Below are 107517 nucleotides of genomic sequence, written 5' to 3'. Positions count from 1 at the left end.
ACCAGATGACCTCCAGAGGTCCCTTCCAACCTCACCAATTCTGTGATTCTGTGAAATGGACCTCATTTCTTATTTGAACTTTGTTTTGCTGCTCTAAGTTTTATATCTGATTTAGGAATTGTTTTTCCACATCCTTTGTTACTACAGATAACTAAATTCACATTCCTAACCCCTTCAACCAGGTGTAGTTTCCTGTAATAAACTTTGTGTTGCTAGTTTCTTTTAAAGGACAGGATTATATACTATTTTGGGCCTGGCTGGGATGGAGTTAATTTTCCCCATAGCAGCCCATATAGTGCTGTGCTTTGCATTTGTGTCTAGAACTCTGTTGATAACACACCAATGTTTTGGCTACTGCTGAGCAGTGAAGAAGAAGGGGGAGGAGGTGCTCCAGGTGCTGGAGCAGACATTCCCCCGCAGCCTGTGGGGAAGACCATGGGGAAGCAGGTTGTCCTCCTGCAGCCCATGGAGGACACCATGTTAGAGCAGTCTGTTCCTGATACACTGTATCCTGTGGAAAAGGACCCATGCTGGAGCAGTTCACGAAGGACTGTATCCCATGGGAGGGATCCCTCACTGAAGCTGGAGCAGGAGAAAAAAGTGACAAGGAAGGAGCGGCAGATATGAAGTATTGTGAACTTACTGCAACCCCTGTTCCCCATCCCCCCTGCACTGCTCGGTGGGAAGAGGTAGAAGAATCAGCAGTGAAGTTGAGTCTGGGAAGAAGGTGCAGTGGGGGAAGGTGTTTTTAGGGTTTTTTTTATTTCTCACTATCCTACTCTGTTATTAATTGGCAATAAATTAAATTAATCTTCTGCAAGTTAAGTCTCCTTTCCCTGTGATGGTAATTGGTGAGTGATCTCCCTGTTCTTATCTCGACCCACGAACTTTTTCATCTTGTTTTCTCCCCCTGTCCTGTTGATGGAGGGGCAGTGAGAGTGGCTTGGTGGGCACCTGGCAGCCAGCCAAGGTTAACCCACCACAGGGTGCAAATTAGTAGAGCTTAGCACTTTGCAGCTTGGTAGATTGATGTCAGCAGCCATAATAGACTTTAAATAGGCTTGCAGAAATTAATTTAAAGTAAATTGCTGAAGTTGATATTGCTAATTACTTGTAATTTCTAAATGAGATTTGCACCTGTAAATTCAACTTTTCATTTATAATAATTCACTTAATTATAGACCAATTTTACAATTATTATTAACTGGAGCTGCTTCTTGCTAAGGGACATCAATTGTTGGCAAGACAACCTGCCCTATTTTGTTTGTCTGAATTGGGGTGGGAGAAATGCCTCTGTTAATTTGAGCAAACATAATACATTTTGTTGATCCTGTCTCTCTGAAATGCAGTTTGGCTTGCTCACAAGTTCATGTGTTCCCCCTTAAAGGCAAGTTGTGTAAATGGACCTTTGTTTCAATATCTTAATTAATTAGTGGGCAGTCCAAATGGTTAAGAAGGGCTTATGGTTTCTGCTTTATTGTTGTACAAAGTTTTGTTTGTGTTTTTTTTTTTTTAAGACTTAAAGGCCACACTTACTGGTGGCTTGTAAATTTGAAAATAACATTTTCATGAATCACTGATTTAAAGATCAAAGTCAAGAAAGCATTGTAGCAGAAGTGGAGTAACCTCTACCTTAAAGGTTTTTTAAGCTTTTTCATTTGAGCCTCCTGGTTTTCAGTAAATTATAACCTTTTGAGTTGAATTTTCCATGACATATTTTTATACTGTAATTTCTCTAGCATTACTGCCATGAAAATGAATTTGCAAAGTCTGAAAATGGAGAAGGTATATTAGGAAAAAAATCATTTAAAAGTTAACATTTTATTTATTAAAAAAAACATCCGCATTGTCAGTAGCTTGGTAGGCAAAGCCTTCTTGAAAAATGTCATGACTGGTTATGTGAAAACTGGTTTAGATTTGATCAGATTTTGAATGTTTTGAAGATGTTGGGACTATGTAAAATAAGCAGTAAATATTCCATTTTCCATCTACAGTGGCCATAATAACCTTGGGAGAGGGAAGGAATGGGCATAGCTGAGTTTGGCAAGTTATGTTCATATTTGTAGTAATTTTTAAAATATATTTTTAATTTGATCGCCTTCAAAATATAGTAAAATAGACACTGAGATTTGGATCATTTTAACGAGTGACAAGTTTATGTAAAGAAAAATTAAAAGATAGTGAAAAAAGAACTCATTGCACTTGAAATCCAGTAAAGGAATAGATATGTTTTTAGTATACTATATTGGGTATACATGGCAAGGTTTTGGTAGTGGAGGGAGGGGGTCCTGCCCTGTGCCGGACAGTGCCGGTTCCAGCCGGATCCAAAACGGACCACCGCTGGCCAAAGCTCAGCCAATATCAGTTACAAAGAGACAAAGATATTAATATATCATAGAATGGTATGGGTTGGAAGGGACCTTTAGAAATCATCTAGTCCAACCCCTCTACCATGGGCAGGGACATCTTTCACTAGATCAGGTTGCTCAAAGCCCTGTCCAACCCCACTTTGAATAATGGGGTATCCACCACTCTGGGCAACCTGTTTCAGTGTCTCACCACCCTCACAGTAAAGAATTTCTTCCTTATGTCCAGTCTAAATCTATCCTCTTTCAGTTTAAAACTGTTGCCCCTTGTCCTGTCACTACAGGCCTTGGTAAAAAGTCTCTCTCCTTTCTTATAAGCATAAGAAAGCATAAAGAAAGCATACCCCCTCTGATGAGCAGAAGTGGTGAGCTGGTAACAACAGACGAGGAGAAGGCTGAGGTACTCAACAACTTTTTTGCCTCTGTCTTCACTGGCAATCTCTCTCCTCACACCTCTCGAGTCAATGGAGCATTTGACGGGGATCAGGAGGGCAGAGGTCCTCCCACTGTAAGAGAAGATCAGGTTCGCGACCACCTGAGGAACCTAAACGTACATAAGTCTATGGGTCCCAATGAGATGCATCCCAGAGTCCTGAGGGAATTGGCTGATGTAGTTGCCAAGCCACTCTCCATGATATTTGAAAAGTCATGGCAGTCAGGTGAAGTCCCTGGGGACTGGAAAAAGGGAAGTATTGCAGCCTTTTTTAAAAAGGGTAAAAAGGAGGACCCTGGGAACTACCGACTACTCTCCCACACACTCCAGGAACCTCCTAGACTGCTACCTCTCTGCTGTGTTGTATTTCCAGCAGATATCTGGTAAGTTGAAGTCTCCCACGAGAACAAGGGCTAGGGATTGGGAGACTTCTCTCTATCCTTCTCTCTAAATTGGAAGGATATGGATTTGGTGGGCGGACTGTTCGGTGGATAAGGAATTGGGTGGATGGTTGCATCCAGAGGGTAATGGTCAATGGCTTGATGTCCAGATGGAGATCAGTGACGAGTGGTGTCCCTCAGGGGTCCGTTCTGGGGCCAGTGCTGTTCAATATCTTCATCAATGACATAGACAGCGGGATCGAGTGCACCCTCAGCAAGTTTGCAGATGACACCAAGCTGAGAGGTGCGGTTGACACGCCTGAGGGATGGGATGCCATCCAGAGGGACCTGGACAGGCTGGAGAGGTGGGCCTGTGTGAACCTCATGAGGTTCAACAAGGCCAAGTGCAAGGTCCTGTACCTGGGTCAGGGCAATCCCCGGTATCAGTACAGGCTGGGGGATGAAGGGATTGAGAGCAACCCTGCTGAGAAGGACTTGGGGGTACTGGTGGATTGAAAGCTGGACATGAGCTGGCAATGTGCTCTCGCAGCCCAGAAAGCCAACCGTATCCTGGGCTGCATCAAAAGAAGCATGGCCAGCAGGTCGAGGGAGGTGATTCTGCCCCTCTACTCTGCTCTGGTGAGACCCCACCTGGAGTACTGCATCCAGCTCTGGGGTCCTCAGTACAAGAAGGACATGGACCTGTTGGAGCGGGTCCAGAGGAGGGCCACAAAAATGATCACAGGGATGGAACACCTCTGCTATGAGGAAAGGCTGAGAGAGCTGGGGTTGTTCAGCCTGGAGCAGAGAAGGCTCTGGGGAGACCTTATTGCAACGTTTTAATACTTAAAGGGGGCTTATAAGAAAGATGGGGACAAACTTTTTAGCAGGGCTTGTTGGAATAAGACAAGAGGTAATGGTTTTAAACTAAAGGAGGGTAGATTCAGACTCGATATAAGGAAGAGATTTTTTATGATGACGGTGGTGAAACAATGGAACAGGTTGCCCAGAGAGGCGGTAGATGCCTGTTGTGGTTTAACCCCAGCTAGCAACTAAGCACCACGCAGCCGCTCGCTCACTCCCCCACTTTTGGGATGTGGGAGAGAATTGGAAGGGCAAAAGGGGAAAACTTGTGGGCTGAGATAACAACGGTTTAATAACTAAAGTAAAATAAAAATAGAACAGTAGTAATAGTAACAATCATAGTAAAAACAAGTAATAATAGTACAATAGTAATACAAAGCAAGCGACATACTGCACAATTGCTCACCATCCGCCGACTGATGCCCAGAACGTCCCCCAAGCAGCGACCATTGCCCCCCCCGGCCAACTCCCCCCCGCTCATATACTGAGCATGACGTCATGTGGTATGGAATAGCCCCTTGGCCAGTCTGGGTCAGCTGTCCTGGCTGTGCCCCCTCCCAGCTTCTTGTGTACCTGGCAGAGCATGGGAAGCTGAAAAGTCCTTGACCAGTGTGAGCACTACTTAGCAACTACTTAGCAACAACTTAGCACTACTTATCAAGAACCAAAACATCAGTGTATCATCGACATTGTTCTCATCCTAAACCCAAAACACAGCCCCATACCGGCTACTAAGAAGAAAATTAACTCTATCCCAGCTGAAACCAGGACAATGCCCCATCCCTGGAAACATTCAAGGTCATGTTGTACCGGCCTCTGAGCAACCTGACCCTAGTTGAAGATGTCCCTGCTCATTGCAGGGGGGTTGGAGTCGACTACCTTTAAAGGTCCCTTCCAACCCAAACTATCGTATGATTCTATTATTCTGTGATTCTTCCCCATTGTATTTACACTGTCCTCTTTCTCAGTCTCCCTTTCTTTTCTCCCACAGCATTCTCCTGGAGAAGCTGGCTGCTCATGGCTTGGATAAGTGCACTCTGCGCTGGGTTAAAAACTGGCTGGACGGCCGAGCCCAGAGAGTGGTGGTGAATGGAGTCAAATCCAGTTGGCGGCCAGTCACGAGTGGTGTTCCCCAGGGCTCAGTATTGGGGCCGGTCCTGTTCAATATCTTCACTGATGATCTGGATGAGGGGATTTTGAGTGCACCCTCAGGAAGTTTGCAGATGACACCAAGTTGGGTGGAAGTGTCTATCTGCTGGAGGGTAGGAAGGCCCTACGGAGGGACCTGGACAGGCTGGACCGATGGGCCAAGGCCAACTGCATGAGGTTCAACAAGGCCAAGTGCCGGGTCCTGCACTTGGGTCACAACAACCCCATGCAACGCTACAGGCTTGGGGAAGAGTGGCTGGAGAGCTGCCTGGCGGAAAAGGACCTGTGGGTGTTGGTTGACAGCCGCCTGAACATGAGCCAGCAGTGTGCTCAGGTGGCCAAGAGGGCCAATAGCATCCTGGCTTGTATCAGGAATAGTGTGGCCAGCAGGACCAGGGAAGTGATAGTGCCCCTGTATTCGGCACTGGTGAGGCTGCACCTTGAGTACTGTGTTCATTTTTGGGCCCCTCACTACAAGAAGGACACTGAGGTGCTGGAGAGTGTCCAAAGAAGGGCAACAAAGCTGGTGAAGGGTCTAGAGCACAAGTCTTATGAGGAGTGGCTGAGGGAACTGGGGTTGTTTAGTCTGGAGAAGAGGAGGCTGAGGGGAGACCTTATTGCTCTCTACAACTACCTGAAAGGAGGTTGTAGTGAGGTGGGTGTTGGTCTCTTCTCCCAAGTAGCAAGTGATAGGACAAGAGGAAACGGCCTCAATCTGCACCAGGGGAAGTTTAGGTTGGATATTAGGAAAAATTTCTTCACTGAAAGGGTTATCAAGCATTGGAACAGGCTGCCCAGGGAAGTGGTTGAGTCTCCATCCCTGGAGGTATTTAAAAGACATGTAGACGTGGTGCTTAGGGACATGGTTTAGTGGTGGACTTGGCAGTGATAGGTTAACGATTGGACTCGATGATCTTAAGGGTCTTTTCCAACCTTAATGATTCTATGATTCTATGATTCTATGATTCTTGGTCTCAAAACCCACTCTCCTTTTTTCTACTGCCTGACCTCTGTGTCCTCACACTGCTTTTCCAGTGTGAAAGGCAAGATGCTAACTGCAGTACGACTTGCTTAGAAGAATGAACACTACCTGAGACTATGAGCTTTTACCTCAGGGTCAATGTGACCTAAGCCAGCTCTTACCGGCTGAGAACACCCCATACCAACGACAAAACAATAGAAGATTTACCTTTCAAAAAAAAACAGGTGTATAACCATGGTCAGAACAGCAACTGACCAGAATCCAGTATAAACCCCACCACCACCTGCATGGGACATCGGTTTAGAACAATGAAGATGAACACACCACTGACCATACGTCTGCACCACCTGCATGGGACAAGCATGTAATGATCCCGCATGGGACAAGTACATACCGATTATGCGAGCAATAGTAACTCATTAGCCCACCCCTTAACATGAGTAATTTGATTGGTCTACACAACTATATTGTTACATATATAAACCCTGCTTTCCTCTGTATTGGGGTCTTCCATGTATTAGGCTGGGGCACTGCTATGTGCATAGCTAAAATAAAAGAATAAATTCCTTTGGTAATTCTATGCTAGAACCTAAGTAGTTATGTATGTGTGCCAGAGCAGCCAATTACAGCTTCTTGCTTTCTTGACTGTCCTTTTTGCTCCCCTGTTGTTTCCTTTGCTATACTGCAACAGGAAGAGAACACAGAGAGAACTATGTAGCCTCAGTTGTACAAGGGACCTGCTTGTGTAAAAGTCAGTTCTTTGCCAGCCGAGAAAGTACTACTTAGGTTTAGTGAGTTCTCAGGGTCTTTCCTCTTCAAGCTTCTTTCTGTCGAAAATGGAGCAGCATGTTTCCTCATTCCTCCCCTTGAGCTTGACATACCTAACCTCGGTATCAGAAACTTTCACAGATTCATTACTCATTTCACCAGCCAGTACATACTCTGCCTCTTAGTCATTATTATCTTACTCCTAATATGTACTATCTAATCTTACCTTTGGCCCATTTAATCTGCTCATCCAGCGTCAGACTTCTGCCTATTCTCTCTCCTTTCACAGTGGACATCCTCTCATCCCAGCTTATACTGCAGACTCCTTACACCTAATTGACTACTTCTCTGCAAATTCGATTTCAATACTCATCTTGCCTCTCCCTGGCCTATAACTCCAAGCCTTCTCTCTAATAAAACAATCTAATCCTATTCCCTCAGTTTCATTTCCCCATGCTCATTTGTTCTCTCTAAAAATCTGAAGTGTGGCACCCAGCCTCTGGCCTTTTATATGTTTTTCACCTTAGCAGTACTATATGTGTATGCTGCCCGACTAAAATATTGTACCTTCGTCCATCATTTGTATTACAAATTATAATTGACCATGAAACATTATGCTATTCTGTATGAAAGAAGCTGTAAAAATGCATTGTGTAATACAGTAATAAGGCTGTGAAAAAAGGCTATAACATAGATTTTAACATATATTGCCTGTTTCTCATCACACAGTCTATTAAGCAAGAAATATTTTTATTATTATCTGAATGTTTAAACAACACACTAGATAAACAATCTGTTGCTTAAAATACTTGAGCACAAACTGAGTGTCTATATAGCAAACTGAAAGCTATACTCATGTCTGAGTCAAAGGTTTGTAGTTCAATTTCTACAGCAACGTTTCAGTGAACTGCTAAGTTAAGAGATGGGAAAGACTTACTAGGTCATTCAGTCCATTCCAGTGCCAAAATAGAATCATTCCCCATAGCATATGGGGAAGCAAGGACAGGCAACATGGGAGGACTACAGAGATGCTGTTTGCCACTGTAGGGAGAAAATTCATGCGGCCAAAGCTCAATTAGAGTTCAAGCTGGCCAGCACTGTGAAGGACAACAAAAAGGGCTTTTTAAAATATGTTAACAGCAAAAGGAGACTCAGCGATAGCATTGGTCCATTGCTTGATGAGGTCGGTCTCCTCACAAATAGGGACGTAGACGAAGCGGAGACGTTTAATGCCGCCTTCACTTCTGTCTTCAACACCGATGATGGGCCCTGGGACCCCCGGAGCCCTGTGTTGGAAGACCATGACTGGGGGGATGATAAACTCCCATCTGACTCTGAACTTGTTCGAGACTTGCTGCTCCAGCTGGATGCACATAAGTCTATGGGGTCAGATGGGATTCATCCCAGGGTACTGAAAGAGCTGGCCAATGTTATCGCGGGAGCTCTCTCCATTATTTTTCAATGGTCTTGGGAGTCTGGAGAGGTCCCAGTCGACTGGAAGCTGGCAAATGTTGTCCCAATTTTCAAGAAGGGTAAAAAAGAAGACCCTGGTAATTACAGGCCTGTCAGTCTCACTTCAGCGCCTGGTAAAATTATGGAGAAGGTTATTCTGGGAGTTATTGAAAAACACTTGAGAGACAACGCAGTCATTGGTCATAGCCAGCACGGGTTCACAAGGGGAAAGTCATAGAATCATAGAATCATAGAATCATAGAATGGTTTGGGTTGGAAGGGGCCTTAAAGATCATCTGGTTCCAACCCCACTGCCATCCCCAGGGCTTGACATTAAGTATGTACATTAAGTAAGTTTGCCAATGATACTAAATTAAGAGGAGCTGTGGACTCCCTCGAGGGCAGAGAGGCCTTAGAGAGAGATCTGGATAGACTAGAGAGCTGGGCAATCACCAACCGTATGAAATTTAACAAGAGTAAGTGCCGGATTCTGCACCTGGGACAGGGTAATCCTGGTTATACATATAAATTGGGGGATGAGAGGCTGGAGAGCAGCCCCGTGGAAAGAGATCTGGGGGTTTGGGTTGATGGCAAGTTGAATATGAGTCAACCGTGTGCCCTGGCAGCCAAAAGGGCCAACCGTGTCCTGGGGTGCCTCAAGCACAGCATAGCTAGCCAGTCGAGGGAGGTGATTGTCCCACTCTGCACTGCACTGGTGTGGCCCCATCTCGAGTACTGTGTGCAGTTCTGGGCGCCTCAATATAAGAAGGACATCAAACTATTAGAGTGTGTCCAGAGGAGGGAGACCAAGAGGGTGAAAGGTCTCAAGGGCAAGACTTATGAGGAGCAGCTGAGGTCACTTGGTTTGTTCAGCTTGGAGAAGAGAAGGCTGAGGGGTGACCTCATCGCAGTCTACAACTTCCTCAAGAGGGGCAGCAAAGGGGGAGGTGCTGATCTCCTCTCTCTAGTGACCAGTGACAGGACACATGGAAATGGTATGAAGCTGTGTCAGGGGAAGTTCAGATTGGACCTTAGGAAAAGGTTCTTCACTGAGAGGGTGGTTGGTCACTGGAACTGGGTCCCCAGGGAAGTGGTCATAGCACCAAGCCTGTCAGAGTTCAAGGAGCATCTGGACGACGCTCTTAGTCATATGGTTTAGTTTTAGGTAGTCCTGCAAGGAGCAGGGAGTCGGACTCAATGATCCTTATGGGTCACTTCCAACTCAAGATATTCTATTCTATTCTATTCTATTCTATTCTATTCTATTCTATTCTATTCTATATATTTTTAGTTCTTTTTCCAGCCTAGTTTTAAAAGTCGAAGCAATGGGATTTAACAACTTCCTTTGGGACATCATTTATTTCACTGATTAGCACATTTTACCGTAAGGAATCTTATTTTTGATATTAAACTGTCTTTTTTTTTTCTTCTTCTTTTTATTTTTATCTCCCTTGCTCTTAGAAAGACAGGTTCTATACTGTCTACCTTTTGCACTCTTTCCATATCCCCAGACACACAGAGTCTTTCATAAGTCATTCCCTGTAGTTGCCAGGTCATTTTTGTTTTGCTCTTCTATAAACACCACAGTGGTAATTTGTTTCCATATACAACATATATTTGTGTGCTGATCCATCAGAGATAGATACTGACCTTTAGATTAGATAGCAAATTTAGAGTCCTTGTAAGTATGCAGATGAATGTAAAAGAGTCTGTGGACTGTTATAAAGAAGAAGAAAACATTGTTAGCATTGCCTCTCAAAAAAGAAAAAAAAGTAGTATGTAACATCATAAGTATTTGCCAAGTGTATAATGACTTGTCTGTATGTTTGCATCACCAGTTCCCACAGTCCAGTCTATGGATCACTGGTAATCTGCAAAGCCATTATAAATGATCCACAGCTAATCTGCAGAGCCAGTAATGTTTGCATACATCAATTAAAAGTTTTATCATAAGACTGCAGGGTAGGCTGTGATAAATTTTGAGGCTTGTAATGATCTGCTAATCAAAAATTTTTGGATCAATATCATAGCTTCCAATATACTACTTTCAAATCTACTGTGAGAAACTTTGTATTTACAAAATGTTATATACAAGAGAAATACCATTCTCGGTTTACTAATTAATCTGGAAAATAAATCCTCAAGAGAAATAGATTTTTGTCCTCTCTTTAGTACAAATTTAAAGAAAAAAAGAATGCTGATTTAATCACTGCAGATGTACTATGTTCAATATCGAGATTGTCAGCACGTACATGTATCTCTGCTCCTGCAACATGAAATCCAGGAACAAAGGGTGCAATTAGAAGAGATCTCCTGAGGAAAGGTAATTAAGACCCAGCTGCAAATGATAGTAAGACTACATGGCATTTTCAAACATTAAAATCAGTGGTGTTAAATTTATTAAAGTTGGTTCTTTCATTGGGATATGGGCATCAATAAGAATTGAAAAGAAGCCCTTCCAAAAGTTGTCCACTAAGAAATATTTACTTCGATCTGTGCTTTCCCCCTGAAAATTGCCTGTGGACACAGGTGCCTTGGGCTTGCGGAGAATATTAAACATCTATGTGACCAAACTATCTTCTGTGCTGAGGGCAGAAGTTGGGCTTGGTGTGGTGCGGTGCGGTGCCTGGCCAGGCACCGTACCACACTGCACAGCACCTGGGGGCTGAGGATCAGGTTCAGTCAATGAGAGGGTGGGAAAGCTCATTTCCCCAATGGAGGAGAAGTGCTGTGTGGGGCAGACAGAGAGAATGTCTTTCTGTTGCTCTGTTTCTTGCTAAATGTTCTCCAACTGATTGTACTGATTTATTTTGTTGCCAGGTTGTTCTGGGAGAAGGAAAAAGGAGCATTTATTCATAACAAATGTGTCCAAGAGCATAAGATAAAAATTTTGCATTCTTTTTGCTAAAAATAGATGTTTGCTGGTTATTTTTCTTAGTGTATATGATGCATGTCTGATAAGATTAAAAAAAAAAAAGGGGCTGAGTTTTTCTTTGAGATTAATGCAGCTGCAGACTGATAATAATTAGAGATTTCCTATTTTAGACAAACATCACTGATTTATTGGCCTTCTGTCTGTATTGTAAAAATATACAGAAATACAAAGCTGTAATTTAATTTTGTGAACAGGCAGGAATTAATAACAGTGAAAAAAACCACTAAATCATACAGTGGGCATTGGCTTCTTTGTGAAATAAGGATATTTGTACTCTGACAAGATTGTATGATTTAAGTGGTCTTTTTGCATCCTCTCATGGTAGGTGACTGCTGCAGATGTACCCACAGGCCTGCAAGTGGGCTTGTAGTAATTTCTACCTCAGAAATAGATAAAAGCCTTCTTCAATAATCATGTAGTATGTTAGACAGCCTCCTTCCCTGTGTAGTTATATACAAAAGCCAGGAGGAAGAGAGGGAAGAGGCAAGGCTCTGAGTACCACAATCTAAGGAGGTTTGTGAGGATATTTTACCTAGCAGTTGGCAGTTGTGGTTGCAGAAACAGCTCTTCCACTGACCATTGCTTTGAGAAATTAAATTGATGGTGTAATGCAGATAAAGCAGAGACATTTTTTCAATCTCTCATATTGAGTTCCTTGGCTAGTTAATAGCTCAGCTATTCAGGAGTAATTTTCTTTGGGCTGAAATTATGTGCTGATGGTGGTAGATCACTTCCCATAATAACCCTTCTCCCACCCAATGCTAAATAGTGTCTCCTACTCACTGTATAATAACATGAAAATGACTGTAATTTTGCAGACAAGAAGCAGCCCAAAGTGAAATGTGTCTAAACAGAGCTTGACTTTGAGAAATCAGGGCTATTATCTACATTTGAAAAATGCATAACATAAAGAAACAGCAACAGTGATCTGCAAGTAGGTTTGGTGTTGCTGATCTTAAAATATTTGCTAACTACCAAGTGAAATAACCTAAAAGTTACCCTAGAGAGATACAGATTTTCAGTACCTTATAACATTATGTATGCTTGCAAATGCCAGACACAAGCAAGTCATCCCAGGTACCACTGGCGGTGTTTACAATCATCTTGGATGTCACACTGGCTGGAAAGCATGCACTTCGTAAGTATTTTTTGTTATTGTCCCAGCTCTGTGTGTAATGGGAATGCCTGTGTGGGAGGGCCCTGGGCAGGACCCCACACTGACTCTGCAGCCCTCAACCCCTATTCAGCAGTCCTGCAGCTCACCTCTAGGGATGGCTTCACCAAGACTTTCACATGGGCTGGGCCATTGTGCTGGTTTTGGCTGGGATAGAGTTAATTTTCTTCATAGTAGCTAGTATAAGGCTATGTTTTGGATTTGTGCTGGAAACAGTGTTGATAATACAGGGATGGTTTCGTTATTGCTGAGCAGTGCTTACACAGCCTCGAGGCCTTTTCTGCTTCTCACACTGCCCCACCAGCGAGTAGGCTGAGGGTGCACAAGAAGTTGGGAGGGGACACAGCTGGGACAGCTGACCCCAACTGACCAATGGGATATTCCATACCATATGACGTCATGCTCAGCAATAAAAACTGGGGGAAAAAGGAGGAAGGGGGGGACATTTGGAGCGATGGCGTTTATCTTCACAAGTAAACTGTTAAGCGTGATGGAGCCCTGCTTTCCTGGAGATGGCTGAACACCTGCCTGCCAATGGGAAGCAGTGAATGAATTCCTTGTTTTGCTTTGCTTGTGTGCACAGCTTTTGCTTTCCCTATTAAACTGTTTTTATCTCAACCCACAAGTTTTCTCACTTTTACTCTTCTGATTCTCTCCCCCATCCCATTGTGGGGGGAGTGAGCGAGCAGCTGTGTGGTGCTTAGTTGCTGGCTAGGCTTAAACCATAACATCTGTGTCACACCAGTGCCTTCACAGGGGCTGATCTCACACTCAGGCCTTCACATAGGCCAGACCAGCAAACTTCCCTCATGGTATTTCTTGTTGTACTATATGTGAGCTGTGTGTGGGTTTTTTTGTTGTTTGTTTGTGTTTTTTCTTTTTGTAATCACTTAAAAATATAATGTGATCAAGGGCTTGGTTGGCAATGAACTTATCGGAACTAATGAACCCTTCATTATCAGCTCTGTGGTGGTGCATCCCCCCACCCCTTCCTCTGGACCACCTTATGACCACAGGGATTCCTGCCAAGGCTTGGCCTCTGAGCAATGAGTCTGGCCATCAGGCGCCCCTTGGTCGTACCAGGCACTCTTGCATGGTGAAGCTGGGGAACAAGAATGCCTTGATCCCACCTGGCATAATCAGTCACCCCTTGACAGCTTGGGAACATGTCATTGTGGATTGTAACTTGGGCAGATGGTACGGGAGGATCGTACCTGCCTTGCTGAGATTAATGAGAACTCAGCAATAACCGACCACAGCTGTGGCCAGAATGGAAATTTACTGATGCCTAAAGTCAATCATCTCACAACCCTATAAACAGCAGTACCACGGGAGACCCTTTGAGCTCTTCTGGACTGCAGTGGGCTGCGCCAGTATCTCCCTCTGAGTGGGACGCCTCTCAGAGCTGCGAACTCTTAAGTTTGCATATGGAGGCCTGGCAACAGGACCTGGGCTGATCTCCGGTGCCCTTCACTCCTTGAGGTTCAACCCTTTGCCCGTTGAGACAATCATTGAAGTGAGTATTTCACTGAACTCGAGGGGAATTTTTGATGGGTATCTTTATCTGCGCGTATCAAACTCGTGAGGGATTTTAAGAGGTACCTTTTATTAGGCCTATTGTGTGTGTATTAATACAAATACTGTAGTAAGCTTTATTTAATCACTTTGTAGATGCTAGAGTAACCAATGATTAGTTACTACTAAATTCTTGTGATTCTCTCCTTACTGTGAATCCTTACTAAGTTGCTGCTAAATACATATAATCCTTAGACATAAACCGTTGACCAAGTCTGAGACTAGGGTTGGATGCAGCCGCACCTAGGCTCCTCTCTGAGAAGGAGTTTAGAAAGCAAGGGGGTCCATTCCAAACCTCGTGACTCAACAGGAGGGCCTCCTTTACCCCCCCCCCCTTGTATTCCTTTCTACTTAAATCTTCCCCTCTCTCCCTCTCCCCCCCCCCCCATATATTCCATTCATTTAATAAGTAATAGAGTGAACCTTGCCATTGAACTCTGTTAAATCACCCTTTTATAAATTTCTATTAAAATCACTATTTGCAAATAGCTGTGGCGGTGATTATTTAAGCGACCTAACCGCTCATTCGTGACAAGCCCTGAAGGAGAAGTATTTTTACACCAGGGGAAATGGAGCATGATTTTCTCCAGGCTGTTTTAAGGCCTTCCAAGGGAGTGTGTGCTGGCTACCCCACAGCCTTCAGTGTAGGGCAGGAAAGACAACCATTAGTTGGGGTTCACAGGACCAGGAGCTGAGGGCTGCCTCTGAGGGGCCCTTTTGTTGTGGCCCAGCTGCTGCAGCCCAGTGAGATACTGCATCACGGGCAGCTTTTACACCCCAAATTGTGTCACCTTCCATAGTGGCCCTGCAGTGAGCAGGTTTAGGTGTTTTTACTCTTCCATAAATTCTCTGCTAATCACCCCTTTGATGGAAAGTGTGTAACAAAGGGATGCTAATGCCCATAATTTGCTCAGCTGGATGAAATCCAAACACATGTATTTTGTCACACTGTCACGTGTGTGCAGGACATTGTAAATTTCATGCTTTAATTTCTTGCTGGAAACCATGACTTGCCAATGTTTGTGTTTGATGAGAAAAACATCCCCTAATTGATTTTCACATGGAGATAATTTCGAACAAGATTAAAACAAGAAAATCATACCCCCTAGGCTTGAAGGCAAGGCAGTTTCCACGTGGGCATCAACAGCTGCTAGTGGCAGGTGTCGGCACAGGGCAGGGGTAGCCTCCCCGTCCTGCGTGGTAGCGGCAGCTCTCATCCCCACCCCCACAACTGTGCCTGCAGTTTGCAAAGGGTTAAATGCAATTTGCAGTGGTGTAGCATAATGTCTCCCAACCTAAACAAAAGGAATGATTAAGGGGTATAATATAAGGGGTATATTTTCGAGCTACACAAAGCCCAATAGGGAAGATTGGTGTTACTAATGTCTGTGAAAAGATGTTCACGTGGTAGTTGTATGGTTGCTTGCATTTACAGTTCAGTGCTTGCAGCAGTAAATCAGGAGCCTGGAAACAAAAGGGTTATTTTCTGCTTCCCCCTCCTTCTGAAAATAAATAAAAGATAAAGAATAAAACCCGACCTGCCGAACTTAAGCCATATTGTAAAAATGAACATGAAATAAAATATGCGAGGAGGGGAACAGGATTTATCTAAGAAATAGGGCTGATCTGAATGTACTGCAGCATCCCAGTGTCCCTCAAAGCAGAGGTGGGGGCGTTGCCTTACCTTGAACTCCTCTTCAGCCCCTTCCTTTAGATGGTTTGCTTCTCTCCTGCACTAAGCATGAAAATAATATCACATATATTACCAGCCCTCTCTCGCTGGGTTCAAGCTGTTATAATTTGAATTATGGGGCATTTAAAAATTATGAGATTTGAAGTTGTATCTTTGAAACCGGCACAGAAAAATCATTCCTCATTACTTCGAAAACTGCCCTGAAATTAAATTAAAACGAAATGCAGTCTTCCTCCCAACATGTGAGTCTTGGCAGAACTACTCTCCACCTTGATTTTCTATTTTTTTTCCTTCTCTTTTTTTTTTTTTTTTAAAGCATAAACATTATATAGGATAATACAGCAATTGAAATAGGAAACATGAGTTGTATCTTGCTGCAGCGGGAGGCTGCCTACTATAACACTCGACGTAAGCTGAGAGTTGCAAAATGCGGAGCTGTGTGCGTATTTCTGCCTTTCACACCCACCAGAAGACAGAAGAAGCGGTGGACCAATCGGAGAGCCCGGTTTCATAAAAACTGGTCTCTGATTGGCTGTGTGGGAAAGGGTATTGGGAACAAAGAGAATTTTCTTTCAGATACCGAACTGGAGCTGGCTTTTACTCCCCCTTCTTCGCTCTTGGTTGTTGCTGCTCATTGCTGCCATAAGGTAGCTTGTTGTGCAGTGTATATTGTGTGCAGTGTGTACAGGGGGATTTGGTTTTTGTTTTAAGAAAGGAAGGTTCATGGTATTTGGTGCTCTCTTTTTCCAAACACAATAAATCTATTGAAGACATAAGATTTTTTTTCCCCCCCCCAAAAAAAGCGGCTGCAGCAAAAAAAAAAAAACAACACCCCACCAAAAAAACCAAACACTCAATACAGTTAGAAGGAAAAGGTCAACTCGATCCAATACAGATCCTAAGTACAGTTGCGTGGTGCGTCTATAGCACTTTTTTAAATGCAAAGGGGAATGTTAAGAGTTTTGGGCGTTGAAACAGCTAGTTTTTTTTTGGGGGGGGGGCCGTTAAAAAAGAAAAACAAAGATTCCCACAAGCAGGATGAGTTATTTGAGGGAAATGAGAGGGTGAAAGCACTGTAGGCGCAAATCATACTTGGCAGTGCACTTGGGGGTGTAAAAACATTAGCGCTTTTTTGGGGGTTTTATCTAACTAAGAGGGAAAAATAAAAGTGACACAATTACAGATAAGTCTTCATTACATCATCCCCCCAAGAGCAAGAAACTTGCTAATAGGAGTGATGGGATACAGACAGATCTCGGTGGCGCAGGAGCTATTTCTTCTGTCACGTGTTAATGCCAGAAATGTAAGGCTAAAACCAGGGGGTAGAATCGACCATTTGTTACTGGTGTCTTGAACGTTTCCTCCTGACGTCTCCTACCAAGCAAGCCCCAAACTGTCACGTCGTGGTCACGGAGGCTGGCTCAGGACTATCAAATATCACGTTACCGTCCTTGAGGCAAGAGGACACAAAGACATCGAAATACCCCCCCCTCCCCCCCGCTATATCTCCTTTCTGAACTACTACAAATTGCAGATAAGTCGAGGAAATGCTTGTAAGTTGTTTCTCTAAAACATATGCTTTGCCATGGCGCACCCCCCCCAAAAAAAAAAAAAAAAAAAAAAAAAAAAAAAGAAAACCAAACCAAAAAACTTCAGGGATCCTCTTTGCTGAGGAAGAAAATGCTTCACCTCCGTAACTTGTAGCGGCCGGGGAGAGAAACCTTAAAGGCTGTGTGTGGGTGGGGAAGTTGTCTTTTTTTAGACCAGATCAGTATTTATTTGATATGCTTGTCACCCTTTTTTGTTCTCACGGCAACCAATAGAGCCTGTGAGCCTCACGTGATGCGAGAGACCTGAACTGTAACGGAACCGCCGCTCCTCAGGGATTGGCGGTTGCTAGCACGAACGCTCCTCCCCACTGACTCGTCACCGGCTATTCATTACGGCTTTTAGTTTCCCGACGCCGACTAGTTAAAAATACTAAGCTTAAGTCCGAGACCGTCTGACTTATGGGGGGAGGGAAGGAGAGGCTGGGGGTGGGGGGGTGGAGCGGATAAACTGGTGGAGGAAGGGGGGAAGAAATAGACCGTAAGGTTTCCTGAGACAATAAGGGGGGGAACGATCTGTCCCGAAAAAAGGTCGTCTGTTTTCTCTCTTTGGATTCTATAATTACTGAATTACTTACTACATGACTGATTAGCCCAAACTCCCGATTTTTAAAAATTATTTTTATAGACAGCGATTTGGAACTCTCATCTGTGCGTATGCTTTTTAAAAAACGTTTATGGGGGGGGAAGGCACCCCCCCCCCACCCCCAAATTGTATCCTTGTGAAAATGTACTTCATTTGGGAGCACACTCTCCTTTCTTCATCCCCACGATATATTTTGATAACCGGTTTATCTGATCAGTGATTTCCCCTCCTCCTCTTCCTCAGCCCCACCCCCCCGCCTCTTCTTTCCCTCCGTTTTCCCTCAAGTTAGTTCAAAAAAATCAGGACAGATGAAAAAAAATGCCACTTCCCAACAGGCGGAATCCAGCCCAGATTTTCAGTCCTTTCTTCTTGTGTGGTTGTTGTGGGGGTTTTTTTTGTTTTGTTTTGTTTTTTCTCCTTCCTCCCTTTCACTAATTTATCTCGATGTTAGCACATTTTGTCTTAACACCCGGACGCCTTTAGGCTTATTCTATGGATCATTACTTGCTGATCAGGATGACTCTGAGGTCCAGTGCTTTTTTTAAGCAAGGAGGAAAAACTGAAAGAAAAAACGACTTCTGATCTCTGCTCCAAAATAGGGGGAGATATGTTATTGACTGATTTATACTGGCTGAGATGTTACTTGCTTTCTACTTCTTGATCACTTGCTCTTTAAGTAAAATGAGGCACAGAATTGTTGCTGAGACGAGTGGAAACAGCATTTTGATTTGCTGGTTTAATTAAAAAAAGGTAAGCAATATGCCTATATATGTATAAATATTTTGACAGTCGACTATAAAAGGGAGAGATCCCTTTAAAAATCATTTTAACTAAGCTTTGTCAAACACGCATTCATTCACAGTCATTGAGGCCACCTTGGTGCAGATCACTTAAATGTATATCTTAATCAGTTTCCTGTAGAGTAAATAATACTATATTTAACAGACCTAACAATTTTGTGAATTAGGAGTACATCAGAACTGCTTTTAGAACTATATTCTTGATCATATTTTTAAAAGAAATAAGACCTTTTTATTTCTCTTTTTTTTTTTTTTTTTTTTAAACCTATGGGGTTTAATATGTTCCAGTAAACGTTTGTGTTTATAGGTCGTTGGTTTTTAATAGAAGCTGTATTGTGTCAAGGAAAATTAGGTTTCTCGCTTTCCTTAGCACTGCCCCCCCCCCCCCCCCCGATTAAGTATAAGGGGTAATAGATAATATAGCAAAGTCACAAAACTTCAAGGGTCTGGTTTAAAGCCACAAAATCCATGGAATGCACTGAAGAGTGAATCTGTCCTTTCTTTTTTCCCTTTTGTGCCTAGGTGGTGGTCCAGGGGGTTAGATTACAACTTGTGTTCCAACAGCTAGGCACCAGTCCTAAGTCTGTATTTCCTGAGATTTGTGGATTTAAATCACATAGTTAATTTTTTTGTGTTTTTTTTTTCTTTCCTTCTTTTTCTTTTTTTTTTGGACATGACTTTTTAAGAGCAATCGTGGACATTGAGATACAACTAGATTCAAGATGCTCCCGTTTAACAAACTTAAAAACAAACCTGTGAAAATACTGAATTATTTTGCTCCCTCTATTTTGGCCCCTTTTTATTAGTCATTATTCTGGTAACACCCAGACAAGAAACATTCGACTTTTCCCCTTCTCACAGGAAAAGGTGGACGTGGACTGCAGGGTATAAACCTAGACATACCTGGGGGAGGAAGATAAGAAGAGTTAAATTTTAAAAAGCCCAACAGAGATAAACAAATGTCCCCACATCTCCAAAGGAAAGTTCATTGGAGTTTTATTCTAGAGATCTCATCTTCAGGATGTCAGTGAACACTTCCACTGCAGGAAAAAGTGTGGATCCAAATGCAGTTGATGCTTATGACAGTGGCGATGATTGGGAAATCGGGGTTGGGAATTTAATAATTGATTTGGATGCTGATTTGGAGAAGGACAGACAGAAATTTGAGATGAATAATTCCACTAATATCACCACCAGCAGCACCAGCTCCAAGGATTGTGGGAGTCTGGCTTCTAGTGGGGCTAATGCTACCTCAGCCTTAGCTGATGGCCTAAAATTTGCTTCTGTTCAGCCCTCTGCTCCCCAGGGGAGTTCCTCTCACAAAGAGAAAAGTGAAAGCAAATCAAAAGTGAAAAGGAGCAAAACTTCTAAGGATGCTAATAAATCTCTGCCTTCTGCTGCCTTGTATGGGATTCCTGAGATCAGCAGTGCTGGCAAGAGGCAGGAGGAAGTCCAAGGGCGCCCTGGAAAGACAACTGGCATGAATTCAGCACTGGGTCAGAATGTGAGCAGTAACCTAAACGGCAATAATAACACCACCAGCAACAACACTAGTGCCTCTTGTGGGAAAAACAAAGAGGAGAAACCAGGTAAAAAAAAGGGCAGCAGAGGCTCCAAGCAGGATAAGGATGTGGGGAAATCCAGGAAAGACAAGCGGCATGACCTGCAGCAGGGCCACCCCAATGGCAGTGGGGGTGGCAGCAGCCAAGCTCCCTCTGGGCACCTGTATGGCTATGGCGCCAAGGGAGGTGGTGGTGGGAGCAGCAGCTCCTTCCACTGTGCCTCCTCCACTGTGGGGGAGGTGAGCAAAAGTACCCTGGATTCGGGGTTATTGGGGAACTCTGTTTTGGTAAAGAAGGAAGAGGAGGAGGAGAGCCACAGGCAAATCAAGAGACTGAAAATAGAAAAGGTAGGACAAGCTTCTCTCCATCCCTTCTCTTCTGTGTCTCCCTGTGTCTATGATAAACTTCCCACAACTGTGTGCTTGGTTCCTGTTGTTATCTCAGTTGTGTATTTGTGACATGCATCTGTTCTTCCTCTAAAAAAAAAAAACCCAAAACAAACCCCTTCCCTATACAGGAGACACTATGTTTTGAGCGTGCTTCTTTTCCTTTTGATTTCCCCTTCCCATCCCCAGACCTGGAGAACATTTCTATTTTGCATTGTCTGCTTCTTTTGATTGCATTCACCCAAAAGGACAAACCCTGAGATGACCCTGACTGAGCCGTTCCTGATTTTAGCAGAGAGCAGCAGTGTTGGTACCAGTGGGATGGCATGTGTTTGCAGGCTGAAGGTTTATGTGTTTGGGATGGTGGTGGTGGTGGTGTGTATCTCAGGCTCCACCAGCAGTAGGTCTTGGAGTTGTACATGCTGTCCCTTTGCTACAACACTGGTGGGTATTTGCAGTCATTCCTCTCCCAAAGTCTAAAGGGACCCTTTCTCCTTTGACCCTCCTCTCTGGAGTTAAGATTGCATTTGGGAGAAGAGAGGCATCAACAGAGACCTGGGCTCTGTCACTCCCCTTTGCAGAGATGATGGATGTTTATTTTACTGGGGGCTCTTGTGGTGGTACAGCAGGCCAAAGGCCTCAGAAGCTAGTGTGGAGAATGGGGAGGAATGAGCCAGCAGACAGGTCCTCCTGAAAGGAGGAGGGGGATACACCTTGTACTGAGATATGTGTGCAAAACAGCTTTCGGAACAGAGGGGAACAGTTTGTCTCTTGTTTGAGGGAGCTTTCTTAATCTGAGCCCTGTGGGTTCTTGGATGTGAACTAATTGTTTATTGAGGAGTTGAAATGTATAAAATAAATCGAATGAGGGTGTGTTTTTCTTCCTTTCTATTAATGTATGAAGGATGCTCTCTGTAAGAAAAAATGGTCATGTATTCTTAGGGAAGGGTGGAGGGAGAACTTGGCTTTTGTTAGTGCTCATTTAGGCAGGTTCTGGTATCAGCAGAATATGTTCTGTTCGAAGGGCAGAAAGCAGCAGCTTGGGAATTTGGAGGGCTAGCGTCGGCCCAGGATTGCAAGTCAGATGAATTCTACAGGTTGTTAAACAAAGTCTACCTGAAAAGTAAAGCAAAACCATGCCCCCCTCAAATGACCAATTTTAGGGTGTTTGTGACTTTATTGTCTGCTTTTACAACTTCCCTGAGCAAATATTCAGTGATGGGAAAACTTTTGGGTTAGTGTTAACTGTACAGCATGGTTTGCAAGTACCTGGGAGGACTGAAGATCTCAGGGAAATTATGCCTTTTTATGACTCGTTTTTGGCTTTTTTATTTTTCAGTGATATTGAAGGTTGTGTAATATTTAAGTAGACTTTTGAGGATTAGATTTGGGTGTCTGTCACATCAAATATTTGTTAAGAAAACTTGAAGATAATTTCAAGACCTTGTGTTTAAGACAAGGAGCAGATTAAATTTCATATTGTATGCACATTTATTGCTTTTAATATAGCATATCTACAGATGAATTTGAATGAGCCTTGTGACCTTTTCTAAACACAATTGAAAGAAAACCAGATTGCTTTAATTCATAGGTTTATATTTGCACTTTGATTTATGAAAGTTTTGTTCACTGTGAAAAAGCGTCCTAAAATCCTATCGTCTCTTTATTAACTTAGTACAGTAGACATTTACTTTTGTTGCCAATACTCTTCAAATTGCAGTTCTCTAATCCACTTTAATATCTAGATAAATTGCCCTAATCTGGCCTTCACAATGGTTGTGGTTAAAGAGTCAGCCATCTGATTGGATTCAGTGGCTGCCTGGAATGTGGGAGGTATTGACATTTTGCAACCCCCTTAGCGTTTTCATATTTCAGCTAAATGTTCACATTCAACAATTTTTTTTAGCTGGCAATCTGAACATTTCAGTATCTCAAAAGCTGTTGTCATGGCAACAGAGGTTAGAGTGGTGTGGTTTCTCCAGTTTTTGTGTTCTTTTCACTCTGTAGTCACACAGGAAATTGTATGAAGTAAGTAGTCTTTTATGTAATGTAAATTGGATCATATGTAAATTAAGAGCAAACATATATGGAGTGGTTTAGAGACAGTAGTACACTTTGTATTGTAGTTGCTGCTCTTCTAGGAGATGTAGAGCTTGCATTTCCAGTAACAGCCGCTGCCCTGCTTTAATATAGGCTTCGCACATTAGAGTCATGCAGTGTTGGCCATTTTCTGGCATAATGGTGTGCTTGCTTGCTGTCTTAATAACGTTCCTTAGTGTTTCTCTTCCTAAAGAATGTTCCTTTCAGTGCTTGTTGCTGACAATGGTTGCAACTTTAAACCTAGCCTGTGGTATTATTAGTGAAACTTCAGTGTTTTGTTTGCTGTTTTGGCTTTTTTTCCAAATGTTTAATAATAATTGGAAAGATTTCTTTTAAAGGATTTTAGATTTGTTGTGGTCTTGTTTTGACTATTTACACACTAGAATATATATGCTATACTTGCACAAAACACCTTGTATTTGTAGATAAATATATAATTTTCAAGCCTGCATGTTAAAATCAATTTCCAGTTGTCTTAATGTTCATGAAAGACATGTCTCATGAATTTGGATACTTTCTTCCTAGATACAAATGAGTTAATGCTGATTCAAAATCTGAAGGTTTTTGTATGTGATGTGGAATATTGCATTTGTTTACTGTCTCTGAAAAGCTTGGAGCAGATTCCCAAGAATTGTAGTCACTGTTTAATTTTCACAGCATGCTTCAGGTTTTGGTCTATTTATTCTGTTTCCTTGCTGCAGAAAGTAATGTAAAACATGATAAATTGGATCTTCTGAAACCTAATTAAATCAATGACTCTGTTCTGCTGGCAGAACTTTTATGCAGAATCTGCAAGTATGTTGTAAAAATTACTACTCCCCTAATAAAGTCAAAGTATGCTGTAATTCTAAGATGTTTGAGCTATATTCGTGCAGCCCATTTTGTTGTTAAGCCACCAGTGACATGTCTGAATAAGTAGCTTTGACAGGTAGGCTAACTACTAAAGATTTTTGGTGTTACAACCTGTAATTCCTCATCCACACTTTTTTAGCACAGTTACTGGCTGTTTCTCAGCATGAACTCTTCATTTGCTTTAGCTATGCTTTTGTAATTTTAACAGCTGTTACATTGAAAAGTGTTCAGATTATCTAGAAAGTTTTGCTTTGTATGTGTTATAGGGAGAGTTTGGGTATTCAAGCAGGCACACTTTACTCGGAGATGGGAAAGTTATATTTGGTATATGCAAATCTGTGCATTTAAATGGAAATAATACAGAAGGTCTGAATGTATCGTCAGAGCTGTAAAAAAACCAGCCAAACAAAAAGTTGCCTTTTTTAAATGAATGAATAATAATATTCAGATTGGAATTTATTTCTCTTGTATTAGTGTATTGCTTTTCATTAAGACTGCATTTCACATCTGAAAGTTGTCAAGCAAATTAACATGTTGGCTGGTATTATTTATTTTATTCTTCTTATAGCAGAAATTAGAATGTTTTCCACTTCATCAGGAAATTCTGTGTGCATTTTACATATTGATTTAAATCATTTAAGTACATGCTTTGATTAAAGATATTATGGAGATATGCTTTTCATGTACTTTTCTAGCTGGCCTTGGCTCTAGTTTATTCGCTGTGAAATAAAAGGGCAAGGAGGTCACTTGCTGTAATTAAAGAACAAAGTCTATTGTTATTTGACAGCAAACTGTTTTGAAAGCTACATAAGATTTGGCTGTTAAAAACACTGGTAACTATGGGTCCCTAACAATAAGAAGCTCAGTCATTGAGGAATTTATAATAGTAAATCACCTCCTGCAGGCAAACACAATAAGGGTCAGTTACTACTACAGATCTTACTATTTAGCTAGAACCTGAATTATTCTGACAGTTCTGTCAATTTTTCCCTAAGAGGTAAAAAGAAGGAAAAAAAAAAAACCCAGACAGACTCTCAAAGGATAACTTTAGCAAGCTCTGATCAGTCACCTAATTGTATATGATAAAACCATTGACTAAAATTTTCCATGCAGAGAGTTTTCTGCTCTTCAGAGAAGTGTTATAGAATTGTTGTTAGCTGAAAAATTATTCTTTTAAAGATAACAAGTTCTGAACTGTTAGGCAATGAGATGCCTGACTGCAGCCTATGAACTCTGGATAAAACGCCATCCAGCCTTTTTTTAAGGTCTTTTATTGAAGCTAATGACAGGTCTTGTGCCGCCCTGAGATGAATGACATTATCTCTGAGTGGTCTGACAGGAAACAGGCATGGTGAAGCTGCAGAGAGGATCTGCTATACTTCTGGCAAGAGAGTAAAGCTTGGACCCCCTGGTTGTGATCATTAACACATAATGCATTCCTGCTTCTCCTATGAAGGCCTTGGTAATTGGAAAGCTATTTCATCAACAAAAACTTAAATCATAAATCTGAAATGCAAAGCTTTTCTTGCATGCTAAAACTTGTGTGTTTTTTCATAAGAAATGCGTGATCTAGTTTTAAAAGGTGTTAATTCTAGGCTCTCTAATACTGACATTTATGGGAAAGTCTGTGGCCTGCTTTCTGTTAATTCGAACACATTCTTTGGATGTTGATTTAGTCTTTGTTATCTGTGTGATTTGCATTTGTATAAGTAGACTAAATGCTGTTTGTTATAGTGAGAGCAGGATTTGTCCTGTGCTTGCTTTGTAAAACAGATGGATTTAAAAAAAAAAAAAAGCAAGCAAACCCACAGCAGTGAAAATTACATTTCCTTAGATAAAATACTGTTGAGGGTACAGTGGGAGAGCATAACGTAATGGTACCTGTTATAAACTGAAAACCTGACATGGTACAGAGCTACACAGCTCTGCCTCTGTTTCTCCTTATAGTACTTTGCTGACTGCGTCCAGAAAATCCATCAGCATGTTCTTTGCCAGCAGGCCTGACAGTTGGCTGGTCCCAGTGGCATGTTTATATGTTCTCAATTTGCTGTGGTCAATATGGGGAATTACTGGATCTCAGAACACTTGTGTATGTCTGTTGTGGTTTAACCCCAGCCAGCAACTAAGCACCACACAATCACTCGCTCACTCCCCCTGCAGTGGGATGGGGGAGAGAATCGGAAGAGTAAAAGTGAGAAAATTCATGGGTTGAGATAAAGACAGTTCAATAGGGAAAGCAAAAGCCATGCGGACAGGCAAAGCAAAACAAGGAATTCATTCACTACTTCCCATCTGCAGGCAGGTGTTCAGCCATCTCCAGGAAAGCAGGGCTCCATCATGTGTAACAGTAACTTGGGAAGACAAACGCCATAACTCCGAATGTCCCCCCCTTCCTTCTTCTTCCCCCAGTTTATATACTGAGCATGATGTCATATGGTATGGAATAGCCCTTTGGCCAGTCTGGGTCAGCTGTCCTGGCTATGCTCCCTCCCAGCTTCTTGTGCACCTGGCAGAGCATGGGAAGCTGAAAAGTCCTTGACTGGTGTAAGCACTACTTAGCAACAACCAAAGCATCAGTGTGTTATCAACATTATTCTCATCCTAAATGCAAAACACAGCACTATACCAGCTACTAAGAAGAAAATTAACTCTATCCCAGCTGAAACCAGGACAATGTCCTGCTGACTTAATTTGCTACTCAGGTTATTTCAAGACCTTGATCCAGTTGAGAGCTAGACCGGAGGACATTTGTATGCATGCACTTGTTAAAATCCAAGGAGAGAGGTAGGAGAGCAGGTGATCTGAGACATCCTTGAAATGGTGTCAAGTGTGAGGTTAATATTAAGCAAAATACAAAATTTTATCCTGGCACCTTCCCCCCCCCCCCCCCCCCCCCCCGAAGCCACTAAGATTACTTGTGTCCAGGAAACACGCATGGAATTAAAGGCCACAGAACATGGCCTGTAAAATACTAGATCAGAAGACTAGCCTGAAGAGAGGGCATATAGAAATGGAGTTGGGAAACACAGGCCAAATGTATTTAGAATCAGAGTTCCCTTCAGAATGCCCAGTGTGTCATCAGTGTCCTGACAGATCATGCAATTTTATTTACCTTTTGAACCATAGTATTTGTTATATTGGTCTTGTTGAAGCGTTCTTTTTACTTATGGGCTGTGTTTCTCCAAGTCTTTGTGTTACTGGTACCTGTGCTATCTGAGCACGTTACAAACATTATCAGGAATAAGGTCTCAGAATTGCTAATATTTCTGCTAACAGGAATACCACCTTCACTTCTAGTTTGGATAAAGACATACAGTTATATAGTTTGGATTTCCATCACCCACCCTTGCAAAAAAGTTAGATCACTTCCATGTCTATTTAGGCGGATGTGCGTATTGACTTTGCCGAATCTTCTGTACTTCTCAGTTATACTGCTCACTTACATAGTTTGAATTGCATGTCAGCCATATATTCCAGATTTGTTCCATGGTATACAATTGGGATTGCTGAATATAATCAAGAGTTTTAGAGTCAACCTTGCTCTGAGCTAAGATACTTCCTGTTGGACACAGAAAGATGATCCAACAATCAGGTTATTCTTTATTTAATATGCACTGTACCAGCTTTACATTGTACTTAAATAATGTTATAGCATGCATTGGTATATTGCTGAATTTCCACAAAAGATTGGATTATCTGGCTTCTTAATTGTGCTTTATTTCTTATCATAGAAATATACCCTCATGGATTCTTAGATAGTGTCACACTTGTGGATCTGCGGATGCGGTGACATCAGTTGAAGTAGGCAATAGTTTTGCTAAAATCTTGTGTTTGTTTTAGTAAGCTTACATGTCAAGTAATTGTTTATTTCTTAATAATAATCAGAGGAATTATACTGATCATGTTTTCTTATTTTGGTCTGTACATTCCCTGTTAGGTGAAAGACAGCAAAATGGCAGTCCTTGAAAATTTCTGATGATGATGTAATTACAAAATGTAAATACCTTTCTAAAATTTAGAAATTATTATTTATATTTCTTCATTCTTTTTTAAATTTGACAAAATTTACTTGTTTTTCCCCTTTTCACACTAGAATGTTTCTGCCCAATGGATATCTTTTGTGGTGCAGTGTTTAACCAAAGTGAATAATAATACAAGCTATCATTTTTAAATTTGTTAAAAAATATGTTTGAAATAAGATAATATGAATAAAGATAATTACCAGTTTTCATAGCAAGACTTGAGGGGTTTTCCATAAAATGAGATTATTTTTTTTTTTTTGTTACATTCACGAAATAAAAACAAAATTTACTGCAGACTATGAGTAGCCATTTGGGCAAATATAAAGATCAGACTATTAACTTTTAATTATGCTTTATAGATTGGTCTTTGGTTGCCAGTTAAGTTTCTACCAGTCAGCTTGATTCTGTTTTTTAGCATGTGACAATGGACTACAAACAGTATATATTTGTACTTTGTCCTCAGAAATTGGCTAATTTTTTTTATGTTTCAAAAGAAAACTAAGCTCCAATTGATCACACTTTTGTAAACTCCTAGAAGTCACTTTCTTTCATCCTTCCGATGAAAGAAAGTGCCCAAATTTAGGCTCAGTTTCTCAGGAAATATTGAGATACATCTGGCCTTTTTAATGTGCACACTAGACAGTTTGATTTTGCACACTTTTAGCCTTTTGCATTAGCCATTGACTTAATTCAGAGGTTTTGTTAAGTCTCCCCCCCAACATAAATTTAGTCTACTCAAATGCCTCCTTCATTGATGAATTTTAGTGATACAGTGGTGATCTATGATAGAAACATGTCTCTGTCACGGGAATAGTACCATAGGAGTTACATAAGCTTAGATTTTATAGTTTTCACTGCTTCCTTTAACTCAACTATTAAGAAAAGTCAAAAGCAACTTGTAATCTCCTTTCTCATAGTGCATTGGGACAGGCCAAAATATTTTTAGACTTCCTGTCACCTCCCTGGCTGATTTCTGCAGATGGCTCATTTTAAAAGCAACAATAATGTTTGAATTGCAAGGGATTGGTCTTTGAGTTTTCATTCTTCATGGAGGAATGTTTATTTGTGTGTGGTTCACCATAGTACATGGATAGTGATACAAAAATTCACGGATGCTTCTCCTCACAGTCCGAATCTCCCCAAGGGAGAAACGGAGTATTCAGAGAGTCCCTGAAATGAAACTCAATAGCAACAAAGTTACTATTAAGCAGGTATCCTTTATTGCAATGCTGGGCAGCACTGGGGATTCTCCAACATAAGTGCTCCAACGAGTTGATGAATTTTTAGAGAATATATACTATACAATCATACATATTCATAGGATTTGTGGGAATTCATTTACATAAACATGAGGCTTCCAGGAACTTATTAGCATATGCAAATGTACGATCTGCATGCGCAGTCATCTCCTGTGGTGGTCTTCAGGTGGTCTTTGGGGGTCCTCAGATGAAGGCTCGTAGTCTTCTTCACTGTGCTCGCTGATTGACCCTTGCTTCTGCGCAAACTCAGTCCTAGGATTACGTAAACATTGTCCTTCAAGGCTATTGTTGCCATTCTTCTGTGTCTTCCTGTCTTCATGGTTCTGTGCATCTGTTCTCCCAAGGCCGAGTTGTCTGTAACGAGATTATCCTGGAGCCCCCCTTATCTTATAACTGTTCTTCTAGCTACTCCCTAAATCACATCAAACCATAAGGTATTCACAACACCCTTAAATCACACCAGGGTGTCTTCTGAGCTAATTAAATGACTAAGGTATTTACAACATCTTTCTTGCTCTTGTGGTTTTTAACCCTTTCAATAGTACTATCAAATCTATACTTTATTATAGGCTTATAAGAGTGGAATAATGGCAGTAGTTGTATGTTTCTGGGTTTCATGTTTTTGCCAACCCTTCCTTTTCGAAGAAGGGAAACAAAACTAGATCTTTCTCCAACAAAAGGTAACGGTTAGAAGCAAATACAATTAGAAATAAATTAGTATTATAATAATACTAAATTATTATAATTTAGTGGAAACTATATAGAACTTTTAGAAATAGTTTAAGGCCTTTGATACTGTCTTCCATAAGATCCTCATATACATGCTGTTGATGTATGGGCTGGATGAGCAGACAGTGAGGTGGACTGAAAACTGGCTGAATGGCTGGGCCCAGAGGGTGGTGATTAGCGGTACTAAGTCTAGTTGGAGGCCAGAAACTAGCAGTGTACCCCAGGGGTCAATACTTGGTCCGATCCTGTTCAAGGTCTTCATTAATGAGCTGGATGATGGGGCACAGTGTACCCTCAGTAAGTTTTCAGATGACACAAAACTGGGAGGAGTGACTGATACACCAGAGGGTGGTGATGCCATCCAGAAGAACCTCGACAGGCTGGAGAAATGGGCTGACAGGAACCTCATGAAGTTCAACAAGGGGAAGTGGTGCAAAGTCCTGCACCTGGGGAGGAACAACCCTATGCACCAATAAATGCTGGGGGCTACCCAGGTAGAAAGCAGCTTTGCAGCAAAGCACCTGGGGGTCCTGGTGGGCAACAAGTCGAACATGAGCCAGCAATGTGCCTTTGCGGCAAAGAAGGCTAATGGTATCTTGAGATGTATTAGACAAAGTATTGCCATCAGGTCAAGGGAGATGATCCTTCCCCTTTACTCAGCACTGGTGAGGCCACACCTGGAGTCCTGTGTCAGCTTCTGAGGTCCCCAGTACAGGAGAGACATGGAGATACTGGAGAGTGTTCAATGAAGGGCCACAAAGATGATTAAGGGACTGGAGCACCTCACTTAAAGAGGAAAGGCTGAGAGAGCTGGGACTCTTTAGCCTGGACATGAAAAGGTTCAGGGAGGATCTCATAAATGGATATAAATACCTGAAGGGAGGCTGCAAAGAAGACGGAGCCAGGCTTGTTTCAGTGGTGCCCAGTTACAGGACAAGAGGCAATGGGCACAAACTGAAACACAGGAGGTTCCATCTTCACATGGGTAAGAATCAGAGACCGAGGCAACAAAGGGAACCTTGTGGTTGGGGTCTGCTACAGGCCGCCTGATCAAGGGGAGCCTATTGACGAAGCCTTTTTTCTTCAGCTACAGGAAGCTTCACACGCACAGGCTCTTGTCCTGATGGGGGATTTCAACCACCCCGACATCTGCTGGGAAAGTAGCATGGCAGGCGGTAGGCAATCTAGCAGACTCCTGGAGTGCATGGAGGACAATTTCCTAAGCCAGGTAATAGATAGCCCTACCAGAGGGGATGCAGTGCTGGACCTGGTGGTCACCAATGCAAGTGAGCTCATTGGTGATGTCAGGATTGGAGGCAGCCTCGACTGCAGTAATCACACACTGGTAGAGTTCACAGTCCGGAGAGGTAAGGGTCGGGTGAAGAGTATAGTCAGGACCCTGAATTTCAGGAAAGCAAATTTCCAGCTCTTCAAGGAGTTTCCTGGGAAATGGCCCTCAGGGACAAGGGAGCAGAACAGAGCTGGCAGATCTTCAAGGACGCTTTCCATGGGGCACAAGAGCTCTCGATCCCCAGGTGTAGGAAATCGGGCAAGGAAGGGAAGAGGCTGGCATGGCTGAGCCATGACCTGTGGGTCAAACTAAAGGGCAAGAAGAGATTGCACAGGCAGTGGAAGAAGGGACTGGTATCTTGGGAAGAGTATAGGGACGCTGCCCGGTTGTGTAAGGATGGGATCAGGAAGGCCAAGGCTCGGTTGGAGCTGAACCTGGCGAGAGACGCAAAGAATAATAAGGGCTTCTATAGGTACATTAACCAGAAAAGGAAGGTTAAAGAAAGCGTACCCCCTCTGATGAGCAAAAGTGGCGAGCTGGTAACAACAGACGAGGAGAAGGCTGAGGTACTCAACAACTTTTTTGCCTCTGTCTTCACTGGCAATCTCTCTCCTCACACCTCTCGAGTCAATGGAGCATTTGACGGGGATCAGGAGGGCAGAGGTCCTCCCACTGTAAGAGAAGATCAGGTTTGCGACCACCTGAGGAACCTGAACATACATAAGTCTATGGGTCCCGATGAGATGCATCCCAGAGTCCTGAGGGAATTGGCTGATGTAGTTGCCAAGCCACTCTCCATGATATTTGAAAAGTCATGGCAGTCAGGTGAAGTCCCTGGGGACTGGAAAAAGGGAAGTATTGCAGCCATTTTTAAAAAGGGTAAAAAGGAGGACCCTGGGAACTACCGACCAGTCAGCCTCACCTCTGTGCCTGGGAAGATCATGGAACAGATCCTCCTAGAAGCTATGCTAAGGCACATGGAGGACAGGGAGGTGATTCGGGACAGCCAGCACGGCTTCACCAAGGGCAAGTCCTGCCTGACCAACCTAGTGGCCTTCTATGATGGAGTGACCGCATCAGTGGACGAGGGAAGAGCTACGGATGTCACCTATCTGGACTTCTGTAAGGCCTTTGACACGGTCCCCCACAATATCCTTCTCTCTAAATTGGAAGGACATGGATTTGATGGGCGGACTGTTCGGTGGATAAGGAATGGGCTGGATGGTTGCATCCAGAGGGTAGTGGTCAATGGCTCGATGTCCAGATGGAGATCAGTGACGAGTGGTGTCCCTCAGGGGTCCGTTCTGGGGCCAGTGCTGTTCAATATCTTCATCAATGACATAGACAGTGGGATTGAGCACACCCTCAGCAAGTTTGCAGATGACACCAACCTGAGCAGTGCAGTTGACGCGCCTGAGGGATGGGATGCCATCCAAGGGACCTGGACAGGCTGGAGAGGTGGGCCTGTGTGAACCTCATGAGGTTCAACAAGGCCAAGTGCAGGGTCCTGCACCTGGGTCAGGGCAATCCCTGGTATCTGTAGAGGCTGGGGGATGAGGGGATTGAGTGCAGCCCTGCCGAGAAGGACTTGGGGGTACTGATAGACGAAAAGCTGGACACGAGCCAGCAATGTGCTCTGGCAGCCCAGAAGGCCAACCATATCCTGGGCTGCATCAAAAGAAGCATGGCCAGCAGGTCGAGGGAGGTGATTCTGCCCCTCTACTCTGCTCTGGTGAGGCCCCACCTGGAGTACTGCATCCAGCTCTGGGGTCCTCAGTACAAGAAGGACATAGACCTGTTGGAGCGGGTCCAGAGGAGGGCCACAAAAATGATCAGAGGGATGGAGCACCTCTGCTATGAGGAAAGGCTGAAAGACCTGGGGTTGTTCAGCCTGGAGCAGAGAAGGCTGCGGGGTGACCTTGTTGCAACATTTTAATACTTAAAGGGGGCTTATAAGAAAGATGGGGACAGACTTTTTAGCAGGGCCAACAGCGATAGGAGAAGGGGTAATGGTTTTAAACTAAAGGAGGGTAGATTCAGACTAGATATAAGGAAGAAATGTTTCACAATGAGGGTAGTGAATCACTGGAACAGGTTGCCCAGGGAGGTTGTGGAGTCTCCCACCCTGGAGATATTCAAAAGCAGTCTGGACACAGTCCTGAGCAACTGGCTCTAGGTGGCCCTACTTGAGCAGGGACATAGGACCAGATGACCTCCAGAGGTCCCTTCCAACCTCACCAATTCTGTGATTCTGTGAAATGGACCTCATTTCTTATTTGAACTTTGTTTTGCTGCTCTAAGTTTTATATCTGATTTAGGAATTGTTTTTCCACATCCTTTGTTACTACAGATAACTAAATTCACATTCCTAACCCCTTCAACCAGGTGTAGTTTCCTGTAATAAACTTTGTGTTGCTAGTTTCTTTTAAAGGACAGGATTATATACTATTTTGGGCCTGGCTGGGATGGAGTTAATTTTCCCCATAGCAGCCCATATAGTGCTGTGCTTTGCATTTGTGTCTAGAACTCTGTTGATAACACACCAATGTTTTGGCTACTGCTGAGCAGTGAAGAAGAAGGGGGAGGAGGTGCTCCAGGTGCTGGAGCAGACATTCCCCCGCAGCCTGTGGGGAAGACCATGGGGAAGCAGGTTGTCCTCCTGCAGCCCATGGAGGACACCATGTTAGAGCAGTCTGTTCCTGATACACTGTATCCTGTGGAAAAGGACCCATGCTGGAGCAGTTCACGAAGGACTGTATCCCATGGGAGGGATCCCTCACTGAAGCTGGAGCAGGAGAAAAAAGTGACAAGGAAGGAGCGGCAGATATGAAGTATTGTGAACTTACTGCAACCCCTGTTCCCCATCCCCCCTGCACTGCTCGGTGGGAAGAGGTAGAAGAATCAGCAGTGAAGTTGAGTCTGGGAAGAAGGTGCAGTGGGGGAAGGTGTTTTTAGGGTTTTTTTTATTTCTCACTATCCTACTCTGTTATTAATTGGCAATAAATTAAATTAATCTTCTGCAAGTTAAGTCTCCTTTCCCTGTGATGGTAATTGGTGAGTGATCTCCCTGTTCTTATCTCGACCCACGAACTTTTTCATCTTGTTTTCTCCCCCTGTCCTGTTGATGGAGGGGCAGTGAGAGTGGCTTGGTGGGCACCTGGCAGCCAGCCAAGGTTAACCCACCACAGGGTGCAAATTAGTAGAGCTTAGCACTTTGCAGCTTGGTAGATTGATGTCAGCAGCCATAATAGACTTTAAATAGGCTTGCAGAAATTAATTTAAAGTAAATTGCTGAAGTTGATATTGCTAATTACTTGTAATTTCTAAATGAGATTTGCACCTGTAAATTCAACTTTTCATTTATAATAATTCACTTAATTATAGACCAATTTTACAATTATTATTAACTGGAGCTGCTTCTTGCTAAGGGACATCAATTGTTGGCAAGACAACCTGCCCTATTTTGTTTGTCTGAATTGGGGTGGGAGAAATGCCTCTGTTAATTTGAGCAAACATAATACATTTTGTTGATCCTGTCTCTCTGAAATGCAGTTTGGCTTGCTCACAAGTTCATGTGTTCCCCCCTTAAAGGCAAGTTGTGTAAATGGACCTTTGTTTCAATATCTTAATTAATTAGTGGGCAGTCCAAATGGTTAAGAAGGGCTTATGGTTTCTGCTTTATTGTTGTACAAAGTTTTGTTTGTGTTTTTTTTTTTTTTTTTAAGACTTAAAGGCCACACTTACTGGTGGCTTGTAAATTTGAAAATAACATTTTCATGAATCACTGATTTAAAGATCAAAGTCAAGAAAGCATTGTAGCAGAAGTGGAGTAACCTCTACCTTAAAGGTTTTTTAAGCTTTTTCATTTGAGCCTCCTGGTTTTCAGTAAATTATAACCTTTTGAGTTGAATTTTCCATGACATATTTTTATACTGTAATTTCTCTAGCATTACTGCCATGAAAATGAATTTGCAAAGTCTGAAAATGGAGAAGGTATATTAGGAAAAAAATCATTTAAAAGTTAACATTTTATTTATTAAAAAAAAAACATCCGCATTGTCAGTAGCTTGGTAGGCAAAGCCTTCTTGAAAAATGTCATGACTGGTTATGTGAAAACTGGTTTAGATTTGATCAGATTTTGAATGTTTTGAAGATGTTGGGACTATGTAAAATAAGCAGTAAATATTCCATTTTCCATCTACAGTGGCCATAATAACCTTGGGAGAGGGAAGGAATGGGCATAGCTGAGTTTGGCAAGTTATGTTCATATTTGTAGTAATTTTTAAAATATATTTTTAATTTGATCGCCTTCAAAATATAGTAAAATAGACACTGAGATTTGGATCATTTTAACGAGTGACAAGTTTATGTAAAGAAAAATTAAAAGATAGTGAAAAAAGAACTCATTGCACTTGAAATCCAGTAAAGGAATAGATATGTTTTTAGTATACTATATTGGGTATACATGGCAAGGTTTTGGTAGTGGAGGGAGGGGTCCTGCCCTGTGCCGGACAGTGCCGGTTCCAGCCGGATCCAAAACGGACCACCGCTGGCCAAAGCTCAGCCAATATCAGTTACAAAGAGACAAAGATATTAATATATCATAGAATGGTATGGGTTGGAAGGGACCTTTAGAAATCATCTAGTCCAACCCCTCTACCATGGGCAGGGACATCTTTCACTAGATCAGGTTGCTCAAAGCCCTGTCCAACCCCACTTTGAATAATGGGGTATCCACCACTCTGGGCAACCTGTTTCAGTGTCTCACCACCCTCACAGTAAAGAATTTCTTCCTTATGTCCAGTCTAAATCTATCCTCTTTCAGTTTAAAACTGTTGCCCCTTGTCCTGTCACTACAGGCCTTGGTAAAAAGTCTCTCTCCTTTCTTATAAGCCCCCTTCAGGTATTGAAAGGCCGCAATAAGGTCTCCCCAGAGCCTTCTCTTCTCCAGGTCAAACAACCCCAACTCTCTCAGCCTTTCTTCAGAGGAAAGGTGTTCCAGCCCTCTGATCATTTTTGTGGCCCTCCTCTGGACCCGCTCTAAGAGGTCCATGTCTTTCTTGTACTGAGGATCCCAGAGCTGGATGCAGTACTCCAGGTGGGGTCTCACGAGAGCAGAGTAGAGGGGCAGAATCACCTTCCTCATCCTACTGGCCATGCCTCTTTTGATGCAGCCCAGGATATGGTTAGCCTTCTGGGCTGCAAGTGCACATTGCCAGCTCATGTCCAGTTTTTTATCCACCCATATCCTCAATTCCTTCTCTGCAGGGCTGCTCTCAATCCCTTCATGCCCCAGCCTGTATTGATACTGGGGATTGCCCTGATCCAGGTGTTACCGCAAACCGGTCCAAAAACTTTCTAACACCAATTTGACATTTAGAAAGTAGGCATTCTTTATTGCAGCACTGGATGCACGGGGGATATCTCCACCTAGCATGCATGCCGTAGGTCATTATACGTCTTAATTATACGTCTCAGATACATATTTCAACAAAGGAAAATAAGGAAAAAGAAACAAAGCAGTACTATCGTTAGTCTGCCCTGAGGGCAATCTACTTCTGCAAAGGCTATAATCTCAGTCCAGAAACAATTCCTTGAGTTCTTCTGAGTTTTAATTTCAAAGGTCCTGCCTCCTGCGCAGTCCAATTTGGAGACGGTGCACTTTTGATCCTTGAATAATGTATTCAAGGCTCCTTTTCTGCAATTTTAAGAGCTGTGTAAGTTGTTAACAATACCTGATAAGGTCCTTCCCATCGCTCGGTCAGAGGCTGGGAATCCCAGTTCTTTACATAGATCCAGTCACCCGGTTGAATGGAGTGTACTGGAGCATCCAGTCTGAGAGGTCGTGACATCACAATATATTTCTGCAATGCATTAATAGTTTTTCCTAAAGAAATTACATATTGATTTAAATCAATTTTCCCTCGTACACGTACGTTTTCTGGAAATTTAGGACTCTGGTATGGTCTTCTGAACAGCATTTCATATGGACTTAAATGATCCTTCAACCTAGGCTGGACTCTAATGTGAAGTAAAGCTATAGGTAATGCTTGAGGCCATTTCAACGAAGTTTCCTGACAGATTTTGCTAAGTTGTCTTTTCAATGTCTGATTCATCCTTTCTACTTTACCACTAGATTGAGGCCTCCAAGGTGTATGGTAATCCCATTTAATGTCTAATACCTTACTTAATTGCTTAACAACTTCCGCTGTAAAGTGTGGGCCTCTATCTGATGACATTCCCAAAGGAACCCCAAACCTCGGAATTATGTCTTTTAACAGATTTTTTTGTCACTTCTTTAGCTTGGTTGGTGCGACAGGGAAACACTTCGGGCCACCCAGAAAAAGTATCAACCATTACTAATAGATATCGATAGCCTGCTTGTTTTGGCAATTCCGAAAAATCAATTTGCCAGTAATCTCCTGGCGTATTTCCCTGGGGTAAAGCTACCAGGAGAGGTTTTCTGATAATGTTAGGGTTATTTCTTTGACAAATCGAACACTTATCAACAATTGATTTAGCTATTTTTATCATTCCAATACTTGCAGCAACTTTCTGTAATCCTTGTACTAGGGACTCTGTTCCCCAGTGGGTCTGCTGATGCTCCCTTTTCATTATTTCAGTCATTATGGCTGGAGTTACTACAACCCGATAATTTGGGGTTATCATCCACCCTTCTTCATTAGGAACAGCTTTTAAAAGATCAGCTAACTGCTTATCTGCTGATCCATATTTAGGTCCCTCATCCGATAGTGATATTTTCTTTTTGGGCATTACTACAAAGATGCCTTGTTCTGCAGCCTCCTTGGCTGCTTTATCTGCTAATCTGTTACCATCAATAACGGGTGATCATCCACTTTGGTGAGCTTTACAGTGCATTACCGCTACTTCGGCTGGTTTCTGAACACTCTTTAAAAGTTGTAAGATCTCCTCTGAGTGTTTAATAGGCGTACCTTGTGCGGATAATAATCCTCTTTCTTTCCAAATTGTTCCGTGAGCATAGATTACTCCAAAAGCATATTTAGAGTCTGTCCAGATATTTACCTTCTTCCCTTGAGACAAATCCAGGGCTCGTGCCAGGGCTATCAATTCTGCCTTCTGAGCAGATGTACTCACAGGTAAAGCCTTGGCCTCCAATACCTGAGTAGGTGTCACTACTGTGTATCCGGCTTTCCACTGTCCGTCTATAACGTAACTGCTTCCATCTGTAAACATTTCTAAATCTGGGTTAATCAAGGGTTCGCTTTTAAGGTCAGGTCGGCTAGAGTATACTTGCTCTATTGTTTGTATACAATCATGTACCAGTGATTCTTCTGGATTTTCAGCATTCAAAAAGGTAGCTGGATTCACTGCCATGGTAGTCTTCAATTCTATGTCATCTTGTTCTAAAAGAACCATCTGGTACTTAAGCATTCTGCTGGGGGAAAGCCAATGTCCCCCCTTTTGTTCTAATACGGAAATAACCATATGAGGCACATCATAAACAGTTATTCGTTGCCCCAGGATTAATTTCCTTGCTTCTTGAATCAATAAAACAGTTGCGGCTACAGCTCTTAAGCATCCTGGCCAGCCTTGGCTTATGTTATCCAACTGCTTAGAAAAATATCCCACTGGCCGTTTCCAGTTCCCTAATTGTTGAGCTAGTACCCCCAAGGCCAGGTGTTGCTTTTCGTGTACAAATAACTCAAAAGGTTTCGTTAAATCTGGCAGTCCCAAAGCAGGAGCGGACGTAAGGGCTTTTTTCAAATTCCTGAAGGCAGTTTGACACTCGGGGGTCTATTCAAGAAATTGTCCTCCAGATAATTTTAAAGTTTCATATAGCGGTCTTACTAGTATTCTGTAGTTGGCAATCCACAAGCGACACCATCCGGCCGTTCCCAAAAATGTTTGTAATTCCCGCACGGTTCGCGGCTCTGGTGTCTGGCATATAGCTTCTTTTCGATGATTTCCCAGTCGTCTCTGTCCCTGTGAAATCTCAAATCCAAGATAAAATACAGTTTTCTTAATGATTTGTGCTTTATCCCTTGTAACCCGGTATCCATTAAGGCCTAAGAAGTTCAATAAGCTGATTGTTAATTGAATACATTCTTCTTCAGTCTCTGCGGCTAAAAAGATATCGTCCACATATTGGAGTAGGGCTCCTTCCATATTTTCTTTTCTTCATTGTTCCAATTCTTTAGCTAATGGGTTTCCAAAAATAGTAGGACTGTTTTTGAAACCCTGAGGTAATACAGTCCAAGTTAATTGTGGTTTTCGTCCCGTAGTTGGATTCTCCCATTCAAATGCAAAAATGGTTTGACTATCAGCCTCCACAGGTATGCAGAAAAAGGCATCTTTCAAATCTATCACAGTAAACCATTTATATTTTTCTCTAAGTATTGTCAATAAAGTGTAAGGGTTAGCCACTATGGGATGGATATCTTGCACAATTTGAATAGCCCGTGAGTCCTGAACTAATCTATATCCTTTACCATTAGGTTTCTTTACTGGTAGTATTGGAGTATTATATTCTGATTCACACTCCACTAGCAATCCGTAATTTAAAAATTTTTGTATTAAAGGTTCTAATCCTTGTATGGCTTCAAGTTTGAGTGGATACTGTTTTGATCTTACTGGCCTGGCCCCTGGTTTTAAAGTGATTTTTACCGGTTCTGCTGATTTGGATCTTCCCGGAACATCTGCTGCCCACACCATAGGAATTACTGCATTCTCTGTCTCCGTTGGAATTTCCCCCTCATTGGATGCAGGATCCTGTAACATAAAAATTCTTGCCTCTATGGCTTTAGATTCCAGAACTGAGAATTGAATTTCTCTGTCCTGGAAAGAGATTTGTGCTTCCAATTTGCTTAACAAGTCTCTTCCCATGAGGGGTCTTGGACATTCTGGCATATATAAAAATTGATGTATCATCCATCTTTTTCCCAATTTAAAAGTCAATGGTTGAAAGAAAAGCTGAGTTTCCTGTTTCCCAGTGGCACCAACAACAGTTACAGCATCCGGGCTTAAATTTCCCAGAGGTGTATTTAACACTGAATAAGTTGCTCCTGTATCTACCAGAAATTCTATTCATTCCCCAGCTCAGCTTTAACCAGGGGTTCTGCTGGGAAGGAATCCCCCGGTCTCTTTCATTCCTGATCTAAATTCATCACATTCACTGCTTTGGTCAGCACTTCCCGACCAGATTTCTGCGGACACTCCTTTTTCCAATGCCCAAACTGTTTACATATGGCACATTGATTCTCTGCTAACCTTGTTCTAGGGCAGGCAAGATAGGCTCCCCTTCCTCTGCCCCTACATCCACCTCAACCTTCTCCTGATTGAGGAAGCCTGGTCAAAGCAGCTATCAACTGATTATTTCTTTGAGCATTTCTCTTTTCCTGTCTGATCTCCTTTTCTTTTTCTCTGTTATTATATACTGTCCAAGCCACATCAAGTAACTTTTCCAAATCTCTAGCCTCCCCCCCCCTTGTAATTTTTGCAGCTTTCTCCGATTGTCCTCAGATGATTGTCCAATAAATAATGAGGTCATTTGAGATTTCCCATCAGCGCTTTCCGGGTCCAAACTAGTGTATTTCTTAGCAGTCTCCTTAAGCCGATTTAAAAAGGCAGTTGGAGACTCCTCTTTCTCCTGTTTTACTTCATACAATTTAGCCCAATTCATAGCCTTTGGCATTGCATTTTGGATTCCGTAAAGAACCCATTGCTGATATTGGGTCAATAAACTCCTAGGACCAGAATGATTAGGATCCCATTTAGAATTGACAGATGGAAATAGCTGCTCCATTGTCCCTTGTCCTTGTCCCACAATCACCACAGCCTCAACTTGCCTCCTTGCTGTTCGTAAAATCATATCCTTTTCAGTACTATTAAACAGGATTCCCAAAATGACTTGTATATCTCCCCAATCAGGATCCTGAGTCTTTATTAGCATTTCAAAAACAATGGCTACCTGCTCTGGATTTTCTCTATAACTCCTGGCAGCCTCTTTCCATTTTGTAAGATCAGTTATTGAAAACAGCACTTTTACTGTTACTGGTCCTTTGTTACCCACTGCCTGTCTTAGAGGAGCTTGAATTACCTCTCCTTGATGTCCCCTTGTTCTCCCTGCTATTGGACTAAATCCTTCATTTCCCTTACCCTTTTTTATCGTACCTACACCCGCTCCAGCCCCTTCTCGGTTTTCATTCTCCCTCAACAATTCTTCCCTCTGTTCCACTCTCCTCTGTGGCGCCACTAATAAATCCAAATCTTCCTCCTTTTCCTCTTCACATTTCAAACATCTCTGCCCAATACTACATGACGAACAACACCTTCTCAACCCCTTTCCAACTTTCTTATTCTCCTTTTCCAAAGCCAGTACCATAGGATCCCTCAGAACTATTCTGCAATCCTTCTGCCACTCAGGATGATCACGCAAAGTAAAGAACATATCAGCATATAACACTTCATCCCATTTTCCTTCCCTCCGAAGAAACAACATCAATTGCAACAAGGTGTTATAACTTAAAGTTCCGTTTTTCGGCCACTTTTCTCCATCATCCAGCTTATATGGTGGCCACCATTGATTACAATACTTAATTAAATCCCTCCTGGTAGCTGTACCCCCCCCAGCTGCCACTTACATCCTTCCAATGTTTCAATATACATCCTAGGGGAGATTTTTTCAGAATCTCCCCTTCCGCCGAGGGTTTATTACCCATCACAAAAAAACCCACAAAAGAGCGACACAAAAGCACAAAACAATAACAACGCAGAGACACAAGGGCAATGACTTAACTCAAAATTTAGTGAAATTAAACCAAACTTTTCACAAAATATTAATTCATTAATTCAGTCTTACCACAGCCAATTCTTAATCTGTGTTTGTGAACAAAATATCATATACCCGAAACTCGGGCGCCCCACAGACTTTTGCCCTCTAGTAGGACTTTCCTCCACCTGCAGGTCCCTCCTTGGCCCGACCCTGTGAGGCCTTCACCCCGTCTGACAGGCAGGCAGAGTAAAAATCTCCTTTACTCGGTTGTAACCCCCAAAATTAAAGAATGCCTTTTACCTTCCCAAGGGTCTTGCTTAGAGCTCTTCGGTCCAGGGATCGGAGGTTCTCCCCGAGAATCCCTCAGTGCCGGATGGAGGTCCTGCGATCCTGCAGATCTGTCGAGGTTCAGAAGCAGAGTCCCATCTGGGTTGCCAAAACTGTTACCACAAACTGGTCCAAAAACTTTCTAACACCAATTTGGCATTTAGAAAGTAGGCATTCTTTATTGCAGCACTGGATGCATGGGGGATATCTCTGCCTAGTGTGTATGCCATAGGTCATGCCAGCAAGGTATTTATAAAACTTAAACATACATATTCATTAATTTTCTGAGAAAAGTCATTAATATTACAATTATTTCCCAGAAACATTAACATATTTCCCCTCCCACAGGAGCATGCGCTGTTTAATTCGGGGGATTCTTTCAGGGGTCCTTGGTGGTTGTTATCCTCAAATTCGAGCTGTCCGCTTGTTGACCTTGTTGATTTTTTTTCCACCTAATCATGCTGATTTGGCTGTTTTCTTTTGTTAAGAACACAGCTGATGCTCCTCAATGTCCAGGGAGTTTCTTGTTTTATGTTCAGACTCCCCATTATCTTTGTTCTGAGCTCACTATTTCATTCAGGCTTTCCTTCTTATCTTACAGGCCTCTCCTCTGTCCTTGGTTTCTGCCGGCATGGTCATGATTAACTTTCTTCCTAGCTCTACTCTGTCCTTGGTAGGTGTCAATTGCTGGTGATTAACTTCTTCTAAGCAGTCCTTGGTGATTAACGTTTTTCTGAATCCCACATGTAACACAGGTGCAGGACCTTGCACTTGGCCTTGTTAGACTTCATGAGGTTTGCACAGGCCAACTCCTCAAGCGTGTCAAGGTCCCTCTGGATGGCATTCCTTCCCTCAAGAGTATCAACTGCACCACTCAGCTTGGTGTCATCTGCAAACATGCTGAGGGTGCACTCAATCCCACTGTCTATGTCGCTGATGAAGTTATTAAATAGTATTGGTCCCAATATGGACCCTTGAGGGACACCACTCGTCACTGGTTTCCACTTGGACATTGAGCCATTGACTGTAACTCTTTGGATGTGGCCATCCAGCCAATTCCTTATCCATCTAAAAGTCCATCTGTCAAACCCATGTCTCTCTAATTTAGTGGCAAGAATATTGTGGGGGACCGTGTCAAAGGTCTTACAGAAGTCCAGGTAGATGACATCTGCAGCTCTTCCCTTGTCCACTGATGTAGTCACTTCACTGTAGTAGGCCACAGGTGAACAAATACAGTAATGCCAAAAGAACTTCCAGACTGTTTTGCTTTTTGACTAACCTGATGAAAGATCTAAAGAGTTGTGCCAATAAGCCACAGATATGTGCTGTTCAGAGACCTATATTTGCTTCCCTATTACGTGCACTTTATAGAAATGTGCATAATTGGAGAAAATATTTTGCTGCGATGTGTGTGGCTGTAAATCTTACACAATTAGAAAGTAAAGGGTATATTTGGCTTTCTCACAAAATCTGTGACTAATTTAGTGGATGTTAACATTTATCTATATGCTTGCCTTTGACTATGAAACTGTCTCAAATTACAGTGAAATTATATTTGTTCCCAAGATGCTAACTTTTTGAAAAGTGACTGTTAATTAGTTGTTTTTATAAGATCAGCATGTTAATAAAGAAACAAATTCCTGACATTAATTAACGAGTATGATAATTTTACAGTAGTTATCTGACCTCTTTAAAGATACAGCTTATGTGCTACTCTGCCTGTGTTATATTTAATTAAAAATCAAAATCTAATAATGGAAATGTTTATTCTCTAATGAACATAAATATAGAGAACTCTCAACTATTTGTCGTTGCTGTTACAATGAGCTATGTTGTCTGTATAAAAATTTGAATATTTCCTCCCTAATCATCTTTGTTAAATAAACTTGTCATTCATTGGGAACTTTACTTCACAGATTAGTGGTTCTTTTACTGCCCAGATTGCTCTTTAAAGCACAAGGATAGCCTAAAATGTCTGCAGATTACAATGTATAGCTACTCTTGTGAAACTGCTGCTGTGAATCTAAAGGAGAAGGTAACCATGCAGAATCACTCTTTTAGATGGTCATTAGCACTGCATAAGTACAAGCCTCTTTTTCACATAGCATTTTTTCTTCTACTAGTATTTGATGGCCAAGTTATTTGTCAAGCACTAAATAATAATGAATGTTTTCCTGAAGTACAGTATTCTGAACCAGTGCTTTTTAATTGGATAGTTTTCATTTGACTGCTCCTTTTTCATGCAAATTTGAGTGTAGCAGAAAAAGACAATACATTATGCTCTATTGAGCTGCTGTGACATATGGGACTAAGCTGAAAGCTTGTGTGTGGCAGAAGGAAACAGCTTAATTTCTCAGATTTATCCACTGGCATCCTACACCAGTTTTATTTTTCTTTCTTTCTTTTATTTAGAACAAACACATGAAAAATAACCCACAAGGCTTCCTGTGTGATACTGAGGAAGAAGGAAGCCAAGAAACAGTCTCTTCCTTGTCCCCAAACAAATGAAAGACCTAATTCCAGAGTCATTTTCTGTGAATGAAAAAAGGACTTAGGTCTAAATATTTCATTGCTTAGTTTTCTTCTTCTTCCAAGGATCTCAAAGTGCTTAGAGGAGTTAGAATAGAACAGAACAGAACAGAATAGAATAGAACAGAATAGAATATTATATTATATTTCAGTTGGAAGGGACCTACAATGATCATCTAGTCCAACTGCCTGACCACTTCAGGGATGACCAAAAGTTAAAGCATGTTACTAAGGGCATTGTCCAAACGCCTCTTAAACACTGACAGGCTTGGGGCATCAACCACCTCCCTAAGAAGCCTGTCCCAGCATTTGACCACCATCTCGGTAAAGAAATGCTTCCTAATGTCCAGTCTAAACCTCCCCTGACACAGCTTTGAACCATTCCCATGCATCCTGTCACTGGATACCAGGGAGAAGAGATCAGCACCTCCCGCTCCACTTCCCCTCCTCAGGAAGCTGTAGAGAGCAATGAGGTCGCCCCTCAGACTCCTTTTCTCCAAACTAGACAAGCCCAAAGTCCTCAGCCGCTCCCCATAGGACATGCCTTCCAGCCCTTTCACCAGCTTTGTTGCCCTCCTCTGGATGCATTCAAGGACCTTAACATCCTTCTTAAATTCTGGGGACCAGAACTGCACAGAATACTCAAGGTGAGGCCGCACCAACGCTGAATACAGAGGGATCATCACCTCTCTTGACTGGCTGGTTATACTGTGTTTGATGCACCCCAGGATGCGGTTTGCCCTCTTGGCTGCCAGGGCACACTGCTGACTCCTATTGAGCCTGCTGTCAACCAGCACCCCCAGATCCCTTTCTGCAGGGCTGCTCTCCAGCCACTCCTCTCCCAATCTATACTTGTGTCTGGCATTACTCCGTCCTAGGTGCAGAATCCGGCATTTTTTCTTGTTAAATTTCATCCCATTAATCATAGCCCAATGTTCCAATCTGTCTAGGTCCCTCTGCAAGGCCTCTTGTCCCTCAAGAGAGTCAACAGCACCTCCCAGTTTGGTATCATCAGCAAACTTGCTAAGGGTGCATTCAACTCCTGCATCCAGATCATTGATCAATATATTGAACAGAACTGGCCCTAGAATTGAACCCTGAGGAACACCACTGGTGACCGGTTGCCTGCCAGATGTAGCCCCATTCACTACAACCCTTTGAGCCCTGCCCTTCAGCCAGTTCTTCACCCAGCGCACTGTAAACCCGCTCATCTCACAGCTGGACAACTTGTCAAGAAGGATGCTGTGAGGGACAGTATCAAAAGCCTTGCTAAAGTCCAGAAAAACTACATCCACCGCCTTCCCTTCATCCACTAGGCAGGAGACCTTATCATAGAAGGATATTAAATTAGCTAAACAGGACTCTGCCTTTGTGAACCCATGTTGACTGTGCCTGAGGATTGCATTGTCCTTTAAATGCCTTTCAATAGCACCCAGTATGATCTTCTCCATGATTTTCCCAGGAACTGAGGTTAGACTAACAGGTCTGTAGTTTCCTGGGTCTTCCCTCATGCCCTTCTTGTAAATTGGAATAACATTGGATAGCTTCCAGTCAGCAGGGACCTCCCCAGAGTTAGGAGTTAATTTTTTGAAAACCAGATTTTTATGTGGTTAACACCTACAACTGTGGCAATATTTTCAACAGTCTAGCACATACTTTTGTCATAATGAGAGTCTGAAGGAAAGACCTACTCCCAGTGTGTTTTTTTCTTCTGAATATCTGGCCTTCTCTTTTGATTGATCTGGCATCAGTTCTGTGTTTTAATTTATAAGTTATAATTAAATACCATACCCACTCCGACCACAGAGTGGCCACTTCATAATACCCAGAGTGGGGAAAAAAGGCTATCCCCATTTAATAGATGGTGAATCTGAGATGGAGAGATCATGGGGTTACTGAAAATTGTTAATACATTTTTATACTGAATAGCTCGCTCAGAAGTGGCTTTTAGAGCCTAAATTCAGACCAAAATAAATATGTCCGTGATATTAACATTTCTAGGTTTTAGAACCACAAAGCAAAGTAATTGCACTATGTTCTGGAAATTAGTCATAGTATGCCATAAACATTGGCTGTATCCATTCCAACATTATCATCAGTTTCTTTAACACAGTTTGAGAATATGAGTTAATATTCACTTGGTTTTGAATGGTACAGCAAACGCTACATTGTTTCTATGGAGCAGTAAACAAGTACTCTGCAGAATTTAAAGGCCATGATACTAATTGTAATAAAATATATAGTTATCTGATGCTCCCTTTAATTATCAACAATATTGAAAGTAAGTGGTAAGTCTTCAGTAGATACTCAGGCTAATCCAGTCTAGGGGAGGTTAAATATTTTCTTTGCTGTGTAAGAATGAAGAATTTTCCATATGATGTCATGCATATCACAATCCAAGAGGTTTGTGCTTATCCGAGTCTTTTGGCCTTTTTTTTTTTCTCTATAGAAAAGATATGTTACAGTGTAAGAATGTATATGTGAAGTTCTTTGCTTATATTCAGAGATCCACCAGCTCCATATCTGTATCTCAGATGTCTGTTTAGGCTTTTTCCAAAGTTATTTTGGGTGTGCCTTATCTTCTTTCTCTAACCTCAACACGCAAACAGTGCATCTTCAGGAATCTTTCATTCAGTCTTTTCTGCTTGGCCATTAGACATAATGATATTCCAATAATAATGGAAGCTTTATTCTCAATGTGTTTTTAACAGTGTAGTATCAGGACCTGTCACATAAACACTGTTGACATCAAAGAAATTTTGCAAAAATAAAAACTGACTTATATTTTCACCTTTCATATTTCAAATACAAAAAGGAAGACTTACTAGGCTGCTTTTAGTACCCATAAGGAGTGAAATTCCAGAAGTAAATAAAAGTAATGACAAGCAAATCTAACTTCTTCCATTTTCAGTTACCTAAAATGCTAGTAATAATACAGGCAAAGTACTTTCATCTTCAGGAGCTCTGTATTAAGGCCATCATCCAACTGGTATTAGACTTGCATGCATTCCCTGTTTTATAGCACTCATATCTATATCATTTTGAGGCTTCCTTGAAAACTGTGCCATGTAGAACCTGCAGAAGATTTGTACAGGATTGCCACCAATAAAGAGTAAATTGATTTAAGCCCTGCCCTCTGCTTACTTTATGAAAGGGTTTGTTGTCACTGTTTTATCCTGCATTTATTGATAGTCTGAGTTAGGAGGTGTATTAAGGGCCAATCTAAAAGTAATTCAAGTCATTTAAAGTCTTTCCACTTTTCTAATATCCTTTAATCCAGGCCATATATTAATTGTTCATGTCCTTAAACCAAATTTTTCAATAACAATTTAAGAGATCCCCAAATGCTTTATTTGAGACATCTCAGAAGTCCCAGATTTTTGTACACAGACTATTTAGCACTTTCTGAAAATGATGTCTTGAGCTGGAAATTTTGAAAATTTTGACTCTGTTTTGAAAACAGTCTAAAAATAGATAAACAGTCTCTCTCTATTATTTGCTAGATACTGGAACACGACTCCCATTAAACTTAACTTGTCCCTGGACACATTAAGTTCAAAATTTGGCATTAGTTTGTATTAGTTCATTCAAATTTGAAAACAATGTTAGAGAACATTTGGACAAATTTGCTGTCTCAGCCAACTGAACAAAAACATGACCTCTTAATATATTTAACTTCTTTTCATTCTGAATTTTTTTTTTGCCACTATCAGCTGTACAATGTTTGAATTGCTTTCTTATTTTATGATGCAGTTACTGATAAGTTACTATGATAAGTTACTGATTTAGAAGATATGTCTCTGAGAAATATGTTTTCTCAGGTTAGCTTTTAAGCAGTTGAATATCAAAATCAGTAGTCCTCAGAGAGACAGAAAGAAAGAATATACTGAAATAAAAAACTTAAGGTTTTTGAAGGTAGCCTCTCACAGCAAGGTATCCTTATTGGACATGTAAAAGACATATCCTTTTTGGATATATATAAGAGAGAATCTTTTCTTTGAAAATAGTGAATATAAAAGGTATTTCTAAAATTATGTCTGCTCTTAAGTGGTAAGTAATAGATATTTAAGGACCAGGTCTGTGTACTGCAGGCTGTACTTTTAGGTGTTGCTTTCTCTATGGTGAAAAAAAAAAAAGTGTTAACCCAAGTTAGCAAAGGACTTTGACATGGAATATTCAGTTATCAAAAACACCAGTGTTAGTATAAGATGTTACAGGTCTTGTAGTAAGATAAGGGCTGGCGACCGGAAGATCACGTGCTGTACGGAAAGAGTGAAAGGTCGACCCTCCTTTGTCCCCGCCCCTTATAACATGACACGCCTACTGCTGGGGGTATAAAGGTAAACTACTGCGCAATAAACATTGAAGCTGAACACCCACACTGTGTGTGCTGACTGTTCCTTCCCCAGCCCGGGTCAGCTGGAGATCCGCCGGTATAACCTTGATATGTAACGAACGCTACATAGTGGTGACCCCGACATGATTGGCTGCAGGTAGCAGCGATGGAGCTCGCAGAACTCGTAAAGGTACTAAAGTCGGTAGCGACGGAGGTGGGTGAGGATGGGGCGATAAGGAAAAGGCCCACGGGCGACTGCATCCAATGGATGCTATGCCGGGGAGTGCTCGGCGCTCTCACAGAAGTTTTTGGACACCCCAAATTGGGGGAAAATACGCAACGAGCTGACAGAAGTGATCATAAGCAATGTTGGAGGAGCCAGTGACCGGCTTCGCGCCTGGGGAACAGTAGAAAGGGTGCTCAAGAAGAGGTTTGCGGCAAAGCGGTGCTGGCTTGCCGCACGTAGAGCGCTGATGGGGCATGAAGTTCCTGGGAACGAAAAGCCAACGGGTTTAGTCTCGGAGGGGACACAGGCTGGCTGGGAGGGAGCACGGCCGGGGGGGCTGACCCAGACTGGCCAAAGGGCTATTCCATACCATATGACGTCATGCTCAGCATATAAAGCTGGGGGAAGAAAAAGGAAGGGGGGGATGTTTGGAGTGATGGCGTTTGTCTTCCCAAGTAACCGTTACATGTGATGGAGCCCTGCTTTCCTGAGGATGGCTGAACACCTGCTTGCCTATGGGAAGTAGTGAATGAATTCCTTGCTTTGCTTTGCTTGCGCGCGCGGCTTCTGCTTTACCCATTAAACTGTCTTTATCTCAACCCATGAGTTTTCTCACTTTTACTCTTCCGATTCTCTCCCCCGTCCCACCAAGGGGGAGTGAGCGAGAGGCTGTGTGGTGCTTAGTTGCTAGCTGGGGTTAAACCACGACAGCTTTTTTTTTGGCGCCCAATATAGGGCACAAAGGGTTCGAGATAACGACAGATTTAATTGGAATGTGCTAGATCGAAGTTATAGCAGGTATTGCTGTTTAGCTATTAATTGGCAGGTTTCTGTGCTTGCCACGGGGCTTGCTTGCCTTACTGTATATTAGAGTCTAATGCTCGTTAGTGGCTGCTTTTTGCTTTCGCTGCTTGCTGTACTGCTGAACTGCTTATCATCTTACTCCGCTGTGCCTGGGAACGTTTTGATAACAGCAATGGCTATGTGCCTGGGCTGGCAGATGGCCAGGGCATCTCTGCTGTTTTTCTGTACTGCTGTACTGGACAGGCTGGAACTCCAGTGTGAACTCGAGTTGAAGGAGTGGCCTGTGGGGCACAGACGGGGCCGTCGTTACTGGGGACTGAGCCAACGGAGGAAGGGGAGGCGCAGGGAGGCTATGGCGCAGCGGGAACAAAGGAGTCGGGAAAGGTGTTCCCGATACAAGTGGGGAGTCTAGAGCAGCCACCCATGGAACCTTCGGCACCTTCTGCACTGGCGGATCCGCCACCTACTCAATACCCCTGGGGCGAGTTGCAACAATGTGTGGAAAGGGAGCTGACTGATAGGTTGCTGGATTGGGTCCCGGGGGCCAATGTGGGATCCCAGCGGTATTGCGAACTACGTGAAGGAAGATGGCGGGAAGGAGAAAAGGAGGGCAAGACACCATCACCTTCTGAGGACGCCCCGTTGCATCCCAGTGATCGACGGGTGCTGGACACACAGAGAGCAGAGCGCAGGAAAAGATCTGAGGAACAAGGAGAACCGGCGTCACGGCTGACGACATCTAGGGGGGTGGTAGGGCTCCCCCGGCACTGCCAGTGATAACTGAGCTACCAGAGGGACCCCTTACCCCTGGGGCAGTGGGAAAGCGAACTGGTATTACTTTGCAAGATGCTCGCTCTGTGATTGTTGCTTATCCTGTGTGTTCCAAAGGTCCCCTCTGGGAGGCAGGGGTAAACCCTCGAGGGTTGCAGCCCAACCAAATATGGCAGTCTGATGTTACGATTTATGAACCCTTTAATCCACGTAAGTATCTGCATGTCACAGTTGATACCTGCAGTGGAGTTATTTTAGCCACTATGCATGCTAAACAAAATGCTCTCGCAGTTAATTTACATTGGCAGGACTGTATGGCGCAAGTTGGCATTCCACAAAAAATTAAAACAGATAGTGGAGCGGAATATGTCAGCAAGAAGGCAAAGGACTTTTGCGCACGCTGGGATATTCAGTTGAGTCATGGCATTCCCTACAACAGTACGGGCCAAAGCATTGTAGAACGCGCGCACCGCACATTAAAAGGGTTACTCGACCGACTTAGGGAGGGGGAGAATATAAGCCCAGGAACAGGGGTTCCCCCTCCCCTTGACCCTCCCTTATTTCGGGCACAGCGTCTGTTGACGACGGCACTAATTACCTTAAATCATACCATTCGAGGGGACACCTATAAAACCCAGACTGCAACCCAGGCACATTTCCGGCTCGATGAGAACGAAGGGCCTTACCCTTTGGTTCAAGTACGGGACCTGCAAACCCGTGAATGGAGGGGCCCGTATTCCCTCCGTTGTATGGGATGTGGGTATGCGTGTGTGCAAACCGAGAAAGGGACGCTAGAATGGGTACCCAGTCGAAATATTCGACCGTATAAACATTAACCAATTTATTGAGTCTTGTCTTGACAGGTTACCATTTCCCTATGCATCCTGATGATGTGGGGGAGCAATGAGGGAGCCGCGATGAACTGCTGGCTGGATTGGGCAAGGTTCATGAACGTAACGGATGCGTGTCTGTATATGCCGGCTATTGGACAAGCCTCTACCTGTCGATTGTTCACCCCCCTACTTCATTAGCGATAAGGGGGACAGTTGCTGCCACATAGATAACTGGTCTCATAATCTTGTTATTTGTTCTTATCCTTGCTATGCTATTATCCTGTCTATTACGCTTAATTAGGTAGTTTAGGAGTTGTATATTAAGAAGTCTCACCATATATCGATTATTTTACGCGCAGCTTCCCCAGTGAGATACAGAGCTACTGGAGCTAAGGGAGGGGGAAATGTAGTAAGATAAGGGCTGGCGACCGGAAGATCACGCGCTGTACGGAAAGAGTGAAAGGTCGACCCTCCTTTGTCCCCGCCCCTTATAACATGACACGCCTACTGCTGGGGGTATAAAGGTAAACTACTGCGCAATAAACATTGAAGCTGAACACCCACACTGTGTGTGCTGACTGTTCCTTCCCCAGCCCGGGTCGGCTGGAGATCCGCCGGTATAACCTTGATATGTAACGAACGCTACAAGGTCTCTGCCAGCACTTGCCATCTCTATGGCTGTGTCAGCAGAATGGATTGTGTGAGGGTCCCCTGTCCCCTTCAGTGCAAAGTGTACACTTAGCGTGTGGTTCCACCTCTGCAGAAACCAGTCTCAAACTGAGCTGTTATTGTCCCACTTTCCCGTGGGTCCTGGATCACTAGCTGGCATGTCAAGATGAATCCCACCAAAGGCACAAAAAAATAATGTATTGTTTTTTTGACAGATCTGATTTGCCCACGTGTTCGGCTATATGAACAGAAAGGCTGATACAAAACTGTACCCTTAGTTAAAATTGCCATTATAGATGTTCCTGAAGCAGTTAAAACTGTGGTGGCTAACACTGCCATGATTACCTGAACAAATAACCTGGGACTGATAGCTCTTTCTTTGCTCTGGCTGTTTACTGAAGGGGCAATTCTGCAATATGAATCTGCTGCTTGAAAAGCTTCCTGCCTGTGTGTCCTTCCATGCATGATTATGACTCTGTTAGCAGTGTCAATTTGACTAATATGTCTTCATCCAGCAGGACAGGTATGTTTAATAGTCTAGTTAAAAACAACTGAAAGATATGGGAATGAGTACCTGGAAGATAAGAGTGGAGTGGGAACTTTTTAAACTGGCTCATCTGACACAGAATAAGGATTTTGGAGCTGTGCCTGAAGGTACAAGTTTCACATTACAGGCTCTGGGGCAGAAGAGCCAGCCTAAAAGGTTCCTGCTTCTTCCCCACTCTCTGCTCAAAAGTTAATTTCTGGAAGTACCTGAGCTAGCTCATATAAAGGTAGCCCTGGAAAGTCCCCACAAACCAAATTCCCTCTTTCACATCGCATGCCCTAAAATATGTCACTGGTTGAATTGAACCTAAGGTGTTTGCAGACATGCTGTAAGACAGCTCTTTTTTTTTTTTTTTTACACAAATAAGGTCCAGACAGAGCTAACTGATGACTGCACAATGAGTGGACCAAGCTCAAAAACTATGCCAATTAATATTGCTGTATTTAAAATGCTAGCAACAAGCTGTCTGAAGTCCATCTCAATGGGCATGTTTATATTTGTATGGAGGAATAACTGCTCCCTTTGTAGGTATGTTCCTGTCTTGTTTCCATTCATTTATATGTAAGAAGAGTAAATCTCTAGTCAGCCATCCTGCATAGGAGTAAAGTAAATAGGAAAGGCACAATTGTGGGATGTTTGAAGACTAAAATGAACCTGAATATGAGATGGTAGCATTTCTACTTTAGTTTTTCTAAGTTATTAATGAGATAAAGTAAATGGATGCCTTGAAGGCTGGCTAATTTGTTTATAATAGTAAATGTCTCTGGTTCTGAGGGAGAGAAAAGCCATCAAACACTTATGTGCATGGCTGTTTATTTCCAAATATCTGAATAATGTTTGAGGTTGTATAATTGATGTATTCAGGAAAGGGATGCATACAAGTTGTTGCCTTTATCCACCAAACAGAACTTTTGCATACTTCCCATATGTTAATGAAAAACATTTTATGAAAAATTAGCAGCTTCATGCTTTGTAGCTGATGCCAGGATTTTCCATGGACCGGTTCAAGGCAGAGCAAAGAGAAAAAATGTCTTGTTCTAGTGTCTGAATTACTCAGACAAGCTTTTACATTGCCCCTCCTATTTATTAATATTCTTTCTGACGTGAGCTTGTAAAACAGAGGATTGGCAGTTAATCTCTGGGATCTCAAGGGCTTTTGTCAGTGACCCATACTAGATGAATACTAATGACTAGACATCAGTGTTATCTCCCAACTAAATGAGTGTTGCTTATAAATCACACTTGATAAATTGCAGTTTCATTTCTTCAAAGGGCCTGTACATGTCTATATGCTTTGATAGAACTGCCAGAAGCATTTCATGATTTCATGACACTTTAGATTAGGTTTATTTTTTTATTTCAGTAGGGCAAAATATGTGAATTTCTACCAAGTGTAGAAAATTGTTTTTTGTTGGTTTTGTTATAAACTCATAATGCAGTGATTAGAATAGAAAGGATATGAATGATTAGGGCAGAGCAGAGAATAGAAGGTGCAAGTAACTGTAGAATATCACACATGAAATGTGGAATACTTGGACTAATGATTTATTTTGTTTTCTTATTTGAACAGAAGGGAAGCTTCATTTGCAGCAAGTGTTGATCACTTTGTTAGGCTATAACAGTAGTCCATGAGACAATGTAAGAAAGGAGGAAGATTAAGGTTAGATTGATGTACTGAAACACAAGGTGTTTCAACTATGGTGTCTTGGATATTCTGAGTGAAATCATGTCCTCTCCATGCCTCTATTATTTCTCAGCAAAACAGGAATGATAAGCCCTAACTGAAACTCTGCAAATATTTTTTTTTTTTTTGTCTGTGTTTGGGTGCTTAGAGAGCATGCTAATGAGGACCCCTAGGTAAAAAAGCAAAATCAAAAGGAAAAATGTCTTTGAAGTAGGGATATGAGAACAGGGATCTCTGTGACTGACCACAGCTGTTGCAAAAAACCCCTGACTTTATCTCATAGAATCATAGAATCATTTAGGTTGGAAAAGACCCTTAAGATCATTGAGTCCAACCATAAACCTAACACTGCCTGCCAAGTCCACCACTAAACCATGTCCCTAAGCACCACATCTTTCGAATACCTCCAGGGATAGTGACTCAACGACTTCCCTGGGCAGCCTGTTCCAGTGCCTGACTACCCTTTCAGTGAAGAAGTTTTTCCTAACATCCAATCTAAACCTCCCCTGGCGCAGCTTGAGGCCGTTTCCTCTCGTCCTATCACTTGTTACTAGGGAGAAGAGACTGACCCCCACCTCGCTACAACCTCCTTTCAGGTAGCTGTAGAGAGCAATAAGGTCTCCCCTCAGCCTCCTTTTCTCTAGGCTAAACAACCCCAGTTCCCTCAGCCGCTCCTCATAAGACACGTGCTCCAGACCCTTCACCAGCTTCGTTGCTCTTCTTTGGACACTCTCCAGCACCTCAATGTCCTTCTTGTAGTGAGGAGCTCAAAACTGAACACAGTATTCAAGGTGCGGTCTCACCAGTGCCAAGTCAAAGGGATGATCCTGGTCCTGCTGGCCACACTATTTCTGATACAAGACAGGATACTATTGGCCTTCTTGGCCACCTGGGCACACTGCCAGTTCATATTCAGCTGGCTGTCGACCAACACCCCAGGTCCTTTTCCACCAGGCAGCTTTCCAGCCACTCTTCCCCAAGCCCGTAGCGTTGCATGAGGTTGTTGTGGGATGGGGGAGAGAATTGGAAGAGCAAAAGTAAGAACACTCATGGGTTGAGATAAAAACAGTTTAATAATTGAAATATAATAATAATAATAATGATGTAATGAAAAGGAAAATGATGAGAGAGAGCTCACCACTCGCTGACTGATGCCCAGCCAGTCCCCAAGCAGCGATCCCTGCCCCCTGGCTAACTCCCCCCAGTTTATATACTGAGCATGACATCATATGGTATGGAATAGCCCTTTGGCCAGTCTGGGTCAGCTCTCCTGGCTATGCTCCCTCCCAGCTTCTTGTGCTCCTGGCAGAGCATGGGAAGCTGAAAAGTCCTTGACTAGTATAAACGCTACTTAGCAACAACTAAAACATCAGTGTGTTATCAGCGTTATTCTCATCCTAAATCCAAAACACAGCACTATACCAGCTACTAGGAAGAAAATTAACTCTATCCCATTTCTTTAGTCTATGAGCCATCCCTCTAAAATGCCCGTTGAGTTCATTCAGTCCATGACTTTGGGCTTCATCTGCCATAACAGTCTTTCAGGGCAGGAGAGATGGTATGTGGTGTTGGATTATTGCATGCTGAAGCCAGTTCTGGTTCCATCACCACTGCACTTTGTTCGGTTTCCTCAGAGTTCATTCTTCATTAATCTGGGTGATTCTTACTGTAATACCATTGATATGGCATATAGCCACCATAGAAGTGATGATATACAGTATTATATAGCAATTAACATCGTACAATTCAGTTCATTGGCTGTTTTCACCCAAAATCAAATCCCCTTGAGGTACACATCAGACTTCCCCATCCTCCCGCATCACCCACCAAGTGCACCCAGGTCCTTGAGCAAAAGCAATCCCACAAATGGGCTTGCTTCTTCCTGAGGCAGGAGTAACCCAGACTGTCTTCCCCAGCATCTTTTTTACATGCACTACAGGGACTTTATCCCCCTCTACAGTACATAAAAGTTTTGATTGGGCAGGGCCAGCTCGACTGGCAGATCCCCTAGTGTTGACTAACCAGGTGGCCTTTGCTAAATGTGTATCCCAATGTTTGAACCTCCCAGCACCCATTGCTCTCAGTGTAGTCTTTAACAGTCCATTGTATCATTCGATTTTCCCAGAGGCTGGTGCATGATAGGGGATGTGATATACCCACTCAATGCCATGCTCTTTGGCCCAGGTGTCTATGAGGTTGTTTCGGAAATGAGTCCCGTTGTCTGACTCAATTCTTTCTGGGGTGCCATGTCACCATAAGACTTGCTTTTCAAGGCCCAGGATAGTGTTCCGGGCAGTGGCATGGGGCACGGGATATGTTTCCAGCCATCCGGTGGTTGCTTCCACCATTGTAAGCACATGGCGCTTGCCTTGGTGGGTTTGTGGGAGTGTGATATAATCAATCTGCCAGGCCTCCCCATATTGATATTTCAGCCATCATCCTCCATACCAGAGAGGCTTGAACCGCTCGGCTTGCTTGATTGCAGCGCATGTTTCACATTCATGGATAACCTGTGCAATAGTGTCCATGGTCAAGTCCACCCCTCGATCACGAGCCCATCTATATGTTGCATCTCTTCCTCGATGGCCTGAGATGTCATGGGCCCACAGAGCTAGAAGTAATTCACCCTTATGTTGCCAGTCCAGATCCACCTGAGCCACTTCAATCTTAGCAGCCTGATCCACCTGCTGGTTGTTTTGATGTTCTTCAGTGGCCTGACTCTTGGGTATCTGAGCATCTACGTGACGTACTTTTACAACCAGGTTCTCTACCCGGGCAGCAATATCTTGCCACAATGCGGCAGCCCAGATGGGTTTGCCTCTGCGCTGCCAGTTGCTCTGCTTCCATTCCTGCAACCACCCCCACAGGGCATTTGCCACCATCCATGAGCCAGTACAGAGAGAGAGCACTGACCACTTTTCTTGTTCGGCAATATCTAAAGCCAGCTGGATGGCTTTCACCTCTGCAAACTGATTTGATTCACCTTCTCCTTCAGCAGTTTCTGTGACTTGTTGTATAGGACTCCATAGAGCAGCCTTCCACCTCCGATGCTTTCCCACAAGACGACAGGACCCATCAAGGGCACATAGTGATAGGACAAGAAGTAACGGCTTTAAACTGAAAGAGGGTAGATTTAGATTGGACATAAGGAAGAAATTCTTTACTATGACAGTGGTGAGGCACTGGAAGAGGTTGCCCAGAGAAGTTGTGGATGCCCCATCCCTCGAAGTGTTCAAGGCCAGGTTGGATGGGGCTTTGAGCAACCTGGTCTAGTGGAAGGTGTCTCTGCCCATGGCAGGGGGATTTGAACGAGATGATCTTTAAGGTTCCTTCCAGCCCAAACCATTCTATGATTCTATGATCAGTGAACAGGGCATATTGCTTCTCATTTTCTGGTAGTTTATTATACAGTGAGGCCTCCTCAGCACGTGTCACCCCCTCCTCTGGCAATATTCTGAAATCTTTGACTTCTGGTTAGTCCATGATCACTTTCAAGATTCATGGGCATTTGGGGTTTCCTATTTGAGCCCGTTGTGTGATCAGTGCGACCCACTTACTCCACGTAGCATCAGTTGCATGATGTGTAGAGGGGACCTTCCCTTTGAACACCCAGCCCAGCACCGGCAGTCGGGGTGCCAGGAGGAGCTGTGCTTCAGTACCAACCACTTCTGAAGCGGCTGGAAACCCTTCATATGCTGCCAATATCTCTTTTTCAGTTGGGAGTATAGCGGGACTCAGATCCTCTGTATCCCCAAATCCAAAACCCTAGGGGTTGACCTCGAGTCTCCCCTGGTGCTTTCTGCCAGAGGCTCCAGGTAGGGCCGTTCTCCCCGGCTGTGGTGTAGAGCACATTTTTTACATCTTGTCCTTCCCGGACTGGCCCAAGGGCTACTGCATGGACTATCTCCTGTTTAATTTGCCTTGTCATTGCTCAGGGCCCCATTTGAAATCATTCTCGGGTCACTTGATAGAGAGGGCTTACGATGAGACTGTAATTTGGAATATGCATTCTCCAAAAACCCACAATGCCTAAGAAAGCTTGTGTTTCCTTTTTGCTAGTTGGTGGGGACATGGCTGTTATTTTGTTGATCACATCCATTGGGATCTGACGACGTCCATCTTGCCATTTTATTCCTAAAAACTGGATCTCCTGTGCAGGTCCCTTGACCTTACTTTGTTTTATGGAAGAAACCAGCTTCCAGAAGGATTTGGACTATTTGCTTCCCTTCCTCAAAAACTACTTCTGCTGTATTGCCCCACACGATGATGTTGTCAATGTATTGCAGGTGTTCCAGAGCCTCACCCTGTTCCAGTACAGTCTGGATCAGTCTATGGCAAATGGTAGGGCTGTGTTTCCACCCCTGGGGCAGTCGATTCCAGGTGTACTGGACCCCCCTCCAAGTGAAAGTAAACTGTAGCCTGCACTCCACTGCCAAAGGGATTGAGAAAAAGGCATTAGCGATATCAATGGTGGCATACCACTTGGCTGCCTTTGACTCCAGTTCGTACTGAAGTTCGAGCATGTCCAGCACAGCAGCACTCAGTGGTGGTGTGACTTTGTTCAGGCCCCGATAGTCTACTGTTAGTCTCCACTCTCCATTAGACTTTTGCACTGGCCATATGGGACTGTTAAAGGGTGAGCGAGTCTTGCTGATCACTCCTTGGCTCTCCAGTCAACGAATCAGCTTATGGATGGGAATCAGGGAGTCTCGGTTGGTGCGATATTGCTGCCGGTGCACTGTTGTGGTGGTGATTGGCACCTGTTGTTCTTTGACCTTCAGCAACCCCACAACAGAAGGGTCCTTCGAGAGACCAGGCAGGGTAGACAGCTGTTTCATTTCCTCCGTCTCCAAGGCAGCTATGCCAAAAGCCCACCAGTACCCTTTTGGGTCCTTGAAATACCCTCTCCTGAGGTAATCTATGCCAAGGATGCATGGAGCCTCTGGGCCAGTCACAATGGGGTGCTTCTGCCACTCCTTCCCGGTTAAGCTTACTTCAGCCTCCAATACAGTCAGCTCTTGGGATCCCCCTGTCACTCCAGAAATACAGATAGTTTCTGCCCCTGTATAGCTTGATGGCATGAGGGTACACTGTGCACAGGTGTCTACTAGAGCCTTATACTCCTGTGGGTCTGATGTGCCAGGCCATCGAATCCACACAGTCCAGTAAACCCGGTTGTCCCTTTCCTCCACCTGGCTGGAGGCAGGGCCCCTCTAGCCCTGGTCATAGCGTTCGTTACTCACTTCTTGTAAATGCGAGTTAGGAGTTCCTTCATTACAATCAGGAGTAAGATCAGCTCTTCTACCCTGTCTGGGGAACTGCTCACTGGAAACTGGAGCAGCAATTTTCCTGGAAGAACCCCCTTGTGTGATTGTTTTTCCTTGCAACTCACGTACTCGTGCCTCTAGGATCGAGGTAGATTTTCCATCCCACTTCCTCATGTCCTCTCTGTGGTCATGCAGGTAAAACCACAGGGCGGCCTGTGGTGTGTACCCTCTATATCCTCTCTCTTGAGCAGAAGAACGCTTACTCCTAATGGCTGAGATACTGGTCCGTACAGGTGGAGAGTAGGACCTATCCTCTTTGAGTTGCTGGACCTTCCAGGACAGTTTCTCCACAGCCGAGACGAGGGAGGAAGAGATGATACTTTCTTTATATTGCCAGAGATGGCCAGCCAATTCATCCACCGTTTGTCCCTCTCCGTCTTTCCAGGTCATTACTGCCAATGAGTTTGCATACGATGATGGTGTGCTCCGTACAAACTTCCACCACATGGGTCGTGTGCATTGGACTTCATCTGGATCTTTGGATAACTGCTCGCTGTCAAGGTCACCCTAAATCACCTCCAGCATGGCTAATTGTAGCGAACACTACACATCAAGGTTACCCCGCCAGATCTCCAGCCGACCCGGGCTTTATACCCCCAGCAGTAGGCGTGTCATGTTATAAGGGGCGGAGACAAGGGAGAGTCGACCCTTAACTCTTTCCGTACAGCACGTGATCTTCCGGTCGCCAGCCCTTATCTTTACTACAGCTAATTCCCTCAGGTACTGGATACCTCTCTCCATGGTGGTCCACTTGCCTGGCTGACATATAACATCTTCCTTGAAGAGATACCTTTCCTTCACACCTGACAGGAGTCACCTCCAGAGGCTGAGGGCTTTTGCCCCTTTTCCAATCGCTTTGTCAGTGCCCCCTTCCCTAGAAAGGGATCCCAGCTGCTTGGCTTCCCTACCCTCTAATTCCAGGCTACTGGCCCCATTATCCCAGCATCGGAGCAGCCAGGTGACAATGTGTTCACCTGGACGACAGATGAACTCTTTTTGCATATCTCGCAGCTCACTCAGAGATAGAGATTGAGTGGTTACCATCTCATTTATGGGTTCTTCCTCTTCCTCCTCCTGGTCTCATGATGGCCCTGTTTTAGAGTAGTCTGCCTTCTCGCCTTCAAGACTGTATGCTTCTTCCTCCTGCTCCCTCTTAGGAGGAACTTCCTCATCCCTTTCTAAACGATCTGACTTCTGCTTCCAATATTTCTTCTTGTGTATAGGAGTGACTGATACCGGCACAGGTTGGTTCCCTGGTTTATCCGCAGTGCCTGTCGCGGGGGTTGGAGTAGCCACAGTGCCTGTCGCAGGGGTTGGAGTAGCCACAGTGCCTGTCGCAGGGGTTGATCTCTGGGTGGTATTCTTAAATAGTTGTTTAACCCTAAACAAGATCTGAAATACATTCAGGAGACATAGCAAATAGGACCATGCTGGTTTGAACATCCCAAGGATATTCAAAATTCTCAAGAGCTATTGTAACTAGCCTGAATGAGAAAGGGAAGGTGAAGGAGTGGGGGAAGGTGTCCCCCCTTGTCTCCCCCATAGATTGGTTCTCCGAGGAGAAGAGGTAAGAAGTGTAATTATTAATAGTTTCTGAGAGATGGCTCCCAAAGTACGGGGATGATGGCAGTGCTGAGTACAATTTCATGACCGATAATTTTATCATACCATAAGCCAGTGTTACACAGTACAGCAAAATGATAACTTTAATCCAACTCCCAGAGGTGATAAACAGCACCACAGGGAGTGCATACAGCAAGTAAGGTGTTACATAACACAACTCTGAGAGCAAGCCCAACAACTATGAGAGCAAATAAATCAACATTGTGACCAGCGACTATTAAACTAATATAATGAATGCTTATCACAAATCTGTTTATCTGTTTTAACATGCTCTGGTCAGTTCTGTCATTATCTCAAACCCTACAGCCCCACGTTGGGCACCGAAAAGGACTGTTGTGGTTTAACCCCAGTGGACAACTGAGCACCACACAGCCACTTGCTCACCCTCCCCCCCCCAGTGGGGATGGGGGAGACAATCAGGAAAAAAAAATAAAACCTGTGGGTTGAGATAAAGACAGTTTAATAGGAGAGCAGAGGAAGCAAAAAAAAAAAAAAAAAACCAAAAAAAACCCAAACCAAGTGATGCACAATGCAATTCCTCACCACCCGCTGACTAATGCCCAGCCAGTCCCCAAGCAGCGATCGCTGCCCCCCAGCCAACTCCCCCCAGTTTATATACTGAGCATGACATCATACGCTATGGAATAGCCCTTTGGCCAGTCTGGGTCAGCTGTCCTGGCTATGCTCCTTCCCGGCTTCTTGTGCACCTGGCAGAGCATGGGAAGCTGAAAAGTCCTTGACTAGTATAAACATTACTTAGCAACGACTAAAACATCAGTGTGTTACCAACATTATTCTCATACTAAATCCAAAACATATCACTATACCAGCTACTAGGAAGAAAAATAACTCTATCCCAGCTGAAACCAGGATAATACCATGGTTATTAAATGCTTCAATAACTCTTTTCCTACAATTCATTCTGGTGGAATGAATAGGAAAGAATGAATGAGTGAAACACCAAGGGTGAAATAAAAGTTGTTTTCTTTGCTTTTCTCTTGGTGGAATGTTAAATTTCAGATCTCCAAATTTTGGTCAAATCACGCTTAGTTGTTAATACTTTTTTTGCAAAGTTGAATGCCTGTTTTTATTTCAAAGTCAAAATAGTGTGATGTCAAATGGCATTAAAAATCTCATTTGTGGCAGAATTATGAACCTTGTTCTTTTTGAGGGACAGAGTCAAACAATAGAACTGTACTGAGCTGCATTTCCAACTTCTATCATTTTTTTAATCCTTTCTCAGGAAAGCTGTGAAGGAATGATGCTTTTGAAAATTGCTTTAGCCTTTGACAGCCTATGGAGTTTGCTGATTCCTAACTGACATAACAGAGGGTCTGCTAAAACATTTGTTTTAGAAGTGCACGTTTCACAGGAATCCCAATGATTAAATTCCTCAAGACTTACAGGCATACATTTTGAAAAAAGGGAAAAATAAAACTCATATACAAATCAAAATTCACAGAGTGGTGGCAGCCAGCCAGCAACAGGCCTGTTCTCCCATCTGTTTGGCCTGTTAACTATCAGAAAATAAAAGCAAATAGCTTTTTCTGCAACTAATTCTCAGAAGAACTCCTTAAAAAACAAATTCCATGATACAACTTTAATAATGAAGAATGCCTTATGATGATCATTAAACCTCCTAGCATGGCAGAATGTAAACAAAACAGCTCAGCAATGGCTATCAAGAAAAGAACAGTTCCTTCCCCCAGTGTTAAAAAGATGCTCTGCCAAGCTGCTATTGCTGATCAGGAAACAGATCCCTCTTGATCCTTACAGCAAACTGAGCCCTCAGCCAAATCTTGGTGCAGTGGGTGATGCTGTCTCCTCCTGTATGTCTGCCCCAACCCTCTGCTTGAGGTTAAAGCCCTTAGAGCAGGGATGGTAGAAACAAATGTGTGCCAGATCCTTGGTCACCTCCATTCACAGCATTAATGTAACATGAAACTGATGTTGGATTATGCCAGTTTGTGAACTTACTGTCACTGGCATACACCCTCTTTGCTGTTGCCTCTGATATAGTGGGACGTAACCTATACAGATCAACAGGCTGAGAAGCTGAGGTTGAGAATGCCTTGTAGTGGATTAACCTTGGCCAGCTGCCAGACACCCACTCAGCTGCTCTCTCATTCCCCCTCCTCAATGGGACAGGGGGAGAAAATAAGAGGAAAAAGCTCATGGGTCAAGATAAAGACAGGGAGATTGCTTACCAGTTACTGTCATGGGCAAACCAGAATCAGTGTGGGGAAAATGAACGTAATTTATTGCCAATTAAAATAGATTTGGAAGGTGAGAAACAAAGACAAACTAAACCAACAACTTCCCCACATCCCACGCCCCTGGGGATCACCACTAGTGACTGGCTGCCAGCCAGATGTTAACCCATTTACTACAACTCTTTGAGCCTGATCCTTATTCCAGTGGCATTTATTTGGTAAGAAAACACTTGCACACATACACACTTTCTTCACTAACAGTCATCCCTCCCCCTTGCTATCTACAAATCCAAACACATTGGAAGTATTCTGTACTAGAATGATCTTAATTCTAAGCAATCTGCTGCTATTATGATTTTGCTTTTGAGCAGTAAATGCTCAAAACTGTTGCATTAAGAAAAGTAACTCCTTCAGTGTTCATAACCTCACTGCATGTTCAAATAGCTCCAAGCCAATGTTTCCAGTGTCAGTTATCCTCTGTCCTTTTTCTATGCATCCTCCTTGCCCCCATATGCTTGTTTGAAAAAGGGATAATTTTCTCTATATGTACAAGCAGCACATGGAGTCTTCCTCCACAGCAGTGTGGCAAGATACAGCTTTTTATGTAGGCATTGCCTGGAATTCGTTATTTTTTTTTTCATTCTCTGTCTTGGGTTATACCAAGATAGTTGCACACAGTCTTCTTACTGAGCTATAAAAAGTGGCATTTGCCAGTTCCCTTTAGACAAGCTGGCCGTTACCACCCTGGCTAAATAAGATACTTTGGCTATTCTTGGTTAGTTATTGCAATTGAACTGTGGCTATGCTCTGCTTAGCATTATATCTGTATCCATAGGAGAGAAGCAACAAGACAGGCACTAGGCAATAAACAAATTATGCATCCCTCCATGCAGTAGAGATGCACAGTCATACAATAAACAAATTCATAGAACTAGCACTAGTTAGAGCCTGCAGTGTGTATATATTCAGGGAGGAAAGCTGATATTTAAAAATCAAATTTAACATTTAGCATAACAACAGCATCTTTATACACGTTTCCTAGGTGCTTTTCTTTCACTGGTGGCCTGCACAGCCTTAGAAAAAAATCCTCTGACATGAAGTGATGGTGTTGGGAAGGAATGGAAGGGGAGGTGAACCAGCTTGACTTCTCTGCTGCATAAAGCAAGTCTGGAAATTAGCAGTGATTCCGTTTTGTCCTCAGTTTTTTCAAGTTTTTCTGTTACAGATCTTCACTAATCTGTGATACTTTCCATCGCCTACACAAATAGCCTTAAACTGAAATTAGTGTTAAAATGAATGACCAATTGAACATATCTAGAAAAAAGAGCTAGTAAAAGAATCAAAATTAAACTGGAGGAGGTCAAAATATCTCCCTGACATATAACTCTGCCAGCAGGGAACATCCATGATCTATTTTGCATTTCCCATTCACTAAGAAGGTTTATACTGACATGATTTATCGACTGTTTGCTGTGAGCTAAAAGACTGCCAAAGTTTGGCCATCATAGCTTATCTGATTCATGGCAACTCACTAAAGCCACATCAACTCAACTGTCTACCTGGTTTATAAGTCAGTCCCAATAGTTCAAAACCACTTGAAGAGGATTCTGTGGATACACAGGGACTTGCCTTTAAAATTACTATTTTAGATGAAAACAATATCAAATAGACAAAAAGTAGTAGTCAAGTTTGGAAATTGAAGGCTGTGTGTGTAACAGTTACTTGGTTTGGTCAGAAACAGTTCCCTTGTTCATTCCCTCAGCACAAATATTTTGCTACAGATGCATCATAGCCATATGTGGTGGATTGACCTTGGCTAGCCGCCAGGTGCCCACCAAGCCATTCTATCACTCCCCCTCCTCAACTGGACAGGGGGAGAAAACATGATGAAAAAGCTCATGGGTTGAGATAAGGACAGGGAGATCACTCAACAATTACCGCGATGGGCAAAACAGACTTAACTTGGGGAAATTAATTTATTGCCAATTAATAACAGAGTAGGATAGTGAGAAATAAGAACAAATCTTAGAACACTTCTCCCCACCCCTCCCTTCTTCCCAGGCTCAACTTCACTTCCGACTCTTCTACCTTCTCCCCCTGAGATGTGCAGGGGGATGGGGGATGGGGAATGGGGGTTGTGGTCAGTTCATAACGCTTTGTCTCTGCCGCTCCTTCCTCCTCACACTCCTCCCCTGCTCCAGCGTGGGGTCCCACCCACGGGAGACAGTCCTTCACGAACTTCTCCAACGTGGGTCCTTCCCAGGGGCTGCAGTTCTTCATGAATTGCTCCAGCATGGGTCCTTTCCATGGGGTACAGTCCTTCAGGAAGGGACTGCTCCAGCATGGGTCCCTCACGGTGTCACAAGTCCTGCCAGAAAACACCTGCTCCTGTGTGGGCTCCTCTCTCCACAGGTCCACAGGTCCTGCCAGGAGCCTGCTCCAGCATGGGCTTCCCATGGGGTCACAGCCTCCTTCAGGGCACATCCACCTGCTCCAGCGTGGGGTCCTCCACAGGCTGCAGGGGGACAATCTGCATCACCATGGCTTTCACTGTGGGCTGCAGGGGAATCTGCTCCAGTGCCTGGAGCACCTCCTCACCCTCCTTCTTCACTGACCTTGGTGTCTGCATAGTTGTTTCACAAATTCTCACTCCTCTCTCCCGGCTGCTGTTGCACAGCAGTTTTACCCCTTCTTAAATATGTTATCACAGAGGCACTACCAACATCACTAATTGGCTCAGCTTTGGCCAGTGGCAGGTTCATCTTGAAGCAGGTCTGTCTTGGAGCTGGCTGGAACTGGCTCTGTTTGACATGGGGGCAGCTTCTGGTGTCTTCTCACAGAAGCCACCCCTGCAGCCCATCCCACTACCAAAACTTTGCCACATAAACCCAATACACCATAAAATATGTCAAGATGAAATTACTGCCATACTGGCTCAGATCAAGCAGTCCACCTAGTCCACTGCAAGAAACACTGTAAGAGACAGCTACATGACAATGTCAGAATTTATATCCCTAAACAAGTGCATACACTGATCAGATAAGGTAAGGCATATTGGTGAGGTGAACAAAAAGGCCCCTTGCATCCAACAAACTTCATTGTACCTACTGACAAGTTTCTCCTGTAGTCTGAATCCTGTAGCACTAATCTCAAACTTTTCTCAGATACTCTGTGTACATCCAAAAATACAATCTCCCAAACTCCTTTTGTAAAGTACGTAGAGTCTCCATAAGACCACAACACAGGTTTTTATGCAAGCCTGTGACTTCCTATTGTGAGATATAATCCATTTCTCTTTTGGAACAAGTTTCTATGTGACACGTACTAGGTGTCAGATTCTAAATGCCTTAGATAATACAATGAGACAGTTGAGGTCTATAAAGGATTACATACCTCACGGTTCCTTAAGTCCATTAATTTACTGGATCTGATATCGGTATATCTGATATCAGATATCTGACAGTAGAAAGGATGATAATACTTAACATTTCAAAATATAAAACATGCATGTGTCTAGACTTTTTCTGAACAGACTATATTTTGCTACTGTCCAATGTTTGTACAGGTCAGCAGGTGACTCGTATGACAGTAGAACAAAGCTGGATTTCAGGTGTTCTCTTAATGCAGCTGTCCAAAAAAGCTATATCTCCTCCATGAACCACTTCTCTCTAACATGGACATAAGGAAGCTTAATTTTTGAACAATGAACTTCAGTGCTTTTCTCCCATAAAAATACCCACTGTCTTTACAGTACTATGCTGACTATGGGTAAGAACATCAGACCACTGCTTCCTGTATTCAGCAAGTTAATGTTCTACATCACTCAGAAAGGAGGGAATCTAAATGCAACGAGTCCGAAAACTTATCTGTTTTTTCCAGCTGTATCACTTGGTTTAATAAAGGATATTACCTCTCTCTATAAACCTTGCCTGAACTTAAGATGACAGCATTTGTTCAAATTTCTATGTATTAATGTATGGTTCTGTATTGGGTGTATGTGGCAAGGTTTTGGTAGTGGGGCGGGCTGCAGGGGTGGCCTTCATGAGAAGAGACCAGGGGCTGCTCCATGCCGGACACAGCCGGTTCCAGCAGGCTCCTAAAAAAAAACCAGAGCCACTGCAGGTCAGCAATGTGACACAGGCAGAGGAGAAGGGGGTGGGGGGAAGAGTAAGAAATAGCAGTGAGAAAACCAAGGTCAGAGAAGGAGGTGGCGGAGGAGGTGCTCCAGGCATCAGAGCAGAGATTCCCCTGCAGCCCGTGGAGGAGACCACGGTGGAACAGATATTCACCTGCAGCTCATGGAGGACCCCATGCCAGAACAGTTGAATATTCCCTGAAGGTATTGCGGCCTGTGGAGAGCCCACGCTGGAACAGATTTTTTTCCTGAAGGACTGCAGCCCGTGGGAAGGACCTATGCTGGAGCAGGGGAAAAGCGTGAGGAGGAAGGAGTGGCAGAGAAGAACTGTTATGAACTGACCGTAACCCCCCATTCCCCATCCCCTCAGTGTTGCTCAGGTAGGGGGGTAGAGGAGTCGGGAATGAAGGAGTTAAGTTGAGCCTGGAAAAAGGGGGTGGGGGAAGGTTTTGTTTTAATTTTTGTCTTTGTTTCTCACTGCCAAAATCTATTTTAATTGGCAATAAATGAAATTAATTTTCCCCAAGTCGAGTCTGTTTTGCCTGTAATGGTAACTGGTAAGTAATCTCCCTGTCTTTACCTTAACCCACGAGCTTTTCCATCTTATTTTCTCTCCTTGTCCTGTTGAGGGGGAATGAGCGCACAGCTGTGTGAGCATTTGGCTGCTGGCCATGGCTAATCCACCACAGATTCTTTGAGAAAACAGATTAGAAAAGCAAAAACATTTTTCTCTAATTTCTGCAATTGTTTACTTATGTGTTTAACAGTGCTTTTACATTAAAAATTTCATTGTTTCATCATGCCTTTGTATTCGTGAAAGTAGGAAAACGTGGTTGTCAAACCACAAGTCAAACTACTTCCGATTCTTCTGAAAGGGTTAAAAAACACAAGAGCAAGAAAGATGTTGTAAATACCTTAGTCACTTAATTAGATCAGAAGACACCCTGGTGTGATTTAAGGGTGCCTTACAGTTTGATGTGATTTAGGGAGTAGCTAGAAGAATAGTTATAAGATAAGGGGGGCTCTGGGATAATCCCATCTCAGACAACTGGGCCTTGGGAGAACAAATGCACGGAAGATAGGAAGTCACAAAAGAATGACAACAGCCTTGAAGGACACCGTTTATGTGATCCTAGGACTGAGTTTGCGCAGAAGCAAAGGTCAATCAGCGAGCACAGTGAAGAAGACTACGAGCCTTCATCTGAGGACCCCCAAAGACCACCTGAAGACCACCACGGGAGACGACTGCGCATGCGGATTGGACATTTGCATATGTTAATAAGTTCCAGGAAATCTCGTGTTTATGTAAATGATTTCTCGGAAATCCTGTGAATATGTAGGACTTTATAGTATATAATCTCTGAAAGTCTACCAAATGGGTGGAGCACTTATGGTGGAGAATCCCCAGTGCTGCCCAGCGCTGCAATAAAGGATACCTGCTTAATAGTGACTTCGTTGCTATTGAGTTTCATTTCAGGGACTCTCTGAATACTCCGTTTCTCCCTTGGGGAGATTCGGACTGTGAGGAGAAGCATCCGTGAATTTTTGTATCAGTTTTGGCGACCCAGATGAGACCCTCTCTGCTCGGCTGCAGGACCCGTTGAGAACAGGACTCCCTAGGGTACCCCCGGAAAATTTCCGGAGGGACTCCTTGCCTCAATCGGATCGCTGCGGGAGCAGACAAGGACCATCTTCAGAAAAAGGTATTCTTTCTTAAATTTGCTTTGGGACTAGTCATTTGTTGGAAACCCCTGTAAGCCGTGAGTGGTTCACACTTGGTGGAGTATACCGGGCTGCTAGCTCCTTAAAGGTATACACTTGGGAGCACTTTGGTGCTCATTTGGTGGTTATTTGGAACTCTTGCATTTGGGTATATTGGATCTTGGCTTTGGAACTCGGTTATTTGATTTTGGGATTGTGTTTGGCATGTTACAAGGACAAGTAGTTGCTCTGTGTTTGCTTTTAGGATTTTTGTTCATTGTATTGGTATGTGAGCGTTTTTGTTGTCAAAAGTGTCTATACTGTCCTGTGCGTGTGTGAATGAGATGTACTCTTAGTACGAAGTGAGCGCAGAGTCCTGATCCGCGGTTTCGTTGTCCCGCGAGGGAAACGGCCGGAGACGGACGAAGCGAAAGAAAAAGGTTGTAAGGATGTAAAACGGTAATTCTGTAACCCTCTAAGTGGTAAAGTGTGGACCGTGGAACTAACAGTTAAGATACTGTGGGAATACAGGAGAGAACTGGGACCAATAAAATGGGAGGATCACAGTAAAGAGATACCAAAGAAAAGCCCCTTAGGTTGCATTTTATATCACTGGAAGGACATAGGGGGTCCTCCTGGAGGAAATGTGAATAAGAAAACTTTAATCAAGTATTGTAATCAGTGATGGCCATTGTATAAATTAGAAGATGAAGAGAAGTGGCCTTTGAATGGGACTCTGAAGTATAATGCCTTGCTGCAACTCCTGTTATTTTTAAGACGGGAGGGAAAATGGGATGAAGCTATGTATGTGGATATGTTTTTCACCCTCCGACATCACCCTGAGTGGCAGAAAGATTGTGGTTTTAATTTTGCGCCCCCAAGATCTCACGGTGTTGGCTTTGGAAAAGGAAAATCAGAAAGAGTTAGGGAAGTTGAAGAGATGTTGTTCAGCATGTAGTATTGGACAGAGGTGTTTGAAGGTGAAAGAGAGACCCAGAAAGGCAGAAGAAAGGATAGAGGACTATGTGGCACCCCCGGGTCTGGGACCAGCTTCAACTTCAACCTCTCCAATGGTCCCAGACAGTGAGGAGGAGGTTTCGGAAGGAGATGCGGGACCCTCTATTTCCCTGAGACATACTCCAATTACGACCAGGACCCGCAGTAAAATGAGACCTATTATGGAGGTGCCTTTAAGGCAGGCAATGGGCCCTGGGGGACCCACGGTAATAAGAGTGCCTTTCCAGATGGATGATGTGGATAAGTGGAAGGATGCAGTTAAGGGGTACAGGGAGGACCCAAGTGGGGTTGCGAAAAGGTTTGAGTGGATTACTAAGAATTTGGACCCGGATTGGAAAGATGTGGCAAGATGCTATGACTGAAACTGAGAAGCAGCTTGTATTAAAGGCAGCCCGAGCTCATGTAGAAACACAGATTGAGGGACGAGTTTTACAGGGCACGGCCGAAGATCATGTGCCCTCCAGGGACCTGGGTTGGGACCCTAATGATCCAGGTCAGTACCGTTTGTTGCAACGATACCGAACCTGGATCAAATTTGGAATAGAACATGCGCTCCCAAAGGCAGTTAACTGGTCTGCTCTGTATGCTATCAAGCAGGGGCAGACTGAAACGCCCACGGAGTTTTTAGATTGCTTACGGGCTGCTGTGAGAGGATTTACTACTATGGAACCGGAGTCAGAAGCTGCCACACAGCAGTTGGTATCTCTGTTTTTGGGACAATCCACTAATGATATCAGAAAGAAACTTCAGACACTTAGGGAACCAGATATAAGGAATTTAGAAAAGTTGCTGGAGGAAGCATGAAGAGTATATCGGAATGGGGAGGGGGAGGACAGAAGGAAACTGGGAAGGGAGACAGTGGCTGCGTTAGCTCAGCAAAACTTGGAAAGAATGCAAACAGGAGGAACTGGGCAAGTAGGGCGAGGAATGAGTAACAGAGGTAGGGGTAGTTTGAGATATAATCAATGTGCTTATTGTAAAGGGTTCGGACACTGGAAAAAGGAATGCCCCCAGCAGACACGTAATTTTAAGACTGTGGCAGAAATACAAGAGAATGATTGAGGGGGACCAGGGGAATCCTCCCTAGCGGAACCCTTGGTAAAAGTTCAGCTAGGGAAAGAAGAGAAACCTGTAGAATTTTTGATAGACACAGGTGCCACATTCTCTGTATTGAATCAAACCTTGTTACCTATAAGTAGACAAAATGTTAATGTTGTGGGAGCAACCGGGCAGGTTGAAAAAGCTTTTTTCTTGAAACCATTAAAATTTAGAATTGGGAAGAGTGTGGGGATTCACAAATTTCTCTACCTGCCTGAGGCTCCTAGACTATTACTGGGAAGGGACCTATTAGAACAACTAAATCCCGAAATAAAATTTAGAAATGGGGAAATTGAATTTAAAATACCAGACAAAAATCACACTGGAATTTTAAGTTTGGTTCTTACTGAACCCCAAATTAAAGAAGAAGAAATGATACAAGAAATAAAAGACCAGGTATACCCAGGAGCGTGGGCCTCAGGAATACCTGGAAAGGCTAAAAATGCTGAATTGGTTGTTGTTAAACTCAAAGAAGGGGCACGACCTGTTAAGATAAAGCAATACCCCTTGAAATTGGAAGATAGGCGAGGGGTAAAAAGTATTGTAGAAGAGTTCATAAAATTTGGACTATTAATTGAATGCTCTTCAGAGTATAACACTCCCATTCTGCCCGTCAAAAAGCCTGATGGCAAAACTTATCAATTGGTGCATGATTTGCGGGCAATAAATCAAATAGTTGAAGATTTGTATCCGGTAGTGGCAAACCCATATACTCTGCTGACTAGTTTAAAGGAAACCTATGAATGGTTTACTGTGTTAGATTTAAAGGATGCATTCTTTTGCCTTACCTTGGCTCCAGAAAGCCGCAATTTCCCTTTGAATGGGAAAACCCTGATACAGGACGAAAAACCCAACTGACCTGGACAGTGTTACCCCAAGGATTTAAAAACAGCCCTACCATTTTTGGAAATTAATTAGCTAAGGAATTAGATACCTGGGAGAGGCCCCCAGGAAACGGGATTCTTTTGCAATATGTGGATGATATCTTAATAGCCACAGAAAAGGATGAAGAGTGTAAGGAATGGACTGTGAGCTTGTTGAATTTTCTGGGATTAAGTGGTTATCGAGTCTCATTACAGAAAGCCCAAATCTTGAAGAAGGAAGTAATATACCTGGGATTCGTGATTTCTAAGGGACAAAGACAGCTCGGGAATGACCGAAAGGAAGCTGTCTGCAGAACTCCAGAACCGACCACGGTAAAAGAGCTTCGAACCTTTTGGGAATGACAAGTTGGTGCCAATTATGGATCTATAATTATGGACTTTTGGTTAAACCTCTATATGAACTGTTGAAAAATAGCCAGACACAATTAATATGGACTGATGAAGCTAAGAGGGCATTCAAGGAAGTGAAATTGGAGCTAATGAAGGCTCCAGCTTTGGGCCTACCAGATGTAACGAAACCTTTCTGGCTGTTCTCGTATGAAAGGCAAGGAGTGGCTCTGGGAATTCTGGCCCAGAAGCTGGGTCCTTATAAATGAGCTGTAGCATACTTCTCTAAACAGTTGGATGAAGTAAGCAAAGGATGGCCGGGATGCCTTCGGGCAGTGGCTGCCGTTGTTTTGATTATCCAAGAAGCTCGAAAATTTACTTTGGGACAAAAGATGATTGTGCACGCTTCCCACACTGTAACCTCCGTTTTAGAACAAAAAGGGGGACACTGGCTTTCACCATCAAGATTCTTGAAATATCAAGCAGTTTTGATGGAACAGGATGATACAGAAATCATCACATCTACAATTATCAACCCTGCTTCCTTTTTAAGCGATAAACAGGAAATGGAGACTGTTGTGCATGATTGTATAGAAACTATTGAAACTGTATATGCAAGCAGACCAGACTTGAAGGAGGAGCCGCTGGAGGAAGCCGACCGAACATGGTATACTGATGGGAGCAGTTTCGCAAAGAATGGAGTTCGAATGGCAGGATATGCTGTAACCACCACAGACCGACTGGTGGAAGCAAAGTCACTCCCTAAGGGCACATCTGCACAACGAGCTGGAATAATTGCCCTAGTGAGAGCGTTGGAGCTGGCCAAAGGGCTGCGAGTAAATATTTGGACGGATTCAAAATATGCCTTTGGTGTAGTCCACGCCCATGGAGCAATCTGGAAGGAACGAGGACTCTTAACTGCTCAAGGGAAAGGTATAAAACATGCTGATATAATTTTGCGACTTTTAGATGCTGTACAGCTTCCATCAGCAGTGGCAATTATGCACTGCAAAGGACATCAGAAAGGTAACACTGGCAGGGAAGTGGGAAATAAATTGGCTGATTACGAGGCAAGATGAGCTGCGGAACAAGGTGAGGTATTAAGTATAATTCCTGAAAAATCTTTGCCACTACCTGAAACAATTGAATATGATGAAAAGGATCAAAAGCTGATCACTAACTTAGGAGCTGAAATCGGCCCATCAGGACAGGCACTTTTAAAAGATAACAGAATACTTATAAAAACAGAGCATGACAAAACTCATTGGGGAACTGAAGCCTTATACAACTCTCTTATTAAGCAAATTGTAGCTAGAAATTTAGATCAGACTCTAAAGACTGTAGTTAATAGATGTGAAGTATGCTTAAAGAACAACCCAAAAGTAGAAAACTGTGTGAATTTGGAAATATCAGCAAAGGAAATGTTCCAGGTCAAAATTGGCAGATAGATTTCTCGGAACTCCCCAGAAAAGGGGGATATAGGCATTTGCTAGTATTAACTGACACCTTTTCTGGATGGCCTGAAGCCTTCCCTTGCAGAACAAATAAAGCCCGAGAGGTAACAAGAATTCTATTAAAGGAAGTTATTCCTAGATTTGGAGTACCAGAGGCGATGTCTTCTGACAGGGGACCACATTTCATATCACAAGTGGTCCAGCAAGTTAGTAAGTTTTTAGGAATCAATTGGAAATTACATACAGCTTATTGCCCGCCAGCAAGCGGGCAAGTGGAGAAAATGAACCATTTAATAAAAACACAACTAAGTAAAATTTGTCAGGAAACAAATTTAAGATGGGATCAAGCCCTCCCTATTGCTTTGCTAAGACTCAGAACCAAACCAAGGACTAAGGAAAAATTGAGGCCTTTTGAAATCCTATATGGGAGACCATTTCAAACCAGATATCAGGGGCAAGATCTTACCCAGGTGGGAGAGGTTAATCTGCAACAATATTTAATAGCATTAGGGAAACAATCGCAAAAGGTAAATGAATTAGTGATGTCCAATAGAGCATGGGGTTTAGACTCCCCAATACATCTGTTGAAAGCTGGAGATTGGGTTTATGTTAAAAATATTTCAGGTGATCCCCTCGAAGAAAAATGGAGCGGCCCTTTCCAAGTTCTGCTCACGACCTACACTGCGGTCAAGCTGGAGAAGCACGCTGCCTGGATCCACTATTCCAGGATTAAAAAGGCTCCCACTCCATGGACAGTAGAACAGCAAACTCCCCTCAAACTGAAACTAAAAAGATTATGATTGGACTTTACATTTTATCTATGACAATCGTAGTAACCATGGGCCAAATTTGGCCGGACTCACAATGGAATCAAAATCTCCACTTTGTTATGACCCAGGAAACTGCTCAAACCTTACACAAGAATGATTGTTGGGTGTGTACTTATTTTCCCGAACATGGCAATAAGGGAGTGCCTTTAATAGGAATACCAATTCCTTTCAATACATCCTGGAATAATTTGTGGATAAATCCCAAATTCACCAAAAAGAATGAAACTAACCTTCAAATTTGGGATGTATGGAACCCTAATCTTTCAAATGTCAAGTGCGTAACGACAAACAAGACTGGAATGGGTAATATTTCAGTAGGACATTACCCATATTGCGATTGGTCGATGCAACTACAAAGAAAGAAACAGCAGAATGATTATTGGAATGTTCCTAGAGGTAGCAGTTGATAGGAAGATAGGAAGTCACAAAAGAATGACAACAGCCTTGAAGGACACCGTTTATGTGATCCTAGGACTGAGTTTGCGCAGAAGCAAAGGTCAATCAGCGAGCACAGTGAAGAAGACTACGAGCCTTCATCTGAAGACCCCCAAAGACCACCTGAAGACCACCACAGGAGACGACTGCGCATGTGGATCGGACATTTGCATATGTTAATAAGTTCCAGGAAATCTCGTGTTTATGTAAATGATTTCTCGGAAATCCTGTGAATATGTAGGACTTTATAGTATATAATCTCTGAAAGTCTACCAAATGGGTGGAGCACTTATGGTGGAGAATCCCCAGTGCTGCCCAGCGCTGCAATAAAGGATACCTGCTTAATAGTAACTTCGTTGCTATTGAGTTTCATTTCAGGGACTCTCTGCATACTCCGTTTCTCCCTTGGGGAGATTCGGACTGTGAGGAGAAGCATCCGTGAATTTTTGTATCACTTCTAATTCTACACACACATACACACCCTTACTTATACACACATGTACAAACACATATATAACTAAAGAGATTTAAACCAGATTGCATTCTTTTAAAATATTTTTTGCAAAACTAACACCACATAGTAAGTCAGGGAGGAATCAACCTCAGCTCTGTGCAATAGGTATGTTTTCAAAACAATGTCTATGCATATTAAATGCAAATGTGGCAGGTGGGGAATCCCATCCATAACAAGTGTCAGCCTGCCTCTATGTAAATTAAGTTTTCTCCTTCCTATTTGAAATTTCTGCAAACAGTGTCACAACTGATGATAGTATACATTTGGAAGACCCTAGTGCTGATCCCATCAGATTTCTGAGACACAATGTAATAAAATTACAGCAAAATTAACATTCCTAGTTCTTACATTTGACAACTAGTCTCAAGTTATAAAATCAACAAGCTAATGCTGACAAGAGAACTCTTCAAAAAATACAATTAATTTCTGTATTATTTACTACCAAATGACAACAGTAAGTTGCACCCAAACTGCACAAAAAAGAAGAATGTCAATGCAGCAATGTGAGAACTTGAAGGCTGCGAGTTGACAGCTTGTTCTGCACACAAAGACAGCAAAGTGATGGATGGCTGTCTCCTACACAGTTTTCAAGCAAACAAGTCATCAGAACAAGTGCTTCTCACAACTAAAGGCTGACTCTACAACTAGATGCAGTACCAAAACCAGGACGTGACCCAGGGAAGCCAAGTGTGAGAAACAAAACAAAAAAACCTAAGTTTTAAGCAATTTAGAAAGTTGGTTGGTGGTTCCCCCTTTTTCTAGGTCATTTTTATTTCCTCCAGGCAGTAAGAAACAATTTCTTCTCTCTTTAGAACTGTTTTCCCAGAAGATAATTACACCATTTAGCAAGTACCCGATTCTAGATTAACCTTATTTCTCAATATAGAAATACAGACTTTTAGGAGTTGTTTCCCAGAGAAAACACAGAGTATCAGAAGAACCAACCAAACAAAAAATACACTCCAATAACACTAACAAGCTGCTTTATGTGATGGGTTTTTACTGTTACTGAATGGTATCAACGCACATTAGCTGCCAACTTTCAGGTTTACTTGCCCATAACTATTTCTCATTCCACTACTACAAGGTAGCGTCAATTAATTCCTAAAATATTCTTTTTTTCTACAGCCATTAACATTATTTTGGACACATACCAAGTCATAGCCAAATAAGGATGTTATGCAGAAGAAAATGCTTATAGCATACATATGTAAAAATTAAACACTGCACAACTGAGTAGTGCAATTGAGAAATGCTCACATGATAACCAGCATTCTCAATTATATTAGTAAAATCACAGACATGGTTAGTTACAAAGCCCTGTAATAAAATGTGACAGATTTCAGATGTCAGCTTCCCTCTACACATCTTAAGATTGAAACACTCAGGGGAAAATGGTTTGATTTATTAGATCTGCTGATCAAATCATCAACTGAATAGATTGGAGTGGGATAAATCAAAAGAGCTGTAGTAACTATGCTGTCTTTGATCAGTCACAATTTTCTCTGAAATCCGATGCTTTTCTTCCCCTTTGGAGTGATTATCTTAAAAACATGAATAATAAAACCAAACATCCTTCTTGTGACCTTGAAAAACAAATGCAACAGAATGTGACTTATTTAAAATTCCTAAAACAAAACCAGTTATTTCAGCTATTGAAAACCTTCAAAACATGAATTCCCAAATATACACCTTCTCTTCTAGAAAGCATGTATTAGATTTAATAATATGTTCTAAATAAAATATCTGATTTCATCTTCCTCTACTCAGTGTACTGTTCTCATTATAACTGTGATCATCATGTCCTTTCTGTATTTGCATTTCCATTGCTAGCTACTGCAGCATATGAAGACTGCTTAGCATGCACATTTGGTTCATAGTTCCCATATGCATAGGGTGTACAGACATCCTACAAGCCTGTTCTAATCACCTCACAACTCCTCTCACAGAATGGCTAAATCAGGTGATACAAAATAATTCAAATGTTTCAAAACATGAGCCAAGGCCAGAAATTCTCAAACCTTAGCTTCTTAGAATTGTTTTATCTTAAAAAGCCATCATATATAGAGAGAGCTAGACAGCTAGATGTCAGTTTGCATGTGTGTTTTATTAGGCTTTAGAAAGCAGTGAAGGGGTTGAATATGAACAAAACATATGGGTATCATAAAAGAAACTAATTTCAGTTAGACATGAACAACAGGATGGTTTTAGATCTCACCAATTACAATGATTTCAGAGTATTCCAGATTTACAGCAATTTAGCAAAGGTCATCTTCTGGCCTAATTAAAGTCAAAATCATAACTGGAGAAAATTAATATCTGATAATGATGCTGCTGTTAAAGATAAATGAAAGACCCATCTGCACCCTGCTTTCTAAAATTTGGCAGACATGGCTTTACAAAAAGCTGCTATACAGCTGCTTTCATGTACATATCAGGATATTTGAAAAGAGCTAAATATATACATGCATGTGTGCACCAAATGTCAAAACTAAATCAAAATGCAAAACTGATCAATAGGAAGTAATTTTTCATAATACTGTATCGACTGAGAACACTGGTTTGGGGAGAAATAGAGTAAAAGTAATATTTTCTTCAGTTAAACAGGGTATGAAATTTCTTTGAGAGGAAATTATACCAAATATCTTCAGTCTCTTAATGTACACTATCTGTATCGCTAGAGTATTTTAAAATCTCATTTCAGTGTCCTGGGCAACAAGCTGGCTGGATTTATAAACAGAGCTTTAAGCTAGATTTAGTGGGGGAAAGGGATGGAGTTCTAAGCACTAGAGAAGAGCCAGGGCCTGCTGAGGCATTAGGAAGCAACAGGGAAAAACCTGTGAATTGCCTCAAGGGAATTAGGGCAAACTCCTCTGAAAAGGTGATGTGGCCAATAGCTCAGATGAAGTGCCTCTATACCAATGCACGCAGCATGGGAAACAAACAGGAGGAGCTGGTAGCCACTGCCCAGATGGAAAACTATGACCTGATTGCTATCACAGAGACTTGGTGGGATGAATCACATGATTGGAGTGCTGTGATTGACGGCTATAAACTATTCAGAAGGGACAGGCAAGGAAGGAGAGTTACAGGAGTTGCCCTCTATGCCAAAAATGGGATTGATTGCACAGAGCTATCTTTGAAGAACAGCAATGTGCAGGTCGAGAGCTTATGGGTGAAAATTAGAGACCAAGCCAACAAAGGAAACTTTGTGGTTGGTGTCTACTACAGGCCACCCGATCAAGGAAAGGAGGTTGATGAAGAGTTCTTTCTTCAACTGGAGGAAGCATCACGCTTGCAGGCCCTGATCCTAATAGGGGACTTCAACCACCCTGACATCTGCTGGAAAAGCAGCACAGTGAACTACAAGCAGTCCAGGAAACTACTGGAGAACTTATCGGAGAGGTCAAGACTGGAGGTACCCTGGGCTGCAGTGATCATGCCCTGGTAGAATTCTCAGTCTTGAGGGGTACAGGACAGGTAAAAAGTAGAGTCAGGACCCTAAACCTTAGAAGGGCAAACTTTCAGCTATTTAGGGCACTAGTGCGTGGGATCCCTTGGGAAACTGCCCTCAGAGATAAAGGAGTGAACGAGAGCTGGGAGATATTTAAAGACATATTTCTTAGGGCGCAAGAGGTCTCAATCCCTACGTGCAAGAAGTTGGGCTGGGGAGGCAGGAGGCCAGCTTGGTTAAGTCAAGACCTCTTAGCCAAACTAAAACACAAAACCAAAATGCATAGGCAGTGGAGGCAGGGATACACATCCTGGGGAGATTGTAGGGATATATCCCGGGAGTGCAGGGAGGGGATCAGGAAAGCCAAGGCACAGCTGGAGCTGAACTTGGCTAGGGACGTGAAAAATAACAAGAAGGGTTTCTTCAGGTACATAGGACAACAAAGGAAGATGAAAGAAACTGTACCCCCCCGATGAGCAAAACGGAAGACCTGGCTACAACTGATATGGAGAAGGCTGAGGTATTCAACAACTTATTTGCCATGGTCTTCACCTGCAAGTGCTCTAGCCATGCCACTCAACTCACAGAATCCAAAGGCAGGGACTGGGAGAATGAAGAACCGCCCACCGTAGGAGAAGATCAGGTTCGAGACCATCTAAGGAACCTGAATGTGCACAAGTCCATGGGACCTGACGAGATGCATCCCAGGGTCTTGAGGGAACTGGCAGATGAAGTTGCTAAGCCACTATCCATCATATTTGAAAAGTCATGGCAGACTGGTGACGTTCCCAGTGACTGGAAAAGGGGAAACATCACACCCATTTTTAAAAAGGGAAAAAAAGAAGACCTGGGGGACTACAGGCCGGTCAGTCTCACCTCTGTGCCTGTCAAGATCATGGAGCAGATCCTCCTAGAAGCTATGCTAAGGCACATGGAAAACAGAGAGGTGATTGGTGACAGCCAACATGGCTTCACTAAGAGCAAATTGTGCCTGACAAATTTGGTGGCCTTCTACAACGGGGTTACAGCATTGGTGGATAAGGGAAGAGTGACTGATGTCATCTACCTGGACTTGTGCAAAGCATTTGATACTGTCCCACACACCATCCTTGTCTCTAAAATGGAGAGACATGGATTTGACAGGTGGACCACTCAGCGGATGATAAGGAATTGACTGAATGGACGCACTCAAAGAGTTGTGGTCAACAGCTTGATGTCCGGGTGGAGACCAGTGACGAGTGGTGTCCCTCAGGGGTCCGTATTGGGACAAGTATTATTTAACATCTTTCTTGGGGACATGGACAGTGGGATTGAGTGCACCCTCAGCAAGTTTGCGGATGACACCAAGCTGAATGGTGTGACTGAATTGCTAGAAGGAAGGGATGCCATCCAGAGGGACCTGGACAAGCTGGAGAAGAGGGCCTGTGTGAACCTCATGAGGTTCAACAAGGCCAACTGCAAGGTCCTGCCCCTGGGTCGGGGCAATCCCCAACATCAATACAGACTGGGAGATGCATGGATTGAGAGCAGCCCTGCAGAGAAGGACTTGGGGATACGGGTGGATGAAAAGCTGGACATGATCCGGCAATGTGCGCTTGCAGGCTAACCATATCCTGGGGTGCATCAAAAGAGGCATGGCCAGTAGGTCAAGGGAGGTGATTCTGCCCCTCTACTCTGCTCTCGTGAGACCCCACCTGGAGTACTGCATCCAGCTCTGGGATCCTCAGCACAATAAAGACATGGACCTCTTAGAGCGGGTCCAGAGGAGGGCCATGAAAATTATCAGAGGGCTGGAACACCTCTCCTATGAGAACAGGCTGAGAGAACTGGGATTGTTTAGCCTGCAGAAGAGAAGGCTGCGGGGAGACCTTATTGCGGCCTTTCAATACTTGAAGGGGGCTTATAAGAAAGATGGAGAGAGACTTTTTTTACCAAGGCCTGTAGTGACAGGACAAGGGGCAACAGTTTTAAACTGAAAGAGGATAGATTTAGATTGGACATAAGGAAGAAATTCTTTACTGTGAGGGTGGTGAGACACTGGAAGAGGTTGTCCAGAGAAGTTGTGGATGCCCCCTCCCTGGAAGTGTTCAAGGCCAGGTTGGATGGGGCTACCTGGTCTAGTGGAAGGTATCCCTGGCCATGGCAGGGGGGTTGGACTAGATGATCTTTAAGGTCCCTTCCAACCCAAACCATTCTACGATTCTATGATTTATTATTGTAGCCACTCACACCTGTAGTGTCGCTACACAGTATTTGTAAACCTGTGACAACAGGCACATTCAAAACCATTTCACTCAAATATGTCTTCATTGCATACTCAGTTGTTTGAGAAAATTGTTTTAGAGAAACTAGAAAAAGGTTAAGGGAGCTATTTTCTATTAAATGAAAAAAAGCTTTTAAACCAGCAGAGTGATGAGAAACTGGTAAATGGAACATTATTGTGGCCATAATGCACATTTAAAAATACTTCATTTCTGTTGCCAAACCTTTAACAAAGCAGGATTTTTAAATTCAGTGGGGGTCAAAAGTTTAGTTTATTCTGCAAGAATAACACTATTAAGGGCTACTGGTCTTTCATGTCACCACAGTTAACACCCACACATTCTAACACTGGTTAATACAGACCAAAGAGAACGGGAGCTACGAAGTCACTTCTACAGGGATATAATTTATACATAAATTATACTGTGCTATGAAAACAATCTAAAAGGATCAATCTGCCTTATGAATCTGCTGTAGACATACGCAGAGAGAAAGATGGAAGGATGAGAGAAAATATAAAAGCAAGTAAATCTGACTATATTGATTTTTTGAGAGGATAGTGTAGAGCACTTTGCTGAGGTCTTATATATCACTGCAAAGGAAAAAATGCCATTGTGCATATGTCTGAAGGATGTCAGGATTTATAAAGAAGCCATGCACTGCTGTATTCTTCCATTATGTTCTTTTGTAAATAATCTTGTTTTCACTGATGAGGAGGGTAGACGAATAAAAATTAAACACTCCTAAAAACAAACATGAGAGAATAATAACATGAAGACCCTACAGAAGCTGTAACTCGAGGAATCATAGAATCATAGAATGGTTAGGGTCAGAAGGAACCTTTAAAGATCATCTAGTCCAACCCCCCTGCCATGGCCAGGGACATCTTCCACTAGATCAGGTTGCTCAAAGCCCCGTCCAACCTGACCTTGAACACTTCCAGGGAGGGGGAATCCACAACTTCTCTGGACAACCTCTTCCAGTGTCTCACCACCCTCACAGTAAAGAATTTCTTCCTTATGTCCAGTCTAAATCTATCCACTTTCAGTTTAAAACCGTTGCCCCTTGTCCTGTCACTACAGGCCTTGGTAAAAAAAAGTCTCTCTCCATCTTTCTTATAAGCCCCCTTCAAGTATTGAAAGGCCGCAATAAGGTCTCCCCGCAGCCTTCTCTTCTGCAGGCTAAACAATCCCAATTCTCTCAGCCTGTTCTCATAGGAGAGGTGTTCCAGCCCTCTGATAATTTTCATGGCCCTCCTCTGGACCCGCTCTAAGAGGTCCATGTCTTTATTGTGCTGAGGATCCCAGAGCTGGATGCAGTACTCCAGGTGGGGTCTCACGAGAACAGAGTAGAGGGGCAGAATCACCTCCCTCGACCTGCTGGCCACGCTTCTTTTCATGCAGCCCAGGATACGGTTGGCCTTCTGGGCTGCAAGCACACATTGCCGGATCATGTCCAGCTTTTCATCCACCCGTATCCTCAAGTCCTTCTCTGCAGGGCTGCTCTCAAGCCATTCATCCCCCAGACTGTACTGATATTGGGGATTGCCCCGACCCAGGGGCAGGACCTTGCAGTTGGCCTTGTTGAACCTCATGAGGTTCACACAGGCCCTCTTCTCCAGCTTGTCCAGGTCCCTCTGGATGGCATCCCATCCCTCAGGCGTGTCAACTGCACCACTCAGCTTGGTGTAGTCTGCAAACTTGCTGAGAACGCACTCGATCCCGCTGTCTATGTCATTGATGAAGATATTAAACAGCACCAGCCCCAGTACGGACCCCTGAGGGACATCACTTGTCACTGATCTCCATCTGGACATTGAGCCATTGACCACTACCCTCTGGATGTGACCATCCAGCCAGTTTGCTATCCAGATGTAGGAACAGTGACTAGCAGTGAAAATGTAGGCAAAAAAAAATGTTGACTAACTCACGTTTCTCCGTGTTGGTTGTCACCTGTTCTCCTGTCTCATTTATCGGCGGGGGGGGGTGGGGGTGGGGGGTGGGGGGTGTGTGTGACAGGTACACTCATCCCCACCCTGAAGATCGGGGCTTTTAACATGGTGATCACTAGCTTTTTGCGTCTCATTCTCGCGCCTTTTGTGCTCTGCCCTGCCCCCAGGCATGTACACCCTTCGGCAGGGGGAGCAGGAGGAGCGGGGCCTCTCAGTCGCCAGGCAGGGTCCGCAGCCAATGAGGCGCCTTGGCTCAGAGAAGCTTCTGGATCATGACCAGTTATGACTACAGGTCAGATCCGGCCCAGGATATAAATGGGGCACCGCCGGAGACCCCCTTGGAGCAGTCTTCTCAGAGCAGCAGGTCTGTGTTTGAAACCTCTCCCCTCGGGTTGGGATGCCACCTGAGGAAATTTCCCGGGATTGAGTGCTCTCACCTCCTTTGAGCGAGTGATTTTCTTCTGGATATCCTTGAGTGAGCCCTCACACACACACACACACACACACACACACACACACACACACACCCCGGGGTGAGCGATTATATCCTCTGGGTACCCACGGGAGGGAGGGAGAGTTTTCCCCCCTTTGTGAGTGAGTGTGTGTGCGCACTTTGGATCATCATTGTCGTGTGTATTGCCGTGCAGTAACGATACCCTGACCGACTGACACCTCGAACCTGTTATGTGTTAAATGTTATCGGAGTGTTGATTGATTTTGGTTTAGCCCTGTTTCTCATTGGTTTCTGTTGTGCGGTTTTGGTCATTTTATGCAATAAAGTTATTTGAGTTTGTCCTTAGTTTCGGTTAGTCTTAGTGTACCTCTGTGACGGGGGGTCCTGTTCTGGCCAATGTACCTGTAGAAGCCCTTCTTCTTATTCTTCGCATCCCTTGCAAATTCAGCTCCAACTCTGCCTTAGCTTTCCTGATCCAATCCCGACACATCTGGGTAGCATCCCTATATTCTTCCCAGGAAACATGTCCCTGGTTCCACTGCCTGTGCATTTCCTTCTTGCCCTTTAGTTTGACCAGCAGGTCTCGACTCATCCATGCCAGTCTCTTGCCTTCTTTTCCTGATTTCTTACACATGACAATCGAGAGCTCTGTTCAGCTCCTTTGTCCCTGAGGGCAGTTTCCCAAGGGGTCCCATACACTAGTTCCTTAAACAACTGAAAGTTTGCCTTCCTAAAGTTCAGGGTCCTGACTCTACTCTTCACATGGCCCATATCCCTCGAGGTTGTGAATTCGAGCAGCTCATGATTGCTGCAGCTCAGGCTGCTACCCATCTTGAAATCTCTATTTAGTTCATCCATGTTGGTAAGCAACAGGTCCAGTAATGCTTCTCCTCTGGTTGGGCTGTCTATCACCTGGATTAAGAAATTATCCTTGACACACTCCAGGAGACTCCTGTACTGCTTACAGCTTGCTCTGCTGCTTTTCCAGCAGATGTCAGGGTGACTGAAATCTCCCAGCAGGATCAGAGATTGTGAACATGATTCTTCCTGTAGTTGAAGTAAGAACATTTCATCAGCAGGCTCCCAGTGATCAGGCGTCCTGTAGTAAACACCAACCATGAGGTTTCCTTTGTTGGCTTGGCCCTTAAGTTTTACCCATAAGCTCTCAACCTGTTCATCGCTCTTTTCCAAAGACAGCTCTGTGCAGTCAATCCATTCTTTTACATAGAGGGCAACCCCCTGCCCCTCCTTCCTTGCCTGTTCCTCCTGAGCAGTTTATAGCCATCGATTGCAGTGCTCCAGTCGTGTGATTCATCCCATCACGTTTCAGTGACAGTGAACAGATCATAGCTTTCTGGCTGCACAGTTGCTTCCAACTCCTCCTGCTTGTTACCCATGCTGCATGCATTGGGATAGAGGCACTTCAGCTGTGCTGTAGACCTTGTCACCTTTTTAGAGGAACAAGCCCATAAGCTTGAATCCCATCAGCTCCCAACAGACCCAGCTTCTCAAAGGTAGATCCATGATCACAGAAGGCAAAACCTTGAGTATGGCACCAGCCACGCAGCCAGGCATTCACCGGTTCAATTCATCTCCTCCTTCCTGAATCCCTTCCTCTGACTTGGAGGATATAGGAGAACACCACCTGTGCTCCTGGTCCTTTGCTCTGAGGGACATATAGTCTCTTTTGATGGTTCTAAGTTGCCTCGTCTCAGTATTATTGGACCCTACACGGAATAGCAGGAGCGGATGATAATCTGTAGGGTTCACCAGGCTTGGCAGCCTCTCAGTAACGTGAATGCGAGCTCCTGGTAGGCAGCAAGCTTCTCTTGAGAAGTTGTCTGGATGGCAAATGGGTGCTTTGGTGCCTCTCAGTAAGGAATCTCCAATTACTAATACTTTAGATGCTTTTCTGGTGGCACTGGTTCTAATGCAGGTGGGCGGTTGGATCAACTTTGCATGGTCAGCTTCTCCTAGATCCTGTCTGTTACTCACATGCTCTTCATTCTCCAACACTCAGAGAATCATATCTGCTACATAGGGGCATTTATGGGGAGGGGAAGGCGGAAGGTTCTTCCTTCTGCCCCGAGCAGAGACAAGGGTCCAGTCTCCTTCACCTCGTGAGTTACTTGTGTCAGCCAGCTCGAGGTTGAATCCAGGCTTACAATCCTCTTGTGCGGCCTTAAGGCAGGGCTGTTGCTCAGCTTGGGAAAGCGCACAATACCACGTATCAATGTCCTGCTCACATTCCTGGATGCTGCGCTGCCTGTTGAGCTCCTCTTGTAACATAGCTACTTGTTTGAAGAGTTCTTCTAGCTGGGCACACTTGAAGCTATGACATCCACTGCTGCCTTCAGGTGCTAGGGGGACTTCCAGATACTGGAGCTCCATGCAACCTGAGGTCTGGGCAGCTATTTCAGTCCTTGGGAAGTCTGTTTGGGTAGAGACATCAGCATAGGTAGGCTGCAGTGCTTCTGTTTGGGTTTCAGCCTCAGCCTTGCAGTTGTGGCGGGTGGACACCATTTTCTTTCCGCAGGACACAGTCTCCTTGAAGTTCTAAGAAAAAATGGCCCACTTATAAAATGGTAATTCTTTTGAAAGATGTTGTCCTTCTAATTCTAATTCCCTGGAGACCTCAAGCTTCCAGGTAGGCTTGCACAGCCACCAGCTAGATGGGGCGACCATCAGGGCTGCAGCCTAACCCTGTGGGTGAGCAGAGCAGGTAGCAGCCCAACAACTGGCAGAGTGCGCTGCCTTTCTTGCGTGAACTGCTGTGGAAACTGTCACTGCCACTCCCTAGGGTCCAGTTATATGCAGCTTCCAGCAGTTTGAACTAGGTGTGGGGACCGCCGGCACCACCCAACTATCAACCACCCCTCTCGCAAGACCTGTCGCATGCTGGCCAGTCCCTCCACATACATAGCCCAAGGGTGCTGTGGGCCCAGAAGCCCCTTCAGACACCTCCCAGGGACCTTACAAGCCTCATACTCCTCTCAGCACACTGCAACAACTGCTGTTGCTGCTGCTGCCGCCGCTGCTAGCATTGGCTTCCACTACTATCAAACCAAAAATTGCAGTAGTAGCTTAAAGTACACGTGCACTATTTTTAGCATTAACAAGAGAAAGCTGGCATTTTAATAATTAGCTTTTGAAAACCAAAATGGAAAAATCTGCATATCACAGTATAATCCTCTTTCTACTTACTTTGTTCTAAATCACAGCTAATCAACATCTAGTATTCCCCAAAGCTCTCCAGCACCTCTACTTGGCCAAATGCCTTCGAAGGATATTAAAGAAACTGGTCTGGTTTAGCTAGCACTTGTTCACCAGATAGAACAAGAATGTTTTCCTCTTAAAGCATGTTTCAAACAACCAAAACGCAAACAATAATCATGACATCAAATACATTTTGCGGGAGGTCATCTCTGGGTCCTCTGTTATTATGTAATGGTGACATTTTTGATCATAGTATCTGAGTTCCAAAATTATTCAGCTTTGTAATTTTTCTCCTAAACTATTCATATATCCAGTCCTATCACATATAGTCCCCTCATGATGTACATTTACATAAAATCCTTCTGTTCAGCACATTTATGCTATTCTGATATCTATTTCTTCACAGACTTTTCTCAATACAGCAATAGAAAACAATTCAATTGCTAATTGGGTTACGTGGAAGGTAGTTTGGAAAATATGATTGCTTAACTAATAAAAAAATCTGCTGTTTGTTTGGAAAAGAGAAACTCACTAGTTTAGCTATAAAGCTGTGACTGCCATTCTACATAAAGGTGGACCAACAGACTAATGAGCCTCCAGTTAGCATCCAGACAGATACAGCACTGTTCTCATTAAGATAACTAGCAGACAAGCCTAATGGAAAAACAGTTTACCTTCTTCAGTTTCATGCCACACAATTCCTTCCAAGTTCACGCTGGTCCCAGGCTCGCAGGGTCCAAGGCATTCTGGTTCTGTTACTACTCCAACCTCACAAGTATTTACACCCAGTGAATGAGTCTGTACCAAAAGCTGCTTGACTGGTGCTGCAATATTAGATGAGGATGGGGAAAAGTAGGAAGGCAGAATCTGAGGTGTGATACTGCTGGAAATCGGAGGTGGAGGTTCAGGCACTGTAAACAGGGGATCAACCTGAAAACAACAGACAAACTTACTGTAATGGTGCTTTGAGATTATTAAAAAAAAAGTTTGCTTAGACTGTATATATGTATGCAGGGATTCGGTGTATCATGGCTAATTTCAGTCTTATGAGCTCGTAAATTTTTTTAATATCAGCCCAAATGCTGCACATGAAAAATTAAGTACAAAAAAATTTATCACACTAAACAAGACAAATTGCTACGTTTCTACAAGACTATTCCCTGTTGTCATAGACTGCTAGCATGAAATAATAAAAATTTTTAAAAGGATGAAAGCCATTTTTTCTTGTTGCTGACAGAGACTGCTTTGTGGATGGAAATTAGTTTTGCAAACTGGGAACTGCATTTTCTATTTCATGAAAAACATTATAAAGACAGTGAAAAGACACATGAATGCCATTTTTTTCCCAGTGCATCACAGAGAAATTAACACTTGGAACAATTCTAATATTCATATGCCATCAAATATAATCTCTTATCATCCAGTCATTTAAAATACATTAGGATCACCCACCTAACAGCTTACAGATAACATTTACATCTTTCTACTTGAAATAACAGATGAAGACTTTTACAAGAATCTATTAAAACAATCTAATTTCTAAGGATTTTCAGAATGTGTATATGGAAGGATACAACTCACCAGACAATCAGTCTGTACACAGACAACTCACATAGAGAAAATATCTATATATAAATTGAAGAAGTTACTATTCTTGCACAACTTCCATTTTTCCCATTAACAGATTTTCTGTATACAGGTTTGGTCCTGAAGGTGCATGCTATTTTACTGTGGCCACAAGGTCCTTTGTCACATAAAAGATAGTTAAATGAGGATATCAGTGCCCCCACTGAAATAGCTAAAAGAATCATCTGTACCACCTAAAATTCATGTTTATTTGGCCCACTGGATCATAGATATCACACGAAGAAATCCTTCTTCAAACCAAGGGTTTAAAAAATGGCACTACCTGCTTTCAAATAGATGATGAAATGTCTTTAAGTCTATGTTGTTTATCATTCTGGACCCCTGTAAAAAGGTCCAACAGAAAAGACATGCTGACTCACTGCACATGGCCATCTAGGTTTCATTTAAATGAACCGTAATATAGATCAAAGTTGATTTTGCTTTCTTTTAAAGCTAAGTTAGCAAATGGGGAGACAAAAATAGGAAAGGACTGAAGAGTATATCCTTGTATCATATACTCTTTCTATCACAGCTCAGATCACTTCATCATGTGGCCAGTTTTCATAATGAGAAAATGAAATGGAAATCTAAAATTAAAAAGAACTTTTGAAAAATCACAAATGGCCCTTGTAACAGTGGATTCTTTTGCTTTTAGCATCATTCATATAAACTGAGAGCCAGCACTTTTTGTCTGTGCACACAAGCCTAAGTGTGCTAAATATTTTTTTAAAATTAATTGTATGATCATTTTTTTTTGTCCTACCAGGCCATAAGCAAATGCTAAAAGAAAACAGCCTGGATTCTCTTCTTGATTACACTAGAACTGAACTGGGGAAAAGACAGGAGAGAACTATAATCAGAATCTTCCCCAATATTTTTTTAATTTTTTGTTTATTGTCTTTTTTTAGGAATAAATAATTTTTAGATTAGAAACAGAACAAAGAAAAAATTAATTAGAGCAAAACAGGACTACTAAAACATCCATTAAGACTAAAGGCCTGCTAATATCAGTAGAACTCCACTGAGTAAAGCAGAGTTACTATGGCATAAAACCAAAGCAGTCAAGCAGAGAATCAAAACTTACATCTTCATTCTTCTCTTTATGCCATCACCCTTGAAAAGTTAGGCAGAGCACACGCAAGAATGCTTTGTGGAGCAGACTTGAGTGCATGTAGGCAAGTCAAATATCAACTGCCCCTCAACAGCAGTTTCGCCCTGGACTAAGTAAGCATGACAAAACAATAACCCTGTATGCCTAGTATGAGGGGACACTGATTTTTTGCTATACAGATTCTAGCTCTAGGGTGCTGAGTGGAGGCAAGTAGAGACAAACGGTTACATGCCACAGAGCCCTGCTCCCCAGTATGGGCAGCGTAATGAGGTTCTGTCAATGGAAAGGGGGCAATATGTACCCCAGGCATAATTCAGAGGCGTTCTTAACATATTTGAACTCAAGCCAGAAGAGAATAAGGGACGGAAACTGGAAGGTCAATGGAGCCCAGGTGCTAAAGAAAAGCTAAGCCATATACTATGAAGGGACACGTAACCTGTGAAGAATATAGGGACACTGCCTGGATGTGTAGGGATGGGATCAGGAAAGTTAAGGAACAGTTGCAGCTGAATTTGGCAAGGGATGTGAAGAACAAGAAGAAGGGCTTCTACAGGTATGTTGCTCAGAAAAGGAACATAAAAAAAATGTACCCCCCGCTTCATAAATAAGACAAGAGAACTAGTGACAACCGACATGGATAAACCTGAGTTACTCAACAATTTTTTTTGCCTACGTTTTCAATGGTAATCACTCTTCCCAAATCTCTCCAGCCCCTGAATCTCAAGGCAGGGACTGGGGGAATGAAGGCCCTCCCATGGTAGAAGAAGATCAGGTTCGAGACCACCTGAGGAACCTGACCATACACAAGTCCATGGGACCTGACGAGATGCATCCCAGGGTCCTGCGGGAACTGGCTGATGTAGTTGCCAAGACACTCTCCATCATATTTCAAAAGTCATTGCAGTCAGGCGAAGTCCCCAGTGACTGGAAAAAGGGAAACATCACACCCACTTTTAAAAAGGGTAATAAGGAGGACCCTGAGAACTACTGACCAGTCAGCCTCACCTCTGTGTAAGATCAGTAAGACCGTTGAACAGATCCTCCTGGAAGCTATGTTTAAACCTATGAAAGACAGGGAGGTGATTAGAGACAGCCAAGAAGGCTTCACCAATGGCAAAACGTGCCTGTCTAACCTAGTGGCCTTCTACGATGAAGTGGCTGCATCAGTGGACAAGGGAAGAGCTGCAGATGTCATCTACCTGGACTTATGTAAGGCCCTTGATACGGGTCCCCCACAACATTCTGGCGCCAATATTGGAGAGATATGGGTTTGATGGATGGACTGCTGGATGGATAAGGAATTGGCTGGATGGCCACATCCAAAGAGTTAAAGTCAATGGCTCAATGTCCAAGTGGAAACCAGTGATGAGTGGTGTCCCTCAAGGGGACCAATACTATTTAATATATTCATCAACGACATAGATATAGTGGGATTGAGTGCACCCTCAAGCAGTTTGCAGACAACACCAAGCTGAGTGGCGCAGTTGCTTCATTAGAGGGAAGGGATGCCATCCAGAGGGACCTGGACAAGCTGGAGAAGTGGGCCTGTGTGAACCTCATGAAGTTCAACAAGGCCAACTGCAAGGTCCTGCCCCTGAGTCGGGGCAATCCCCAACATCAGTACAGTCTGGGGGATGAATGGCTTGAGAGCAGCCCTGCAGAGAAGGACTTGAGGATACGGGTGGATGAAAAGCTGGACATGATCCGGCAATGTGCACTTGCAGCCCAGAAGGCCAATCGTATCCTGGGCTGCATGAAAAGAAGCGTGGCCAGCAGGTCGAGGGAGGTGATTCTGCCCCTCTACTCTGTTCTCGTGAGACCCCACCTGGAGTACTGCATCCAGCTCTGGGATCCTCAGCACAATAAAGACATGGACCTCTTAGAGCGGGTCCAGAGGAGGGCCACAAAAATGATTAGAGGGCTGGAGCACCTCTCCTCTGAAGAAAGGCTGAGAGAGCTGGGGTTGTTCAGCCTGGAGAAGAGAAGGCTGCGGGGAGACCTTATTGCGGCCTTTCAATACTTGAAGGGGGCTTATAAGAAAGATGGAGAGAGACTTTTTTTTACCAAGGCCTGTAGTGACAGGACAAGGGGCAACGGTTTTAAACTGAAAGTGGACAGATTTAGATTGGACATAAGGAAGAAATTCTTTACTGTGAGGGTGGTGAGACACTGGAAGAGGTTGTCCAGAGAAGTTGTGGATTCCCCCTCCCTGGAAGTGTTCAAGGTCAGGTTGGACGGGGCTTTGAGCAACCTGATCTAGTGGAAGATGTCCTTGGCCATGGCAGGGGGGTTGGACTAGATGATTTGTAAAGGTCCTTTCCAACCCAAACCTTTCTGTGATTCTATGGTCCTGTCATTGTAAATACTCTTAGCTGTATTTGAGAGTAAAGATTTTTTATTAAATACAGATCTTGAATAGCAGGTTGTTTTAGGGACAGCTAAATAATAATGATTCAGCTCCCTTTTCAGTAAAATTATCAGAGTGAAAAAGAAAACTGAAATGCTATTTAAAAATTATTTCATTTAGTGACTTCCTGAATGTTCATGTCCCATTCTTATAGTATGAATACCATCTTGTTGTTTAAATAAAATTACGACTCTGTATCATACTCTTGGACATATATGTACATAATAGTGTTGTGTGAGAATGAATGTAGGATCCCGTATTGGTTAGTTTCTCTCTATCAGAAGCATAGGTGGGGCACTTAAAGCAATAATATAATTGAAGATATTTACCATAGATGCATCTATCTTGCCTAAAGGCTAGCTAAATTAGAATTTCTGGGGTTGGTGGACACTGATAGATTTTGGTTCATGATGTCAGCTGATGATTTTTCAGAACATGCTGGAAAACACCATCCATAATAATGTAGTTTACACAAAGAAAAAAAATTTGGTATATAGATCATCAAGGGAGGTCATTTCTGTTTCTGAGGCTTATAGAAGTTCTTTGACAAGCTATTGCAAGAAAAAAATAATAGTTCAGTAGATTCTATCACCAAAATGTTCTTGAACTGAGGAAGCAGGAGCCTGAATCATAATTTATGTGACTTCAAAGTCACAAAGTACAGTAGACAACAAGTAAGTAGAAGGCAACAAAAATCTAGTGATAAGACACTGACATACAGGAGGGTTAAGAGATGCAAAGTAGCCAGACTAAAAGATATAGCTCTTTTTTGAATCTTGCTTTAGTATGGAATATACAAAGCACATTCCTGGAAAACTTGCAAAATTATACTGATTCTTTATATCCCTGCACTCTGGAATGGCTGAAGATGCAACTATTCCACCAGACTGCAGTCATGTCATTGACTAACTGAAACTGTATGCTGGTAATGGAGGACTTCTGCTGCAGGGTCACAGGGATGTGGCATGATTTGCCTGGACATTGAGAATAAAAACTTGAAAGTAGCTAAATGCATTTCAGTCATGGTGAAATTAAATCATCTGTTCTTTTCCTATATACAATTAAGCGTGGAAAAAATTTCCTTGATAAATTGCTATCTTGATATGTCATACATCAAGTATAGTTTCATTCCTAGTCAAAGTCTCAGACCTGTTAGAACTGACCATTTGCAACTTCAAGGTATCAGTTATTAATAATGCTGTGGGATTTCCATAAACAAATACCTTATCTTTTTGTCTAGGTTCATAACACTGAAGGGTTGAATCTAGAAGAAATCTATGGAGAAAAATATGTGATTGCCTTCTTTAAAATTAAAATCTTCATTGTTGTAGGTTTCCTTTTCCAAAAGGTCATAGAACTAGCTAAAGCAATATCTAATCCATTACCAGGACATGGCTATGCCTCGATTTTTACCATATTCAGATGCATGACACCATCTAGTACAGGAGATCGTCTTATCCACATTCTGTCTAAACCCAAACAGTTCTGAGAAATTCCTTTCTTCAGTGTAGAATACCGTGAATCTGTCTAGACAGGACAGGGATCTTGAGGGAATTACAGTGCTTATTTATTGTGTACTAAAACTTAGCAAAGGGGTCAGGCAATGACTGAAAGAAAAAGTTTGGAAGTGCAGATTGAGAAATTGTCCAGTAGACATCAAGTTTCAATGGAGAAAGGGGCTCTAGAGACCTTCAGGCAAAGTTATCTCAATCAATATGATTTTCTTGGACTGAGAGAGGAGAAATGTCTTTACTAGAAATTTGCAGGTAGTGATCTGGGCATCCTCCCAGGCCTCTGTCAAATGTTAGCGTTGACATACAGTTTTTCACAGATGTAGCTTTTGGCAGAAGGATATTGCTGGCAGCTGTCAAATGCTAATCTTTCCCATACTAAAACATGTCATTGGCTCTGGGAAATCCCACAACCAATTTTTCACACCCAATATTTGTTTTACTTGTCATTATTCTTGTACTACTATTCTTCACAGTGACCACTTTGTATATGTGTCCTGGTTTCAGCTGGGCTAGAGTTAATTTTCTTCTTAGTAGCTGGTATAGTGCTGTGTTTTGGATTTAGGATGAGAAGAATGTTGATAACACACTGATGTTTTAGTTGTTGCTAAGTAGTGCTTACACCAGTCAAGGACTTTTCAGCTTCCCCTGCCCTGCCAGGAGCACAAGAAGCTGGGAGGGGGCACAGCCAGGACAGCTGACCCAGAATGGCCAAAGGGCTATTCCATACCATATGACATCATGCTCAGTACATAAAGCTGGGGGAAGAAGAAGGAAGGGGGGGGATGTTTGGAGTGGTGGCATTTGTCTTCCCAAGTAACCATTACGCATAATGGAGCCCTGCTTTCCTGGAGGTGGCTGAACACCTGCCTGCCAATGGGAAGTAGTGAATCAATTACTTGTTTTGCTTTGCTTGCGTGCACAGCTTTTGCTTTACCTGTTAAACTGTCTTTATTTCAACCCAAAAGTTTTCTCACTTTTACTCTTCTGATTCTCTCCCCCATCCCACCGGGGGGGAGTGAGCGAGTGGGTGTGTGGTGTTTAGCTGCCTTCCAGGTTAAAGCACAACGAGAAGAAAAGGAACATGGGTGGAGGGATTAGAGAGTGGTGGTGAATGGAGTCAAATCCAGTTGGCAGGCAGTCACAAGTGGTGTCCCCCAGGGCTCAGTACTGGGGCCGGTCCTGTTCAACCTCTTCACTGATGATCTGGATGAGGGGATTGAGTGCACCCTCAGTAAGTTTGCAGACGACACCAAGTTGGGTGGAAGTGTCGATCCACTGGAGGGTAGGAAGGCCCTGCAGAGGGACCTGGACAGGCTGGATCGTTGGGCCGGGGTCAACTGCATGAGATTCAACAAGGCTAAGTGCCAGGTCCTGCACTTGGGTCACAACAACCCCATGAAACGCTAAAGGCTTGGGGAGGAGTGGCTGGAGAGCTGCCTGGCGGAAAAGGACCTGGGGTGTTGGTTGACAGCCACCTGAACATGAGCCAGCAGTGTGCTCAGGTGGCCAAGAGGGCCAATGGCATCCTGGCTTGTATCAGGAATAGTGTGGCCAGCAGGACCAGGGAGGTGATAGTGCCCCTGTACTCGGCACTGGTGAGGCCGCACCTCGAGTACTGTGTTCAGTTTTGGGCCCCTCACTACAAGAAGGACATTGAGGTGCTGGAACGCATCCAAAGAAGGGCAACAAAGTTGGTGAAGGGTCTAGAGCACAAGTCTTATGAGGAGCAGCTGAGGGAGCTGGGGTTGTTTAGTTTGGAGAAGAGGAGGCTGAGGGGAGAGCTTATTGCTCTCTACAACTACCTGAAAGGAGGTTGTAGTGAGGTGGGGGTTGGTCTCTTCTCCCAGGTAGCAAGCAACAGGACGAGAGGAAATGGCCTCAAGTTGTGCCAGGGGAGATTTAGATTAGATATTAGGAAAAATTTCTTCATGGAGGGAGTGGTTAGCCATTGGAACAGGCTGCCCAGGGAAGTGGTGCAATCACAGTCCCTGGAAGTGTTCAAAAAACGTGTGGATATGGCGTTTAGGGACATGGTTTAGAGGTGAACCTGGCAGTTAGTTTAACGGTTGGACTCAATGATCTCAGAGGTCTTTTCCAACCTTAATGATTCTATGACTGGCTCCTTTTATACCCCTTTCTGTCTACCCCCTTCTTTGTTCCTCCCCAATTCCCTTCCCTTGCACATTGCCTTTTGCACTTTGGGAAAAGCACATCGATTAGTGGGACTGACCATGTTTGTTTCTGGTTATTATCTTCGTTAATGTTATTTGATCAGGTTTTATGTCTCTGTGTGTTTCTCTCCCTCCCTTTCCTTATCATCCCAATTTGACAAGGTCCTTAGATAATCTTACTGAAAAAAAACCAAAACCATTCTCACACGCCACATATCCTTACTGATTAGTGTGACTGACCAGGTTTATTCTCATCACAACCTTCCCTTATCATTTTTCAGTCAGGTTTGTGTCCATGTTCTTTTTTATGGCTCCTTTGATCAGATACCCTTAAAGGAGCAGACACTCTCCTTTCACGTACCCTTACAGATAAAACAGCACTTTGAAACACACCTGGAAACTCATTAACAGTGAATGTAGATCCAAGATGATAAGCATAATGTACTCTCAGCAGAAAACACTGGTAACTAAGTAGGGTATTGCATTGAATGCCATCTTCAGTGTCAAAATTATCTTGAGCTACGGCTCTATTTGAAAGGCAGTACGACAGAAAGTCATAGTATGGGGATAGCTCAGCTGAAGTGCTAAGACATTTATTATTTTTTTTGGTAGTATTTAGTTGTACCATTACTTTATGACATTGTCTTCTTTATGACATGCTGACATTTAAATGACCCTGATTATGCAGGAATGGAAAGCCCTCTTCTATTCTGTTCAATTAAAGTCGATTTAGGGTTTGACACTAGTGTTTTCTCTCTCTTTCCACTTGTTCTTTCAACCTAAAATATGGATAGTTCTAATTCAAAGTAGATGTTTGCTCTTTGTGTATGAAGCTATATTACATAAAGGCTACTTTCAAGTATTTTACATTCTCTTATTGAAAAACAAAGGAATATGATGGGAAAATTGCTTCTTAAGGCAGTCAAAATCTGCCTTTATCTGAATTAAGCCAGTTGGCTGCAGAGCTATAGTTCAGTCAATATCTTTTTGCCTTATTTTAGGTTCCCTTCAACATATCTCTCACAAAATCACAGGTTTGGAAGGGACTTCAAAAGGTTCCAGTGCCAGTAAGGTTAATTGTAGGAAGGTTTTGGTGAGCAGGAACTAAGTCAGTCTGGATAGCAGCTAGGAGCCCATTCTGGGTTGGAGATGTTTCATTTTTGCCTTTGGGCAGCAGCAGTAGCAGAAGATAAAGTTCTAGCACAAACTTCCATAGGTCTGTGTGTAGATGCATGTGCACACATTTATAGTTATTTCTAGGTAGTATAGAGCTAAAGTTGTATGTGTAATGGAATGGCCTTGTTTGTTCAATGAAAGTTTTTGTAAATCTTAGCTCCTCTTTCTGCTTAGCCATTTTTTACAGATTCCTCTGATCATTTAGCCAGAGATAACTCTGCTGTCAGCATTTTTCAGTGAGCAGACAGTTGAAGAACAGAAGCTGTTTCCCACTGGGTAGAGATTGCTTGTGTTTTCCTGCATTGTTCTTATATGTTTGCCAGTCCAACCAAAATTGACTCCTCATCTCATCTTCCTGTTGAATTTAAATTTTAGACTATTGAATTATACAGTCATTATAGAATTTATCAGGGCTAGAAAATAACAGCTCCTAGTTATCTGCTTACCTCCTGTACCCCAAAGGCCTGCCAGTCTGTAGAGACAAGCATTAAATGTTTGTATTTCACATGGCTGTCCTGGTTTCAGCTGGGATAGAGTTAGTTTTCTTCTTAGTAGCTGGTAGAGCGCTGTGTTTTGGATTTAGGATGAGAATAATGTTGATAACGCACTGATGTTTTGGTTCTTGCTGAGCAGAGTTTACACTAGTCAAGGACTTTTCAGCTTCTTGTGCTCTGCCAGGTGCACAAGAAGCTGGGAGGGAGCATAGCTAGGACAGCTGACCCAGACCGGCCAAAGGGCTATTCCATACCATATGACGTCATGCTCAGTATATAAGCTGGGGGAAGAAGAAGGAAGGGGGGGACGTTCGACGTGATGGCGTTTGTCTTCCCAAGTAACCGTTACGCGTGATGGAGCCCTGCTTTCCTGAGGATGGCTGAACACCTGCCTGCCGATGGGAAGTAGTGAATGAATTCCTTGCTTTGCTTTGCTTGCACGCGCGGCTTTTGCTTTACCCATTAAACTGTCTTTATCTCAACCCATGAGTTTACTCACTTTTACTCTTCCGATTCTCTCCCCCATCCCACCGCGGGGGAGTGAGCGAGCGGCTGTGTGGTGCTTAGTTGCTGGCTGGGGTTAAACCACGACAATGGCCTACAGCATTTCTGCACTGCAGTCTGGCTGAGCTTGAACAGAAAATGCTTGGTTACTCCTTGGTTAGGGAAGTGCACTAAATGACCTCTAGAAAGCTGTCTAGTCCTTTCACACTGCGAACACATTGTTTGTCTGAGAAGGGCATATAAAAAGTGAGTCAGTGGGACCCATATCAAAGTAAAGGACACTGACAATAATGATAGTTCTCTATTGATCTGGCCTGCTATGAGGACTTTCATGTACCCCAGGAACAGATCTGTATACCTCAGCTGACAGGTTAGTGAAACAGAGGTTTGATTTATTTTTTTTTAAATCTATTACTGTCATTCCTTTTTTAAACCAGACCATGAAAGCAAAAGGTATGAATGACCTTGAACAAATAATGTGATCAACCTCTAAGTGATGTTAGGTTGATTTCCAGGGATAGATAGATTGGAGCTAATGTTGGTGGTGGGTATAAGACTGTTACCAAATTTGGGGGAGAGGGAGCTTAGGGTTTCACAGTCTTATGATCAATGCAGTTGTTGTTTTGGAGGACTTTTTCTGCTCTGGGGTTGCTGTTGCTATAATTGACTTTGCTACCTTCCTTCTGAATAATATGTGCAGGGAAAGTGTGTGTGTGAAAGCAGTGAAAATATGTAAACAGACAACTAATGATTTATCCTAGCAAAGATTTAGCTGGTTGCTTCCAACAAATTTATTTAAAGCTGGGATTACAGACTTAGCAAAAGCATGAACACATAGCTAAATATATATCTACTTACAGTGTTTATAAGTGTGATACTGCTACTAGCATTACAGCAGTGTCCCAGACAGAATGTGTCATAAATTCCCCAAGTTATACTAAGTGGAAAAGTTTTTGGTGCTGGCAGTGATTAGTCTCATGTACTCTTGTTTCATTACACTTTGTCCTTGAAGGGGAGGAGGGAAAAGTGGTTTGTTTCGTTTTGTTTGGTTTTTTTTTTGTTGTTTTTTTTTTTTCAAAAAACACTTCTTGTTAGCAAGCCTCTGGATCCTAATTCAGTTTGTTATTGGTTATCTGAATCTTATAGCGGTTGTTCTCATTCTTACCAAGTGAGCTTTTCTTCCCGGTATTCAAAAAAGGTGACTCTAGGTCATAACAGATCCCATGCCTACCCCTCTAAACTCCTAAATCATCTTTAGTTACCGATTTTCTGCTCAGTCACCAATAGAAATATCTGTTTGGCTGAGATAGTTGGTTTTCTACCATGGGCCTGGAAATTAATCTCTGCTCATCTGCCATAGATTCCAGACTGGAATGTTTATTGTCACTGTGGCTTCCTCAGGTTAAGACCACAGCACAATTTGGTTGCATTTTTTCATCAAAAACTTAAAGGGGAGGAGAAAGCTAACTCTTATCTCTGGGGATTGGTAACCTGGGATGCCATGGTTTCTGATCAGCAAATGTAGAGATGAAATACAGATTTAGGTATTTGTAGTCATTATCAGCTGGTGTCTTTGCACTATAGAAAGTAAGATGACCAGAAATAATAATGATAAATGTGCTGTCATTGTCTTGGCAGTGACTTTTTTGCTGCAATTTAGCAATATGGATATCAGTCCTTCAGGCACTGGGCTGTTTTCATTCATCAGTACACTTCCACAAAGATTCTTATTTATTCCACATTCTTAAACACAATGATAAGGAGGAGTTTAAAAATGTGACTGTCACGGAGGTACGCTAAGACTAACCGAAACTAAGGACAAACTCAAATAACTTTATTGCATAAAACGACCAAAACCGCACAACAGAAACCAATGAGAAACAGGGCTAAACCAAAATCAATCAACACTCCGATAACATTTAACACATAACAGGTTCGAGGTGTCAGTCGGTCAGGGTATTGTTACTGCACGGCAATACACACGACAATGATGATCCAAAGTGCGCACACACACTCACTCACAAAGGGGGGAAAACTCTCCCTCCCGTGGGTACCCAGAGGATATAATCGCTCACCCCGGGGTGTGTGGGGGGTGAGGGCTCACTCAAGGATATCCAGAAGAAAAACACTCACCCAAAGGAGGTGAGGGCACTCAATCCCGGGAAGTTTCCTCAGGCGGCATCGCAACCCAAGGGGAGAGGTTTCAAACACAAACCCGCTGCTCTGAGAAGACTGCTCCAAGGGGGTCTCCGGCAGCGCCCCATTTATACCCTGGGTCGGATTTGAGCTGTGGTCATAACTGGTCATGATCCAGAAGCTTCTCTGAGCCAGGGCGCCTCATTGGCTGCGGACCCTGCCTGGCGACCGAGAGGCTCCGCTCCTCCTGCTCCCCCTGCCGAAGGGTGTACATGCCTGGGGGCAGGGCAAAGCACAAAAGGCGCGAGAATGAGGCGCGAAAAGCCAGTGATCACCATGTTAAAAGCCCCGACCTTCATGGGCGGGGGAGTGTACCTGTCACAGTGACCAAAATTTTTTCTAAAAATGAAAAATTACTAGTAGGAACCTGGTGACAGTGCTATGGACTGATGGTTCTGTTGCTTGTGATGCGCTCAGAATCAGACACTAAAGCTTCAGTTGTGTTTGTCTGGCCCAGTCAGGAGCATGCATGTTCTTTCATTTCTTGTGTTTGTTTTCCAGGCTAGACAGTACAATTATAGAATGATGTCAGGACATCATATCACAGCTCTAGGTCATGTCTTGTCCATATTGCAAAACCACACTGGTGCACAGCTGACTTTAACCACGCTAGACAAATTCACGTCAGGTCTGTTAAAGCCGTTATGCTGATAGATGCTGAGCAAAAAAAAATGAAAACTGTGGAAGAAGCAGGCTCCTTTGTTTCTCTTTTTCTTCATGAGCTAATTTGATTTTGAAAAATAATTGAAAAGCACCAATTTCACATAAATTGTTTGAAGTGCTTGATACTGATCTTGTTTTCTTATTTCTTTTATATATATGGGTCTGGCTGGGATGGAGATAATTTTCTTCATAGTAACCCACATGGTACTACGTTTTGGATTTGTAGCTAAAATAGTGTTGATACAGCACCGATAGTTTGGCTATTTCTAAACAGTACTTGCACAGCGTCAAGGTTTTCTCTTTTTTCCAATCTGCCCCTGTCACAGTCCCATACTCTCTGACCAGGTTCTTTTAGATATTTGACACAAGGTGGGTTTGAATGTTTTAATACCAAATTTACTTATTTGAAGATATTTGATGTTACATGGGATCTTGAAAAGGCAGACTGATACAGCAATATACTGAAATCACAATTACCTTTCCCCTAAGTTCACTTAACTTTGGCAACACTAAGCAGTCCTTCATGGGCTGTTAACGAAGCAGACTATCATTCACTTTGGGGTTCTTTGTTCTGAGACAGATATCCTGTTTCATGATGCCATAGTATTGTTAGGATAAAGTGGGCAAGGTTAATCTTTACCGACATCAATTTCCCCTCTTTGAGACTTATAGAAACTCCAGTCTTCGACAAGTCTCACCTTCATTTTGTCCCACTAATACATATGATTGAGATAGTTGTCTAGTGATAAGGGTTTTTAAACATCCAAACATGATACAGACAATTATCTTCCATCTTATCATGTTTGGATTTTCCCTTACAAAACCTAATATGAATTTTTTATATATATATATATTACAACAATTGGTAAAACTAATTCAGCCAACACAGTATATGGTCCTTTCCACTTCTCCTTTAATGGTTCGTCCTTCCAAGTCTTTATGTAGACTAGGTCTCCTGGCTGAAAGGGATGAACAGGGGTATCCAAAGGTAATGGTGTCCTCTGGTTTAAGTATCTATGTAAAGAAGATAAAATCTGTGATAGAGAGATTAAGTACTCTTTGACCGTCTCTTGTCCTTTAATATGCATCTGATTCCCCCCCTTATCGTGATTGTATTAGCAGGATATGGTTTTCCATACAATATCTCAAAGGGACTTACTTTTTCCTTAATTCTTGGGGTTATCCTGATCCTTAATAGGGCTAGAGGTAGGGCCTCTACCCATTTAAGATGGGCTTCCTGATGTAATTTTGAAATTTGTCTTTTGAGAGTCTGATTCATTCGTTCTACTTTACCACTGGACTGAGGTCTCCATGGAGTGTGGAGATCCCATTTTATCTTTAGAAATTTAGACACTCCCTGTACTATTTCCGCTATGAAATGGGGCCCATTATCTGAAGATATTCCCTCTGGAATACCAAATCTCGGAATAATTTCTTTTAGCGTTACCTTAACCACCTCTCTGGCTTTATTGGTGTGACAGGGGAAAGCTTCAGGCCAACCAGAGAAAGTATCTACTAAAACCAGCAGATATTTATATTGATTACATCTAGGTAACTCTGAGAAATCTATTTGCCAATAGTCTCCGGGCGCTATTCCTTGTTTTACATTTCCTCCTGGTGTCTTCTTTTCAATTTTTGGGTTATTGGCACAGCATAGTGGGCATTTCTTTACCACTATATCTGCAAGGCTTTGCATTTTTGGGTCCTATGACATATTTCTTTGCAACGAGAACCAATGCATGTGTGTTTCCTGGTGTAATTTCTTCAATAAAAATTCCATTGTCCTTTCAGGAATTAGGAGTTGTTTTAAAGGTGTCCCCCACCATCCTTGTTCGATTTTGGTACAGTCTAGTTGTTCAGCTAGTTGATCTTCTCTTTCTGTATATTGTGGAGGAGTTAAATCTAGGCAACATTCAGGAATTAGAGCTCCTTCTATCTTTAGGTTTTTAAGGGCTGCCTCTTTGGCAGCTGCATCTGCTCTCCGATTTCCTCTGGTTACTTCGTTGTTTCCCTTCTGGTGTGCTTTACAATGGATTATTGCAAGTTTTTCTGGCTGTAAAACAACTTGTAACAATTTCATAATTTCAGCGCCATATTTAACAGGAGTTCCTTGTGAGTTTAGGAGGCCCCTTTCTTTCCAAATTGCCCCATGAGCATGGACAGCTCCAAGGGCATATTTTGAGTCAGTGTATATATTAACTTTCTTTCCAGTACTTATTTCTAAAGCCCGAATCAGAGCAACCAATTCAGCTTTCTGGGCTGAAGTATTATGAGGTAAAGACTCAGCTTCCAGAATACGGTCTCTGGTCACTATTGCATATCCAGCACATCACTTTCCTTCAGACATATAACTGCTCACATCTGTATATAATTCTAAATCAAAATCTGAAAGAGGAGTATCTTGCAAATCTGGTCTGCTAGAATAAACTTGTTCAATTGTTGTCAAGCAATCATGCTGTAATTCGTTTTGTTCCGAACTTGGCAGTAAAGTCGCAGGATTTAAGGTAGTAGATATTGAAAGGGTAACATCATCCTGCTCCAGCAAGACAGCCTGGTATTTACCCAATCTGCTAGGAGAAATCCAATGGTGTCCTTTATTTTCTAGGAGACAGATCACAGCATGGGGTACAAATACAGTTATATATTGTCCCAAAGTCAGTTTCTTGGCCTCTTCAATCAAAATCACTGCTGTAGCAACAGCTTTCAGGCAAGCAGGCCACCCTTTACTGACCTCATCCAACTGTTTAGAAAAATACCCCATGGGTCTCTTCCAACTTCCCAACATTAGGGTTAGGACTCCTAGGGCTACTTGCTGTCTCTCATGTACATATAGCTGAAAGGGTTTCTCCAAATTAGGAAGTCCTAATGCAGGAGCCTCCATTAGTCTTTTCTTGATTTCATCAAACCCTTTTCGGCATTCAGCAGTCCACTCCAACATCCCTTCTGGCCCTTTAATAGCAGCATGCAATGGTCTTCTTTTCGTTCTGCACTTAACTTTCTCTGTCCCAGCATTATGTCAAATCCCAAATATCGAACGCTGTCTTTTACTATTTGTGCCTTTTTCTTGGAGACACGATATCCTGCAAGTCCTAAGAAATTCAATAAAATAATTGCAGCTTCAAGGCACTCGCTGTAATTATTTGAGCCAATTAATAAATCATCAGCATACTGTAACAAAGTTATATGTTCATTATCACCTTGCCATTGTTCCAATTCTTTTGCCAATACATTACCAAATAACGTGGGGCTATTCTTAAATCCTTGCGGCAATACAGTCCAACATAATTGGGTTTTCTGTCCGGTAGTCGGGTTTTCCCATTCGAAAGCAAAAATGAGTTGACTCTGTTCATCCACCGGGATGCAAAATAAAGCATCTTTCAAATCTAGAACTGTAAAATACATGTTATTCTCAGGAATAGAAGCAAGCAGCGTATACGGGTTTGGTACCACAGGGTGGACATCGACTGTCCGAATGTTAATTTCTCGCATGTCTTGCACTAATCTATATTCTTGAGTATTATGTTTTCTTACCAGTAAGATGGGGGTATTGAATTCCGATTGGCATTCTCGTAACAGTCCATATTCTAAAAAGGAGTTGATAAGTGGTTCCAGTTTTCTCCTCGCTTCCAATTTTATTGGGTATTGTTTCTTTCTTACTGGTTGTGCTCCAGGCTTCAATTCAGTTTCGATTGGAGTCATATTCTTTGCTCGTCCTGGTTTTCCAGATGCCCATACCAATGGTATTACTGCATTAAATACCTCTTCCGGAATATTCGCATCTTCATCGTTTTCCTCTTGAATCAGCAAACATATCTGTGCCTTCCAAGCATTCTCTGGGGGAATATGTAACTGTACAGAATTTTCAGAGAAAGTTATTTGTGCGTTCAATTTACACAAATAATCTTGCCCCAACAGTGGCAGGGGACACTCTAGCATATAGAGAAACCTTAGTGTTTCCAATTCTACACTCCTTCAGTTGCAAAAATGGTTTTAAAGTTCTTTTACCGGTGGCACCAATTACACTAGTTTTGATTTTACTTAATGGTCCCTTACAGTCTGTAAGTATGGAATGTGTTGTCCCACTGTCTATTAAAAAATCTATTGTTTCATTCCCCAGCTTCACTGGAACCAGAGGATCGGCTGGGGAAACTTTAATAGATTCCTCCGGTCCCCTTCAATCTAATCCTAGTTCTGCCAGTACCTCAGCGGCTGTCTCCGTCCCTTTATTACTGACTATTCGACCGATGCTAACAATTTTTTTTTTCCAATGACCATCCTGCTTGCAATAAGCACATTGATTAGGTCCTAAAGGGGTATCACACCGATTCCCCCTCAAAGTTCCATGGCCTCCTCCTCAGACCCTAAATCCACTTGGTGAATTTCCTCTACCTCTTCCTCTGCCTCTCCCTTGTCCTTCTGCCAAAGCAGCTAACAAGGAGGCTTGCAGTTTTGTCGTCTTCTGTTTCTCTTTTTCTTCCACCTCATCCCAATTATTATGACATCTATATGCAATTGACACCAATTGTGAAATTGTCATGCCGTCTGCACCATCTACTTTTTGCAATTTCTTCCTAATGTCTGACACCGATTGGCCAATAAACAACATGTTAAACAATGTCATATTACTAGCATCATCCGGATCCAAATTTGTACCCATTTTCAAGCTACTTCACACATTCTTTCATAAAAAGCAGATGATATTGGGGCCACCATTGATTGCAATACATCTTTTCAATTTATCTTTTGTCATGGGGTCCCCACCAAATTTCTTCCAATGTTTTAGGATGCATCCTAGAGGAGAACAAAGGGGTGCCTCCTGAGAAGCAGCAGAGCCCATTTTGGTACTGAAAAGAATTTCCTAGCCCATTGTTTCATACACAATTTAACAGAATGAGGGATGTCTCCCTTCGCTAACAGAACAGTGTGTAGAAACGAAACAGTTATGCCTCTGCTGCGTAGGGCGCAGGGCTTACCAGTGGCTTACTGCTTCCCAAGAGATTTCATCCGTCCCCCCTTTTCCCAATATTTGAAAATACCTTTTTTTAAAAGCGTTGCTCCATTGTGTTGCTCACCACCTGACTGCAGGAGAGGAGCCGATGGAGTCCCCGATCAACAGGTCGGTGCGCGCTGGAATCTAATCAGTTCCCTTCTCTCCGTCGGGTGCGGCAAGGCGAACCGGGCAAGGCTGTCAGCGCTGTCCCATCTGGGTCGCCAAAAACTGTTGTCCCAAAAACTTGGGTCCGTAACCCTGTGTGCGTCGCCCAATTCACACACAGAGTCGAGGTATTTTCCTTTATTACGTAAATGTGCAAATACGGGTGCATGGTACAAACCAGCACACCATTGATGTAAACTAAGTTATTTATACAATCATCTAATACATATTCATTGTCACTTTGTTAAATGATTGGTTAAAATTCTTCGCCTGCCATGTAAATTACTACGCATGCTCACTATGATTCTCGAGACCCTTACTTCCTTAATCTTTTGGGTCGGTGGGTTTCTTGAGTGGGTGGTCCTTGAGTTGGTGGTTGTGATCTCCCCCTGCCGGAATTACCTTTCCCCTAGTTTCACTTAACTTTGGCAACACTAAGCAGTCTTTCATGGGCCACTAACGAAGCAGACTATCATTCACTTTGGGGTTCCTTGTTCTGAGACAGATATCCTGTTTCATGATGCCATAGTGGTGTTAGGATAAAATGGGCAAGGTTAATCTTTACCGACATCAGTTGGATCACTGAGCCACATATACACTTCCCCAATGCTGGTCTGGCTGGCTCAGGAACACATTCACACTTTCTCTTGATTATTTTAGGAAGGCCATTTACATAAACAGTTGACCCTCTCAACTGATACAGACATTTATCTACAACAAAGGCCACCCACTGGTCCCCTTGGTGCTGAGATAAGTTCAGCTTCCTTTATGATAGCTGTGGTCACTACCTACATTCTCTTCTGAGATTCATGAGCACATCATCCTTGCCTATCTTCTTTAAGCCTTCCTCGATTGTAGGGTTTTTTTCATCTGCTTTAAATTCACTCGGTTTGAGGTTAAGATCAGACCATTATTATTTATGTTAAACAAAGAATTGGAAGAAAAATTATATTTCTAAAATATGTTATTGTGGATTGACTCTGGCCAGCAGCTAAAGACCCACACAGCTGCTCGCTTACTATCCGCCCCCAGCAGGATGGAGGAGAGAACAGGAAGAGCAAAAGTGAGAAAATGCGTGGGCCAAGATAAAGAGGTTTAATTAGTGAAGGAAAGAGAGGGAAAAAAACCCAAGTGATGCAAAGACAATCACTCACCACCTCC

At 43.0% G+C, this 107517-nt stretch overlaps 2 protein-coding genes and 1 long non-coding RNA gene across 4 annotated transcripts; 2 read left to right on the top strand and 1 right to left on the bottom strand.

Annotated features, from left to right (window-relative positions):
* The first annotated feature begins 18404 nt into the window (after positions 1-18404).
* LOC148054155 (zinc finger protein 608-like) lies at positions 18405-77679 on the top strand. 2 transcript variants are annotated; one of them, XM_087770658.1, is made up of 3 exons: positions 18405-18714; positions 19626-20673; positions 74848-77679. In XM_087770658.1, the coding sequence occupies exons 2-3, from the start codon at positions 19786-19788 to the stop codon at positions 74980-74982; spliced, it is 1023 nt and encodes a 340-aa protein (XP_087626784.1). In that variant the 5' UTR covers positions 18405-18714; positions 19626-19785; the 3' UTR covers positions 74983-77679. The 2 variants fall into 2 exon arrangements, with proteins under 2 accessions (XP_087626784.1, XP_087626785.1); XM_087770659.1 differs by lacking the exon at positions 74848-77679 and adding an exon at positions 20961-21558.
* LOC104009153 (uncharacterized) lies at positions 37191-38738 on the bottom strand (the record flags this gene model as incomplete). Its single annotated transcript, XM_009461104.2, is given in 1 exon segment — positions 37191-38738. A coding segment is annotated over 1 exon segment (1548 nt), but the record flags the coding sequence as incomplete, so codon positions are not given.
* On the top strand, positions 50788-52107 carry LOC148054156 (uncharacterized). The gene is made up of 2 exons (XR_015707576.1): positions 50788-50921; positions 51003-52107. It is a non-coding gene; the product is annotated as an uncharacterized LOC148054156 (long non-coding RNA).
* Positions 77680-107517: the final 29838 nt, after the last annotated feature.

The sequence above is a fragment of the Nipponia nippon genome, unplaced genomic scaffold (genome assembly GCF_047370975.1).
Source record: "Nipponia nippon isolate SJK-2023a ecotype South Korea unplaced genomic scaffold, ASM4737097v1 scaffold_33, whole genome shotgun sequence".
Taxonomy (NCBI): domain Eukaryota; kingdom Metazoa; phylum Chordata; class Aves; order Pelecaniformes; family Threskiornithidae; genus Nipponia; species Nipponia nippon.
The sequence above is the reverse complement of the archived record's forward strand: the minus strand, read 5'-3'. Positions and strand labels throughout refer to the sequence as shown.

Coding starts and splice junctions, on each gene's coding strand:
- LOC148054155 (XM_087770658.1), top strand. CDS start 19,786: ATGTCAGTGAACACTTCCACTGCAGGAAAAAGTGTGGATCCAAATGCA. Junction 20,674..74,847: donor AGAGACTGAAAATAGAAAAG/GTAGGACAAGCT, acceptor AAAATATTTCAG/GTGATCCCCTCGAAGAAAAA.